This window comes from Micrasema longulum, unplaced genomic scaffold (assembly GCF_059751315.1).
Source record: "Micrasema longulum isolate JH-2025_06_02 unplaced genomic scaffold, ASM5975131v1 h1tg000472l, whole genome shotgun sequence".
NCBI classification, from domain to species: domain Eukaryota; kingdom Metazoa; phylum Arthropoda; class Insecta; order Trichoptera; family Brachycentridae; genus Micrasema; species Micrasema longulum.
The window spans coordinates 23,284-167,462 of NW_028277670.1; positions in this window are offsets into that span (position 1 = coordinate 23,284).

Below are 144,179 nucleotides of genomic sequence, written 5' to 3' on the forward strand. Positions count from 1 at the left end.
TGTATCACCCTTCCCCCGTACACAAGGACAAATAAGGGTAGAATATGGAAAATGAAAATATAAAAATGAAAAAATAATCGCTATGATATTTCGAAAGAGACAAATATTATTTAGTGAGAACAAACATAACAGTAAAGGAAATTAGAAGGATTACGAAAATTACCATCAAACAAGATTAACTTACGCCGAAGGAATGTTAAGAACTTTTTTAAAGGAAATGAAATGTAGAATAATCTTCCAACTATAGTAAGAGATTCTCTATTTACATTTCAATCAAGATTGAAATGTCACAATCTAAATGTCTGAGTAGTTTCTTTTCTCCTCCTTCTTTCCTTTCCGTCACCTTTCCTCTCCTCTCTTCATAGCGATGTGTAAATTTTTAGTTAATTTTCGATTAGTTAATTTAGACTTCAATTTTTAAGAGATGTGAAACGATCAACAGTTCTATTCAAAATTAACTATGCAATAGTCCTTTCTATAATGGATGCTGTAAGAGATTTATTTACAAGAAAAGTGATTTTGCGGTATGGTGAAATCTCCTGACTCGCACGATCGTCTGATCTGAGTTAATATGACTACCTCCAGAGTATGTTTTCCAAAAACAACCTGTCACCTCCTCCTAACTGAAAGAAAATATACGGACTAAAAAAGGGAGGATTTCAAGCAGTCTTTCAGTCTCAAATATTGAAAAAGTGCTTGAAAATGTCTTCAAAAATAAAATCTGCGATTGTTTACTAAAAAAAAATTAAATTATTGACTGTTTGTTTTTCGATAATCTTTTATCTGCCCCTAAAATTGTTTTTTTTTTCGATGTTTTTTTATGTTTAAAATCTGCCATAGGAAAATATTAAATACACAGAAAAAAACGTGCGCTTTAGTTGAATTATTAATGTTTATGTACAATTAACAAAATAAAAAAAAATAGAATAATTGATGAACAATACCAAAACATGACAAATGTGAATATTACACCAATGTTTAATGCAGGCATAGTTTCAAAATATTCTAATTTCCGTAGGTAAAATTTGAATTAACTAATTTGAATAAACTTATTTAATTCCATGTCTTCTTTTAGTGCAGTTAACAAACTTTTTAGAGAGGAAGCTTTCTTTAGAATTGTAAAATAAAATCTGCCTTCTGAAAAATAGTACTGATGTCAAAACTATCTGAAGCCTTCGTAAGGCGATCCTTTCTTGTTACCCCCGTGGTTTGGAATTTACCCCCATTTGTTCCTCTCTCTTTGACAATTCGTCTGATGGTACTTTCTGATTTACCTGCGAACGAAAAATACAACTATTATAGCCATCAATATTGTGGTTCTATCCGAATAAAATAAATTTATAAAGATTGTATTCGTGTTTGCAAATATTGAAACAAAGCGCGTTAAAACTGTTAGAATAAGAATAGAACTAAAAACGTGAATATTTAAAAAAAAAAAAACGAAATCATTGCACATGTGCCTTAAAAAGATTGTCAATCGTAACATAACCTCTAATAAAAAGTAACGTATTCTTGGAACAATAAGACGCATCTCCAATTCAATTTTTGGTTGAATTTTCAGAGTAATTGGAACCCTGGACGAGTGCTTTCCGCCTCGTAAAGTAGTGATTATCGAGTCCACGAACCATTAAAATAAGCTTTATTTGATGTACCAACACAGTGTCTTATGCACCGCTGGGTTCAAAAAAGAAAATGGTGATGATGGTTTTACGCAAAAGTTTTCAAAAATAATAAAAAAACTTCTATTTCAAACTAGTCATCTCGGCGCAGCAGTTTGCGGCGTTTGTTGTATCCATCGAGAATCAATAATGTTAGTATGTCCAAATGTTTGTAAACAGGCTAGATTTCTATCCTAGAGAGTTGTTAAGCTATAAATTTAAGGAAACATTTTTAAGAAGGGAATATGAAAGTCTTAGCATTTACATGATTCATGATCTTTCATTGGCTGATTTTCAGTTTCAGTTTCATTTTATAATTAAAAAATACATACAAGAATTTTAACCCACTAAGTCTAAAGACTTTTCGGTGGGACCCATTTTTTTTTATGACAGGTTTATATTACATTTATTTTATGTATATTTTACAAATTTATTTATAAACAGGCACTATAAAGTAACTAAAGATATTTCTTCAGTTCTTTTTTATTCATTTTGAAGATATTTCATGTTAATGATGGTTTGTGGGAAATCATTGAACGATCTTGGAACAACGCAATTTAATGTTCGCTCTCCGAAGTAATTTGTAATTCGGGGAACAGACAAGGAGCCCTTAGTTTTTAATCTAGTGTTGTGAGTGTGGGAAACTCTTTTTTTATATTCCGGATCAACAAAGTGATCTACAATCAATTTGTAGTCACAAAGTTGTTTTACCGGCAGGACATTACAGAATTTAAAATATACACCTTCGCCCATATGTTTCGCCTTACAGATTATGCTACCCGGTACAATTCCCCTCAACAGTCTCACCTGAATATCATATTTTTCTACCCAGATAAGACTAGAAGGTGAGACCCCAGACACGCACTCCGTAAGATATAATGGATTCAATGAGCGAGGTATATATGTATCTTAACGTTTTGAAAGAGAGTATGCTTTTGATTTTATATATCGCCTTGCGGCTATACTGTATAAAATAAAATATTCTTAAGGTTTCAGTTCTTTTACTTCGCAAAAGTCAACAGACGAAAAAGTTGAGGAGATGTGGGTGTTTAAACATAGTCAGAAGGCATATACTAAATCATTATAAATTTTAAACAAAGCGTATAAAAATATGTTTAATTAATGGAGATGCCCCATTATAGATCTAGTCTGACTATGGACCAGCTGTTTTCATACAAACTGAATATATTTATTCAAAGAAATGTTCTAAGGTGTAATGGAATTTTCCTCTTGTGGAGTATGACTTGTTGGCGGAGTGGCTAAATGTGGGCGAGCGGGGGTTCGCTCACGGTTGGGGCTTATTTATTTAAGAAGGGTCGGTTTTGGGCCTTGGACCAGCGAGGGACGAGCAGTAGCCCTTATCTGCTTTTCTCCCCCCCATTTTGAAGGACTGTTCAGCATACAGTAGAGAAAAGTGAAATCAAACCCTTACAAACTACGAGCATTTTTTTTTGTAAAATTTATATATGAAGCTTTGTGGTTATTCATCGTAATAAAATAATTTTAAGAAAACTTTTTAATCCCTTTTTTTATTCTACCGACCGGTTTCCGGTTCGAAATAAAATAGGAAAAGATTCGATTGTTAATTATACCTTAATAAAGAAGCTTGTGTGGCTTTGAAACCAGTCGGTAGGGAAACTATAAAATAAGTAGATAAAAACAAAGTTTTATACTAATATTGTAAAAACTCCCTAGATTTTGATTAATGTTACCTCAACGGGAATTAAACCAGGAACTCCTGTTTAAAAGGTTAGCGTCAAATGCATTATTAAGACTGATTTATATATAAATGAATTAATATCAACATAAGAAAGATTTTTTAATTAGTTTGAGTATATTTTAGCTCTTCAGTTAAAAATCCGAATTGTAAATAATAATGAAATTTTACTTTTAATTTCTTATTAAAATGCCAAAGAAAAAATTGAAATATGCCTAAATCCATGTCCATACTAATATTATAAATGCGGAAGGGTATTTGTTTGTTTCTTTGTATTTCCTTCACGTCTCAACGGAGCAACCGATCGACAACTTTTTTTGCATTGCCAGAGAGGTAAGTAGTAAAACAAGATACATATTTTTCATCCCGAAAAGAAAATGAGTTGGCAGTAAGGTGGGATGTCAAAAAGAATCGATTTGAAATTAATTATTTAAATTTCTATCATTAAACAATGTTTTGAGTATGTCCTGACACTCGCAGACTGGCTGAATTACCTCCCTAGGGAGTTAATTATATTTAAATTGGTTGTTACAGAGAGTAAAATCATTTTTGCATTTACACCCAGTGTAATATTCACCACTATCCCGATGTTGGAACATGGGTATATCTTAAAAAAGGACGGAAAAATGTTAAAATGCGAAAGTTCAAACATACATAAAAGTGTGCGTAATGATATTCAAAGCAGCTAACAACTTTTCGTAAGCTTTGTATATGCCTTAATTTCCACTTTTTTTTTGGAAAGTTCTTATTCAAATAATTAAACATGCTTAATACTTTTTAAAAAACAACTGAGACAGGTTATAGTTCGGTGGGTAGTGTCACGGACTCTTGATTAGAAGGTTTGAGGCTCGAACTTCCCTCTACCACAAATTGTTAACCATTTTCTGACATGGATATTGACGACTTAAAGAAAATAGACCCACAATTGAAATATTGCGGTTAATTATAAGAACGCAAAATACTTACATTTTTGAAAGACTTTTTTACGAAGTTTACCCCAAAATTTAAAAAAAAATATTTGCTTTAGTTTTTCGTTAAAATAAATTTATAAATAATATAACTTTTGTTTAATTTTTTTATAAATAAACAGAGAAATACTCGAGTTCTTATTATTTACTAAAATATTTAAATTTTAAAACCATTTCCTAAAAGTAGTAAAAACCTTGTGATGGAAAAAAGGAAATCGAGTTGTGGTAGAGTGGGATTTGAACCTGTGACTTTCGGTACGTGAGTCCACAATACTAACTCGGGACCACAGCTCGGTCCAAATATACATATTTATATTATTCTTCTAAGTATTTAAGTAGTTGTAATTTATTTTGCTCCATAAATAATAAACAATAAGTAGCGTGCAATCAAATCAAAGGAAGGATGGAAGACAGAAAGGTAAGTTAAGGAAAACATCCCTTATTACTATAGTAAGGGGCTGTAAACCACCACCCAACGTAATAATACATACTTTGTAGAGATCTCTTTGGCCGGGCATTGTGCCTTCCTGATAAGAGGTTTATTTAGCGGAAATGTTTGGCCGGACGAGGGTTGAAGGGTGGGGGTAAGGTGCCTTGGGGGTGGAACCAACCCCTCACATATCTTACTTTTCACATATTAAATAAATAAAATAATATTATTGACTACTAACCTGACACCATGAAATCATCGTCATCCCCATTTCCGCACCAAGTAATGCATAGGGCACTGAATTAGTAGACCAAATGCTGCTTAGTTCAATCATCTGTTGGATGATTGTAAGCTGAAGAGTCTTATGCTTCAGGTGCCAGTCAACAATGAAAATTTTAGTCTTATTAATCTTTTAAAAAAAACGATATTTCACGTTCACTCTGCTAGAAATCGAATCCAGGACCTCGATAATCGAAAGCGAACGCTTTAAGTTCTACACAATATCTTCCTTGGTTTCATTTTTCAGGATTTTTATTTGAAAGTAGCCATCAAGTCGAAAGAACTCGTCCTTGGTTCTGGTTCTATTTTACACACATATCTGTATTCCTTATTTGCCCGGTCATGTTTAATGAGTTTTCATATAAATCATTCTAGTGTGCCTACCAACACAAACAATATTTAAATATTTACTCGGTTTACTGATACTAACACATTAACGAAGGGTTATTAAATATTCGAACGCATAGCACTTTATTGATTATTATTTCATTATAAAATAAACGATTTTTTTATTTTAAGTAACAGATTATTTTAATTTGCTGATTTGATTTACCAATGCAGTATCCTATTTACTATAATATTTAAATTGAATAAAAAAAAAGATCAAAAGAAGAATTAAATCTCGGTTTTCATAAATTTAATTTCGATTTGTGCCCTCGAAAGGGTTGAATTTTGCGGGTGGGAGTATTTTTTGCCCGAATTACCGACCTATCTATCCGGGGGTCAGAAAGACCCGAGAGGCTTCTAGGGATTCGTAAGTCGGATCCCAAAGGCAGGGTCTGCTCGTAAATCGTACCCATAAAGTTCGATTTTAATAAAATATATAGGGGACCGCCTACAGTTCGTGTTTTATTACTGCGGTGGTTGACCGGTTTCGAAAAATGGCGTCTTAGGACCGTGTTAGGAACTTACATGTGCAGGCTCAGGGATGTAACGTGAAAAGTCATTTTCATTACATTAATAATATTTTAGTATTTATAAACAAACAGACAAACCATCACGCCGTTTCGCCGTAGGGGTAAGAAGAGAAGAAGAATGCCATATCACTCTGTCTTTGCATACAGACCTCGCTTCCTCAACATTCATACATCTTCTCATGCACGCACGCCAATTATTTTTACTCTTGACATGCCCATATTCAAGTGTTTGATGGACTTGATCGTGCCATGTCTTTCTCGATCTTCCTCGTTTGCATCCATCGACATTTGCATCACAGATCTTTTAGGCCGTTTTTTCGCTGTCCATTCGCTCTACACGTTCAAACCAACGAAGCACCCCTTTCTTGATTCTGTTGATAATGTATGTCTCAGTACATGTAAGGTGTGTACTGTGTAAGGACACAGTTCACGGATCTCGACATTTGTGCACCTTTCATACATTGTTTTACCACACATTCGCCTGAGGGATCGAATTTCGACAGCCTTCAACCTACTTTTATAATCATTTTTACAATTCCATACTTCGATCCCATACATTAAACTTGGCACTAGAACTCCACTGTGAACTACTAGTTTTGCCTCCTGCGATAAATATTTGTTTGCCAAAGTAGATTTCAATGCATCGTTCACCCTTTTTCCCGGCACTCAGCCTCCTTTCAATATCTTTCTCAGTCTTTCCATCCTAGTAAAAATACTTGCCAGTTACACAAATTCTTCTACCCACTAGTATTTCTTCAGGGTTTTACTCTTTTTTTTCGTTTCCGGGTGAAATGTGTGCAAAATGTTATTTTTTATTTTGTACCTAAAACTTCAAGTACAAGAATAAGTGCACTTTGGCGGGCTTTTTGCAGAATTAAAATCTTCCAGCCATTCAAAAAGTAGAGTGGTGAAGTAAAAAATTGGTAAAATTTATACATTAAAAAAAAACCTGGGTAAATCATTTTTATTTACTAGTATATTAAATGCTGATAGCAATATTGTTATCGCATAAAAAAAATTCATTCAGCATACATGCGATCTTTCAGTACGATGCGTACTCAAAAGTCGGGATCCATGCATTATCTAAGTCTGACATAAGCATTAACACCAATTTCACCAGCATAAATAAAGGTTTCAGCTCTTTAATTTCACAAACATCAACAGATGAAAGAATTGAAGGAATATAGATGTTCAAATATAGGCAGAATGGTGAATGTTACACAGTGTGTAAAGTGGCCACTTAAACCAGCCATTGACAGGTCATAAGCCCTGTAGATGCCTCGACTTCTATATTACCTTCTCTTAAATGTTCTTCATCTCTGTTGTAATATATTAATATAAACAGCTCCCCAGGGAGTTGAATCCAGTCCTTGTCTACAAAAATTTGGACAAATTCAAAATATTGTTGATTAAAAAGAACGACAAAATCAAGAAATGAGTCCTGTGTTGGTTTGTACATGTAGTGCGAACGGACGGATGCGAATATTGATGGATGCATTCGTTTGAAGAAGATCGAAACAGACATGGCATGACCAAATTCAACAAATGCTTTATAATAGACAAGTTAAAAGTAAGAATAATCGTCGTGCGTGCATAAGATGAATGCATGTAGAGGATGCGAGATCTGTGTTCAAAGACAAATTAAAGTGGCGTTCTATTCCCTTGTCTACGCCGGCCTAATGGCGTGAAAATTTGTTGCTGTTGCATAGACAAAACAAAATTTTTCTATTATTAAGTAACCACCTTACCTAACACTTTACCTAAACTACTGGTTTTTTCCAAAATCATAATCTATGTACACTCCAAGCATGATGCGTTAAATTATTATTCCAACCTAGACTTGTTGAACTGTTTATGATCACATACGTTTAAAAATGCTCTAAAAAGGTGAAACAATTCCTTTTTAAAAATACAACTACTGCTTCTACAACCCGTAGGGGTAGACAGAGAGGACGGACCGCTACACACGTCTATCCTGGCATACATTTTTAGCTTCTTCCACCTTCATACATCTTGTTATACATGCCCTTTGGTTTTGCTTGCTTTTGACATGACCAGACTAAAGATTTTGGTTTACCTGATCATACCACGTCTTCCTTGGTTGAGGACGTGCCACGTCGCTGGTCATTCTCGCCATATATATTTGTTTTATTATTCTATCGTCATCCATTCGTTCTACACAACTAAACCATCTCAGAAACCCTTCCTTAATCTTATCAGTTATACCCGTATCAGGTTTGCACTCTCGGCTAATCTTATCATTTGTAACCCTGACATACATTGATTTCTCACAAATTCGTACAAGAGATCGCATTTCCACCGCGTTCACTCTGCTTTCATCCTTCCTCTACCAGTTACATTAAACTCCGTTCTGCATTGCCTATTTAGCTTCGATCTACATATATTTATTAGCAATTACTGTGCCTAGTGGGTCATTCATTTTGTTGCCCGCAATCATTCTCCTTTCAAAATATTTTTCTACAAGAGAATAAGAAAATATATCTTGAAAACATACTTCCCTGATACTCATATTTGTTGGGTTCATAGTCCACTATCGATGACACACACGTGCTTAATCGTATCAATTGAAATAAAGAAGCAATGTCATAATTTTTTGTATAATTCAATACAACATTATAATGTAACTCCAATAGTATTGCACATAAATCGGGAGCATCGTTCTGCAGTACATTCCGACCGTCGCTACCTTGAAGAAATGAACTACAAAGAACGTCGCCTATAAAGAGACTACAAGGCGTGGCAAAACTAATTAGTCAGCCCAACAAGTTCAGCCAGTCAGTTCAGTTCACTCAGTTCCAGCATGTAGTTCAAGTGCAGTGTCTTCAACCCATCACCACCGCTATGCTCGTTCTACATAACCAAATGCTGTATGTTATTCGCTATGTCGTAAATAGGCATTAAACAGCGACCTCGTGTATTCTCTATTAAACTGAGGTAGGAGCTCCAACCTTCTAAAATTAAATTCTACATATTCTTATAATTGTTTAAGAGGTTCATTGTTTACATATGCCTTAAAAAAATACTTACTCATACACTTAAATCAGTGTTTAATTTAATATCGAGGTTTTGTATTTTGGATTTGTATTTATAAAAAATTAAAAATATTTTTTGTCAAAGCAGTCCCTGAGTTTTCATTGATTTTCTTTAAGATTAAGAAAACTCGCTGTCCTGTCTTTTCTACACATGTTTAACATGCCAGGGGTAGCCAATATCGCCATTGAACGACACCTCCCCACGCCAGTCTCCCTACTCCCGAGCACACGTGCTTTTTATGATCTCATATAGCCCACCCTTTCGACCACTGCGGATTCCAGACCACTACAAACATGTGTGTACATTTATACATGTAAACACATTTTCAACCGAATGTTAGAACCAAAAGAGAATAAGTGAAAACGTTGCGACCGTATTTGCAACACATGTGTTGGAAAGGGCAACTTATTTGAAAGAAATCACTTCATCTTACTTCAAATACTGTTTTATCGTGAAAAATTAATGATGAATTTATTTCATCATTATTCCCCTTTTCACACCTAGTGGTACATAGGGCACTGCATTGGTAATCAAAATGCCGCGTTATTTTTTATTTGATTACCGACAAGATTCGAAGTAAAAATAGCTTCATTATTATAAAATAAAACGTCGTTACTATTGTTCTACATATTTTTTTTACAAGAATTTTTTTTGTTTATTTTTTTTTTCCCACAAGAATAGTACTATAGTTTCGGGAGAGTAGTACTATAGTACTATAGTCATTGACGGGTGATATACTGTATAAGTTTTTTATTTTAGTTATATTTCTCAAAAAATTATACTCCTACTGGGTAAAAAAAAATCTGTGGTTATTTTACGAAAACAGCTATAAAAGTCTCATACGAAAATTAACTTTCAAAAGTTTAAAGGTGCGTGTGCAAAATCGTGGTCACCCCTCCCCCTTATCGTCATGAAATTATTCCAATGTTTACTGATATTAGATTTTTTGACATACTTACGCTGCTTAAAACTGTTATTTAGAAACAGTTTAACAATATCTATAAATATATTTTTTTTTTAACGGATAACCCGCTGAGCTCATTTTTTAGAGGCTGGTCAGCAGGTGAAAAAGAGAGGAAATAGATGGAAGTTATGAAAAACACACCACAACACCCAGACCAATTGAGGAACAAATCTTTCTTGGATTTCTTTACAGTCTCATTCATACACATTTGTATGAAATTAATTTTGTAAACAAAAAAATAAGTTATAGAATAACAAATATAAATAGATGTTTAAAAATATATTTGAGTCCCACTGAACCATCTGTAGTTTGTAAGTAGGAACAATTCTGTATTATTTTTCAGTTATTATTTTTTAATCTCTCATTATATCCGCTAACGTCATGTCCTTCGTAGACCCACGTATACGTAAAAACGTAAGGATCTAGTTACGTATAGTTGTGTAGGAAATGAATAACTAGGGAGTGGGGATAGGTGGCTCTTGGGGTGTAGAGGGGGGTTGTTAGGGGTGGGAGAGGGTCATGCATATGGTGCGACCGCTGGCCAAGGGGTATAAACTTAAGCTATTTCTTGCTATTCTAAAAATAGATAAAAATGTACAAATATCTCACTGTGAGCACTGAAATTACCAGTTAAAATTCACCATGGACTCTCCCTTCTTTTCTTTATCCTCTCTATTCTCTACATGCATCCTCGTCCTAATCCCGTTCTAATATTACAAGTATACAGCTGTTTTTTTTCTTTCATTCTTTTTTTTAATGTTATCATTATATATGTACAAACTACATATATGTATAAAATGTATATGTATTATACACATTTTATACATATACAGGCATGGCTTGTCTGTGGATAGTCTTGTGCTGTTCTTTAGTAATTTGTCAGCGATAGTTCTGATAATTCAGTGACCAAGCCCTCCATCTTGTCAGTTGACGTCCACCACTTCATTCCTTTCTACATTTCCCAGGATGATAGTTTTTTCCTAACAGAGTTTCCTCTGAAAATATGTCAAGAGAACTGCAGGGTTCTTTTCTCGCACGTGGATGTTAGTCTTTCTCTTTTGTCTAATTCCTGGAGTATAGATGTGTTTGTACGTCGGGCTATCAATGAAATCTGCAGCATTTGCCACCAGCATCACATTACGAAAGCTTCGAATTTTTTCTTTTCTGATTCTCCGACATTTCTTTCATATATTTGTTCAATTTTAGAAATCTATTATTAGTTCCGATTTCATGCAATCTTTTTGAATGTTAGCTGTAAATATGTAGAACAATAGGTTTCCAAAAAAAATAATATTTTTAAACCTCACAAGGCTAAAAAACACAATTATTCATGTGTTGCTTCGCTTCCCCTCTTACGAGTAATTGCTAGAATTGCGCGGCGAATGTGCTTGAGCAGAATTTTTTTCAGAAAGTTGAGGAAATGTGGATGTTTAAAAATTGGCATAATGGTGATTGTTACACAGTGTGAATAGAAAAACACCATTTAAAACCATTTTTTTACATTTAAATTTATTAATTCAGACACAAATTTGTTCAGTGTCTTGAGAACCAGGAACTCTGCCTGTGAATTTGTTCAACTCGTTAGAAAATCCGTATTGAGACCGTGACTTGTAATGCGTATATGTAATGCGTATAAACATGCATTTATATCCACATATATACTATATCCTATTGAATCGGGTTGTAGTCCCGTGGCTAGTGTTGCGGACTCACGGATCAAAGGTCTGAGGTTCGAACCCCACTCGACTCCAACTTGATTTCCATTTTTTAATAGTGAGTTATTTACAACTCGTTAAAAATGGCCACCAAAATTGAAATATTTAGGTAAATCATAAAAACGCTGATATTTCTTTTTTATAAAAAAAAAAAGTAAAAAATATTTATATTAAATAAGTAAAACAAAATATTCCAGTTTTGTATTTTATTTGTTTATTTTTCTATACATATAATATTTACAAAGAAATAAAATTACAAAAATACACTTTAGAAAAATACATCTTAAAATTAAGCTATAACATAAATTGGAAAAAATGCCCACAAAGTCTTCAGCATCTAAACGTGGGCCATTCCTTTTTTAATTATTAAAAAAAAAAATGAAAAATCAAATTAACATATGCTGATATTACAAAAAAATGAACTGATTTCAGTAGTGGAACACCCCTAGATATCGTCCACGGTCTTCCCTTTGCCAATTTCCAGTGAGTCGACCAATAAAGTATCTCTTTGTATCGGCCAGGGAATCAATAATGTTGTATATAACCGAACCACCGTTGTGGAAATATTTATTCAATGATATTCTCAAATTATTATTATTCCGAATATCGTATAGCTTCCAGCTTCAAGGATTATTCTATATTCCCGGGAATACAAAATATCATCACCATCTATGATCATCATCATCTACGATCGTTATCACATTTCATCATCATCATCCAAGATCGTCGTCATCTATGTTCATCATTGTCTATGATCATTTTCCTCTATGATCGTCATCATCTATAATCGTCGTCATCTATGATCGTCATCATCTATGATCGTCATCATCTACTATCGTCGTCACCTATGATCGTCATCATCTATGATCGTCATCATCTATGATCGTCGTCATCTATGATCGTCGTCATCTATGATCGTTATCATCTATGATCGTCATCATCTATGATCGTCATAATATATGGCCATCATCATCTACAAACGTCATCATATTTGATCATCATCATCCATGATCGTCATCATCGATGATCGTTATTATCTTTAATCGTCATAATAAATGTTCATCACTATCTATGATCATCACTGATCTAATTGCTAAAAACGTGAGCTTATGCTCGCAGCGCGGTTGAAAGAACCGCCTTCAACGAAAACTAAATAGCTACTTACTGGCGTCTAGGAGAAGGACTAGAAACTTAGCTGTTCACGCGTGTGACGCGTGAAATTGTCTCTCTTGCTCCTGAATATGAATGTTTTTTTGAGAATGAGACGTAAAGAATGTGTGAGACAAGTATAATATGAGATCCCCGCAACCTGCGACACATTAGTAAACTTTATATTGTATTGGTGATTTATCTCCGATTTTTCTGTTCCTAATAAGCATTAATTATTTATTAAAAAATTTTGCGATACATAAACATATGACGGAGGAACACCGAAAATCTTAACCCATATTTTATTATATTTATGGAGATATTAAACTTATTCGATGCAAGGTGTACTACTGTACTAGCTACACATCACCGGGAAGGGAGAGTTAAAAAAATGGTACAAATAAGTACCAAAAAACTTCTTTTACACGTATTTAATAAAACTTTATTAATTCTTTTTTTTTAAAGTGATATTTTCCTATTGTAATGAGGATTACTTTACGGGTTATTTATCCTTTTACTTAATGAAGACTGTGAAAATCAGGTAGAATAACATAGCTAATGAAAGGTTAATGCATAGAAAGGAGATAATTACTAAATTGCCGACAAGTACAGAAAAATATGTCATTACAAGTAATATGATTGAGTAAACAGTAAGTAACGCTTACAAAAGAAAAAGAAAAATAAAATAAATAAAAATCCAGAATTTCAAAACGTCCTTTATTAGACCCCATTTTCTGACGTCATAGGTTAGGTGTTAAGGGCAGCTTGCCCACACGACTGATCGGTCCCGCGTGATATGAATTTTAAATTTAGAACCTCGCCGCACCGCCATGTTGCATAACTTTATTTTTTTCAAAAATTATTTCAGAAGACGCCATGCACAAAAGACGGGTAAAAAGAACAACGAAAATATAACAAACTTCAACTATGTCCATCTGATTTAGTCATGCTATAATATGAAGAATACAGCAGGGGCGAACCGTGTATAGAAGCGATTATGCGCAGCTTACCATTATATTTGACTAACCATAATAATGTTTTATTGTAACTTTATTTACAGAAAAACAAATAAATAATCAACATTTATTTTAAATCATTTCCACCGTTTGTATTTTTATCCTTATATAAATATTAATTTTAATAAAGCGCGCCTAGCGCCTGCGGTGAGCCAAAAAGCAGCCAATTATTCCAGCTTATTTTTTCATACAAATTAATATACTATATTTTGAATGTATTAACCTCAGTGCGGGTTTTTTCTCCTAGATTAAACTTGCAGATTACACAAATTATTTGAAGATTCTTGATTTGGAAAACAGTATTTCAAACATTGTTTCATAGGGACTAATTTCCCTTTGAGATGGTACTTTTGACATAAGACCATAATTACTTTCATGCGTCATATTGCAGGACATATAGCGCTCCACGCGGCCGTTTTTAGCACTATTAATTACTAGAACAATGCGGCCAGTTGACATTTCAATTGAATACCTAATATCGACTGAATTCATGATCATATTTTTTATCTAATTTTTAATAAATTATATATTAAAGTAATGGATAATATATCTATATAATATAATATATCACGAAGTTACATAGTTTTAGTGGATTTCATGGATGAGAGTTGTTGTATCACACAGAACTACAGAAAAATATCAATTCATAGTATATATTACTTGCATTATGTTATGTTATATTTTTTTATAGCTTACCTGTTAATAAAATCACCACTGGCCACTGAAATACAGTTATGTGTGTGAAATAGAACCAGAACCCTGGACGAGCGTTTTCACTCGATGGCTCCTACTCTCAGGTGAAAATTTTGAAAAAGATAATCGAAGGCCGCCTTGTATTGTTTGAGGTCCCAGGCTCGATTCCAGGCACAGTTATTTTAAAGGTGGTTTACTGCAACATTTTACTGTCCGAAGACTGGTACCTGTATCGTAGTAAGACAGATCACCTTACCTTCAACAGGTGATCAGAACATCAACAGATGATCAAAAGACGCAGTATTTGGTGTACTCGCGCAGTGCCCTATGCACCATTGGGTGTGGGTATATGAATATTATAATGTGAAAATGGCAGTAAAATATGATGGGTTAATCATTAGGTATATGATAATTTTTGAATACTGAAATTGCTATCTGAAATGGGTTTGTTTTTTTTTAATTTTTATTTTTTTATTTTTTTTAAGAAGGTAAACATGAACAAAAAAATTATGAAGCCCACTAAACCGTGAAACCAGCTTGTCAGCAGGTTTCTTATTTTTCCTTTACAAATAAAAAAGTTAATGAAATGATATAAATTTAAAAAGTGATATAAACATTTTTAAAGACTAAAAGGATACGGATTTTTCACATAAAAAATATTTACAAAAATTTTAATAATTTACTTTTGACATAAAATAATAATCAAATAGACAGCGAAAAAACGGCTAAAAGAATTGACGATGCGAACGTTGATGGATGTAGAAATAGAGAAAGACCGAGAAAGACATTGCATGACGAAATTTTATTTATTTAACTTTTTGCACATAATGTTATTTGTACATTGGCGGGCTTATTTATCACCCAATGACAATTACTTCCAACCAACCAATAACATAAAAGTTTTATTTTTTTAATTCAAGTTACAGAACATATATATTAGAAAATAAAGAATAAAAAGCTAAAGATGTATAAAAATAGAAATAAACGTATTTGTTTTATAAATTATCTTAAATAAAAACTATTACTCAATGGGAAAAAGGAAAAAAGAGGAATAGGAAAAGAGGAGAGATTAAGGAAGAGAAACAAGATGATAAACAGAGATAATGTAGCAACAGTTTTGATGGTGGATGGGAGATGATTCCACAGTCGAGCCGCATGGACACTATATGAGTTAGAGAAGAAAGAGGAATTGTGGATAGGTATTAAGAAAGTGCCTTGAGAATGAGAACAAAGAGGTAAACCATGAACTGATAAGCGTTGAAATTTTTTACGCAGGTATATAGGAGCGTTAGGACTATGAAGTACATTGAACAGAAGTGAGAGGGAGTGATAGTCTCACCGCTGTCTAATTTTGCGCCATTTCAGTTATCTACGATAGTAAAAAATGTGGTCATATTTTCTAAGACCAAAAATGTACCTTATGCATGTATTCTGAAGCCGTTCAAGTTTATCGAGTTGCTCACAGCTTAAATCAGTCATGGAAACACCAGCGTAATCTAGAATGGGTAGTAGGCATGCTTGTACAAGGGTGCATTTAGTATTAATGGGTAAGAATTTTTGCAACCTTCTAAGTGAGTGTAGACTGAAAAATATATTGCGGCTTAATTTATTAGTATGAGCTCGCCAGCAGAGATGTTTATCCATTTGTACTCCTAGATTTTTTACGGATTTCCTGTATTGAATATTGGTACCAAATCCACCATTGACTTTTTTTGTTTGTTTTTTGTTTAGTTTATGATGACACTGTGAACAATATTCTGTGTGTACTATATTAGTTTTATATCATCCATCGATGGGAAGAGTGCTTTTCTGTAACTATAGTAGTGTTCTTTTAAAACAATAAAATAGCGTAACACTAAAAACAAAGTTTTAATTATTATATTATTTTATAATGAAGTATTACGAATTGAATACCGATTCAATTATAAATGGTAGTTCTACTATATCTACGAAAACACGTAGGGACGTTACAGTCGCTGTCCGATCGCCTTCCGAAAGAAAGCCGGCACAATTTGAATTCCGTGCGCGGGGAATATTTTCCCGGTTTTGGGTACATTTTTATATTGACTTCCCATTCACAAGCCGCCCCGTTTTATGGGCAGATGGGAAGATGGATTTCTCAAAGTACTCTCATATATTTTACCCATCCGTGTGGAATGGAATGTTGGCATTCGATTTTATTTGACAAACACGAAATAAACTCACTCGTTTCGGTGTTTTGATTTTCTGCTATGTTTAATTTCATACAACAATTTTCAAAGGTTTTTTCATTCAATTTATCTTAAAGTAATTTATTTGAAATAATACATACATTACAAACTAAAAATTTAAGACGTACATATTATAAAAAATACAAAAAATACATAACGAGACTTTTGTCAAAATAGTAGGAGAATCCTGCTCCGGAAAACCCTTTCGGATATATGGAACAGATCAATACCCAGAGCGATGTTGTTCAGCAAAGCGGTAGCCCTTCTAACAGGCATAACCATCCGCAGGTTATTCCTGTATATCGGAATATGAAACAATCTATGCTGACCAATGCTCATCATAATATTAATACCACCAAAACTCTTTATTGCTCACTAGTTCGACCCCATCTAGAATACGCTTCTCCTATTTGGTGTCCATTCTACAGGACTCATATTGACCATACCGAGTATGTCCATCACCGTTTTCTAAGAAAAGTGGCATGGTTGCTCGGATTACAAAGGGGTAATTATTCCTATTTTGAAATAGAGCAATCTCTCAATTTGTCTTCATTAGAGAGACCCACTCACAAAATTAATGTATTTTATGGTTGATAACTTGCAAATAGAAGCAAGATTACCAATCCTCTTGCGGCTACAAAGCGCATGGACGTCAATTCTAGCAACTAAAAATGACATCAATAAATTTTCAAAAAAACAAACATTGAGCAGATTAGATAATTTGTTAAGTGTTCCTGCAAAAAAATAAACAATGAAAAAATAAAGCACTGTTTAAACATTATGGTTAGCAATATAAAGAAATATATCAATGTTAGACAATGTTATAAATAAATAAATAATTATTGAAAACAATTGTATTCTGAATAAGTTTCAATTCATATCTCACGTTTTAAGATTTCATACCTACGTATGACATAAATTTTCTGCCAAAATTTTGAGTAATATATTTTCTGCAGACGCGTTTAGCTTTTTTTGAAAAATACTTAGCGTATTTGTCTACCGTACGTCTGAAGACGACAGATAAAACTAGGCGCTTTAAAGGGTATTTGGATGGTCCTAACTCCTATAAAATACAATTAATCAATAAATAAAACTAATTCTAGGGACACGGCAGTAGTGGTTATCTATAATAGTGTGTAAAAAAATCAACGGTCAAGTGCCATAATTCAGAGAGAAAATGCGGGAATGCGTTCGTATGAATAAAAGTCAGAACGCGCAACCTCTTAATGATCGCTCCAGGATAATTGAGAAATCCAACAGCCAAACAAATACCTCAAGTAAAATATATAGGCAATGAAATATCATCACAATATCCTTTCCACACCTCATGGTGCATATAGCACTGCATTGCTACACCAATCGCAGCGTATCTTGATCATTTTTGTTACATGAAGATAAGATGATCAGTTTGGTATAAATAAACAAACTCATTAACTATGAGTACGTTTTGTGTCACTACTTTAAAAAAAAATTTACTCCATAGGGCACGTCTATGTATTAAAATATAAATGCTTTGTCTCTATTTAGATATTTTTAACACTAGAATTTTCGAGCATTAATTTTTACCTAAGTACGATTTTTTTATTGTTTCAGGCATTTAAAAAAATAAAATACGATACGGTTGGCTTGGCCATGTGCTGCGGATGCCTCCTGAGAGCCTTGATCACTCTTGCCTACTTTACAAGACATCAGGTTCTCGACATCCTGGACGTCCACTGCTGACTGTTCGTCGGCAGTTCGTGTCAGAACTACGGGACGCGAACCTGACTTGGAAGAATGCACAGGAGCTGGCAGCCGACAGAGATGCTTGGAGGATCTTTGTGGACACCATATGCTCCAACAAAAGAACGGATATGGAATAAGGATTTTTTTTAATAAAAAAGACAACATAAAATATGCTTTTATTTATAGATAAAAAATACAAAGTAAAGATTAAACATATAAGAAAATTAAACGTAACCTCCAATTATAGAAACATAGTAAAAACAGTTTTTTGGATTTATGAGAGATCAACAAACTAGAGATGCCACGAATATTCGACTAGGTACTTACTATTCGGTGTTTGGCTAATTGTGCTACTTTTTTAATATTCAGTATTCGGCTTAATACTGCGTTCTACTCGACCGAATACCAAATACAAAATCATAAAAACGTACATATTACAAATTATTAGTTTAATACTTAAAATCTATAAGTGGTAAGTTGTACTAAATGAAAACATTTTTTTTAGCATCTGTTGGCAGCAAACGATTGTGCTTTTCCCCATAAATAATACGTTCTTATTATTTACGCAAATTATTTATTTTGAGGGCCATTTTCAACGAGTTGTAAATAACTCACTATTAGAAAATAGGAATCAACTTGGGATAGAGTAGGATTTTAACCACGGACCTTTGATCCGTGAGACCGAGACACTAGTCACGGGACCACAATCCGACTTCGTGAGATCTTGTTGTTACACGGTTATCTTCATAACAAATCTCATAATACTCCCAAATAGGCGATTTTTTATTAAATAGTGTCATGATGTAAAATGACAAATAATTACCAATAATTATAACGAATAAAAACTAAAATAATAGTCATGTAGATGTTATAATGAACTAATAATGGGTGTCACGACATGATCTACCCGCAAATGAAACAAATACGCCCGCTCAGTCACCCCCGCACGCACCGCAATGAGACAGGTCCTGTCACGCGCGAAATGCACACCTCTTTTGTCGAACACTTGGCCGCCGAATATTCTGCGTTTCGGCGTGACTGAATATTCGGCGTTCGGCCAAATCACCATTATAAAAAAATTACAAAAATAAACTTAAAATAATTTGTTTCATAACTTGAGCACCGTATTTTTCGGAACAAAAGACGCACTTTTTTACTCTGAAAATTCAATGAAAATGGGGTGCATCTTATGGGCTGATGCGTCTTATTGTTAGCATAAAACGTTACATATTACAGCCCGATGTCCCGGACATACCGATATGTTTCACACCATTTTTTTTAGACAGATGAAATGTTTTGTAAATAACTCGCCATTTTGTTTACCTGAAATAAAAATTAAATATTGACTTAACCAAATGCTGACCAACATATCGAATTAATAATTCAATATTTTTGTTAATAGCTCTATGAAAAACAACCTTCCGAAGGAAAAAATACGATCTCATACTCAAATTGTAACTTTAATGCTCGTGTGGATTATTTTGGTAGTCCCTACGATTTATACTCGTATTACATACTTGTACGCGCACACTCGGCGTCTGCGTGGCACTAATTCTTAAGAAACATTTATCCTTGAAGAATACAGGGACGCTTAACTGATAATTGCCTACTGGCCAAAAAATATCGATAAAGGTGTCACCCTGTAGCTCAATCACAAATAACTATCGACGTGCTTAAAAACATGCTAAGCATTTGAGCAATCACAATGAACAATAATGAACATTCAACAATGTTTGAGTATGTCCAAATGCTTGCAGACTGGCTGGATTTCCTCTCTAGGGAGTTGTTCATATTTAAATTTATTTCAACAGAGAGGGAAAACGTTTTTGAGAAGGGAATATGGAAGTCTAGGCATTTACAGGGCTTATGACCTGTCATTGGCTGGTTTAAGTGGCCACTTTACACACTGTGTAACATTCACCATTCTGCCTATGTTTGAACATCCACATTTCCTGATGGATTTTTTTTTAAAGGATTTCTAAATTCTATAATTGCAAAAAAAAAATACCACTGATCCTATGACCCACTGTAAATGCAGCGTATCTCGATCAAGTGTTACAGGAAGATAAGGTGATCAGTCTTACCCTTCAAGAACCAGTTCAGAGATGGTGAAATATTGCAGTATTAAATCCCCTTTTATTTCATGTTGACCCTCCCAGGACCTTGAGCATGGCAGGCGAAAACGCCAACCACTACACTACGAGCGGATTTTACTCCCCTGAATTTTCTTTAAAAAGATTTTTAACTAAAAGGAACCATCGAGTTAAAAGAACTGGTCCAGAATTCCAGTTTTATTGACACAGACAAATTTCAAATACCACAATAAAATTTCAAACTCTTTGTCTTTACTGATTTTGAATAATATTTAATTTTATTAAAAAAATATTCGTTTTAATGTTGCGAAAACGATGAAACCGGTCACTTGTTGTTTCAAAATTATAGATTTAGGAATCGCTCGTCTTTTATTTCAATAACGAATCACAAGAGAACCCCTTGACTCTAAGTTCTATTGATAGTTTCACCTTAAATTTCGGGATGGATAAATTCGTTTTCTGGGCAGTTGGATAGTTGATTAGCCATAAATGCATCAGAACTCTCACCCCTTATACAACCTAAATAGGAGTGATTAATTAACATCAACTATGAAAGGACACATGGCCGTGGGTTGCGTGGCTAATTGAAAATGATTGCCTCTAATTATGTCTAAGGGTTAAAACTATAAATCCATCCATCAGTAAAGTTATTGGCCAGTGTAAAGTGATTTAAGTTATGATGTAGATAACTTAAAAAAATAATACTCATACACATAGAATATGTATAATAAAGAATACGTAATATAAAATTTATAATGCAGAATATAAAAATATATAGTTATTTGTGTGAAGTTTAAAAGAATCCTGGACAGGTGTTCTTTAATCAATGGCTATTTTCTGGTAAAAATCTTTTAAACAAAATCGAGTGGAGGTATATCCGCCTTATAGTGTAGTGATAAAGGTGATGACATTATGCTTTATGTCTCAGGTTCATTTTTTGGAAAGCCAGAGATAAAACATTTGTTTTAATTTGCATATTTTGGGCCCCGATTACAATGCAAAATCAATGGAGTTATCTTCAACTGTCGGTAAAATAAAATCGAATTTTATGAGATTTTTGTGTAAATATTTGAAGTATCTTCGCCATAAACCTACTGAAAATGTTTTTAAAAAAGTATTAAAATTATATTGATGTTTAATTTTACGTACAGTAAATTCATTTTTACGTTATAGGCTATTAAATATAACTATGTTAACTTCCTGTTATTTTTGGGACCCTGGAAAGGTTGACATAAAAAAACTAATTATAATAAACAATTAAATATATGATACATGTTTTTATTTTTTTGCATTATTGTTCTTAGTTGCTTTTAGCTTGTATAATTTATGAATATCTTTTTTTAAAATTATATGTTTAAAATCATTTTCAGTCTCGTATAAAGCGGGTATGCATAAATACTATAAGTGTAACTATGTAAAGGATTGTAGATTTTGATAAACGGTAATTTGAAAAAAAATGATTGTTTTACACGGGAAACTGAAAAGTAAAACCAATCACCTTACCGTCATATAACAAATGGTCAAAATACGCTGCATTTACTTATCCAATGAAGTGCCCTTTGCACCATCTGGTGTGGATTATGATTTGATGATGAAGATAATTATGAACTAATAATAATTTTTAAAACACCGCACGCCTTGTTTCGTGTATTTGAGTAATTGATTTCTTGATACAGATAAACAGTAAATGGAAAATAGTTTTTACATACATTCAAGTCCAACCACCCTTAGTGGGTGGGGGTGGTTTTCTAAGGGTTGCGTCTACCTCCATCATATATAATGGCAAATCTGCCGTGAGCCGGCTCCTAACCGAACCGATATTTCATCCCTTAACTAACTTGGTGCGGCTGCTATATATAAATCTATTTGTTACACTCTGTCCATTGAGGTACGAGCGATAAATGCAATTAATTTATTATCGTTCGCCGAGAAAAAGCATTTAATGTTCATTTAATCCAGTTCTTGTCTATAAAAAAATTGATCTTATAAAAAAAAATCTGTTGGCATAAAAAATCCGTATCGAAAATATGTATGTGTGAAATTGAAACAGAACCCTGGGAAATTGTTTTTGACTTGCTTAATTTAGCTAAAAATTTTAAAAAAGGAAATCGACTAGAGATAAGTCGTTACGTAGTTTACAGATCAGAGCTTTTGCCCGCCATGTTCCATTAAGCCCCATTGGGTCTTGGGTCCCGGATTCGATTTCTGCCAGGGTTGATGGGAAAAATTAGTTATAAACGCGGTTTATGGTGAATTTTGATCTAGTGACATAACGACACGTATTTTCATTACGTCATCTCAGACCTCATATGATTGAATTCAACCAAAAAGTAGCAAGGAAACTTTACTCCGCGTTCAATGCCTAATTAAAATTAAAAAAATCTTTTTCGTATTTTAATTAGGCTTTTGCGATAAAAATCAGTTACTTAAAACTGTTTCACATCGATAAATCATAGTAAAAAAAAACCCTATCTTGTATATGACATTTGACTATTCCCGAGACGGTAAGTTGAACTTTTCAACCATCCCTATTTACCTCCGTATTGATCATATGTAGATATATCGATATGTAAGTGCTCTCAGGAAGATAGCAAAAAAAATGGAAAAAATATAGGAATAATATTTATTTTTTATAGTGGCAATATTTTTATCAAATCTCAAAGGCCACGTGATTTTATTCATATGTTAATCTGATTTGAAAACTGACAGTTATGTCGGAATTAAATTGGTCTTTAAAATGTATTATTTTTCTTTCGTATTTCGAATAGATTCTTTTAGAAAAAAGTGAGCACTTCATAACTATTAAAATTAAAAATAAATCGTTATTAAAGCAAAAAAGAGTCGGTGGTACAACTTTATCACTTTTAATGCGTAGATATGTGTACTGTGGAGTACTTGAGCCCTCGGCCCCTAACACTTGAAGATAAAGGGTCGGTAGTGTATCTTCGTGATCACTTTGAAGAATTCATCTTCTATATATAAATAAAGATATTCAAAGACTTACAAGCTAATGAGAGGCCATATAACCTGGAATTGTCTAGACCTCTGTATTTCTTTCTAAATTGTGTTTTCTAGAGGTTGAAATATCCATCCAAACTAGACTAATTAAAATGTCAACAATATTTTTTGTATTACCAAATGTTCATGAAAGATACTGGATTCTACCTTATAAAAAGTAATCAGAATTGGAGGATGTTCCCATAAAGAAAATACGTTTAGTCGTCGGCAAAACACACTGTGATTAACTAAACACCGTTTATTCACGAAAACAGAGCCACAACTCAAAGTTCATTAACTGCCATTTAGTTTTTTATGTTTTCAGAGATAACAACGGCTTAGTGATCGTTGTGTTATTACTATTTAATATTAGTGAAAAATTATAATACAACAATAACATTTTTGTTTTCAAGGCGACATAACAGAATATGGCCATGAGTATAATACTAAAAACAAATATATATTGAAATATAGAAAAAATGAATAAAGAAATTGGCTTTTAAAGCAACAATTGAAACATGGTGTTGCAATTTTCATTCATAAAATCGTTAAGGATTTAAATAAAATGAAAAGTGTAATTTAATTTTAATATTGATGCCATACATACGAAACTACGTCTAGAGAAAAGTCTCATAACTCATTGTACCAAAACTGTTCATTGAATTACCTGAAAAATTAAAAAAAATTGAAAGCCTTGAAATATTGAAAATTTAACCTAATAAAGCATAAATAAAATTAAATACATATTTCTAATAATTTTGCCGTTCATTGTGCGAATAGAAAATATCTTCTCAGTTCAGGCAAAAGTCACTAACCCTTAAAATTACAGTTAAATATGACATTCGAAAGAAAAAAATATGTTCTTAGGAGCAAACGTCACCAAAGTAACTTAGTCGGAGAAAAGTTGTGTAAATCCGAATTGTTTGTTATTAACTTAATGTGAAAACATTTAAAAAAAAAGTAATAAAATAAATCTTTAAATAAAAATTCATATTTTACCACAAAATAATAATAATTATACTAATATTTCTTCTCTCACTAACTTTTATAGCTAGCATTGTCCAGATTATAAACAAGCAAATGTCACATAACTAAATTTTAGCCATCTTGCGTCCGTGAAAACCTTCCAGATATTTTTTAATGTATTAGTTAGGATAAAATAACTATTGGAATTTATTGAAAATACATGAATAATGAATACATTATGTTATGTACGTAAAATATTCAAAATACAAAAATCTGATTTTTCCTTCGTTTCCAAATATTCAAATTGCGATTTCTCAAAATGATGTTTTTTGAGTTGGTGACTTTTGCTTGAACGGCGACGTTATAATAATAAACGAACTAATATTACCAATGCTAAATATTCTTTTAATGGTGCGAGATTTTTATATGTTTAGGAGTAAAGTTTTGTTTTTTTAGTTAAATGAATTTATTTAAATGAAGGTGCTTACATTAAATGTTCACACTACGCCTTTTCCCCTTCCTCTATCTCCACCCCATTTAAACCTTAGGGTTTCGCCAACGCCATTTCAGTAAAGAGGTCATTTATATATTTCAGTGACCAAATAAAGTGGCGGTCAGACGAGGGATTGGGGTGGGGTAGGGATGAAGGAGGGAAGAGAAGAGGAGGGTAGCTGAGCTTCCTGCGAGGCATTACTTTTGATCTCCTCTAACTCCGAACCTTATTTCCTTCTTACAGCCCCCGTCTCCTGCGGAGTTAGGGGGTCCTGACTCTGAGCTGATTCAATTTATCTTATAACCGCAGGAAGAAGTTACTTACGCATACACAAACATGAAACAGTTTTCAGTTGTAGATTTCTGAGTATCACAAATTGTCTTATTCTAAGCTGTTTTTAGATACATGTACATCAGCGCGTTTCATATTCATGATACATGCACACGATCCCGCCACATTCCGGAATTTATAATTTAATTCAATTGATTTCATAATTATTAATTTATCGTGTCGACGAAAGTATCAACTCAATCGGACAAAAGTTCTGTGTTTGGGACAAAAAGAGCACAAATACTGAAAAAAAAAATTAAAACCAGTTACTATTTTATCATTTGTTCGTATTGATTTTGTATCTTAAAATATTTATTTATTCATTAACGTATACGGCACGCACTGTTTTTTACATAAAAAAAATATAATAAGTGGGAATGAACACTTCAAATATTAAGAAAAAAAAAAGTTTATAAAAACATATATTATTCCACAGCAGTTTCTAAATCGATAAAAGTACATAGTAAAAAAGTTAGAACAAGTAAGAGAAAAAAAGGATAATTTAATCTTGAAATATGCATAGTATAATATAGGTACACATAAATTAAATATATCCACAAATACGTAGTTTTTAAAACTGTCTGTACATTTTCTTAATTATATCTGTATATTAAGTCTTCTTTGTATATTCTCACATGTAAAAATATAAAAAAAGTACATTGTTGAGGTCAAATTCTTTTTATTATTAATTTTATAATGGAACAAAATGAATAAGTAAATAAAAAAACAAAAAAATAATAATTTAAACAATAAATATCTGCGATCTTATAATTTACCCAAATATTTAATTTTGAGGGAATCATCGTTTTTTTCTTTTTCTTAAAGAAGATTACTTTGGTTGCTAATATTTTATTTCAATTGTTTGTTTCAATTGAAATTTTGCTAAAAACACGCCATACCTACTGTACAAATGAAAAATTTACAACCAAATTTTTTTTTAAAAGACAGAAAACATAATTCTACTGAAAGGGTTAAAACAAAACTGTATTAATTGTTTATTTATTTTACAGAAACATTTAAATTTTTTAAACGATTCTTAAAGGCAACATTTAACTTTTAGAAACAATTTGAGAAGAATAATACAATATTTGTGTGCTTCAAAATGATTAAGTAAATTAATATTTAGGTTTTTTTTTTCGTTTAGTTAAATCATTAGAACACATTTCACTTAAATACTTTGTTGAAGACAAAGTATTTATATAACTATCAATGCACTAAGTTTAGTTGCAATTTCAAGAGTCGTAATCTGAAGGAGAAAAAGTTGTTGTATTTTAGATCTAAAATTGGTAGAAAAAAATTGAGAAAGGAATATGGAAGTATGGACTTTACAGGACTTATGGCCTGTTATTGGCTGGTTTGAGTGGTCACTTTACACACTGTATAACATTCACTATTCTGCCTATGTTTAAACGTCCAAATTTCTTCAACTCTTTCATCAGTTGAATTTTATGAAATAAAAGAGCTGAAACCTTTATGTGGGTGAGATTCATCCGGCCGATTTGAGAGACGTATATCTGTTAAACACAATAAAGAATATTGTTAAATGATGGTTATTTATTTGATTTTTTGATGGCCAGATTTTGAAAGATCGGTGTTTAAAAATAAGAAAATCGTATCATTTCCTTACTTTTTATCAGACTACAGCCATAATTAATAGCATATATTGAAGTTTTTCATGGACATGTCCGTGGAATAAAGTATCCGTAGGTTTTATATAACTTATACTGGAATCGAGATTAAAATATGGCGAGAATGACAAATGTTCGCAAATGACGATTCTTTTTAATCAGCCATGTTTTCATCATCACTCTTCAGTGTTTTATTCTTCATCTTTTAAGGAGGTGCGAGACACCATTAACGTGTTTTTTTATAAAACATATTAATATATTATTGTTTTTTAACCATTGAAATGTTTGGTGTTAATTATTATTGTATTTTGTACATTTAAAATATTAGGTAGGGTTCGAACTGTCAGCAGGGGCGCAGTGCGTTGCATCTTGCTGGAAGGTGTGCTTCTATAAAATGCTGCGCCCAGTTGCGTTCCAGCGGCAATACTACTGATTAGTCCAAGTCGTTAGTGTTCACGTCTCGAACCCCTGGCAATGGGATCATACTCATAAAGGTGTGATCACAGCAGATGACGAGAGGATGAAAGGCAAGTTTCAAAACCAACTATCTAAGGGAAGATAACCCCAACAGAAAAATCCACCAGAGAAGGCAACGGGAAACCACTCTGGTCATCATTCCCAGAAATTACGATGGCGAATTCATCAATAAGGAGTTGTCCTGGCTGCGGAATATATGAGTAGCGCAGGACCGAGACGCTTTCGCTGTATTTATTGCCAACGTCGGGGGGACCTGACAAGGCACCGCAAGAAGAAAAAGAATATTGGGTGTTATGTCTATATGTTAAGTTGTGTCCGTTTTCAAATTTGAAAATGAGCACCAAACTTTCTGCTCTACAAAGTATTGTATTTGCTTTCACGTTACATCTATTATTTTATTTTAAGCCCTCAAAATAGAATGTCAAGTAGACAAAAATGAGCATTTTCGACATCATCTTTTCGTGTTCAATCGAGGGAATAAAGGAGTAAACAAATAAGGAGAATAACTTTCGATCTTACTACGCCGTGCAGTGTACTATTCAATGATACACTCTCATTTGGTATACTTGTTGTGCATCAGTCACAAAAAAGTGTGTATCAGAAATACAAGTAATACGAAATAGAGCAATAAGAAACATATTCGGTATAGTAATGGAAACGCATGTCAAAGACATTTACAAACTAACTGACACTCTCCCATTTTTGGCCATACCGTATTATGAGATTGCAAAAGCGGTGCTTCAAGGCAAAAATAAAGACTCTCTCATTAAGATTGGGTATACCTTCAATCGTGACGTCCAACAGTATTATTATACGCGACAGAGTCAAAATATTCACGTAGCTGGATCACGCACGACAAGGTGTGGTCTAAGGTCTCTGCTGTACCTTGTTTGTAGCGAGTACTACAGGCTACCGGAGTCCTATAGAACGCCAAAAAATGACTATATTACTTTAAAAATTACTACTTGAGAAGGTACGTGGAAGGTGAAATTTAGAAATTTTAAGGTTCTGCTTTTTCCTCGGATATTTCTTTCTTACTGTATGTAAATGTTAAATATTCATTTTTATTATGATTTGTTTTAATTTCTTTGTATTATATACTTAAATTGCCATCTTATTTCAGTTTTATGTACATATTATTACTTGTTATATTATTATTATAACCATACCTTTATGTAAATATTATTCTGTTCCAAAATAAGTTTTTGTAACTCCTGGGAGTGCAAAATTTTTTTTTTGTAAAATAAAAAGAAATAAAAAAATGAATTTAATTAAAAAAAAAAACAATATTGATTGATTCTATACAAAAAAATGATATTATAATGAGTAAAAGACATCAACCCGATTTAAAACAAAACTTTTTACATGTTACGTTATTTTCTTTTCCTTTTCCTTTTCCGCTCCTAAGTCGAACATGTGGACATCACCTGACGTCTTTAGAAAACCTTATCGCCAGCCAGCGCTCTCACATCATCTTACGTCAATCCCGTTTCCCTAAGTTCCACCGAATAGAGCCAAAAGATCGCCATCGACTGCTTTCCAGGACGGCAAGAGCCTGCATATGTAAAGGAGAGGCAACCTGGGTTGAGGCTCTCCCGAGACATGGGCAGCATGTGTCCAAGCCAAGTCTACCGCTGTATCCTCAAAACGTTCGTTATAAGAGTCGCTGCGTCCATTCTCGGACTTTAACGATGGTAATGAAATCGAAGTACCTTATTACAAACTATCGAATTATCTTATATTCTCCTCGAGCACTTTCTCTCAAAATTCAAAAGTCTTAAGTTATACAATATTATTTCATTTTAATTATTTCTTGACAATTCTTGATGGAATTCCATTGTAATGATCTAATAACTTATATTTACATATAAGTTATTAATTTTAAAAATACTTGGTACACTTCCGCTTATTTATTTTGACCAATTAGCGCTTTCACCCTCTAATGGGCATCTTCAGACTGGTGAATATTATACAGTGTAAGGATAATTTATATAAAACTAAATATTATCTTAAGAGTAGGTACATTTAAAAAAAAGTTAAAAAGATACAATACGCAATATTTCAATGGAACAGAGTGAGACAAATTATTGAAACATGTGTTGGCGGTGTACTTTAAGAGAATATTCTATTATATGAAAAATATTTATTGTTTTATTACAATGTACAGGGTCCAACTAAAGGGGCTAATAAGGGTGAGTTTTTAAATTCTATCTGCTGATTTATTAAAATTCTATCGCTATTATTTTTTATCCTAATTATTTTTAAAATATCCAATCTATCTGACTTTTGACCTTTAGGTCCTACATGCATAATTTTTATGTTTTTTGATTTGTCAAAAGTATGTTTTAAATCATTTAAATGTGATGCATAGTTTGATATGTCGTTATTTAATCTATGTGAAGCTAAATATTCTTTCACTCTATATTTAACAGCTCTCCCGCTTTGTCCTATATATGAACCAGAACAAGTACATGTTAATTCGTATATTCCGCTATTATCAAATTTGTCGACCTGATCTTTACTATAAATTAATGTTCGGCCTAAAGATTTTTTATTATAAAATGAAACTAAAAGATTATTTTTTTGTAAAACTTGTTTTATTTGATTGCTAGTATTTCCGATATAATTTAATTTTACCCACTTTTTATTCTTATTTTTGTCGATAGATGTAAGTCTTGCACATGATTAAGACATTGTATTTTTCTTTTGTTTTTTCCGTATTAAATTATTCACTAGGGATTCTTGATCTTATTAAAATATTAGCACGTAACAATGACTACAACTACATATGTAAATATAAGTAATTAGATTATTATACAATATTTATGATAATATTGTATTGTACTATATGATCGAAACATTATTTGATTTTCGTTTGTCGTTCACCAATGGTAATGTGGAGAAATAAGCAATGGATACTCGAAGTAACATTAAATAATGGTAATGTGGCGAGATTGGGAGTTGCTTCCGTAACGTTAGTTAACAGTAACTAGTTACTGGTAGGCAATATAGAGAAATAAGCGAACCTAGATATTCGCAGCACGTGTCCATTTTGTGTTTACGACTCATGAAAACCGATACGCCGCGCCGAGGGAAAGTAAAATGCTAAAGAGTTACACGGATACTTTTTACACCTGTGTTGTAGCAGGGGTCGTGAACTGTTTATTATCCTCGACTTAAAATAAATATTTGTGCTTGAAAAATAATAATAATAAAAAAAAACAAACAAACCATCACGCCGTTTCTCCGTAAGGGTAAGCGGAGAAAATAGAACTCCACATCACTCTATCTTTACATTCATACATCTTCTCATGCACGCACGCCGATTATTCCGACTCTTAACATGTCCATCTTTAAATATTTGTTGGATTTGGTGATGCCATGTCTTTTTCGCCCTTCCTCTATTTCTGCGTCAATGAACATTTTCGTCGTAAATATTTTTAACCGTTCATTCGCTGTCCATCCGCTCTACATGTCCAAACCAACGCACAGCTCCTTTCTTGATTTTGTCGATAATACTTATCTCGGCCTTGCATAATGTACGGATCTCAACATTTGTGCGTCTATTGTACATAGTTTTACCACACATTCGCCTGAGAGATCGCATTTCGACAGCATTCAGCCTAATCAAATCATTAAAATTTATTTTCGTGGATATCATCTCATTTTTTAATATTTTTTTTTTTGAAAATGTATTTATCATCCTTTACTGATTATTACATTTGTTTTATAAAAAATATTTTTTATTTTTTTATTCATACTTGATTATAATATTTTTTACATCTATTGAAAAGTTTGTCCGAGTCTTTTGTTTAGTTTTGTCTGCTAGTTTATTGTATAATTTCAGTACCTCATTTATTAGTCTCGATTGTCCTTGTCTTGTTTTGAAATGTTGTATGTATGTGGTATTGTTCTGACATTCTTGTATTATGTCCATGTTCGTTTCCTTTTTTTTAAAAGTTGTAGTTCTTTGTCTACAATGATATCAGTGGCAAACTTATGAATACATTTTAAAGATTCTAGTTGAAAAAGTTCATTAACATTTCATTGTTCAGTTTAAAAAAGAAAGTTCTTTAGTTGGTGTTAGATAAGAGAGGTCATATACAAGCTTCAATATTTTATTTTGCTGTCGTTGTAGTCTGTTTATGTCGTTTTAGTTTCCTGTTCCCCAAAGTTGTTGGATAAAACATAATTTTCATAAAAACATAGGCATATATAATAATATTTTCCGTTTTTTGGAACAATGTTTTTGATTTTTTTAAAAAGACTCGATAATATTGCTTTATTGTTAATTACATTATTGATGTGAGTTGTCCATGCCCATTGTCTGTCTATTGTTAGTCCTGAATATTCAACATGTTTAATTTAAATCAGTCGTTCTTCGTTTATGTAAGCATCTATTTTATGACTTTTTTTTCTAGACTCAAAATGGATGATATTGCATTTTTTTTTCTTTAAGTGTAAGTAAGTTTGTGTTTGTCCATTTAGTCAACATAATTAGTTATATGCTTTTGTTATTGTTTGTTAAAACGTCAGTGTGATTTTTATAAAATAGTCCAATGCGATTAATTTGTACACGTCAACGATAAAAAGGTTAAATGACTAAAGTGACCATAAGTTAATTTTGCAGGAAGCTTAATTATTATTTTTAAAAAAGCCCATAACTTTTCTATTATTAATTAATTCCAAAACAATGCAAGCAGCAGGTGTAACGTTCAACTTTTAGAGCGATGTTGAATAAATCACTCATGCTGGAGAGGGTTCAGAAAAAAAAATCTGAGGTATCTGCACATGAGTATTGTAGTTGTCCATGGCTTCATCCACTGCATTGCTTTTGAGCATGCTAGGGACCAAACGTTTAAAATTTAGAAGAAATGAGTGACTCAACGTGGCCATTACGGAGAGTACTTTTTTATGTACCGTTAGCACAGGCTGTTTTACCTCCTAGCTTTCAGAACTAACCTAATTCTGGTCATGCCGATAGACAAAGCAATCAGACAGCTAAAATTGATTACTTTGGAGACCAACATATCTCATATTAGTGAAACTACGCTTTAGAGTCAAATACTATTGCTATTTCATTATCATATTGTGATATCGAGCCATTGCTCAAGGGTTTCTGGCCTGATATGTTGTCCCAATTACGGCTTAAGTATCTCATTTTATTTTAGATGTTATTTTGGTCCAATAAAAATGAATTTGTATTTTAATTTAAAAACAGATTTCAATGTAAACGTGAACGCAGATTTAAAAAAAATTTCAAGTGTAAAATTACCCTACGATATTATGTTAAATTTGCACTAAAAGTCAAAACGTACTGGAGCAAACGGTGCGGCGCGGCAACACGAATTCTTCGTTGTATTGTATGGAATAAATAGTACCATAACTGCGCTACAGTACGCTGCACTTCACACAAAATTTTGTCGCGCCGCGCAGCTGAAGCGTTGCGCCGCTCTTGTGAGGATTGATTGAAAATGTGTCCAATATTTGCCCAGTATAAATTTTGTATGTTTTTAATTGTATATCTACCTATATGTGATTACGTCTTAATCTAATTAATTGTAACTGTCGCAAAATTAGTTTGCAAACTTATAGGTGTACAATTGTGTGATGAGAACATTTTACATTTTGAAAAACAAATAAAATGGTTTGCTATCTATTTAGCGAGCTATTGTCTCACAATGCAGTGGCGGCTCTGGTAACGCGCTCATCCAAGGGGCGCCCCCGGGTAAACCATAAAAATACTTTTGTCACATAATTTACGGAAACATCTCCCTAAAAAAGGAGTAACTCGCTCCCACCAGCGAGACATAAAGCTAAACACATAAATATAAAAAACAGGATATTCCCAAACTAAGTCCCGCGGAATCAAATGTCCTGTAGGAAAACCAGGAGAAAATTACTACGGCTTTGTTGCGAAGGATTTTCGGGACGTGGCGAGATTGTGTTTCATATTACATTATTTCATACCTTTAAAGGATATTTCCGTTTGACTTTGAAATATTATAATAACAAAACTGCTATTAACGTTTATTGCTTGCGAAAATACTGGACGGGTAATTTTATTTACCGTATAATTTCTCAATCATTTGGCACTGTATAAGTACTTCAAATACAGCGTATGTAGGTTGTTTTTAACATAAATATGCTAAGATAATCTGTCTTAGGGTTCAGGCGCCAGTCAAGGAACAGAGAAATATTGCAGCAAAGAACCCTAAAGATTATCAATGACGAAGTTAACTACATTTTACGGGCCGAAGAATCTCAGGTCGCGAATCGCATGCAAAAACCAAAACCATCCATTACACGTTTGATGTTAAACCAAAAACTAAATAATAGAGCAAAATACTGTCTCTACATCGTATTTCACGTCCAGAAATCGATCATTGAATCTCAAGACTACAATGCAATTTCATCTCCACTCGATTTTCAGTTTCAGAATTCTTACCTGAGACTTTCCATCGAGCCGAAAATACTTGCCTAGGATTATATTTCAAACTCTACCTTTCTTGGCTTGGAAACGTGCTGCGGATGCCCCAAGAGAGCCTTGTCTCAAGTTCTCTCCTTTTTATACCTAAGGTCTTCCGCCGTCGGCCGAAGGCTGTGGATAATGAGCTTTCGGCTTTATTCGGCGGAGCTAATGGATGCGGGGTTGACGAGGGAGGAGACTATAGTGCTGACTAGTGATTCACATGGTGTGAAATTATTCTAGATTACGCTGATGTTTCCATGACTGATTTAAGCTGTGAGCAACTCGATAAACTTGAACGGCTTCAGATTACATGCATAAGGTACATTTTTGGTCTTAAGAAATATGACCAAATTTCTGATTATCGTAGGTTACTGAAATGGCTCAAAATTAGACAGCGGAGAGACTGTCACTCAGTCTAACTGTTCAATGTACTTCATAGTCCTAACGCTCTTATATACTTGCGTAAAAAAATCAACGCTTATCAGTTCATGGTTGACCTCTTCGTTCTAATTCTCAAGGCACTCTCTTAATACCCATCCACAATTCCTCTTTCTTCTCTAACTCATGCAGTGTCCATGCGGCTCGACTGTGGAATCATCTACCATCCACCATCAAAGATGTTACTACATTATCTCAGTTTAAATCACGTCTAAAGAAACATCTCGTTTCTCTTCCTTAATCTCTCATCCTTTCCTATTCCTCTTTTTTCCTTTTTCCCATTGAGTAATAGTTTTTATTTAAGATAATTTATAAAACAAATACGTTTATTTCTATTTTTATACATCTTTAGCTTTTTATTCTTTATTTTCTATTATATATGTTCTGTAACTTGAATTATAAAAATAAAACTTTTATTTAATTGGTTGGTTGGAAGAAATTGCTATTTGGTAACAAGCCCGCCAATGTACAAATAACATTATGTACAAAAAGTTAAATACAAAAAAAAGAAAAAGAAAAAATGTAGTAAGAGTTTGGTAATCACTTCACAATATACCAATTTTTTATAAGATGCAAACGTTAGTAAATTCACTGTCTAAAATGTTTAAAAAATGCACTCATCATCCCTTTTAAAATCACTTTTACTTATTTTTGTCAAAAGGAAGAGAGCATTGTATGAGATCGCTGCAGAAATAAATTTATTGTAGCGTTGTTTTACGTAGGTACTCGTACTAATATCAATTCATTTATTTTCTGTTCCAGTGCTACAGAACAGTGTTTATTTGGTATTTTTAGTCACATATTATAATTAATTACTCACTGAGACTAATGACTTTTCGGCGGAACACATTTTTTAAGACACGTGTTTTACAAACTATTTCATTTAATTTATTGGTTTTTAACAGTCCCTATAAAGCATTAAGTACAATTGAAGATTTTCCTTGGAAATATAAATAATGATTTGGGGAGATCACTGAACAACCTTTTAATAACGCATTTTACTTAAATTTTAATTTTAATTTTATTTTATTGATTTCGCATACAAACAAATGTAAAGGTTAAATGAATGTAAATAAAAACTAAAAAAGTGAATACATAATAGGGACTACCATCCAATAATATGTATTCAATAAATTATTCTACAATAAAATGACGACGCGCGACGGTTTAAACTGTATAAATAATTAATGAAAAGAGAATGATGAAGATTTTTTAAAATTAGGTATTTAAACATTATGCTCTACCTTCCATAACTCATTTCACAAATACAAGAGTTTATTTATTTATTAACGTACATTGTCCATGTATACAATTTATAGGGTTTAAATATTACAATAGAATAGAATTTTTTTTTTTATAAAAATTGTTTAAAACGTTTAAGTTTGTAAGTGAAAATTCTTGATGGAAGTTCATTGTAATTTATAATATAAATAAAACACGAGTGATACTTCAATACACAAATTTGGAATATCCATTACTTTACCCATTGTAATATAATTTTACTAATGACTTTTTACCCCTTGTTTTTCAGAAATCATTACAAAACCACACTCACGAAGGATGGGACACCAACAATAAAATAAAATACTTAAACTCATTAAAATAACATTATATCCATTCATTTGTTAACCCATAGAAAATTTATCGATAATGATCCTTTAGATAAAAATAACTTTATTTAATTTACTTACATATAACTTTGAATTATGTATCCTTTCCTCTGTTCTATATAAATACATTTAACTTTTTAATAAATATACCAGTCTCGAAGATGTCGCGAAAGCGATGAAACCGGTCACTGGATATTCCAAATTTGTGGATTAAAGTATCACTCGTGTTTTATTTATATAATAAATTGTTTAAAACATTAAAAAAAGAAGAAAAGAAGCATTGACAAACATAAGGGACATCAAGACAAGATATGTACTATTTATTTAGTGTTTGTTAAAATCGTTGTAAACTTAAACCAAAAAAGTCCAGATCTTGTCTTGAGTTAACAATACGACAAAGACGGGTCATTGAAGAATTAAGGCCATAGTTTGTTCTATGCTATGAGTTTCTAGATACTCCACCCTGATGCTGCAAAAAAAATTAAAAATAAATACAACCTTTCGTCAAAGAGGATTGGCCTACTACTCGGTTAAAGTGTACAATCTACTTCTATTGTCCATAAGAACAATTAGTAAGTACTCACAATATAAAATTGCTATTATGAAATGGATAGTGGAGGTGGATTGCGCACGGATCGATGAATGGATCAAATAGGTAAAAAAAATGTTTCTTGATTATAAAATTTTGTCTGCAAGTTTAAATCAATTTATTATGTATTTTATCATTATATTAGTTTATATTGCTTATTACGTTTAAAATGATAATTAAACTAATTAGATTAATTACGTTTTTATTTTATTATTATGTAAACTGTGTTAAATAACTAATTTAAAGCATGTTTTCCTCTGCACGGGACACCCGAGTGAGGGAACATTATTCTGTATAAAAAAAATATAATACAAACATTGTAAAAGTATAAATAAATAAATAAAAACCTTATTTCTTGTACAACTGTTGTTTTACAATCTATCGATATTTTCCCTTATTTCATATTTTTAACCGTTCATTTTTATGGATTAACACGGGCACAGCCTAAAAAGCTTTGATTTATGTATAATTGATTTATTATATTTAAAAAAATGATTTATGTATAAATGTAAAATATAATTTTATTTAATATGAGTATTTTTTTTCGGAATAATCGAAAAATGAGGAAAATTAAAAAAGGTAATAATCATATTTTAACTATTTTGGAAACCGGAAGCAGTGGGTCAAAAATCAGGGAATGGACGGGAATCAGGACGAGACGGATTTAAAGCGGAAGAAGAAAGAGAACACATACAAACATAGATTCGAAATTTGAAAAGTATCCTCTGAAATATATGGCGGGCTCAGCCACCGTGACACTAGTCCATGTTTACTGGGTACTGGGAGGGTGGTGGAAGGGGCGAGTTAGGTGGTTAGGCACCCCACACTCGCGCTCGTCCAAAGATGGCATAGTAATACTGTCTGTATTTTCAGGGATTTCAGCGCATAAAGCGGGAGATTTGATTTGAAAAATACACCTATCGTTACGGACCCGATTTTTTTACCTGCGTTTTATGTTTAGTAATTAAGATATTTAAACAGAGATGGAGAACATTTTAGATTTGGGAACGTGAAGTCTAGGCATTTACAGTGCTAATGACCTGTCATTGGCTGGTGTAGGTGGTAACTTGACTCGCCGTGTTACACCGCCAGCATCAATAAAGATTACAGCTATTTAAGCTTTTTAAAACTTACAGATATAAGAAATGTGTATGCGAGAGGTAGACTACGGTAACTCCAAATATCAACAATATTTTGAGTTCGTTCAAATTTTTGTAGACAAGGACTGGATTCTCTCCCTAGGGAGCTGTTAACGTCAACATGATACAACAGAGATGAAGAACATTTTAGAGAAGTTAAAATAGAAGTCTAGGAATCTACAGGGCTTATGACCTGTCATTGGCTGCTTTAAGTGGCCACTTTACACACTGTGTAACATTCACCATTCTGCCCATATTTGAACATCTACATTCCTTTCATTCTTTCATCTGTTGATGTTTGCGAAGTTAAAGAGCCTAGACTTCTATATTACCTTCTCTAAAATGTTCTCATCTCTGTTGTAATATTTTAATATTAACAGCTCTCCAGGGAGTTGAATCCAGTTCTTGTCTACAAAAATTTGGACAAACTGAAAATATTGTTGATAAATCCACCTGGTTCATGAAGAAGTATATATATTGAATAAAATATAAATTTTCAGGCGTTGCCTAGTGTGTGGGTGAAATAATTCAATTAGATTAATCTCACCCGCATAAATAAAGGTTTCAGCTCTTTAACTTTACAAACATCACCAGATGAAAGAATTAAAGAAATGTAGATGTTCAAATATGGGCAGAATGGTGAATGTTACGCAGTGTGTAAAGTGGCCACTTAAACCAGTCAATGACAGGTCATAAGCCCTGTAGATGCCTAGACTTATATGTTACCTTCAATAAAATGTTTTTCATCTCTGTTGTAATATGTAAACTCCAAATATGATGATATTGAGTTATTTTTATATCAAATTTTTTGTCATATATTACATGGTAAATTGGCATTAACTTTTAATTGCCTTTATAACCGAGATAATTTATTTATTTTTTATTGTAACTTCACACAGAATTAGAGGTTAAAGACATAATTTTTTAAAAGTGTATTTTTGTAATCTGTATCAATATATTTTAGAAAACCAATTTACCTTAAAGCCTTACATTGAAAAATACAAGATGTTAAATGTACGAAAAATCACTCATTTGTCGGTCCTGAAAATTTGTGTTGTCAGAGATACTGCAGTTTACCTCTCGCATAAAAAAGTATGGATGTTTAAACATACGCAGAGTGGTAAATGTTACACAATGTGTAAAGTGGCTTCATAAATTTGCCTATGACAGGTCATAAGACATGTAAATGCCTCGATTTTTTCTTATATGTTCTCTATTTCTGTTGTAATGTGTTAATCTTAAAAACCGCAATGAAATTGAGTCCTTTTCTACAATAAAGAGAAACTTAGAACAACGTTAAATTTAATTCGAAAAAAATATTACAATATACATATTAGTTATTCAATTATTTGTTCTCACAAAAATGTTTTTAAAGGAAATATTTGCGGTTTTATAATTTACCCAAATATGTTTTAAAATTTTTAGAGCTCTTTTATTTTAGTCATAAATAATTGTAAGAAAAGGGGGAAATTGGTGGCCATTTTTAACGATTGTAAAGAAAATGGGAATCAATTAATTGTAGGATGGGGTTCAAACCTCGGACCTCTTATCTGTCCGACCGTCACGAAACACGTGACCACTACCCCAGATATATGTACATGAAATTTGTAAAAAAATGTTTTTCTAAGATTTTTTTTAATGCTGACCATATAAATAAATATTTGAAAAAAAACTTCCCGTTCGGCTAACGTCGAAAGATTTTTTTTTTCAATTTATTTATTTGTTGATTGATTGATTGAAGTTAAAAAGCTCAATTTTATCCTTATGTAATTCTGTTTTTAATTATTTATGTGAAATAAAAACAACAAATAACAGGATTAAAAATTAACTACAACAACAATAATATTTTATTAAGGAGACTAGTCTTGAAAGAAACGTAAAAATATTTTTATGGAAAAAAAATCATGAAAAAACTTGTATTTATGTAAATAAAAATGACGATGGTATTATCGGAATCCCTCGATTTCATAATTTCGTAAAAATAAAAATGACGAGGTCCAGAATCAGAGAAAAGGCGGGAAACATGGGACATTTACAGGAGAAAGAAAAATGATGGAACTTTTGCCTTCAATACGCCCCTTGTAACGTCGGAAGTTATGGACAGGAAGTTGTGAATGTGCTCTGTGGCGCGAAAAGATTCCAAAAAAGGAACGAATCCTGTCCCGGGAATATTTTCGATAAATGCCACGAATTCGTACAAGAGTTTATTTGAATTTGGAACGTTTAAGGCGCGGGGCATGCGTAAAATTATGCCTTTATGGGGCACATTTTATTTAGGGCCATATTGTGACAATACAATCTAAAAATGCATTGTAAAATATCGTTTTTATAGATATAACATACTTAAATAATTTATTAATTAATAATTTATGTTTAGATTATTTAGTCTGTTGCACAAACATGTGTTGAAAGAATTTCCATTTTTTAATGGTTTTTAATATAGACAAACAACAACAACAAACCATCACGCCGTTTCCCCGTAAGGGTAGAAAGAGAGGATAGAACGCCACAACACTCTATCTTTGCATACAGATCTCGCTTCCTCTACATTCATACATCTTCTCATGCGCGCGCGCCGATTATTCCGACTTTTGACATGTCCATCTTTAAGTATTTGTTGAATTTGGTCACGCCATGTCTTTCTCAGTCTTCCTCTATTTCTGCATCCATAAATATTCGCATTGTAAATATTCTTAGCCGTTCTCTCGCTGTCCATTCGTTCTAGATGTGCAAACAAGGGGAGAGCTCCTTTCTTGATTTTGTCGATAATGCTTGTCTCAGCCTTACATAATGTACGGATCTCAACATTTGTGCATCTATTCTACATAGTTTTATCACACATTTGCCTGAGAGATCGCATTTTGACAGCATTCAGCCTACTTTCATCCCTGTTTTTCCAAGTCTATACTTCGCTCCCATACATCAGGGACGGGACCAGGACTCCGTTGTGAACTGATAATTTTGCCTCTTGTGATGAGCATTTATTTGCCAAGGTCGATTTAAGTGCACCGTTCACTCTGTTCCCGGCATTCACCCTCCTTTCAATCTCTTTCTCAGTCATTCCATCCCTAGTGAACATACTTCCCAGATACACAAATTCCTCTATTTGTTTTAGTATAACTCTATTCACAGTGATTTCACATTTAGTCATACTTTCATTTTTTTCAAAAACCTTCACATTCGATTTATCGACATTCATCAGCAAATCGCTTCTCTTGCATAAATCGTAGACCTTTGTTACCAAGAATTGCAGTTCCTCTTTGTTGTTAGCAAGGAGTACAGCATCGTCAACATACAAAAGACAATTGACATTTAAATCACCCATTTTTGCTCCCAAGCCTTTCAGTTCTTTCATGCAGTTATCGATAAACACGTTGAACAGCCATGGTGACATAACACATCCCTGTTTCACTCCTTTATGAATGTCAAACCACGATGTGTATGATCCGTTTACCCTAACACATGCTGTGTTGTCTTTATACAGAGAAGCAATAGCACGTGTTAGATTTCCGCTTACATATTATAGACATTATTATTAAATAGTATTTTTTCAAAATAAAATAATAAAATACACATGCTATTACAGTATTAATACATTATTAAAGAAATCCATAAAGTATTTAAAAAGTCTCGATAAACTATTAAATTAAAAAAATATTCACGTAATATTGTAACATATTAAAAATAATAAACATTTATTTATTTCGTTTTGATGCTTTGAAAATAAAAAACAGTCTTGAAAAAATAAATAACAGAACCAGATAAAAAAGTTTAAAATAATTTTAAAAAGCAACAAAAACAGGATGAAAATTATACTAAATACATAAAAAATACAATCATATCTAAAAAACAAAAAAATAGATTAATAGCACCTACTTAAATTAAGATCTTTAATATGTACAAGCAATTAAAAAGAAATAAAAGAAAAGGTTAAAAAGAAAAAAAATGTTTGAGGAAAGATAAAAATAGTAAGTTCCTTAAATAAAAGTTATGCATAAAAACATAATCAGCAAATAAACATCCCGACATCTAACCACTATCATAATAAAAATTAAAAAATATTTTTACTAAGATCTGTTTTCAAGTCAAGTGGCAGCATACTGAATATTTGAACAATACAATCTAACGCACGCTGTCCAAATTTATTTTTTTCAATTTTTGGTGGCTAAAATCTATTTTATTTTAGTCGTATTTCATTTAATCATTTGATAAGTTTTTTTTTCTGCTACAAAATACAAAAACAAAACAAGGGAAATTATTTAAGAATAAAATTGCTTTACTAAATGATCCTCGATCATACTGCAATTTAGTTTATAAATATAATTTGTTACAAAAATACAATACTACGATGCAAGAGACTAAAAATATAATATACCGTTTTAACTAGCTAAGATGCACATAAATTTATCACGCTGAAATAAGGCGATAATGAAATAGATTCCGAATCTAAATGTTGCAAGCAAGTTAAACCTCATATTGAGATTTTTATCGAGATTTTTTAACCAAATTGCCTCAGATTCATAAATCGTACGATTGCACCACATCAGATTGGATTCTTGTGATCGATTAAAATAATTTCCATAATGATACTTAGAAGCATCCAGATATTCAAGTTACGCGTGATTTCCAAAACACGTGTGTTTTTTTGAGAAAGAAAACATTACATGAAAAAAAAATCTCGGTTTCTATTTTATGACAAAGTTTAACATCCCAAATTATTAAAAAATAAGCGAAAGTGTAAATATGAAACTCAAGGTAAAGCTGAATTTTAAACGGTCAAAACTGTCTCTTATTAAATGTTCTTATATAAATATTGTATTGATATTTATTATTTATTCATTTACATTGTTTGTACTATTTTTTTATACAGAATAATGTTCCATCACTGTGGGGTGTCCCGTGCCGAGGGAAACATTTTACATAATGTGAAACATGCTTTAAATTAGTTGTTTTATTCTTTGACATTGTTTGTATTCTTTTTTTATACAGAATAATATTCCCTCACTGTGGGATGTCCCGTGCCAAGGGAAAAATTTTACCTAATGTAAAACATGCTTTGCAAAGTTAACATGATAATAACTTTTAAAAAACGTAATTAATTTAATTAACCCAATTATCATTAACATAATAAACAATATAAACTAAAATAATAATTTATATATACCAAATTTCATAAACAGTGCATTTTTGCATTTTTAAACAAAATATAAAAAAGTTAGAGACGAAAAAAATTGTTAAAAAATAGAAAATATCATGTGGAAAAAATAATACAAGAAGTTGGGGCTCAGAAGATTTGGAATAAATAAAAAATGAAACAGCCAAAACATTATTAGAAAAAGCTATATCTCTCCCTTATTCTGTCGCCTTGGTCTTATTCAAATCAAATCACAAGAATATCAAGATGGCATCGTTATATTATACATATGGAAAAAATGGCCAAGAAAGATGGGGTTGCTTTACCTTGCAAATAGCCTTTTCTTACATTCAGGGTTTGTCAAATGAACTAAGGAAAATAAATATAAATATTTCGCATGGCAATATTGAATGGATTCTCTGCCACAATCGCAAAAAAACTAAATTTTAAATAAAAAACATATAACGCCTGCCAGTATTTTAATCAAAATGAAAGAAACGCTTTCTCATAAAAAGCGTAATGCTCTTGTGAAGTGAAGAAATTTTGTGTTGACAAAATATAAAATATTATAAAATAAATGAAAATGTGAAAACAGATTTTTTTTTTCATTTAAAGAAGGATGAATAGATAAAAATTGTATAAGAAAAATTACAGATAAAAAAAGTATTCAATGAACAAAAAAAGTTTATTAAAACATAAAAAAAAGTTAGCTTTTCAATTCAATTGATTTATTTATTAAGTTTATAAACGTCCAAGGGGCGGCAATATACAAAAAAATACATGCTAACATACTTAAAAATTAAACACGAAATATCTAGAAAAAATTACTTAGAAAAGTTTAAAAAAATAGAAAAGATATAAAAAAAGTTATACAATGTAAAAAAAATAAAAAATTAAGGTAAACAAGAAAAACAGAAAGCATATAAAAAAATGCAAACGTATAATTTAATGAAATATTTTTTTTAAACAAACGAATAAATAAAGTGTTACGGTAAGCAAGAAAGAAAAATATTAGTAAAATTAATAATCAAGCATTTATACAGGTATTGTAAAAATAATAAAAAATGAGTTTATGAACCAATGATTAAACGAGTGAATGAGTATAATGAATAAATAAGTAAATTAGTGGAAAATTTGATAAGACAATGAAGAATGATTCGATCATTATCAGTGGCGCTGTAGCTCGTTGTGGGCCCTGGTCCTATTGAGTGAATGAATCATACGTGAAAAAGTGATTTTAAATTTAATTTGATTTCTTTATAATTTTTAAAACCTTTGAGGGTTATGTTAAAATAGCATAAGGTCTAATCTTGTTGTCTTGTCTGGTTAGTGTAGTCTGCTGTGCTTTTTAACGTTGATGTTAAATTTGTCACCAATAAATTTTCGTATTTTTGACTGTCCTGCATTTGTTCTTGTTTTATGTTTTTACCTGGCATGAGTAAACCATGAAACAATTAAATGAGTAAATTAAAGAATGAGTGAATGATGAATCGAATCTCATGGACTGATCGTGTCTCCAATAAAGTGATTTTAAGCATGATGAATAAAGAGTGGGAGTAACTGACCTCTGTAAAAGTCTAATCTGAGTCTAATACTTAGGCCAAATATTTCACAACGTGAAGTAAGCCTTTCTCCAGCATTATATATTTATAAATTATGGAAGGAAATATATGGGGCAAACGAGGTATGAGACGAAAAAGAGCATCATAGCTCCGAAACCTTAGACAGTGGTTCAGTGTGCCGGATCCTGCAACGCTGATAAGACTAGCCCAGGGTCATGACGAATTCAGAATGATGGTTGCCAACCTTCGGCAGGAGTGGCAAAAGAAGAAGATGAGAACAGGAGTGAATAAATTAAACTAAATTTGTTGCAACAGAGAAGAAAAACATTTTTGAGAAGGGAATATGGAAGTCTAGGCATTTACAGGGCTTACGATCTATCATTGGATAGTTCAAGTGGCCACATTACACACGGAGTAACATTGCAACAAATTAACATCTCAATAACTCTCTAAGTAAGAATTCCAGTTGGTTTGCAAACATTTGGACATACTCAAAACATTTTTGAATGATTGAAATGAAATTATTGAATCCATCTGGTCCAAGAAGAAGTATAAAAATTGAATAATGTTTGCAGGCGTTGCCTAGTATGTGAGTGAAATAGTTCAATCAGATGGATCTCAAACACATCAATAATGGTTTCAGCTCTTTAACTTCACAAACATCAGCAGATGGAAGAATTAAAGGAACATAGATGTTCAAATATAGGCAGAACGGTAAATGTTACAAAGGGTGTAAAGTGGCTACTTAAACCAGCCGATGACATAAGCCCAGTAGATGCCTAGACTTCTATATTCCATTCTTTTGAATGTTCTCCATCTCTGTTTTAATATGTTAATTGTTGAATTAACTAACTGGTAAAATTAGAAATATAAAAATTGGAAAAAAAAATGTTTTCAGGCGTTGCCTAGTAGGTGAATTGGTTCAGCCGGATGAATCTCACCCACACAATAAAGGTTTAAACTATTTTTCTTCACGAAAGCCAACAGATGGAAGAGTTGAGAAAATGAGGATGTTTAAACATCGGCAGATGGTGAATGTAACACGAAAATTCACCATTCTGCCCATGTTTGAACACATATTTCCTCAACTCTTCCATCTGTTGACTTGTGAAGTGAAGTGAATGTTACAATGTTGTGTGTAAAATGCCCACTTAAACCAGCCAATGACAGGTCATAGCCCTGTAAATGCCTAGACCTCCCCATTATCTTCTCGAAAATGTTTTCCCTCTCTGTTGCAACAAATTTAGATTTAAATAATTTTCTAGGGAGGAAATCCAGACATTCTGCAAACATGTGGACACATTTACAGTACCCGGCAGTAAATAAAATACATCGGACTTAAGAATGAGACTGCCGACTTTGTAGAGCGTCATCTTTATCCCAGGAGTTTGGAATCTGTATGCATGTATGTATGACAAAGACGACGATCTACAATGTCGCAGTTTCCCCATTACGCCGGCAGTCTCTTTCTTAAGCCCGATGTACCTTATTGAATGCCGGCTAATGTAAAACATTGTTGAATTAATATATGATTTAAGAAATTAAGTAAATGTGTTAATGCGAAAAGAGTCAATGATGAATGAGTGAAAGAACGAATGAACGGATGAAGGAATGAATGAGTAATGATTAAATGAGCAAATTAATAAAATATTTTTTAAAAATATTTATTTAAATATTTTTTATTTTATATCTTTTATTGTTTTTTTTTTAAAAAGAGAAATACTAGAGTTCTTATTATTAACTCAAATATTTTAATTTTCAGACCATTTCCTAAGAGTCGTAAATAACTTGTGCTGGAAAAATGGGAATCGAGTTGTGGTAGAGTGGGATTTGAACCTGGGACCTTTGGTCCGTGAGTCCACAATACTACCTCGGGACCACGACCCGATTTTAAATATATATGTTTTAAAAAATATGTATGCATTTAGCGATATATGAGTACCAATGCAAACCCCTGTCAAGTTGAGTACCTATAGATACTAACTGTAGACAGTCCGCTGCGGAGTTTGTTGTATGGAAAAGCAGACTACATGAATAAATGTGCCACTTACTCTCCCCATATTCTGACCGAGTGTGTGTGTGTTAGTGTGTGTATGTGTATGTGTGTGCTTAGGAAAATATTTGGGGCCGGCACAAGGTTTTCAAAATTTGAACAAATTTGAAATATTTAGACTTCTAACATCATTCTCTTTATCATTCTCCTCCCGCTTCCAATAGTGCATAGAGAACTGCATTGTTACACCAATCGCAGCGTATCTTGACCATTTATGTTACATGAAGGTAACATTTTAACAGATACTGAGAACTGTTTTGAAAAGAAAATATACAAGTCTAGGCATTTAAGATTGAAGATTTATATGTACACAATATATACATATATACATGTAAATATACATAATATAAGAAATACTTGAGTAATTATTATTTACTCGAATATTTAAATTTTTTTAGACTACTTCCTAAGGGTTGGAAATAACTTTTGCTGGAAAAATTAAAAATAATTTGTGGTAGAGTGGGATTTGAACCTCAGACTTTTGGCCCGTGAGTCCACAAAACTACCGCGGGACCATAACCCGGTCTGGCCAATTATATTTTTTTCATTAAAAAGGTCATGTTTGAGGTTTTATGATGGACCAATACATTTAAATTTTGGTGGCAGTTTTCAACAAGTTTTAAATAACTCACTATTAGAAAATGGAAATCAAGTTAAGGTAGAGTGGGGTCCGAACCTCGAATCTCTGATCCGTGAGTCTGCAACACTAGCCACGTGACCACAACCCGATTCTTTTGTTTTACACTTTATTCCCTCGATTGAACGCGAACACACGGAGCTGTCAAAAATGATTACATTTGACTTCTTGACGTTCCATTTTGAAAGCTGGTAATCAAATAAATAATGACGTACCTTTATCATTTTGTTTTTTTTAGTGCTTATTTTTAAATTTTGAAAAAGACAGACACAATTGAACGTAGTTATGTAGAAAGCAGCCAGCCATATTAAAATGAAACTGAGGTAATAGCACTTTTGTGAAATGAGTGAATTATCAAATTTAAACAAAATTTGGAATGTTTTTGACTTTTAACAAATGATAAACAATGAATACATAAGTTTTTTTTTTTACAGAACAAACAAGAATCTTATTATGTATTTGACCAGTTTTAATGATTTTTAAAAAACCATAAGATTTATTTTTTTTCTAAAAAGAAATATTTGCATTCTTATGATTTACCCAAATATTTAATTTTGAGGGCCATTTTCAACGAGTTGTAAATAACTCACTATTAGAAAATGGAATCAAGTTGGGGTAGAGTGGGATTCAAACCACGGACCTTTGGTCAGTGAGTCCGAGACACTAGCCACAGGACCACAACCAGATCGAACCCGATCGATCCTGACCCGATTTTCTAGAGATGTGGGTGCTTTATGCAAATGAAAAATGCTTTTTTTGTGATTGACGCCATTTTCAGAACGTGATTAATACAGTTTTTTTGTACGAAAGCGGTTTGGCTGTTTTTAGCAGAAAATGGAATTGACCTTCCTGCATCCGATAACATCAATATATCATTTTTTTTAAATTGTGAACTGGCTGCTTTCTGCATAACTACGTTCAATTTATGTAGTGGAGAGCAACACCAAAAGCCGTGTGGTTGGCAGAGCCAAACCTCGCTTTGATCCGCAACGCGTAATCCGCTGCAATGTCGGCTCTGACAAGATACTAAACGTCGTACACCGGAAGAACATTTACCATTTCATCTTGATATTTGGTGCCGCTCACCACAGCTCTCCGTAGAGTGTTCGCTTTTGTAAATTCCTTCTGTACAAAAATGTAAAGATGTAACTCGTGTATATCTACTCAATAAATAACTTCAATTGTAATCCATCTTTCTCATTTAACCTCAAATAAATTCACACGCACTCATCCATAAAATGTTAACACCTAATTTGAATAAAAATATTTTTGCATCACGGAAACTGTAACCTGTCAAATTTAACAGGTCATAAGCCCTAAACGAAGGTAAGCATAATTGTATATCCTGATACCGGTTCTGCGAACCGACTAGTGGGTGTAGCCTTCGAAAAATATAATAACGAACGAAATGTTTGTGACGTGAGGTATTCAGGGGGCGGGAGTTAGAGGCAGGGTGGTGGTTAGGTGGGTGGAGGGGTGGTCCTTGTCACAGTTTATTATGTGTGTTTCTGGTCTGGAAATTAGGGATGACGAGGTGAGGCGGGAAGGGAGCTTCTTTGTTCATATTTTTGTAATACTTTTAAGGATAACAGATCCAACGCAGAGCCTGACTGATAGATATGTCATTTCCTTTTGGACAGAACACGTAGGTTCTCCAAATAAGTATTTTTTAGCGAATTTCATTTAAGAGTAAGTCCGAATGTGTTGTGAGGTTGAAATGTGACGTCGTTTTTTCTACAGAAAAATGACGTATTTATTAATGAAAAGATGAGAGATTTTTCTACAGAAAAATGACAGGCGCCGTGGCGCAGTTGGTTAGACGGCTATCTGTGAAACTGGCGTCGCGGGTTCGATTCCCGCCAGTTGCAAGAAAAAAATCCAAGAAAGATTTTTTTCTCAATTGGTCTGGGTGTTGTGGTGTATTTTTTATTACCTTCTTCTATATCCCCTCTATCCCACCTGCTGACAAGCCTCAAAATAGAGGCTTAGCGGGTTATTCCTTTAAAAAAAAAAAAAAAAATTATTAAGAATAAGTACTTTGGCAGAATTATTGCCAAAAGCAATATTTTTCATCTAAACAAAAAACAAACTGGTAAGTGGTTCGACACGTGGGAGATGTCTTTTAAATAAGAAGGCAGCAAAGACTTTGTAAGCTGTGTCCAGCAGTGTTATACCTCTGTAATTATCAAAGTTCATGGCATCTTCCTTTTCGTGCAGGAGGCATATAACACCGATGTTCCAGTCGTCTGGCGTCGTTTCCGTTTCCCATATTTTAATAATAAAATCATGTAGTTTTGTGCAAACACCACTACCGCCATATCTAAGTAGTTCTCCAGGGATATTATTATGCCCAGGTGATTTATTGTTTTTGAGACATTTTATTGAGGAACATAGTTCATCCAATGTGGATGGTGTATTTAACAAGTTACCGAACAATTTTAAGAATTGTGAGTTAAATGCAGGAGTAAGACGTATGCTTAAATTATGGCTAATGAAAAAAGATTTTTAAATTAATGATAATTTTTAATAAGATAATAAAAAAAAGTGGTATGGGATATAATGCGTTTTAAATAGTATTAGGATTAATGTAGGTTAAGTATGAAAAATTGAAGCAATGTAAGAACCTGCTGACAAATTGTATGTTTACAATTCAGTAGGACTTTAATTTAAAGACTATTGTGAAAATATTTTTGAAAAATAAAACCTACATAAAACAAAGATACATATAAAAAACATATTTAAAAAAAAATAACAGCTGTTTTTTATGGGGAGATACAGTTTGCACATATAAACTTAATAAAATAATTTTATGATATACATAATAAAGAATGAGGAATGTGGGATTAGGTAATGAGATTGGAAGATGAACCAGGAAAGAGAAGGAATGAAAAATGAAAAAAAAAAAATTAAGGGATATAAGGGTTCTAAGTGACAGGCGCCGTGGCGCAGTTGGTTAGACGGCTATCTGTGAAACTGGCGTCGCGGGTTTGATTCCCGCCAGTTGAAAGAAAAAAATCCAAGAAAGATTTTTTTCTCAATTGGTCTGGGTGTTGTGGTGTATTTTTCATTAACTTCTTCCATATCTCCTCTATCCCACCTGCTGACAAGCCTCAAAATAGAGGCTTAGCGGGTTATTCCTTAAAAAAAAAAAAAAAAACATAAAGCAATGTTTCAGGCATTTTTTGAAGGTGACCCGAGAAGATGCATTTTTTACATGAAGAAGTAGCTCATTCCAAAGTCTGGTACCTTGAACAGAAAAGAAATTGCTTAAAAATAGAGCGGTATGTCAAGGAATGGAAAGTGTCATCTCCTGAGAAGAGCGAAGCGAAAGACAACGATCAGAAAAAAACGATGGTTTAAAATTCTAGTCCATAAATGGATTACTAAAAAGACTAGACAGGAAGCTGAGAGATATATGTTTCGCATATCAAAATATAATTTAAATTTCATGAAAGTCTTTTCTCATATTATTCATGAAGGTATGTTTTAAAATATTTCTTTTAATATTTTCAATTTTTAATATTTTGATGTGACTTGACAATTGGTGTGAAAGTATGTACTATTATGTATAAAATAAATAATACACTGACACTCCGGAACATGCCTGTGGGGCCAGTGGAGTGGCCACATCCAAATATAAAAAGGAAATGTTATTGAATGTACCTATTGTATAAAGAACTTTTTTGCTAACTATATATTTGTATTATATATTGGATGAAACAAATAAATAAATAAAATAAAAATGATTTAAGTGCATTACAAATGTTTGTCAATTCTACATATCTAACTATCTTGTATTACACATGTCTATTTTATATTACTATTCTGGGTTGAGGCGGATGAAGAATACATATCAGTAGTGAAATGGTACAAGAAACCTGCAATGCGATTCTGAACGCTCTCGGGTGCAGAGAAAGCGTTGCTAGCACATAGGAATTAAGAGATAAATAAAGTGCTAGCAACACGCTCTCTATGCTTTCAGAATGACAGCGCTTAACGTGTGTTTTCGACTCGATGGCTACTCTCAGGCAAGAATCATGAATCAGGAAATCAAAAGTAGAATGTTCGTCTTTTTATAAAGTAGTTGACGCGTTCGTCTAATATTCTTGAGGCCCTGGGGTCAATTCCTTACAGGCTGGACGTGAACATCAATTTAAGAGGTTTTTTTAACTCGAATATTTCATTGTTTCAGAACTGGCACCTAAAGAGTAAAAAAATTACCTTATCTTCATGTAACATGGGCCCGATGCACTAATGGGTTCGGAAAGGGGGATGATAATTATATATGTGTGAATTTATTTTAAACAATTTTATCTAAAAACTTTTATAGACTGTATCCAATATTATTCTGTTTTTGAAAAACTAATCAGGGGTTACCTCGTGCAAATCTGTCAAATTAAAAAATAAAAATCATAGTTACCGAAAAACTTTATATTTGTTTTCATTTTTATAGTTTTTTTGCGTGTGTTCAAAATTCTACACAAGTATGCTTTTTTTGGCATTGTATTTAAGATTGTATATTTTTTTTTGTAACGCCTGTTGTTTTTAAACATAAATCAACAAAGATTAAAAAAAAAAAGATCATTAGATGTTTTTACATTTCTTTTTTAAAAATCAAATGCAGGTAAGTAAAAAATTGTATCTAACCGACTTTTCTATGTCTCTCAGTTTTCAGACGTACCAGTCTCTTCCTCAGGACACTAATTACACTAACCTGCAAAAAATATAATGTTCACCCCATATCTAGCAAATTCACAAACCTCCCCTCCTCCGCCCCCACCCACCCTTCTTTCAACTCCAACAAGATCAAAAAAATATAATATATTTATCTTAGTGTGATTTGTGTACTGACTAAGAGACAGGCACGTCTCAAAACCACCAGATAAAGAAAAGTTGAGAAGCGGTTATGTACAAATATAACCAACATTTATTGAAATGTTTGACCATGATGTTAAAGCTTTGAGTATTAATTATAATAAATATTTATATTAAAATTTGTATTCTTATTGTTACTGTATAATTCTGCTTAGAGATTAGACTGAACTTATTCGCTGGGAGTTATTTATTTTATTTATTTATTTTATTTACTTATTTTATTTTATTTGGGAAACCAACAGTTCTAGATACATATTTAAAGTAAACAAACAGATAAAGTGTATAAACTCAGAACTAATAACAGATTTCCACAAAGTATCCAAAGTTAGTAAAGAAAATATATTACATATTAAATAAATACATATAAGTTTATACATATAAAAATATTATTTTCATGTACTCGTAAATATTTTTCAATCATTAAAATTTTTTAAAATATTTTTTTAAGAACAGTACGTTATTGAAAATCGGGTGGGATTAGAACAAAAATCCTTGAAAAAAGGATAAGGAGGGAAAAGGAGATGTACATATTTATTATTTTAATGTTTACCGAGTTACATAATTCAATTTTAGTGTAAATTTTAAATCTGACAGAGTGATGTTTGTGTAATCAATGTCTTTAAATTTTGTATTGTACGCTGAAAAAGTCCTACGAAAAAAAGCATTTATAACATACGATGTTTTACTTATTGGTACATGAAACAGGTGGTACTTTAGTAAGAATGTATATACTCTAAGGGTGGTACCGTCTACAAATCCTGGCTGGCACATGTATTAAACTAAGTAGTTTTGTACCGTCAACTATTCCTGTCATAATTTTGTGAAGCAGTAGTTGGTCCGCACACACTCTGCGGTATTGTATAAAAGTGATACCATGGTAGGGTGTAGGCAGTGTGAGTTGATACATAAGAAATACCGGTTTTGTATTTTTAGTACTTTATAAATTTGTTTTGAATATTTTCTATTCTTGTTTTATATATGGCATACTGGGGATTCCATATCTGAGATGCGTATTCCCAATAGCTTCTGACAAACGTATAACATAATGAAATTAGAGGCTTTGGATTATCAAAGTGTTTACTCATTCGAATTATGAAACCTAACATGCTCAATTCTTTGGAGGTAATTTTATTGAAATGCGAATCAAAAAGTTGTTTTGAGTCTTAAACAACCCCAAAATCTTTAATTTCGTGCTTTCTCATTAGTATATTATTGTTTAGTACATAAAGTAATAAAAATTATGAATTTTTCTTTTTCTTGTGAATATAACTAATATTGGGGTGGAAAAGAGAGCTATCTGTCTGGTGAATGCCTTATAATATTTGACAGCGCCCTATGTTGGCTTGTCCTGCATTCCACGCAATGTTTAGTTACACTAATAACAACTGTAAAAAATCAGTTAATTCAAACCTTGACTTACTTACTCCAGTCTGTGTCTGGCATTGGCGAATGGTGATTTTATTTACAGGTGAGTTATAAAAAAATATCATATATTTGCACCTACATAGAAGGTACATAATATAATGTGAGTAATATATACTATAAATTGATATTTTTCTGTGGTTCTGTGTGATACAACTCTCATCCATGAAATCAACTCAAACGATGTAATTTCGTGAAATTATATACTATATAGATATATTATCCATTAATTTAATACATAATTCATTAAAAAATAAATGTAAAATACCACTGTGAATTCAGTCGATATTAGGTATTCAATTGAAATGTCTACTGGCCGAATTGTTCTAGTAATTAAAAGTGCTAAATACGGCCGCGTGGAGCGCTATATGTCCTGCAATATGACACATGAAAGTAATTATGGCCTTATGTCAAAAGTACCATCTCAAAGAAAAATAGTCCTTAAGAAACAATGTTTGAAATACTGTTTTCCAAATCAAGAATCTTCAAATTATCTGTGTAATCTGCAAGTTTAATCTAGGAGAAAAAACCCGCACTGGGGTTAAGACATTCAAAATATAGTATACTTATTTGTATGAAAAAATAAGCTGGAATAATCGGCTAGTTTCTTGGCTCACCGCAGGCGCTGAGCGCGCTTTATTAAAATTTATATTTATATTAGGTAAAAAATACAAACGGTAGAGATGATTTCAAATAAATGTTAATTATTTATTTGTTTTTCTGTAAATAACGTTACAATAAAACATTATCATGGTTACCTAGTCAAATATAATGGTAAGCTGCGCATAATCGCTTCTATACACGGTGTCTGCGTCTGGTGTCGCCCCTGGTATCTGGTTGGTTGAAAGATATTGCTTATGGAAAAAGCCCTTAAGTTTACATATAAGTTAATAAATAACAATGGATTTTATTACGAATTGTCAACAAATACCATAAATATCCCAAAAGAACTTTAAAAAAAAAACTCTTTCATACAGACAACCATAGAACTAATTATTGTTTTCTTTCCGCCATGCTTAAAACCTTTGGCCTGCAACAAGTATCGCAGTCTTGATTTCTTTGATAATAAGTTGTTTTCTTTCATGCGATCACTGAATCAAATTTGACTATAACCAATTCTCTTCCTCTTACATTCCCACATAGTCCAATTTTGCTTTTTATATTATTCTTGTACTGTTGCTATGTACTATTTTGTCAATTTTGTACAATGTGAGTATATCATATGTATAATGTATATTGTCCTTAAAAATGCCCACTGGGCGTATATCGTGGGGTTAGTACTACAGTTAGGTATCTTCAAAATCTGGGTTTTCGAGTTAAACACTAAAACACATATTTGTATCTTCCTCCTTAAATGCTACAAATAGACACGTGCTGATGTATTAAAATAATATGATGATTTGAATGCGAGACTGGTTTATTTGTAGCATTCATGGCGGATAAACATGGGTTTTAAGTTGTTAACTAAAAAATGCAGATTTTGAAGTTAGTTCCTTATAGTAATAACCACACGATATATGTTTAGTATAAAACAGCATTTATCGATATTATTCATGGCCGATAATCTTTTCCATCCTTCTCTTGATCCGTCCTAATGGTACCTACCTAAAACAAGATAGAAGATTTACAAAAAAGAAAATTTGGATTTGGAATTTTACAAACAATATTTTGTCATAACGTCACATTGCATAATAATTCTTGGAATTTTTGCAAAAGTTGTTATAATAAATCGTTAAGTTTCACAATCATGGTGAACTTCCAGTACACCAATATTGAAGGACATCCTTATCTCTATTTCTTTATTTAAAAATTCCAACTTTGTACAAAATTGAATGAAATACTTTTTAGATTATACAGTCTGCTTTTCGTTAACAATATATGAACAAATAAATAAATCAAATGAAGTACATACATTTCTGAAAAGAATTATAATTTTTCCAATGTAATTCTCCACGCTTTGACAAAGACTACAATTCTAAGGATGCCGTAATATGTAGTCCACGGGAAGACTCAGGAATTCTGTGATATGAGATTTTTGTTGTGACGTTTCCCGTCCCCATGTTTGAAGGCATTTCTCCATATAACATAATGTAACGGGAAGACGGAATGCCTGGAATATGCCCAGCGAGCACCCAATTAGTTTCAGGAATCCCGGAAGACAGATTATTCTTCTATTTGATTTTTATTAACTTTTTTCTAAAGAGTCCTACCTGTTATTCAGCATCTGAAATTAAAATAATGTAAGTAATTTCCAATAATAATGTGGCCACCAAAAAAAAACAAAATGTAAAAAAATACATAGGCACCTTTTTTTACACGAGGGATAAGTTCAACACAGTACCGTGTAAAAAAAGTACTAGAAAAAATAAATTTTTGACTGTTTTTTTGAAACGCAATATTTTAAATAAATATGACATAGAAATACTTTAAAACACCGTTACGAAGGTTCACTATCATTATACATATATTATACATCAAGCATGTACGAGAACGATCTAAGGTATTCCAATAACGAATAGTATAATTAATTAAAAATATATATTAAAAAAAATAAATTATAATAATAAAAAATAAAAAAAAAAATAAAAAAAAAAAAAAATACAATCAAATAAAACAAAATAGAATAAAATAAAATAAAATCAATTATTATTACGCTTCATTAAATAAATGCACGATTTTTTTTTCATTTCATTCTTGAACCGTGTTATTTCGAAACCGCGTAAAAAACGGGCAAAACGAGATTTCAGCGTACCTGCAACATTTTTCCCGGCTTTTTCCAATGTCTATAATTTGTTTAATTAATGTTAATGCCCATGACTACGATAGAAGTGAATTTTTAAAAAGTCACGTCTCTGCTAAAGCAAAGAAACCCGAGAACTAAATCAGGTCGATCATTGCCTTAAAAATAGCATTAAATGTTGTGTGTTTGTGATTAAAGTTCACGTTGGGCTTCAGTATGATTAACCGTCAATGATTTTGATTTTAAACCTAAGAGGACCGAAAAAATATTGGGTTGAAAATAGCAAGGTCGTCCCAAAAATGGCATTTTGAATTTCATTAAATGGAATTAAATTTAACGTCGATATGACTAACCACTTAAAAGTTTATTTAATGCCAAAAATATAAAATATATATAATTACAAAAGCCGATGAATACTGCTTGGAAGTGAGCATAGAGTGGGTTTCATATGATTCTTTAGTTTGTATTTTAATTACTCTATAACATAATAACTTTTTATTTCTGACTGCAAAAATCGAGAGAAAATTTTATGTTGAAGGACAGATTCTTCTATATTACACATTGATTGCTCCGAATAGCAAAAATATATTATGAGGCTCAAAAGTCGAAATTTCAGTAACCGGAATCCTAAATAACTTTATCTTTTAAGGCTGAGTTTTTTAGACAAAATTATAGATAAAGAAAATTCTTTTCAACAAAACTACGTGTACAGATAATTTTCATGTTTTTGCCTCACCTGGCCAATAAAATAGACGACTGATTTTTTACGAGTATGTAGATAATATTGACAAATGACTGAAAACTCACAATAAAAAAATCACATTAAATTACATTCTTGCGTTTCGATCATAGTCCCAATCTCCTTCCTCCTGCTTCCTTTGTGTCCTTGCAGTATCCGTTTTCCTCTTTATAAATTCGATTTTCTAGACGAATTCATTTGATGTTCTGTCATAAAAGGACGGCAGTTCGTCCTGGAACCAATTTCGTATTATGACGGAGACATACGCGAATGGTTTATACCACAGGGCCTTAAATATGAAGGATAATAGGCGTATTAAGTCTGCAAGTTAAATATCCTGCCATGATCCTGAAACATGAAGATATATCTTCAAGTTTTTAACCACCCATAATTGTAAATATTCAGATCCTTCCACGGCCTAATAGTTTTATTTTATAACGGACATGTGCCAGTTGAAAATTATTTACTAATATTAGAAATGTAGTTTTATTTTATGACTGACAAAGTTACGGAAGAATCGATGAAATATCGATGTTTATATAGACATATGTGTAAAGTTACGCAGCGTTAAAAAGTAATCACATAGGTTTGTCCAAATTTTTAAAGACAAGGACTTGATTGATCTCCCTAGGGAGCTGTTTATATTAACATGTTACAACAGAGATGAAGAACATTTTAGAGAAGGTCAAAAATTTGGACAAACACAAAATATTGTTGATAAATCCGCTTGGTCCATGAAGAAGTATAGAAATTTAAAAAAAATTCAGACGTTGCCTAGTGTGTTGGTGGAATAATTCAATTAGACAAATTTCACCCGCATAAACAAAAATTTCAGCTCCTTAACTTCAAAAACATCAACAAATGAAATAATTGAAGGAATATTGATGTTAAAATATTACCGTTTTGGTAAATGTTACACAGTGTGTAAAGTAGCCACTTAAACCAGTCAATGACAGGTCATAAGCCCTGTAGATGCCTAGACTTCCATATTACTTTCTCTTAAATGTTCTTCATCTCTGCTGTAATATGTTAAATCACATAGGCGTTGTTGTTTGGTCATTAGTGATAGTCAAAAATAGTGTCGAGGAAGAAGAAAAATACAGTTCCACGTGTGATTTATTTAAATGTACTACTTTACTAATTAACTGTTTAACTACAAAATGCTATTTTTTAAATGTTCTGTTTATTCTTTTTTATTAACTTTTTCGAGATATTCTAATATATAGGTCAGATTTTTTTTTGTGTAATGCTAATTAACATAGTCTTTTCATAGGCAATTATAGAGTTTACGACCTATAATTAGCTGGTAGTGACACACTGTCTACCTATATTTGAACACATTTTTTCACATACCCAAAACCATTTTAAAGACCTTCCTATCGGTTTCACTCAAACAAAAAGCATTTTTATTGTCAATAAACCAGTTTAAATAACTCTATTTAATATACCTACTATTTTCACTGTGAATATGCCCATCTCCCTTCCCTTCCTATCCCCTCTCCTCTCTTCATAGTATAGTGTTAATTTTTTTTATATATAATATATTTATTTATGTTAATCTTTGCTATTAATTTTTGTATAAAATTGTAAGATTCAATATGTCCATGTATTTATAATTTTCTCAAACTAAATGGTTTAGGTAGGTAGAAAGAAATTGCCTTAAGGCAATATGCCTGCCCTTATATGTATATTTATTGTATATGTATATAAAGTGTCAAATAAATAAATAAATATGACAAATTTTATGGAGAGCCTTTATCGGATATTGTTATTCATCCCCAGGACCATATTGTGAGCACGAATGGTAGCAAAACTGTATTTAATTCTATAACAATAGCCTATGTCAATAGCAAATTTACAAAAATAATAAAATAGTTAACATGGACACCATACGAGAATATCAGAAGAAAATCATACTCAACATTCTAAAACGAGATAAGGACAGTCGAGACAAATAAACCAGGGACAGAAAATTTGCAATAAACCACCAGACAAAACTAAACATAAGACCCAGACAACTTTTACAAAAGACGTTGAAAAAAATATCATTAACAATAGAATATGAATTTAAAATAGAAAAAATATTTCGTTTAATGAATGTTTTCCGTAAGATTATATAAGTAAATAAATTTTGAATAAAAAAAAAAACAAATTGGATTGTTATTACCATAATTTTATTAAATTCTTAACTCCGATGCCTTTTATACACAGTAACTTACCAAAAGGAAAATCCCACAATCATGCATGTAGAACCAGTAATTAAAAGTTAATTGACTACATCAAACTTATCAAGTCACAGTGAAAGGATTACTAGTAGGTAGGTATTACGTTTGACAATTTCAACGCCAAGGGTTAGCAATTCGTCTAACAGAATCACAAATATTTTAACGCCCGAAAATTATCTTCAACTTTTATTATATTTTTTTTTTTCATTAACAGTCGTAAACAATTAGTACAAAATGCATAACAGTTAACAGTTATACTAGAACATAGTTAAAGGACAGCATAGTAAATAGATATAGTTAAAAATAATAATGGTAAAGCATAGTAAAAATACAGATAATAAAATTTGCGATAAAACAGCGATCGTTAGATCGTTAGAAAAGTAATAAAATCATATTTTCTTGTCATATTACTTTAAAATATTTTAATGTTTGATTTGATTTTTACATTAATTCTTAAATTGTTTAAACTTCTACTGAATATGATGTATACTTTTTATTTTTTTTTATAAATCTTAAGTAAAAGGTTATTTGGGTTTTTTAAAAATAATTAAAACAAAAATATAAATATTATAAATTTTTGTAAAATGCCGATTTGCCGTATATGTATGTTAAAAAAATAATATAAAATATAAGTTACATATAAAAAAACAAATCAAATAAACAAACCATCGCGTCGTTTCGCCCTTCAGGATAGGCAGAGAAGATAGAACGCCACATCACTCTATTATTACGACGCAGATTATTACGACTTTTAACATGTCCGTCTTCAAGTATTTGTTGGATTTGGTCATGTTATATCTTTCTCGGTCTTCCTCTATTTCTTCGTCCGTCAACATTTGCATTGTAAATATTTTTAGCCGTTTTTTCGCTGTCCATTCGCTCTACATGTCCAAACCAGCGCAGAGCTTCATTCTTGATTTTGTCGATAATGCTTATCTCAGCCTTATATAATGTACGGATTTCAGCGTTTGCGCATACATCGTACATAGTTTTACCTTACATTCGCCAGAGAGATCGCATTTTGACAGCATTCAGCTTACTTTCATCCATGTTTTTCCAAGTCCATTTCATTAATATACATCAAGGGACCAGGACTCCATTTTGAGCTGCTAATTTTGCCTCTTGCGACAAACATTTATTTGTCAAGGTTGATTTAAGTTGATTTAATTAAATTTATAAATTATATTTAAAGTTTTTAAATCTTACATACATATTATGGTGTATACATAGGTATAATATGTATATTGTATACATTAACAACAATGTATCTCATTTCTAATTACTATTTTCATTATCATTTACTGAGTTATATACTTACAGTTTTAATTTTAAAGAAATCAAAAAGTAATAAAAAATAAAATTGCCAACTAACAGTATGATTCATAATTACAACACCCCCTCATTAGGTCTTTCAAACTGGCCACTCCCCCCTCAGCCCTACCCCAAAACATCCCTTATTCACGCCAACCCTCTCTTTTATGGCAACCCCCGCCACCCGATAGTGGTACATATAAACCGGATTATACAGGACATTGAGTCGATATTGGCTCGAAGTAAACTGTCCACCCCTCATAAATTTTTATGCTAGTGGGGTTAATATTTAACACTGGGTCCATACCGAATACCAAATGATATATTTTATGCCTCAAAGCGATCATGTATGGATTTTTTACACACGCCTCCATACAATATTATCTAATACACGTTCTTATTTAGACCGATTAGCAGGCCCCATAAAATAAATTTATTTCATGTAGCAAATTTATCAAAAACCAACCAGTAAAAAAAACGCATGTTCAATAAGTTTAACAAGGATTAGTTTGCGTAAAAATATTTTTAAAAAAAATATTTTGATCTGGTTTGTAGTCCTGTGGCTAATGTCGCAGACTCACTGATTAGAAAACTAATATTTAAACCCCGCTCTACGACGATTCTCATTTATTTTTTAACAGCGAGTTATTTACAACTCTTTGAAAATGAAACGAAAAATTTTAAAATTTTAGGAACACTACCATTGTGAAGGCTTAAAAGTGAACTAAAATCAAATACTTATTTAAGTCTCGTAGTCAAATTATGGTCAGCGCAATAGTCTGTCATGCAAGAGGTCTCTGGTTCGATTCCCGACATAGGTGTCAGGAAATATTTATCAACATTCAGTGCTGCAAAACCGTGATTTGTCGTTGCGCCGGCAATATTTGTTAAGTGAAATTTTGATTTTTAAGGAGATAATTTAAACAATGTATCTAACGATAATAGATTTTATTTTAAAATAAATTTTTGTTCATGACAAAAAGATAAATACGAAATTTCATTTTGACAAACTATTTAACTATATTTTGTTGAAACAAAATTGTGAAATCTTGATGAAAAGTTAAAAATACTTTTTAAAAAAAAATCACTTGAACGGTATTGCCGGCGTAACGGAGAATTGTTAATTAAATTTAAAGTTCAATGCTATAATTTTAGTTCCCAAGCCAAGAGAATTTTCAGTGGGACCCAATTTTTTTAAGCCACTTTGTTTTACACGTATAGGGCAATGCATTGATAAACAAATTCAGAGTGGTTCGATCATTTTTTACAAGATGGTAAGGTGATCAGTCATATGCTTCGATTGCCAGTCCAGGAACATTGAGATGTTGCGGTTTACACAAATTTGAAAATCAGTATCTCACGTCCACACTACCTTAGATTAGGAATTAAACCTTAGATTACAAGAATGGTAGTAGAACGCGTCAACCACTACACAACAAAGCGGACTTATCTTCACTCGATTTCCTTATTTGAAAACTTTTACCTGAGAGCAGCCATTGCGTCGTAAACACTCGTTCAAGATTCTGGTTCAATTTCAGAGATCTGTATTCTTTACCCGCCTAGACGCAAAACAGACACATATGCACATTAAGGTTTAATATACTTAATAATCAACATCTAATATAAAGTACTATGTATGTACTTTTTTGAAATTTTAAGATTTGTAATTTGTTTTTACACTACATACAGAAATTTACATTTCCCGGACTGGCACCTGATGTGTAAGACTCATCATCTTACCTTCACGTAACAAAAAATGATCAAGATAGGCTATATCAATGCAGTGCCCAATGCACGTTAAGGTAATGTGAAAGGAAATGATGGTGAAATTTTTAAAATAAAAAAAGGTTTTAAATCAAATTACATGTACTTTAAATACATCTGCCAACATGCGTTCAGTGTTTTTCGTCCAGACTATATATTCAGGATTCAGGTTTGTTCCAGTTATGTTTAGCATTCTACGATGTAATCACATCTTAAAAACCTTCAGCCTGTTTATAGTGTTCACTTCAACCTGAAGTTTAAAAAAAAAAAGATAAACATGTAAACAATCTACAGAATTTATGAACGAAAAAAATAACAGAATATTAAAGACAAATTAACATACTAGAAGAAAAAATAATTTTACAAAACAAAGACTACATGAATTAATGTGAGAATCATCCATTTAAATGTGATAATTGTGTAAAAAAAATGAAAACATGCAGAGGAATTTGAAAAAAGTTGCCAAAAATAAAAAAGAAAATTTATTAAAAATAAACCCCGGTAAAATTAAAACATACCTGTAATATAAATATATCTGTAATAAAAATTTTCTTTTGATTTAATAGCATAATTATACATTTTTACAATTTAAAAAAATTTCACTTGTTATATTTTTACTAAAACTAAAATCCCACCAAGCCACTTTTTGTAGCTTGTTGGTGAAGATTATATTATATGGCAGCCTCCGCGGTGTAGTGGTCAAGACGCTTGACTCACAGACGGGAGGTTCCGGGTTCGATTCCCGGTGAGAACACAAAAATTAAATGTGATTTTTCTCAAGCCTGGGTGTTCTGTGATGTAATTCACCGCTGTAATTGGGCCTCTTGGCCTGTAGTGGTGCAAAAATAAAAAATAAAAAAAGATCAAAAAATAAATATTTATACTGACTTAATAATATTATTTACATTTATAAAAACAATGAATAACATATCAAAATTAACAGCCGGAATGATCAGAATCAACATGTTTATACAAATAATAATATATAAATTCATTTTTTTAATACAAGAAAATATATGAAAAATAAAAATATTTACACCTAAGCTACTACTCATATATAAACTCTTGATTGAGTAGCCATTCTCTTATTTTGCTCTTGTTACAATGTGAGTCAATTTTAAGTTCTTTTGGTAATAAATTAAAAATTCTAGGTACTAAATATTAGGAGTTCTATTCCATATTTATAACATACTTTTGGTACTACCAAGCCATCATTAGACGTGAAGCGTGTATTTTGGTTATGTTTGAGAGGAAACTTGAATGTATTACTATTTAATTGTTCCAAAATGATGCAAAGCCACAGAAGTCCTCGAACAGGCAGAGTTTTGTTTGTTTTGTACAGGAGATCATTATTACTTCTTTGTTTGTAAATCTCTGCAGGTACAATTCGCTTAACTATAGAATACTGTAGACCCTGGATCATTTTAATATTAGTTTTAGTCGAATGTCCCCACGACTTTATACCATATCTTATTATTGATTCTACTAAAGAAAAATAAATAATTTTAAGAGTGATTTTAGGCAAAATAAAAGATAACTTATAAAAAGTACTCACAAGAGTCCGCAATCGATCACAAAGTTAATAAAAAAGATAATAAAAATGAAAAAAAAACCGTATTCGGAACAAACTTCGCAACAATCATCACTAACAAAAATAAGCAAACCTCGGCCGAAGAAATAAAACAAATAATCTACCAAAAAAATAATATCAATAATTAAGGAAAAAGAGTAAGCAGTGTTAAAAAATCTATCAACAAAATTATCATCACATGCCCTAAAAAAAGTGATGCTGAAAAATTATCACAAGCCATAAATAAAACAAAGACTTTAACCGCCAAAGAAATTCAGAAAAAAAGACCGTGTGTAATGGTGAAAGGAATGAGTACAAATCTCACAAAAGTAGAAATAATCGATAGCATTGTGGAACAAAATGAGTAAATCAAAATGTCAATAGATCAAACAAAAGAAGAAAACTCTAAAATCGTAAAGGAGAAAAACAAAAACCGTAAATATGAACATTTACAAAATGTTATTATTGAAACCACCGCGAAACTGAGAAAAGCTATGATAACTAAAGCAAGGTTGAACATTAAATTCCTTCGAGCACATGCAGAGGACTGTAATCTGTTAATGCAATGTTAACTTCAGAATCCAAGATTAACCAATTAAACAAGATTGATCCATTGTATTATTTTTTTAAACTACGAAATTCATCAATATTACATATTAATAAATTGAAATAGATAAAATATCATGCAGTGTTATATTTTACAAATATCAAAATGTCCGCAGAGTTGCAAATGTCCGAATATTTTTCCACCCTTAAAAATCGGCAAGGCGGACTGCGACAGAGGGCGTTGGTATATTATGATTTATTTTATTCATTTTATAACAGTTTGAAAGAGGGCGGGGGTGAGATATACTTTTATTCCATCCCTCTGACTTATTCATCGCAATAGCTAGTCTTGGCTAGTTTTACAATACATTTACTCCCGTAATAAGGCTTCTGAAATAAGGGCAGGCTAAGGGGTAGCGCACGGTCGCGTTAAGGCCGTCAAATACATTTTTTGTCACGGAGATATCTTTTGAATCCAAATACAATACATATGTATTATTGATCTCATGAAGCCATTCCTGAAATTGCGGGATTTAAATATTTTTATGGATGTCGTCTAGTTTTATGGCGTTGAGGATCAAATTCGGTCGTGATGAGAATCCTGGGAGCGTTTTTACAGGGATTTTGTAATAATATGATATTTACACTCGCAGATTACGGAAAGGATGATTTGGCAAATGTTTTATCCATTTTTTATGGGAGAGTAAAGGAGCCTATTTCGAAGCGTATGTTATATTTTTGAATTTGGAGCTTACGCAAATATCAAAAATTTAATTTCACACCTATGCGTATTAATATGACTCCTTTTTCAGAATAATTTATTTGCATACATACAAATAATACAAAAGAAAACTACACAGTAAAAACAAGACCATTGCATTTCATAGATTTTGGAGATATCGAAAATCGAAAAAATTCTTCTGAATGAGTTCAATAAAATGATATATTAATTTCAAACAAAATGTGGCTCCTAGACTTATTTATAAATTATATGTACGGCTTGAACCAATTACAATGGTTAGATAAAGAAATATTTGTCTAAGAAACTGAACAAAATGAACATAAAACTATACAGCAAAGACAAAAAAGGGCAATGAAATAATGCTATACAATACATTTAAAAACACGATCAACACATAAGACTTCATGCTGACCCATACCAATCCACCTTCATCCCACATTGTTTTAGTGACGAAGAGATCTACGAAAAGCGGGAGATCTATACCGAAGCATTCCAAGTTGAGTGACGAATTGACTAATCTAAACATTCTGTACATTTGGGCATTAAAACAAAAGTTTCTTTTAGAAGATTTGATAAGAAGCAGATTTTGACTTTTAGTGACGCGGCTGAGAACATGAAAATAAATTTATTGCAACGAAAATGGGACATCACTTATAGTATTAAGTATTTTGAAAATACATATAAGGTCCATCTAAGTTTAACGTCGTTATTAAAATTATTGGAAAATAAATTTGCCACGATTGCTTTAATGAGTTCGTTTTTGTATGTTTAACGAAAAAGTACATTTTTTTTTCAAACTGTTATTATGCGTTAAAATAAAATTTTACATTATTATATAAACTATTTTATCAAACATTAACTCAGCGTTCTTTCTTTTATGGAAAATGTATTATTTATTGATGAGCCTGTTCTTGCCGTGCACCCTTCAAATATATGTGTACGTCTCTTTTTAATCCGTATTATTTAAATACGTATTTTAAGTAATTTTTCAAAAGTAGTATTTTTTTTGCGTACAACATATCATCATTATTATTATTATCATTAAATTATTACAGTTGAATACTTCGTATAGCGCCATTTTTGTGAAAATCACCTCAAGGGCGCATACAATAAATAAATATCCCATCACGTCTTGACTCTACAGAGCGCATAGTCAGTCGATTCCAATTCTAGTTCCTCGCTCCCAATAATGAACTATTACAACTATAGCAGATAGAAGCTAGATTGCAGCACGTCTTGCAGCTACAAAACGCATGGATGGTAAAAAATCTAGCTCGCACATTAATTATTTTTTAGTTTGACAAGAAAAACTGACAAGAAAAAAAATATTACTAGTCTTTCAGCTACTGAGTGCGTGGACGTCCGGAATTCTAGACTCCATTTACAAAATTGAGGTATTTGATAGTTAACAAAATTTGCATATTGACGCTAGATTACCAATCGTCTTGCGACTACAAAACGCGTGGACGAGCGGAATTAAAGCAACTTAAAATTCTATCAATATTTTTTTTTTAAATAAACACTGAGCAGAATAGTAATTTTGTCAAGTGATCATGCTACAAAGAAAAAATTTAAAAACATAAAAAAATAAAGCGTAGTTTCAACACTATAGTTAACAAAATAAAGAAAGATACTTGAAGGATAAAGATTGTAGGTAGTCTTTTTAATTTTCTTATCCACATTCAATAGTGCTTAAGGCATTGCAAAAAGGTAAAGTAATGAGTCTTGCACTTCAGGTGTCCATCGAGGAACAATCAATTTTGCGCTATAGAATAACATCCCTGACAGCTGTCAAACCTAGGACCTCAATTATGGTCGACAAAAACGCCAACTACCACTTTACGAGTATTGAGTTGACTCATCTCCACTCGATTTCCATTTTCACGATTTTAACGAATACCTGAAAAGTAGCTATCGAGCCGAAAACACTCGTAAACCGGAACCCTGGTTCTATTTCACACTCAGAACTGTTTTTTTTCATTCGCTCGGATACATACAAAATTACACAAACTCATATTACTTTTTTCAAAATGGATTGTTACCAAGAAAAAGATTATCAACAAATTTCACCTCAAACTTGAATTATTCAATAGTTATTTTTTAATTTAAAGAAAACACATAAACACGGCAGAATTCTATAAAAAAACATTTTTGCGTTTTACGAGAAGTTAGTTTCATTCTTGTTAAATCCACTTTTAAGAAGCACATTGAACAAATACACAAACTTAACTCCATCATGTTCTAAATATTACTAAACAAATTTCAGTTCTTACCATAATGACAAAATCTACCACAAAAAATAACCCTATCAACAAAAGACTATTTGTAAAGCTTCAAACTCAAATAAAAGATCACGTTCGGAGCCAGATAGACTCCAAAGGGTTAAATCATAATAAAAAAGAAACGAAGCGTCATCGGGGATTTCAAATTTAAAAAGGTCATTTTTTTAAATCGATGGCAGCGGCGGATCGAATGGGTTATAATCGATAGATCGGGTACAGTCAGAAAAAATATTTCGTTTAATATTATAACCATAAATAGGTTAATTTTTTTAATTTTCAGCAGAGAGAATTTCTTTAAGGATGGGATATGGAATTACAGGGCTTATGACCTGTCGTTGGCTGATTAACGTGATCACTTTACAAACTGTTTAAAATTCACACTTTTACCAATGTTTTAAAGCTTAAATTCTTCTATCTGTTCATTTTTACGACGTAAAAATGAATCACTACGTCACCTTTTACTTATATAAGATAATAATGAAGAATGAACAAATAAAAACTTTTTTTAATTTGGGAGACACTCATTTAAATTATTTCAACTACTAGGAGACACCTCAAAACACATTTTTTGTGTATTGATTTGTTTATGATTTTATAAAACCCGTTAGAGTTTTATAAGAAATATTATAATATCTAATCATATTATGTCTCGTCTGGTAAGTATAGTCATCTCGTGCTTTTTTAGGTTGATTTTAAATTAGTCATTAAATTTTATGTATTTTTTTAAAGTGGTAAGTTAAGTCATTTAAATGTTTAAGAAGATAATTTTTTCAAACATATTTAAAAAAATATGTACAAAAATATTCATCTTTTTAAAAACTTAAAAAAACATTTAAAACTATGATTTTGAGTTTTGTTTATGTACTAGTAATTTGTACCGTGTTGCAGTTCGGCTGTAGGCATATTTCTATTCGTTTTTGTAGTATATAGTGCTGGAAACCATGTTGAGTTTAACATAGAAACAAGTTTTTTTATACGATTCTATTATATCAAGTTGTAGAAATATCTAGTCATAGCGATTTATAATCGGAAGTAAGAAGGCAGTCTAATTAAACCTCTTTCGCAGCTGGCCGTCTGAGGAACGTTGTGTGGCGAAACAAACATTTGAGAATAGATTGTAAAATCTGCATACATTTACAAAACATAGGTTAGGCCAATAGTTACTGAAAGTCTGAAAACAAGAGCAGATATAACCGGAACAAAATTCTCCTGTGGTCCTGTGGTCCTGTGGTCCTGTGGTCCCTTATCATAAGGAAAATTTTCGAAAATGAGTGAATCGTCCGATGGAAAAGGAAGAAGATGCGGTTCTTTTGGAATTATAGAAATATAATAAGAACATATAAGAATTTTAATAGTCCTGATTTATTTAACTCTCCATATAATAGGTACATTCATTTATGAACGTATATAATAAGTACGTTTATTTATGACAACGCTACTATGGATGTGAGGATTAAAGAGGACACAAAAACTGATAAAATCAAAATAGAAAAAGGCGTCAGACAAGGGGACACAATGTCGCCAAAGCTCTTTACGCTAGCCTTAGAGGATGTATTTAAAACCCTAAATTGGGAAAATAAAGGTGTAAAGATCAATGGCCTGAGTCACCTCAGATTTGCATATGGTATAGTAGTCATAAGTAAAGACACGGATGAACTAGGCGCAATGATTATGGAACTACACGAGGCTTCAAAAAGGATTGGTTTGGAAATAAAGAAATATAACGGATATTTATTATTTATATGGTTTAAACCGTCGTTGCTTTATTTTAGTATAATTCAGTGAATACATATTATTGAATAAAAGGCCCTCCTATTTTAATATACATATTTTTTTAATAGTTTCTATTTAAAATCATTTAACCTGTATATCTGTTTGTATTCGAAATAAATCAAATATAATGCAAGACTGCATACTTCCACGCATTGCAGCAAACTAGATCCCCATAGGTCAACGTCCACCTGGAAGACCATAAAAAACATGGAGAGATAGCTGGTCATTTGCACGGAGTGAGGAACCGATAAACAGATCCTGGATCTAAGACGAGAGGAAAAATAAGCATTCTAATAATAAAGGAAAATATTTTTCAGGTGTAAATATGGATATCCGGCCAGCTACAATTTTTTTGCAACTTAAATCTATCGTAATGTCGTTCAATCTTCATTAACTTCCTGTGAAGTAAAATCCAATAGGTGCTCATAAAAAAAAAAGCATTTAGACACATGTAAATTTAGAGATGTAATTATAAATTATTAATTTTACAGCGTGATACCAAATTGTCATTTTTTACTATTTTCAATTCGTCGCGAGCAGATTGCATAAATTCATAATATGCACATAAGTTTGAAGTATCGGGTGAATGGGAAAAAAACCATTATGAAAGCTCCCGACCGGGATGCTCTATTGATGATTTAAATACGTACAAAAAAAACCCGACGTGCCACAAAAGGGTTGGCCGGAATTACGCGCACCCCAGGGAGGTTCCGAACCATAGAAGAGGAGTTAACCCTTAAATGGAAAAAATACAGTGACGTGGGGTCATGCGGAACGTTTGTATTTTTAAGAGGGTTATTAGGAGCGTAATTTTAATATGACGCCGTTACGTTTAGTCCATTTTAGCATTTTTTTTTTTTTCAAACTAAAAACTAAAATTTCTTAATTGAAAATTCTAGGGATTTCTTTTGAAATTACTATTATAGAACTTATTTAAATGCTTAAATAAATGGCTATGTATTAAAGCATTTTTTTTTTTTGAAATACTCGTATTAGCGTTCTTATAATTTATCAAAAGATTTCAATTGCAATGGCCATTTTCAACGAGTTGTAAATAACTCACTATTAGAAGATTGAAATCAAGTTGAGGTAGAGTGGGGTTCGAACCTCGGACCTGTGATCCGTGAGTCAGCAACATAAGCCACTACACGATTCAATATTTACTTTTAACATACTCAGTAGTTTACAGGCGGATGAAATATACAGTTATGTGTGTGAAATAGAACCAGAATCTTCGACGAGTGTTTTCGACTCGCTGGCTGCTTTAAGGTAAAAGTCCCAAATAAGATAATCTAGTGGGAATAAGTCCGGCTTGTTGTGCAGTGTTTGGCGTGTTCACTTATCATTCACGAGGTCTTGGGTTCGATTCCTGGCAGGGTGGATGTGAAATATTGATTAAAAAAATATTTAAACTGCAATATTTTATTGCTCCTGGACTGGTACCTGAAGCTTAAGACTGATCGTTTATATCTTCATATAACAGATGATTAAAACCCGCTGAATTTGGTTTGCAATTGCAGTGGCCTATGCACCACTGGGTGAAAGGGGGTTGATGATGGTGATCCAGTGGTGCAAAGGGTACTGCATTAGTATCGTAGATGCAGCGTAGTAAGATTTTAGAATTTATGCTTGTTGTGTTCGGAGCTCATATATTAGTTGGAGATGACAGAAAAAAACGACGTTAAGCTTTGATACCTATTTATTATATGTTAATTAATACAAAACATTATCAGTAATAGAGCTGTTTGTAAATATAAACTGAACTTTGCTGGTGATACATAAGGGTGTTTCTGCTTTTCTAGTCTTTGTTTATAGTGTATATTGTGTCCATTACCGAAAATAAATACAGAACAGCGTTTGTAAGGAGCAAATTTACGAAAAAAATATTCATTTTATACCAAGATGCATTGGAATTGTTAGAGGATAAACTAAATTTTTAAAAATTATGCAGATTTTTTTTGGGAGCGACACGTTCATGTCAAGCAAATCACTGTTGTCGCAAGGTCCTATTAAACGTGGACAATGTTCTGGCAACCACGCGCGGTGGTAGGAGTAATCACTGTTCCACGAAGATAACCTGCCCGTCTATCTCGATGGCGATGTCTCGGGACAATTTTTTCCCCAAAAAAATGCTATTTACACGTGGACAATGGTCGAGGCCTAGGACAAAACAACGTTGTTTTATCTACGTGCAAACAGCAAGTAAATGTTTTTATTATTTTTTTACTTACCAACAGAAAATGCATGATTCACGTTCTGTACTCTCCTTAAGACACAACAATGATAGAAGACAGTGAGCTTTGGTTTCCGGGTTAGTCCAACAAAATCATTTGTGCCACATAGAAGGTAAGGGGATTCGCATTATACTAGTCACAATTAATGAAATATTTCCGTGTAGAATCCCTTTTATAACAAGTGTTTCATGTCCGCCCTGCCAGGAATTAAACCGAGGACCTTACGCATGGTAGATGAACACACTTACTACTTCACTATGAAGAGGATTTATCTTCACTTTTTTAAACAAACAGAATACCTGAGAATAGCCATTGAATCAATAAAAATGTTTGTAGATATGTATTGTATTTATTCCTAGGGAAGGCAATCAAGGCAATTATTTGAACAAAAGTGGAGAAGTTTTTGAAATAATAAAATAATGTAAAGTTTATATTTGAAGCACAAACTGTGTGGTTATTCATTATAATAAAATAAATAAACCAACTTTGTTTTTAACCACTAATTTTTATTTTTCACCGACCGGTTTCAAAGCAAACAAGCTTCTTTGTCAAGGTTTACGTAACTAATGAATTGATTCCTTTTTATTTTATTTCTATCATGTTCACTAAATACTACACTGATAGAAAATAATCATAACTTCAATAAAGAGACTGGATTAAAAGTACTTTACGTTGAAAATAAAATATTAAAATTAGACAACTTAGAAATCTTAGAAATTAAAAAAGCGATTCATAATAAGAAAACAATAATTAATAACCAAATAAACAATATTTCTTTTAGTCCTCTCCTGGCTTACTTCGAAAATAAGGATATCAAATTACCACCCGTGTAAGAAAAAACCACTTGATTTATTGGGTCCACGTGTAGTAAAGTGAAGATGATAGAAATAAAATAAAAAGGAATCAATTCATTAGTTACGTAAACCTTGACAAAGATGCTTGTTTGCTTTGAAACCGGTCGGTGAAAAATAAAAATTAGTGGTTAAAAACAAAGTTGTTTTATTTATTTTATTATAATAAAAAATGATTTTACAAGGTAACGAAATCATAAATCTTAACACTTGTTTAACTAATCCTCTTCAACGTATTTTTAAAAAGCCCAGCTGAGAGAATCTGCCCCTCGCAAAATAAACCTTTAGAATTTTAACTTCTGCACCATAAACCCTGCACAGGTAAAGAAAAAACAGTTACATCCTTATTGTGTCAATATCGCAAAAAATACAAACACAAGTCCTGCCGTGAGAAAGTTATTGAAAAAAAATTCATTGTATTTTTTCGGTTTTAAGGGTGTAATCGCTGGAGGGCATTAATTTTTTATAAAAAAACGGGAAGTAATGCAGAAGAAAGGGTTGTGGATATTTTTCGATGCAAAACCAAGTCATCCCTAACGGCAGTTCAATAAAACTGTAATAGAACGATATTTTCAGATAAATGAATTTCGTTTTTTTAAAGATGAATAAATATTTGCGTTCTCCCAATTTATCCGAACGTTCCGATTTTGGAGGCATTTTTAACGAGTTGTAATTATCTCACGATTAAAAAATGTAAATAAATTTGTGAAAGGGTGTGGTTCGAATCTTGGATATCTGGGTCCGTATTACTACTGAAAGATAACATAGTTATCTTCGGATGCGAATCGTGGCACCTCACTAGGGCCAAAACAGCAAAATTCAGAGTTTTGAGAATAGGTGTCTCAGAAAAATCTTGGGCGTGCGGTGGTTTGACTTTGTGAATAATGAAGAAATGAAAGAACGGACGCAGCAAACTTCGGTGACAACTGTCGCTAAGCGGAGGCGATACGGTTGGCTAGGCCATATACTGCGTATGCCTCCTAAGAGGCTTAGCCACGCTTGCCTACTTCACAAGACATCAGGCTCTCGACGTCCTGGACGTCCGCTGCTGATTGTTCGTTGGAAGTATATGTCAAAACTTGACTTGGGTGGACGTAAGGGGTTGGCAGCCAATAGAGATGCATGGAGGCTCTTTGTGGATACCATATGCTTCAACTAGGGAGCGCACATAGAATGACGATGATGATAAAATGTTCGTCATATCTGTTGTGATGTATTAATAGAGATATCTTCTAAAATTTGGTAAGGTATTCAAAATAAAATACTTTTACTGGATTAAATTCTAATTTAAAAAAATGTAAATACAAGAGTGTATAATGTGAGGCGTTTCATCTTGTCAGGACGTTATTAAACTAACTTAAGTATTAACAAAGTTTAGATGAAATTAATATTAATATCTAATTATTATATTAATTTTAAAGCTGTACCCCTCCAATTATTTTTACACAAAAGAAGGTTTTCCCAATACACCCATAATTTACCTAATAAAATAAACTCAGTATACCTTAATTGATTTTAAATTATTTAACTTATCTTTGTTTATTTAGAAATCGTTAATACTTGTTAAATACCCCCCTATAAACCACCATTATGCACCTATTTCATTGAACAGCAATTATTATTAGTATATAAGGAAACTTTGTAATTATTTAAGTAAGTTTGATAATATCGGAACAAAACGAAACGAGTCACATTAAACACTCTTGTTTATTTGAAAAATAAAATTGGAATTAAATTCAATAAAAGTATTTTATTTAGGATACCTTACCAAAATCTAACAAATAACTGCACACACAATAAATAAGAGATATCTTCAATTGACTTTAAAGTTAGTTTAATTTTCTGTGCTAAATATTGAATATTGATGTAAAACATATTTTTAGACAAGTTTGATTGCAGGTTTTCGACAGCGATATGTAAAATTTTCGTACAAAAATAGACATTTTACTGAATATGAAATTGTAGATAATTCCTTCTTGACCCCCTCCTATCTTCATAGCATAGTGTTGATATTTAGTCAATTTCTGTTTCTGTAAAAAAAATACACATATCAATGTTTTGTTTTTTAATTAAAATATTATAATATATCTAGAATATCAACAATATATTGAGTTTGTCCAAATGTTTAAAGAAAGGCTGGATTTCATCTCTAGGGAGTCTAGGGAGTGAAATCTCAAATTAAGATCTAAATAACTCTCTAGGAAGGAAATCCAGCCTGTCTGCAAATATTTGGAGATACTCAAAACATGGCTAATTAAACTAACTGGTATAAGAAGAAGTATAAAAAATTAAAAATTGTTTTCAGGCGTTGCTACGAAGGAAATTTTGTTTAGTAGGGTGAATCCCACCCACATGATAAAGGTTCCAGCTCTTTTTGTTATTATTATAAATAACTTATATAGCGCTATTTTAGTAATATAATACCTCAAGGGCGCTTTACAAAGTGGTTCTATAAATAAATCAATTTGATTGAAGCTTTTCAATTTGTAAGTTAATTAAAACAATGTATTTTGTTATGACATGCTACGGATTTATTCAAATGCGTTAGAGAACAAATGGGTTTTAAGCTTCTTCCGAAATATCACTTCACTCTCACAGCCTCGCACCTCTGTTGGGAGAGCATTCCATGCCATAGGGCCTGCGACCGCAAATGCGCGTTCACCAAATTTAGTGCGCTGTCGAGTTGAAGAGGGCAGCATAGAATAGAGACCAATAGAAGACGAGATGCAGGACTTTGCTGCAAACCGATCCCCAGGATTGAGACTGCAAAGAAGAAGGGCGCTGTTTGGGTAGGGTATAATATCTTTTTCTCTCGCCGTAGACGTAGCTGATCTAAGCGTAAGACGCCGGTCAGCCAGTTCATCTGCAATGCAAAGTTCCCTTAGATATTTCGGAGCAGAGTTGTGCAGTGATTTATACATAAGCCAACAAAATTTGCATTCAACCCTCTGTGGAAAACGTAGCCAGTGTAATTCCAGAAGTGGTGGAGTGATATAACTGAACTTAGAGGTTCCGAAAAAAAGTCTCACTGCAGCATTTAACCCAGATTGTAGGCGAGTCATTGTTATTTGATAGACCTACATAGATACCATTACAATAATCGGCTCTAGACATTACGAACGCATTTATTAATTGCGGGCGGCACCAACCGGGAAATTTTTAGTGTATGCATTTAATTTATCTCAACTGGTAAATGCATAAACTTATCGTTCTACTAATTTGAGCATCAAAAGAAAGGTCAGAAATAAGTATTCCACAAAAGTCCACAGATGGAAGAGTTGAGGAAATGTGAGTGTTTTTTTATGTTAATAATAGAATATTTTGAAAATAGTACGGTACATACAAAAAAGCAGTCTTCAATCAAATAACAAATGAAAATTATTGTATATAAAATTGCTTTGAGATCATCAATATTTTCGTTTCCAGGACTGTTTTTTGTCAATGACAATTATTATTTTGTTTGAAAAAATATGCCAATGTTTTTGCAAAGTACTTTTCCCCCAAAATATCGCTTGAGTGATAAAAAATTATAAAATCTTAAATTTTTTATTTTGGGATTTCAAAAGATCAAAAAAGTTTTTTGTGCAGTAAGGTGAAGGGTCAAAATTGAATTAAATAAGATGGCAGGATTAGTGGTCCGGGGTCGGACGAAGGTCTATTCATTTTCTATAAGCTCCTTAACCCTTGCGTAGCCAAATACATAATATATTATGTCCCGTAATCTAATTCCTTAAGGACGCACAAACCTTACCCCAATCTTAGTATTTTTCCCCACGAAGTAATTTTTTTTGGGTTAAGAGTAATTTAATTATTTACTTCAACTTACATTTGTTTACACGCTTACTAATTTATTGTGATTTTTACGCTGTCTACGTACTGAACCATAATAATGAACACGATAAAAGTATTAGTTACTCCATATGATACAAAAGCAGTATTATGATAAACATTTAAAAAAAAAAGTATTGAAAAATAATCAATCATGTATAAATATCAAAATACAAATCATATGAACGTTAGTTACATACTTAGAATTAAGAATAGTCCAGAAGGAGCGTAGAATCATATTTGAATACATCGGGCTGTGTCCAAAAATTTCCCTACTATGCTCCACTTTCACCGCGCGCCTGCGTGATGTCGCCGCGTAATGTTGCACGATGGGAAAAAATATAATTATAACACAAATGTTATGGAAAAAAAGCAATCTGTTAACTTCTCTAAAATTTTATTGTGCACGCGAAAATATTGATTGACACAACAGAGTAGATAAGTAAAGGGTCATTTAATCAAAGTAATTGAATAAATGAACTTTAAACTTAAAATATAAAACATATTTGATTTGACATAAAACTGATATTTTTATATGATGTTAAATAATATTTGTACGTTTTAAAGATAATGTCGGTCAAATGTCCACGATAGAGTTGCTTAGTCCGAGATTCAATTTTCATTAGTTCTCAGGTGAGCAAAGTTGGGTAAAAAATGTACTACCCTGGCAACACTAACAAAATGTTCATTTTGTTTCTTCGACCATCTGACAGATGGAAAAATCATTCAATTTTTACGTAATGCATTTGTTACATACACATTCATTTACTAATTTCACATGAAATGTGATTGCATCTTGTTTCTTTAAGATCCTATCAGTATTTCTACACTTAAAAGGACACAACACGGCTTAGTTGAATTCAAATCAGGAGTTGGATACTGAGCGACGTTTACAAAGAAACTAATGGGTCAAATCGTAAACCTACTCATTTATGAGTAGTTTAGTCGCCTTCTGTTTGATGTGCGTATGCGGTTTCTGGACTATTCTTAATTCTATGGTTACAGACATAATCTAATATAAAAAATAATACAATCATTTAAATTATAAGACAATTGGAATAATGAAATTTAAATAAAGCCAATTATGTATTAAAGTAATTAATGATGTGGCGAAATAACACAATACAATTTTTTTTTTTTTTTTTTTGCACCACAACAGGCCAGGAGGCCTAATTACAGTGGTGAATTACATCACAGAGCACCCAGGCTTGAGAAAAATCACATTTTAGTTTTTGTGTTCTCACCGGGAATCGAACCCGGAACCTTCCGTGCGTGAGTCAAGCGTCTTGACCACTACACCACGGAGGCCGTGGTGTAGTGGTCAACATTAATAAAACAATGCAATGAATTTTAGTTCTGTGGCCAGGTAAATAAAATAAAACCAGAATTCTGGGCTAGCGATTTGACTCAGTGGTTGCTCTCAGGTAAAAGTCCTGAGTAAAAAAATCGAGTGGAGAAAAATCCACCTCGTTATGTAATGGTTGATGCGTTCGCCTACCATGAATGAGGTCCTGGGTTCAATTCCTGGCAGGGTTGGCGTAGGTTATATTGATTATTAGGGTTGTTTAAACTACAATATTTAAATGTTCCTAGACTGGCCAGACGACAGAATTTGATCCAGGATACGGCACTACCCGATGTAAAGAGTACCGTTTTACCCACCATTAAACTACTGGGAGTCATCCTTAATTCTGACCTTTCTCTTGACGCTCAAATTAGTTGAACGATAAGTTCATGCTTTTACCAGCTGAGACAGATTAAATGCATACGCAAAAATTTGCCAGTTGATGCCGCCCGTCAATTAATAAATGCGTTTGTAGTGTCTAGAGTCGATTATTGTAATGGTATCTACGCAGGTCTACCAATGAATAAAATGACTCGCCTACAGGCTGTACTAAATGCCGCAGCGAGACTTATTTTTGGAATCTCTATATTCAGTATATCACTCCACTACTTCGGGAATTGCACTGGCTACGTTTTCCACAGAGGGTGGAATACAAACTCTGTTGGCTTATATATAAGTCACTGCACAATTCTGTACCAGAATATCTAAGGGAACTCTGCATTCCAGATGAACTAGCTGACAGACGTCTTACGCTTAGATCAGCTACATCAACGTCGAAAGGAAAAGTTATTATACCTCTACGCAAACAGCGCACTAAATTCGGCGAACGTGCATTTGCGGTCGCAGGCCCTACGGCATGGAATGCTCTCCCAGCAGAAATCCGAAACTGTAAGAGTGAAGTGATGTTTCGGAAGAAACTAAAGTTCACTTGTTCTCTAAATCATTTGAATAAATTCTTAGCATGTGGTGGAAAACTAATATGAAAAAGTGCTCGTACATTATTTTTCTTAAATCAAAAAGTTAAAATTAAATTTATATCTTTATATAATCACTTTGTAAAGCGCCATTGAGGTATTATATTACGAAAATGGCGCCATATAAGTTATCCATAATTATTATTACCAGAAGCGTAAGACTAGTAAATTTATCTTCATATAAAAGATGTTTGAACAATGCAGTATTTGGTTTACCAATGCAGTGCCCTATGCACCGCCGGGTATGGATAAGGGTTTGATGATGACGGTTTGTTTTTAAATACTTGCTATCTAATCTTTTGCTTAATGTAAGACGACGTTAAGCTTACAGCACCGTTTGCCAAATATTTTTTTAGCACAGTCTCTTCAGAGGAATCACGGTCTCACTTTTCTTCCAATAAACGTGTTTTCGTATTTCCTCCCTAGAATATAGCACTAGAGCAATGATTTTACGGTAAAGATATTTGCTATTGGCGTGTCTTCATCATTTTCCTTTTTTGATAAATGATTTCTTATGAGAGTTAAGACCATCTTTAAATTTTAAAAATACCTAGTTTTATCTGCGGTCTTCAAATAAACAAATATGAATGATAAATAATTTTGAAAAATGGAAAAGGTACGACACAGAAAATTTCATTTTGACTTTATTTTTTAAAATGGTTCAATTTTGGGGTGCAAAAAACGAGGCAGCAAAACGTCGATTTTGGAGTCGACGTGCTGTTGCCTTTTTCGCACAGTATCGGAAATACGTTTACGAGAGAGTGACGGAAAAACAATGATAGAATGCTTATTCATCAAAATTTTCTGATACTGCTATTCTCTGAATATAAGAGCTACATGAATTTGGTATTTATTTGATTAGAAAAAAAATTGTAACCTGATATTTTGTAAAACACCCGTTAAACATATTTATGCCTATTTTAAACACAAGAGAATTGAATCTTGGACCGAAAACGCATTTCATCAAGTAAAAAATAAGACAATACGACCCTTATGAACGTGATATTCAAACTTCCTCCTTTAGACCGTTAGGGCAACCCTTTGAGTCCCAATGGCCGTAATATTATTTGCTCCTTTTCACATCGCGGTAAAAAACACGATACGTCCTTAACAGCTTCACAATGTGTGAGAGGGATATCTAATTTCTCTTGGGAGGAAATTGGCACAATAGTGGACCGGGATCCAATGTACGTACGGTGACTTAACGGGTTATTGTGGGATATATCCATCTACCCTTCGCGTAGCCTGTTCACATATTTTTTGTGAGAAAAAAAGCACTTCACAACATGCGCATTAGACGTTGTTTTTTAATGTTTATTTGAAAATGACTAAATTTGATCTTTTTGTAAAATCACCAACTAAATTAAATCTGCCGATTGGTTTCAGAACATTAATGTTTTTCATCAACACCAAATATTTTAAATATTACAAAATAACAAGTTCACACCTAAAAATACATAATTTGCTCGCACGTGCTCCAAGTTATATGTTTTTCGTCCTGCCTACAAATTCTCAGAAAAGCAATAGAGAATGGGTAGCCGCATCGGTAAAAAGAAATCAAATAAAATCGAAGTGGTTGATGAATACATACATCTAGGACACAAAGTCAAACTTGGTAAAGGTAACCAGACAATGGATTTGCTAAGAAGAATAGAGGTAAATCGGGCCGCTTTCGGAAAACTCAAGTATATTTTTGAATATAAATAAGTCCTACAATGCTTAAAAAGTTCAGTTCAACATCGTTTTTTAAGAAAGATAGGCTGGAGGTTGGGCTTATCCAGAGACCTATAAACGTATAATGAGTTAGAAACTACCTTGAATACATCTTCTCTTAACCGTCGAAATAAATCCGACCTTATAGTCCTATTTAAAATTCTCAACTCACTCTTTGATGCGCCTAAACTACTGAGCTCAATAAAATTAAATATCCCAACTAGAAACCTCAGACAAAACTCACTCTTTCATACCGATAACCATAGAATTAACTATGGTTTTCATTCCCCTATGCCCAGAATTCTTAGGTCTGCCAAAAAACATACTTGATTTCTTTGATAACATGTTGTCTTCTTTCAAACGATCGCTGAATCAAATTCAATTATGAACACCTCTCTCCCGCTTCCACTCCCACAAAGTCTACTATAAACCATTGAGTCTTTCTAATTTTGTTAAAATAATTTTCTATGTATAAATGTGTCCATAAAAATGCCCATTGGGCGTATATATAAATAAATAAATGAAAAAGACAAGTAAATGAATCTTGTATTTTGTAGGTGACAACATACGGACTAGAAACCATGCATGTGTCGCAGAAAAGTAGCCAGAAACCGCGACAAAAATGCACGCAACGATCCATAAAATGACAGATGCTTGGTGAATGTTTAAGAACCAGATCGAGAAATAAAGAAATAAAGCATGGTGGGCAAACGCGCAAACCACTACTTTACAAGACATACGTAACTACATTATTTGTATTATATGGGTGAGGTGATCAGTCTTACGCTTAAGGTGTCAGTCCAAGAACAATTAAACATTGCAGTGTTATAAGCCACCTTCGAAACCAATATTTCATGTCCACTCTGCTAGGAAATGTTTTCAAAAATATATTCTACGTTCTACTAATTTGTTTATCAAATTTATTTACCAAAGCAAAGACCAACTTAGGACAGACAAAAATACTATGTAATGGACTTAAACACTACAATCACTCGGGTTGTGGTCCCGTGGCTAGTGTTGCGGACTCACGGATCGGAGGTCCGAGGTTTGAACCCCACTCTACCTCAACTCGATTTCCATTTTCTAATATTGAGTTATTTACAACTCGTTGAAATTGGCCACCAAAATTTAAATGTTTGGGTAAATTATAAGAACGCTTATATTTCTTTTACTAAAAAAAAAAAACTTAATTGCATTGAAGACCAATTCAAAATCAACCTGAAAAAGCGCATGACGACTAAACTTCCGATACAAAACATAAAATGACCCTATAATAATTCTTAAATAAAAGGCAGGCGTAGGTAGAGATGATTATTCATTTTAAAAATACCTAAACTATATAATGACAGATCATAAAGCTTGTAAATGCATAAGCATCCATATTTCATTCTAAAGAATGTTTAATGTACAGTAATCTGTTTTATTTTGAAATAGAATTTATTTCTGTAGAAATGACAAACTGTAAACCTTTTAAGAATCAAAAATATTTTATATTGAAGGATTTCTTAGACTACGGACAATGTGTTTACGTCACTGGTGCACCCTGGTTCATCCCTTTCCCAGACAGAAAACTATAAATAACGAATAGGGTATGATCATCCCTTAAGAAAAAAAACACAATAGACAAAAAAGCAAGGTGTAATCAAAAGGGTAGTTTTCGTACCTTCGCTATATCCGTGTCATTAATAAAATGAGGGATGTTTTGTAACAGTAAAATAGAAAATAATTGAACGATGATACCGGAAATAACAAAAAAGAAGAGATTGATTTATTTTTGTCTACGTCTGGGCGGTTGAAGAAGACGAAATATTAGAGAAGTTAGTGTAATGTATCTCGATCATCTGATATAGGAAGATCAGATAATCAGTCTTACGCTTCAGATACCAGTCCAGGGACAGTGAAATTTTCTAGTTTAAAACCACCCCATAACAAATATTTACTATCGGTCTTCCCTGTAACCAATGGGGAAGTTCAGCGTTACGGGAAATTGGATATTACAAGCGATAAAAAAGAAAGCATATATTTTTTTTAACTCACCGACTTGAACTTGTGACGTCACTTTACAATTACGAAACTTTAAAAAATCATAGCGCTGATAATATGATTCATATAATTTTAAAAAATGTATTTATTTTAGTTTGATAGTCTAGTAACAAAAAAATCATATTTCTAATACCTTGAGCGTGGTAGGAGAACGAGCCATCCGGTACATTTCGAGGCGCAATTCCACTCGATTTCCTTTTTAAAGATCTTTACCTAAGAGTAACCACCGAGTCGAAAACACTTGTCCAGACATAGAAAACTAACAACATATTTAAAAGTATGTATATACACAATGTGTGTAACGTGTAACTAATATGTAATAAATTATTTCAAAATTTCTTTGGTGGAATAAAATTGAATTATAATTTTTTGAGTATTTTCGCAATACTGACTACTAAGGTATAATACAAGCGTATTTGTCTACCATTTTCGAGGTTACAAGCTCTATTTTTGGCAAGGTCAATTTAAAATATTTTTTATACGTAATTTTCTGCAATATTTCACACTTATTAAATTAGCGCCCCGCCGCTCCGTAAGGGTGAGCCTGATGCGTACATTCTAAAAGTTCGCTAATACACCGCAATTGGAGAGCAAATGCATGCCTTATGCATCATTGGTTTTGCATAGAGAAATGAAAATAATAATTACGAAGATAAAAATTGATTCGTCATATTTCTGTCGGTGTACGTGGGAACTAAACATTTCTAAAGGAATCCGTGTACGAGAAGATATTAGAAACATTATTTGTCCAAGACAAACATTGCGTAAAAAGGGTTTACTTTATAATGGAACTGAAAAGGTGTATTGTTACCAGTAACGGAAGATGTAAACCCTTTACTTCCTTAGTTGAACAATAAATTTTTCGAATTTAGTGACATTTAAAAAAAATGAGAGCCATTAAACTATCGAGATTTTACTGGGAATCGGATATAGAGCACTCATCGATAATACAAACGACTGTCGTTGTACTACAGAAGCCGCATAGGTTTTTTTTTTACCATTTTTTCGATATTTTTTTTTATATTTACTCAATATTTTACATAAAAATACAGTTTTTTTACCTTATATATGAGTTAAATATTTTGTTATTTTAATGCTGTTCCTGTCCAAAAAAGATACTCTTGTGCTTAGAGAAAAACATTTACCGAGTAAATAGTAGGTTCAAGTATTTTACATAATAAAAATATAAAATATTATATTACCAAAAATGTATAATATGCTCCCATTAAATAAAAAAAAAATTAAAAAAACTTGTCTGGCGAAAGGGAAAGACGTCTGCTGAGAATCTGGCTTTTAGAACGTGTTTTTTTGTGTTTTTCTTTTTTATTTGGACAATTTTTCATTTTCGATGTACACATTTTTATTTTTTTCCTTAGTAATAAAAGTTTTTAAATGTTTAGAGAATTTAAGAGATAAGATTATGTATATATGTATAAGAACTTAACTAGAAGCACCTGCTGACGAACTGCATTTTTGCCGCTCATCAGGACTTGATAATTTATATGTTAATTTTTGTATGCTTTTGATAAATATATTTTTTTTTAAATTTGTAAAATCACCTAAATTAAGCTTCCCGCTACTATTCGTGGCCCTGTTATAAGTTCTGTCAGATATACAGATATGGAGGCCTCCGAAAGGAATATCTAGGTTTTTAAAAAGTTTTTTAATCATTTTAGCGAATTGATCATGTCCAATCAGTTTAATCCCAGTCAGTGAAAAATGTACTCCTCTCTTTTTTCAATCCAATCATAATGAAATGTTTATTAAGTACATCTGGATTACCTTGTTTCAGCATAAAGATGCTAAGGCTACCAGATTACAGAGCGCTCTTTCGGGCAGCATTTCTCGTTCGGCAACGAGCAATTTTTTCGTGTATGTGGGCACCGCCAAGGTGACTGCAGATGCAGTGCGCGATATATGGTGGGCAAGCTGTTAGTCCTTATAAATCATCAAGTTGTTTTTTTCGCAAGGTGTCCGAGTTAAAAATAATAATGATTGAAGCAATGAAGTTGCAAGTTTACTGGTACTAGATTCGCTCCTTGCTATTTATTGGCACTTTTTGTTGCTAAACAAAGTCTTGACTGCCAGCTTTGGGGTTGACTTTGGCGTTCTTCCCACAGCATTTATTTACACATTAAAACATCACACGACTATTTTTATTGTTTTTCCCTTACCTGAAATATGTTTTCATGCCTGAAATCAAAGACCATTCACCCTGAAAATTTTCCTGAAAAATCTCTTGCCTATGATAAATATATTCGCGAAAAACAAATAACAACACCAATCCACTGCATGTTTGGGACATTGACAAATCGCATATATTTACAAGTGGCTATATCGAATAATAAAAAGCATAACTCTTGCGGAGATATCCGCTGGGGGATGAAAGAGGAGAAAGGGTGGAAAAGACATGCAAATTTTTGCATTAGACATGCAATATTTTTTCACCCCCGTTGCTTATCATGACCAGTCAGTATCCACCACCCTCTAACCCTGTCCGAAATGGCGCGTCTGTCAGGGATTATAGAAGCAATTTATTTACAAAGCTGATTTGAAAATATTATATTCATAGGTTTATTTCCATTTGAAAAAGACAACAACGTTAAATGGATTTGTTATTATCAATTGTATTTTGATTCCAAATAAAACAATATGTGTATTGATATAATTTATTAATATTCATGTTTTTGAAGAAGTTTCTCGATAAAACTCTATAGCCAATGATTTTGATGAAAATATATCAATAAATTTTTTTTGTTGAATTTTACTTGGTTTTGACCGAAAAGCGCTTTTGCCTAAGCAAACATCTTCAAGACTGGTAAATTGTTTGAAACATTATCATCTTTTACACTATTTTTTACAAAATTGGGAGACAAGAAGATCAGATAAGTATTTTAATTAAGGACAGACAACATAAACATGATTACAGATAGTTTTGCAAAACAGTTCATTTTTATTTATTAAAAACTTGAAGTACAAGGAATAAGTACTTTGGCAGACTTATTTCTAAAAGAAATATTTTCCAGCCAACCAAAAAACAGACTGGTCAAAAGAAGAGTTGGTCACAATTTTGTACTCAATAACCATAAATATATTATCTTAAGAATGTTTTGTTATTTATTTTTATAAATTTATTGCATAAATAAGTCAACATATTAAATACCAGGGAATTATTTATTTAAGCATCTTTTCTCAATTCAATGTACTGCATATTGTGTGCTTCTGGATTACTTTCATTCAGCACAAAGATGCATAAACTACCAGATTACAGAAAGATCATTAGGGCAACAAAGAATATTTTCCGTGTTTGTGGGCACTGCCATTGAGATTTATGTCCTCAGATGCGGTGTGCGGTATGTGATAGGCAAGCTGTGATATGTTGGATTTTGATATTGCTCGAATTTTTTTTACATATATATCAAATCAATAATATTTTGGACAGATACTAAAATAAGTAAATTAAAACTTAACCAAAGAATCATACACGTTTTTGAAAGATTTAAACTTTTAGGGTTTCGAAAGTGGTGAAAAAATCATGATTCATGATTTGCTTGGGTTTATAATATGACCCTAGCGTTTCTAGAAAGATGCGGGCAAGTATGTTTACGTAAAGAAAAAATGCTTATAAGTAATTTATTTTTCTATGTGTATCGGATCCATAGGGATGGGAGTAGATGTAATGGGATAAAAGAAGATGATTTGCAGATTTGCCGAGAGAACGTTGAAAATTTTCGTCCGTTTTACATGTATTTTTTCTCCATATCATATCGTTAGAAAGGTGGCCAAAATCGAGTACTGGTATTGATTACAGTAAAGGATGAATAAAAACGTGGAGATCAGAAAAAATAATTATTTTTAGCACGGGACTCATGCCTTGTCGTTTTTAAAATTTTGAAAAAAAAAACTTAAATAATACTGTATAAATCTCTGATTGAATCAATCCTGACATGTACCTCCGAAACCTAGGTTATGACAAAGAATATTGAGGAAACCATTGCAGCTTTCGAAAGAAGAATCCTCAGAGTTGTCTATGGCCCTGTGAGAGAAAACATCAATTGGCGTCGTCGATACAATAGGTTATACAAAATTAACTCAGCGCCCGATGTAATAAACTCCATCAAGGCGGGGGCGCTTGAAGTAGGCTGGCATAATTAGAATGGACGACAAAACCTCCATAAAACGCGTAACTCTCTCATTGCCACAAGAACGACTAAGACCAGGAACGCCCAAAATGCGATGGATGGACTGCATCAGTGCAGATACGACAGCGCTGGAAGTGAGGAACTGGAGAGGAAGGGCAGAAGATCGGCAAGAATGGAGGAGATTCCTGGATTTAGCCAAGGCCCACCCTAGGCTGTCGAACTTATTACGATTATGATCAATTTTAATAAACTTTTTATAGACAGTATTTTGAGTTTGTCGAAATGTTTGTAGAAAAAGACTGGATGTTATCCTCTAGGAAGTTATATAAATTTAATTATTTCAACACAGGTGGTGAACGTTTTGGAGAAGGTCATATGGAAGTATGATGATGAGTGTAAGCCAAATTAAAATGGACGTTTTAAGTTAAATAAAAATAAAATTTAAAACGACTCCTTGTGATAAAAAAATATTTTCTAAAGAGGACAACAAAGTGTTGAAAATTTAATTTTACAAACCTGTTTTCCATGTCATAAAATGTTTTTTTTCATTTCTTCCATGTGATGTAGATTGTATTTGAGTCCAGTTTTTTGTTGTTTCATTAATTTTTACCGTTTAATTCGTGTTTTTTTTCTTTAAGTTTTAATTGACAAGATTGTTAAATAGTGATCAATATCATAGATGTAAAAGCTGCAGTCTTCGCATACATTTTAGTTTTACTTTTTATGATGATATCTATATATAATATTGGACCAAAAAATTACAACAGGGATGGAGAACATTTTAGAGAAGAGAATATAGAAGTCTAGGCACATACAAGGGTTATGACATGTCGTTGGGTGGTTTAAGTGGCCACTTTACACACTGTGTAACATTAACCATTTTGCTTGTGTTTGAAAATCCATATTTCTCAATTCTTTCAACTGTTGATCCTTGGAGATAAATGCAGTCTTATTTATCTCAAAAAAAAAAAAAATGTTTTGCCTAATATTATTGCGCACTGCAAAAATTGCTTGCATGATGGTATATGTAACACATGTAATTGTGAACTCATAGAATTTGTGGAGGAGTATAAGTATTTGGGTATTTTTATTTATCATAATTTGAAATGGGATCGTCATATATTTAAACTTTGTGATCGATTGCGGACTCTTGTGAGTACTTTTTATAAGTTATCTTTTATTTTGCCTAAAATCACTCTTAAAATTATTTATTTTTCTTTAGTAGAATCAATAATAAGATATGGTATAAAGTCGTGGGGACATTCGACTAAAACTAATATTAAAATGATCCAGGGTCTACAGTATTCTATAGTTAAGCGAATTGTACCTGCAGAGACTTACAAACAAAGAAGTAATAATGATCTCCTGTACAAAACAAACAAAACTCTGCCTGTTCGAGGACTGCTGTGGCTTTGCATCATTTTGGAACAATTTAATAGTAATACATTCAAGTTTCCTCTCAAACATAACCATAATACACGCTCCACGTCTAATGATGGCTTACCAAAAGTATGTAATAAATATGGAAATAGAACTCTCAAATATTTAGTACCTAGAAATTTTAATTTATTACCGAAAGAACTTAAAATTAACTCACATTGTAACAAGAGCAAAATAAGAGAGTGGCTACTCGATCAAGAGTTTATATATGAGTAGTAGCTTAGGTGTAAATATTTTTAATCTTCATATATTTTCTTGTATTAAAAAAATGAATTTATATATTATTATTTGTATAAATATGTTTATTCTGATCTTTCCGACTGTTAATTTTTATCTGTTATTCATTGTTTTTTTAAATGTAAATAATATTATTAAGTCAGTATAAATATAATCTTCACCAACAAGCTACAAAAAGTGGCTTGGTGGGATTTTAGTTTTAGTAAAAATATAACAAGTGAATTTTTTTTTTAAATTGTAAAAATGTATAATTGTGCTATTAAATAAATATAAATTTAAAAAAAAAAATGTCTACAAATATTTGGACAAACTCAAAATATTGTCGTAGTATAAGACTATTTGAATTCTTGTTGGCACATTGATAAGAATTCTTTGTCCATGGTAATAATATCATATTTATTCAGATGGCCAGTATCTAATCTAATAACATAATAATATAAAAATCTTACAACATTCTTGGACTGAAATGGGATTTCTACGTCAAGAATACCTACCGACAGACAAAAACACTTATTTTCAAGGAAATGCCACTGCATGACATAACCAATACTATTTCAAATATCATAAACTTTTCAGCGCGCACAAATTTAAAATACACATTTGGTCATGAAATTCACAACTACAATACCCGTAACTCAGGGAATCTTCATGTTTCTAAGTTTAGCTCAACGAAGTACGGCAAAAAGTCTCTAGAATTGGCCATTTCAAATTTAATAAACTGCCTAATGAGCTAAAACACGAAAAGTCGAACAGCAAATCCAAAAGTGTCGCATTTAAAAAATACTTATCAAATCTTTTTGATAGTGATAGTTTTATTTATTTATTTATTAATTCATTTAAAATTACACTTGTTTAAATAATAATGATATTATTAAAGATTTTTAGGCTGTGCCTGTGTCAAGCTATAATAATCAACAATAAAAAATACATAGTAAAATTAATTAGAATTATTAGAGTAATAAATTATATGTCAAACAAGAGTGATTACCAAATTAAATAATACAAAATGAAAAAAACATAAAAATGTCAATTTTTTGCTAATTGCTAATCTCAAACTTTAAAATAATTGACAACCTCGTCCCAGTTAATGTAATTTTTATAGATAGTGTAAAGTACTGTGTTTTATGTTTCTTATATTATGTTTTCTTACTATTTTGGATGTATTAACTATGTATGATATTATGTATTGTCACAAAAATGTTTTCTTTTTATCTACGATCCCAAATGAGTTTTTTTTAACAACTTCTGGGAGTATAATATCTACTTAATGTTTTATTAATAATAAAAAAAGTATATTTACATTTTCTTGGTCATTTTTCAATGTTTCAAGAAAGAGGTGTACGGATTGAAGTGTTTTTACTAAAACCTTTCCCAAATTTAGGGGAAAAACAATTATCGAAATATATTTACGTGTAGCTTCGTGTTTCGAGTAACCGTGTATATTCATAGACTTCACTCATACGTGGTGGAAATTCAATAAGCATACTTCTTGAGAATTATTTGAATAATCTCTTTATGATGAAAGCCTTTCACCTTTTACGCGCAGTGGACTATCTCAAAGGAGAGGATATTTTTATACCGGCGAGTAGCAAGAATGAGAACGTCATGTTATGTGCTCGTGTTATTGCGTTACGGATCATTATCTCAATAACAAGTTATCAGAAGTTTTAAAAAAAAGATCAAACTAAAATTGAAAAAGAAGAAAAATATGTAAATTAAGATATTAGTGTTACCATTAGTTGTGCCTGTTTTTTTCCAAATAAAGATACTAAGAGGACAAAACAAAAAAATGAATAAAGCACATTAATCAATAACATAGGTATTGTCCTTTATTATTTTACAAAAATTACTCAATATATTATATATTACATACATGTGATCCCTTCTCCTAAATGTTCTTCATCCCTGTTTTAACATGTAAATATTAACAGCTCCCTAGGGAGTTGAATCCAGTCCTTGTCTACAAAAAATGTGAAAAATTATAAATATTGTAAATAAATTCACCGGGTCCATGAAGAAAATTAAAAAAAATCGTAATTTCAGGCGTTACCTTTTAGGAGAAATCATTAATTCAGATGAATCCCATCCGCATACATAAAGGTTTCAGTTCTTTAACTTTACAAACTTCAACAAATGAAAGAATTGAAGACAGATATTTCTCGCAGTATCTTTCTGTAGATTGGTTTACATTTTTTACGGTTAATATTTATTTATTATATGGCACAACTGCTTTTTACAATATAAAATATAGCATCAGAATGGGTTAAGTTATACGAAAATAAAAAACTATTTTAAAACATGGATACATAAAAAGAAATAAAAAAATCTGAGGTTCAAATATAAGCAGAATGGTGAATGTTACATATAATGTAACGTGGCCACTTATACCAGATGATAAGCATCCACATTTCCTCAACTCTTACATTTGTTGACTTTTATGAAGTAAAAGATCTAAATCGTTCATCATGTTGGTGAGATTCTTCCGGCTGAACCATTTCACTAACTAGGTAACGCACTTTTACTGTCGCAACCAATTTAAATCTAAATAACTCTCTAGGGAGGGATCCAGCCTTTGTACAAACATTTGGACTTACTTAAAACATTGTTGATGAAATGTAGTTTTCAAAAATATCTCATGTAGGAATTTTGTTTGTATTGGTAAATATTTTTTTTTTTTTGCAATTTTTTTTTATTTACAAATAATATACTTATTTATTTCATTCGACTATTTTTTTTTTTACAGGACTTGCCAAGTAAATTTATATGGCTTGTCGATGAAGATCCTTTACATTGCTTATCCTTTACGTGTTGTCCAGATGCTTAATGAAATATACGTATGTTTATGTAAAAATATTATTTTTTTATTTTTGATATTATTTAATTATGTACGTGCTTCCACTTTCTATTTTGTTGTATTCCAACTCAACACAGTGCCTTTGGCCTCAAGAGTTTGGGATACGTTTTTTTTTTTTGAAATATGTATGTATTTGTATGAATAAAATATATGAATCAAAACATATGATTACTCTATTCGTATAATTATAACTACTGACCTAACTATTAAGAGTGAGAAATTTGAAATAAAAAATAAGTATACGATAACGAAATTAAAAAAAAATATTTAAAAAGAAATACAAAACAGGAATATTAAAATTTAAAATGAAAATTTGTCCACTATTTCTTTGTATATTTATTCTATGTTTTTATTCTATATATTTTTTTAAATTTATTTATTTAATTTTATTCATATATAACTCCAGATCAAATAGCCATTTCCTTATTTTGCCTTTTGTCGTCTCCCTAAGAAGTGCCATTTCTATGATCGTTTGGCAACAAATTTAACACAACTGGAACCGCATATTTTAGTGTTCGTTTTCCATATTTGTTGCATATCTTTGAAATTACTAAAACTTTTGTGTAAGTGTAAATCTCGTGTTATAACAATGTTCTGATATATTTTTAAATTCATCGCTTTTTCTTTGTTCTAAAATGAGACAAAACCACAGAATTCCTCGAACCGGCAGCGCCTTAATACGTCTATGTGGTACATTTATATAACTCCTTATTTTCTTGATATTGTTAGAGACTATTTTTTTAACAATGGAGTACTATGATCTCTGTATCATTTTTATGTTTGTGATTAATAAATACAAAATCAAATAATTGAGTGTATTTCATTAACGATATTGCAGTTGTGTGGACTTGTTGCGAGAGCAAGATAGTCCAGTCAGGTTTACACCCCCTAAATCACTCCCTTAGCAACCTTATTGAAGATACTTCCGGTGATTTCAACCCTCTGCAGATAACTCACTACCACCCTATCTCGCCATGTCTTCCGCAAGAATGCACAACTACTGAAGTCAAATATCAAAAAATCTTCGCAACAGAATTTTCGCAATCTTATTTTTATAAATGTTTCCAATGAATAGTTTATTTTTTACGTCTTCTTGTGTTTCGTTATCTTTACATTTGTTTTAAGTGAAGTAATTGGACATCTACGGATGCCTACTAGAAGCCCAATCAACTGACAATACTCTCAGCTCCCTTCACGTCAATCTCTCGTCCCGAAGTTCCACCGAATACAGCCAAAAAACTGTGTCGATGTCCGGAGGACGGAAGCTTTAAGGTGTGAAGAAGAGACGATTTGGGTTAAGGCCCTCCTAAAGCACCCGCAGTAAAATAAAAATCGAACCTTCTTACATATATATTTTTTTCAGTACATACTTCCTATGTTTAGTCAATATGTTTCAATATTAACAAGTTAACAATTGCACTCGAAAACGGGAATCAAACTATAAACCTCGGACATTTCATTCAGGGTTCGTAAAACTTTATTGTGACCGCATCCTTTAATGTTCTTTACATACCTTTATATAATTATTAAAAATAAAAACAAATAATTGATTCATAAATTATACAAAATGTGAATAACATATCAAGCCAAGTTAGTGCAAACATAAAAAGTAAGTCTTATATTTGATAAAAAAATTATTAAAACAGATTTTTTTTATTTAAAAACAAACAAACCGATGTGAAATTTTCGAAATTAAAACGTTATTATTCCACAAATTAAAATCTTGAAAAAATATTTTAATGAAACAAATTAAAGAAAATGTACAAATTAAGATGTTTCAATAACAAACAACATTTTGTGTAGATTTTAAATATTAACCTCAAAGTTTATGATAAACTTACAGAGCTGGGTTAAGTAGACACTTTACGCACCGTGTAACATTCCTTATTTTGCTCATGTTTGAACATGTCTCATTACTTATATTGTCTTCCTCGGCGCGAGTTTCCCAGTGAGAATTACATTGTTAATTTAATTATCATATAAATTAATGTAAAGAATTAAAATTATGAAATAAATATTTTTAATTACGAAAAAAAAAAAAGATTTTAAAGAAATACGGAATAATTTTAATTTCTAGGTATCAAACGACTTATTAAAAGTCTAAGTATTAATAAACAATTTAATGTTTATATTTTATAATTACAATAAAAACCTTGGTAAATTATATTTTTATTCAAATTTAAATTAACAGTTTACTACAGAGATAGATAATATTTTAAAAAAGGGAATATGAAAGTCAAGGGCTTATGACCGGTCATTGACTGGTTTGAACAGCCATTTTATACACTGTAATATTCATCATTTTGCCATTGATTGACAGGCGCCGTGGCGCAGTTGGTTAGACGGCTATCTGTGAAACTGGCGTCGCGGGTTCGATTCCCGCCAGTTGCAAGAAAAAAATCCAAGAAAGATTTTTTTCTCAATTGGTCTGGGTGTTGTGGTGTATTTTTTATTACCTTCTTCCATATCCCCTCTATCCCACCTGCTGACAAGCCTCAAAATAGAGGCCTAGCGGGTTATTCCTTAAAAAAAAAAATCATGTTTCCAGAATTGTTCCATCCGTTGATTTTTGTGAAGTTAAAGAGCTGAAACATACATGGATGTGGGTGAGATTCACCTTAAAATAATATTTCAGCTATGAAAAATTAAAAAAATATTACGAGATTGATTTCATCAATTTTTAAAATTTATTTAACACTTTGTATACATATAAGAGCGGGCATACTGCCTTAAGGCAATTTCTTCCTACCTACCCAAACCGTTCAGTTTGAGAAAAGTACATGGACACATTGAATCTTATGATTTTATACAAAGTTAAAAACAAAGGTTAACTAAAAAAAATATAAAAAATTAAAAATTAACACCATACTGTGAAGAGAGAAGAGGGAATGAGAAAGATTTAGAAAATAAAAATACATAAAAAAGTGAGAGAAGAAAAGAAGAGAGGTGCTGACTACAAATTTTACTAGAAATAAATATTTTACTATGATTGGTGCTAGTTTAATTAATGTGTTTAAAAACCGCCTAGATGAACACATCAATTTTTCATGTTTAATAACTATGTACACTTGATATACACGCATCAGTTTAATAGCTGCCATATATTATTATTATTATTAATAATAATAATGATTTTTTTTATTAGGTCAAAAGTCATCAAATGCGTTACAATTCCCATAACACCCATGAAAGCAGATTATGATAAATACTATGTACCACGATTGTATAGCTTTCAAACAAGCGCATAATAACAATATTTTTACCTGCGCAGCACTTGAGAATTTTGGGTTCAAAATATGTGTTTTGGGGTAAATTCTCTATTCAACTAATGTGCGAAAATACTAATAGATCTCGATCATGGCTGAAAAGGTCAAAACACCCTAAAAAATACACCAGTTTGTAATTGATAGGGTAGAATATTTATTTGTATTTCGAGTAAAGATAAATAAATTTTTAAATATCATAAATTTAAGTAAGGGTCGTTTTTTGTTAAATGTGACTTTTTTGTATTTTCCGCTCCGTTTATTCGCTCAAATTATTAACCCCTTTTCGTGGGAAAAAAAGGATTTTGGACTGCTTCCAAAAATGTTTTGATCCACAAATAGTAAAGTGAATTATGGCTTGTTATTGTTATTACACATCCATATAATGAAATATATTAGATGCCTAACTATTTAAATGGTGTAGTAGTTTGTGTCGTTGTCCGTTGAAATAATAAATATTTTTTTTAATTTCGAAGCAATTTGAAGAACTGTAATATAATTTTCTCATAAACTGTAATTATTTTGAAGTTAGATGTATCTAACGTGCGTTTGGTTTCCTGTTAAAACACTTGTGCTTCTTAACATAATTTTAAGCATTTTAGAATATAATAGTTATGTAGAAAGCAGCCGTCTAAAATTTTGAAAAAATGAGATATTGGTGTTATCGGATGCAGTGTGGTCGGTTCTATGTTCTGTTAAAAACAACCAGTTTGATACAAAAAAACTGTAAAAATTACCTTCTGAAAAAAGTGTTGATCACAATAACGGCGTTTCTCAATTGGCAGGAAACACCCACAGCACTAGAAAAATCTTAATGTGTAGATGCTGATGGGATCATTAATGCTTTCAGAAATCTAGTTCTCTTTAATAAATTAAACTGGAAAAATACGTAAGTATTTCATTTATATAAATATTAATATAAAACATGTAGTAAAAAAAAACACGTTTTGACACCGTATGTACCCTATACGATATAAGGTTATGATTCAATATAAGATCTGGCTTTTTCCTCCAAAATGCTCATTTTAGGTTATGTGGTAAGTCAGACTTTAAAATCATTTAAACTGGTCAAATACGCTATTCAATTATATTTTGTATTGTAAAGAAAATGAATGTATGCATTATTTATTATTTGACAAAGTAAATAACATTTTAACTTTTATCTAGATTCGATTATTAACTCTTTTCACTAAAGTGCTATGATCTCAGTTTCGCTTTTCTATGGCTGGCTACTTTCTGCAACGTAGTAACATTTAAATAAAACTAATAGTATCAATATACAGTGGGATATTTTAAAATAATCATTTTGGTCACATAAAAAAATCCATAAAAGAACACCGGAATAAAAATTGATCAACATAAAATTTTTATTTTTTTGTCCGGGCGGATAGAATATACAGGTCTTTGTATGAAATTGAATTTAAACCCTGGACGAGTGTTTTCGACTCGAGAGCTGCTCTCAGGTAAAAATCTTAAATAAGGAAATCGAGTCGAGATATATCCGCCTCGTTGTAAAGTGGTTGGCTTGGTCGCTTTCCATTCTTGAGGTCCAGGGTTTGATTCCTAGCAAGGTGGACGTAAAATGACGTTTTAAAGGTTGTTGATTCAGCAATATTTCATTGTTTATAACAAATGATCGAAATACGCTCAATTGGTTTGTCAATGCACCACAGGGTCTAAAAAAGGGAATCATGTTGACGGTTTTATTATTTATTCTGAGATTTAGATTATCGATATGTTTATTACTATTCCGAACTCGTTTTTAACGATGAAATACTTTTCTTGGAATACTTCTATATGCTAAGTACTTAAAGTATAACGGCCAGGTAAAAATATTAATCTTAAAAACTGTAATGTTCTTTGGAATAACACACATCTCCTTTCTCTTGAGAGGATCAAATTCCCCTTATAATGCAGGGAATCTTTTCATCTTTTCTATTGAAAAGTCCGAAAGCAATATGCATTTTATAAGCCGAGACTCTTCAACCAAGAGAAATACTAAAATTCAGAGATGTCTGAAAACAGTGCCCCAGATACAAAAACCACCAAGTTACACAAAGTTCAAAACCGCCATCATAAAACAAATGTAGCGGAGATATAATGGGTTGGTTCCCTTTGAAAATAGTTGCTGAATCATCCCCTTGATTCATAATTTAAGACTATGAATTCTCGGTTTATTTTATCTGTTGCCATGCCCCATCTTCCACCCTTTCCCAACCTGGACTTAGTTTATTTTCCCTCTACATAAGATCATGGTACCAGATGAGATTGCAATATTTGCGAACTGAAGTCTCCCTAAGCCGAACTACGAACAAGACTTCGGCAATCATCGTCTCTGCAAAATCATCCGATTTGCAGCGCTCGAAAATGCACTTATCAATTATTTCTGCGTACTGAGATTTAAGTTAAATTGCAAAACTTATGTAAGTTATGAGTTAATCCATTGTTTAGGGAACTTTAATAAGTTCTAGCTGTTGTTTAGTGAAAATGAAATCCTTTTTTAAAATTAAAAAAAAATAGTAAAGAACGTGTCGTTGAAAGGATTGTGATTCGCTAGTGACTTTTTTCTTCCGTCTTTCGGGCAGCATACAACAATTTTTGCTAACATTCATGTTTGCAATATAGTCGTGCGAATGAACGACTATATGCGATAAAGGCCATCCATATAATTTGTCAAATTCGGGGTGAAAGTCGAAGAGTTAAGTTCAATTAAAATCGCTTTTTGTGAAATTGTAAATTTAAAAAGAGTATCTCGTTTATTAAAAAAAAAGATTGCGTTTTGAATGAGCAAAATCGATAGGAAGACCCACGGTCTTCATAATGGTTTTTTGGAGATGAAGTATGGGTGGAGGGAGTACATTCATTGTTGATTTTTGTGAAGTTAAACAGATGAAATTTTAATTTTTGCGGGTAAAATTTTATCTCTCATTGAATCTCATTCACATGAATAACTTTTTCAGTTCTTTTACTTCTACAACAGTAAAAACACCCCCTCATATACCAAAATCCATTAATTTTAAAGACTGAGGGTTTTAAGTTACATGTTTAAATTTCATAAACCGTGACATATATTGAATTCAACTTTACAGCTTTCATTATGCCTTTCAGTGAGAGTTTGACAATTTGTACGAAAAGCTTAGGTCGGATAATTGTACAACAGATGTAGGAGTTAAAGAAATATGAATGTTCAAACGTAGGCAGAATAGTGAATTTTACACGGTAAATATTTGTTATTTAGACCTGCTAATCACAGGTTACAAGTCTTGTAAATGCAAAGACTTCTAAATTGCTTCATCGAAAACGTTCTCGATCCGTATTTATTAAAAAAAAAAAATATTGACGCCCAAAAGGTATTTACAAAAAATTAAAATAAAATACATGCTAGCATACTAAAGAATAAACACAGAATATACAGAAAAAATATGCAAAATTAGTTAAAAAGGGTATGCTATGTATATGTGCCGCATGTAATGTATATGTTTGTGTATGTTTTATAAGTGCGTTCATATGTGTGCGTGGATGGCTCGGAGTGTACATTCGGTATTTATATTTATTTTAATTTATTACCTCCATGGAAAACGCAAATGTCAACAATTATTCTTTTCTCACTTAAAATTCTTATTTATTTTTTTGTCACATTTAATGTTTATATCTTTTTAATGTATGAAAACTTAATTGGTATTTTTATGTTAAAAAATTGTGGTTTTTAATACTTATTTTGTATGACTGTATGTTTTCTGAATAAAATAAAATAAAATAAAAAATAAATAAAATAAAATAAAATAAAATAAAATAAAATAAAATAAAATAAAATAAAATAAAATAAAATAAAATAAAATAAAATAAAATAAAATAAAATAAAATAAAATAAAATAAAATAAAATAAAATAAAATAAAATAAAATAAAATAAAATAAAATAAAATAAAATAAAATAAAATAAAATAAAATAAAATAAAATAAAATAAAATAAAATAAAATAAAATAAAATAAAATAAAATAAAATAAAATAAAATAAAATAAAATAAAATAAAATAAAATAAAATAAAATAAATAAATATTAAAAAGTTTTGCAAAGTAAAAAAAAAACAATAATAATAAAGATTCGCAAGAAAAAACAATAAGCATATAAACAAAAAATGCAAAGATATAAGCTTATAAAATAAATTCTGTAAAACAAACAAAGTAAATAAAGTGTTACGGTAAGCAAGAAAGACAAATTTAAGTTAAATAATTAATCAAGCAAGCGTATATTATCGCGTATTGTAAAATATATCGTATTATATCATATACGTATGATTGATTGTACATATTATGTTTATTATATTGCACGAACATAACCTATATGTATCCTATCAGTATGTCAGTGTTGAATATAAGTATTCGATTTTGCAAAATTAGCAGATGGCTAAAAATGGCAAGAGACCTTTACCTATTCTTTTTGTAATTCAAATTTGGAATTAGGCAAATAAAACCCTTTGGGATCAATAGGGATATAATTTTAACCCTAAAGTAGGTACCTACCTAGTACCTAACTTGAATATTCAATAGATAACACGACATCTGCATTATCGGTAGGATCCTCTCCGCAAAATTATAATTGTGCAATACTTTTGTTAACCTCAGGTATAAGAGTAGAAAGGGTTAAGCAGAATATCAATTTAAATATTTTTAAGGGTAGATGATTACCCTAGACAGGGCCAGCTTAGCAACATTATTTTTAAAAAAATGAATTTAAATATTTTTAAGAGAAAACAAACAAATACCTTAAAAACACACTATAATTAAAATTTTCAATAGAAAATAATGAAACTTATAATGTACGTTGTTACATTTACAAAATAACTAAAATGGACCTAGGCTATTCTGATTCAAGTAAATACAGTTTTTCCTAACATTCATATTTGCAATATTGTAATGAAGATAATTGTCAATATAAGACAAAGGCCCTCCATATAATTTGCCAAACTCATGGTGAAAGGGTAGTGAAAGTAGTAGAATAATTTATCATATAAATAAAAGACGAGTGATACTTTAATCCACACATTTGGAATATCCAGTGATCGCTTTCATCGCTTTCGCGACATCTTCGAGACTGGTATCTTTATTAAAGAGTTCAATGTATTTATACAAAACAGAGGTAAGGATTGACGGTCACTGGATATTCAAAATTTGTGGATTAAAGTATCGCTCGTCTTTTATTTATATAATAAATTACACTGAACTTCCATCAGGAATTTTCACTTTTAAACTTAAATGTTTTAGTAGAATAAAATCACGATATATGAAATTGTTAATTTTTAAAGAGTAACTCATTTATTGTCAATTTTTTCTTCTTTTTTTGTACAAATAAAAACCGATAGAAAGAACCACGGTCTTTGAAACAGTTTCAAGTATGTGGAAGAATGAACATTTTTAAAAAAGCCAAAGATACAAAAAACAGAAGTAACTGTATTTGAATATAAATAATCTTAAATCAATACTTTTACTCAATGGTCACCGCATTTTCCTACCATGCAAGAGGTCTTGGGTTCTATTCTCGACATAGTTGGAGTGAAATATTTATTTAAAATTATGTTTTTTTACTAGAATAATTCATAGTCCCTAGACTGGTACCGAAGGCGTACGACTGATCATCTTACCTACATGTAACAAAAATGATAAAGGTACGCTGCAATAGATGTACCAATGCAGTGCCCTATGCACTATCAGGTACAAAAAGGGAACGACGATGATGATTACTCAACGGAAAAAAAGGAATAAAGAGGAAGGAGGAAAGGACGATAGATTAAGGAAGAGAAAGGAGATGTTTTTTCAGAAGTGATTTAAAAGGATATTCTGTAGAAACATCCTTTATGGTGGATGGGAGAAGATTTCACAAACGAGGCGCATGGACGCTATATGATTTAGAGTAGGAAGAATTGTGGATGGGTATTAAGAGGTTACTTTGAGAACCAGAACGAAGAGTTAGAAATGTTATGTGCTACAGTGTGACATTAATTTGGATACCTGTAGCTCAATCACAAATACTTATCGACGTGCTAATAAGCGACGTGGTAACAATTTATCACGATGCTTGTTTATCGTATTCGCGATTACAATTTAACATCCGTGAACACCTAATATTAAATGCCAAAACATTTACGTTTTGCGACGTATAATCCTACTGCGCAATCACACATTTGAATTTCACCAGTGTAAATATAGAAAATATTCCAAAACTGCCATTTTTATTCATTGTTTTATTATTTATTTATTATGCTATTTATTGCATTAAGCCGGCGGTTGACAAGCCAACAGTCAAGAAAAGCAGTCGCCATAGTAATTGTAATTTAATTTCCACTTTTTTTCTATTAGATACTCTTTACTTTTTTGCAAATGCAATATATTGTATTATTTTTATTAGTAAACGACGATTTTTCGCCAATGAACTGTATTTTTGTACGAGGAAAACAATAAACAAACAGACACGAGCGGTGACTTAGAGATTACTCACGCGTTGACTGAAAGCTGAAGCATGTTCATTATTGTTCATTGTGTTCGCTCAAAAGCTTAGCATGTTTTAAGCACGTCGATAGATATTTGTGATTGAGCTCCAGGACAGTCAAACATTGACGGTAACGAGACAGCTGATGAACTGGCAAGGCTGGAAGCTGAGACAGCCCCAATAGGCCCTGAGCCCTACTGTGGGTTGCTTAAATGTGCTCCTCCAGGGCCAGGAAACAGAGTGTAATGCTCTGGAGTACCTGGTCAGCACCATGCGAAAGACCTAATAAAGGGGTACTTGCAAATTTTTGCTTTTGACCTAATAAAGCTCAGCCGAAATCTATTGAGGGTACTAGAGCCTTTTCAGGGCACTGCAGATTAAACAAACACCTTGCTAGAATTAACCTTTCCAAACCTTCTAGAAGTAGGTTCTGCAGTGCAGATGGAGAAACGCGTATACACATTATATGTGAATATGATGCTTTACATCTTAAAAGGAGCGTCATCCTCGGGAGATCACTGGTTAAACCTGAGGATGTTAAAGAGCTCGCCCCGTAACCAAAAGCCCGATATTTTACAAATCTGGGCTTAAAGGGGGAGATAAAAAAAAACGCTTTCCACACAGTAGCTAGGCTCTTTAAAGACCTGAGCTTCGAGGGCGAGAACTATTCACGGGGACCCGTCGAAATAGATCTTCATAGGTTGCAGTGACGTAAGGAGCTTGCTAAGCACTAATTCCAACCACCAACAATAAGAATAGGAATGTCATATGTCAAAGCGCCGTAAACATTTACATATTGCGCAAACTAACACGCCATTTTCAATCCCAGAAACTGGCCGTGTAAAACAGCAAGTAAAATGGCCCAAGATTTGGCAAAATAATTATTATTGTACATTCAACTGAACAAGATTTAGTTCCATTTTTTGTTTCCATTTTCCCCCTTTGTGTCTACGTCTATTTTATCATTTTGTGAAGTAATATTGTAACTTTTTTTCCATGTCCGCTCCCCAGTTGAAGCATATTGATATAAAAATCAAAATAGAGCATATTATTCTAATTCGATCCTGTATCATTCAGGATACTAAATTAACGATCGCATTTTTTATGTAAATCCGAACGGATGTGTTTGTAAGGGTTTAATATATTTGCGAGGACTTTTTTGAATACGGAAGTTGATATAACAGAGTCACGTCAGGAATATGAAAAGGATTCAGGTATAAAGTTTATTGTTGTAGAAGGGTTAATGTAAATTTTTACGCACATTTGCCATATACCCTATTTGCAAATATTGCGCCAAACGTCGCGGTGTTGCTAGAGGGTTAAAGTTTAAATAACAGAATATTTCAAAATTATTTATCATCGAACTCTGTTATTTATATTTTTGTTGTTTTAGTTAGAAATCTACAGCCGTTATTTTTTAACCAACAAAACAACTAACGGAATTTTTTAATACTCCTCTTACTGTACGAATTTTTGTTTATTTATAATTGTTTTTTTTTTTTTGTACCACAAGATGGCCTCATTATAGTAAAACACCTTGGCTTAAGAAAAAAAATTTTTTTGGTAATTTAAACGGTAATCATAACCGGACCCTTTCGTGCGTAAGGCAATTTAAAGTAATCAAACAAAGGCAATCAAAACATTTATTTTTTCTTTCTATTTCTTATTTTCCACTTTATCGTATGTAAAAAAAAATCCGAATGTAACTATCAATTTTTATTTTACACGTTTTTATTTGTATAATATTTATTTATTTGCTTGTTCTTTTACAATTTATGTATTTTACATTAAAGATAATGGGGTGGGGACACCGCCGTGCCGGGGTGCCGAACGAGACATTTTATATAATTTTGAAGCATGCCTAATTAATCATAATTAAATCAGTATCTAAAATACATTTACGACAAAATTTAAACATATTAAGCTCACAAATAAAAACCTTAAAAATAATAACATATTTCTACGTATTTGGCCTGATCCACTAATTAATCCATGAATCTACGCCATAGATTTCATAATGTATTCTAGATTTAGTATACCTATGCGCAGGTCATGCCTATGTGGGATTTTTCGTTTTTATAAATAAAGTGAAAGATTATGTAAAAAAATACGCACTTAATGTTAACAAAAAAAAAAATCAATAAAACAAAAATGCCAACAATCGAATGCTGTTTTTTTCTTTTAAATAATCAAATCGATAAATCCATTCTGGGTATCTTCAGTATAATTACACTAAATGGCACTCGACTAAGTACCATAAGCCCCATGGTCTATTTTTTATGCCACGATTTCGGGTCGTAGGAGATAGGATCTATGGGGCCGATAGGAATCTCCCATGGTGTCCGTGGATCCGTGGTGGTGGGCAATTTTACGGCTGATGAAACACGAGAATGTATCTTGATGGCAGATAACCCCCTTTGCAGATACTTGTTAACATGATGAAGTGGAAGATATGTGTATTCTCCAAGTGTTATACATGGGATACTTGGCACCTTTACACATTGACTACGTACAGACGTTGGATGTCCTAGATTTGAGTACTACGTAACTACTGATACCAACACCCCATTTCTGTAGGGGTAAGCAGAGAGGATACATATCCTTCTATTGTGGCAGATGCCTTGCCTTTATGTGTTAAATACTTTGTCTTTGTGTATTAGATGCTTTGTCTTTATTAACATATTACAACACAGATGAATAATATTCAAGAGAAGGTAATATAAAAGTCTAGGCATCTACAGGGTTTATGACCTGTCAATGGCTGGTTTGAGTGTCCACTTTACACACTGTGTAGCATTCACCATTCTGCCCATATTTAAACATCTACATTAACATATAAAAAAATCGAAGGAATATAGATGTTCAAATGGCCACTAAAACCAGTCATTGACAGGTCGTAAGTCCTGTAGATGCCTAGACTTTTTTATTACTTTATCTTAAATGTTCTTAATCTCTGTTGTAATATGTTAATATAAACAGCTCCCAGGGAGTTGAATCCAGTCCTTGTCTACAAAAATTTAGACAAACTCAAAATATTGTTGCTTTGTCTTTCTGTGTTAAATACGTTGTTTTTGTGAGTTAAATACATTGTCTTTGTGAAATAATCGCCGGATTGACTTTAACTTTTCTGTGTGTGTACTTAAATATATGTACATAACGAAAATGAAATATAAAAAAAAGGTTTTTTCAAAAGTTCCACGTGTATAAAACCCCTAAGTGGTGTACTATTATTATAAAAATACCGTTATTTTACATTGAAAGTTCTCTATACGTTGGAAATATTTAATTAAAAGTTATTATGTTTTTATATTATCATTTTTATGATCTTTTGGAAATTGAACAATCAAAAAAATCTTGGTTCCTGTGTTTAAATGTGACTCTTCGGGTTTATTCTTTAAGGTACATATTTGATTCTGTTGTTCATTCACTAAGATGTATTCCATCTCTGTTAAAATCTTTTAATTTTGGTGAACGCCGTCGATGTTAAAATCCGTTTTTATTTTTCAAGATCTGTACAAACACAAAATATTGTCCATTATTTTGTTTGCACCCATTAAAATTAATTCCTTTATAAAATAACGAACGACGAAGAAAAATTCCTTTAAAGTCTTTCATGTAACGTGACCTGTCATAGTAGACAAAGGATCTCATTGGAGTAGAACAAAACCGGCCAGGGTTTGAACCCTGGACCATATTCCAGTGTCAAATTTGTCAAAGGACCCGAATAAGAATAGAGTGACAGCAGAAGGGTTGCCTTGTCAAAGAAAAAGGAACCTTTATAAGGAAAAGGGGTTTAAGGGTCGAAGTGTCATAATTATTGTACGTTCACCATAGGCATTGTACTATAATCACGTTAGGGTTGTTGAGAAATTTTGTACGTGTAGAATTAATACGGTATTGTATGCTTAGAGATGTGCTCTTAAACTCTTAACCTCTACGCCACAATTTTTTTTTTTTTTATGAAAATAAGATGATTAAGCTATACGCCCGTGTACGCTGTATTTTTAGATACAGCATTTTGTCTTAACAACGCTCAATCAATTTCATTCGATGAGTAATTTTATACATGTATATACTTACTTTTATATTTTTATGGTTGTTACTTTCCAAGGAATTTAAAAAAAATTAAAAAAATTGAAGGTTCCGCCAGAATTAATTTTTGTAAATTTTATTAAAAATACAAAAATTAATAATAAAATAATGAAAAAAAAAAAAATATTTTTAATTCGTGTTTTGAATGAAGAGTCAATCTAACTTCTCAGCAAATTGTAAATGATATATTTCTACTATAAGTTTGCAAGAAGTTATTTATCTCAAAACAAGCTTTTTTCGGAACGTAGTGCTGACATTATTACATCACGAGGCGGACGATAAATAAAAGTAATAAAAAATATTTTTAACTTCATTTTCCTATCCAAAACCCAGCAGTGCACAGGCCACTGCAGTAAGATTCCAATTTCAGCGTATATGGATTGTTTTTGTTACATGGAAGGTGAGGTGATCAGTCTTACATTTCAGGTACCAGTCCAGGAATCATGAAATGCTACAGTGCAGAACCACCTTTAGAACCAATATTTTACGTTTGTCCTGCCAGGAATGAAACCAACGACCTCAATCACGGTACGTGAATACGCCAACCACAACACTACAAAGCGGACTTATCTCCACTCATCTTTTTTCAGGATTTTAAGCTAAAAGCAGCTATTGAAGCGCAAACACTCTTCCAAGGTTCTTGTTACAGAATTTAATAATTCTTTGGCAGACTCAACAGTACACCTGCATTTTTGCTCATTTTAAGATTTGCATACGAGAAATTTCCTTGTGCATGCCTTCATCGATGATATCAACAATACTCTTATACAACTATTGAAAACATAATTAAACAACTTTGTGCCTATTAATCTTCAGTTGTAATAAAATAAGTATTTGCATTTGTATCATATTTTCAGTGGCACAGATAGAACAAGATGGTCTCAGTAATAAAGGTATAAAAATTTGATGAGGTATTTATTTCATTTTTATTTATTTTATTTGTTTATTTAAACGCCTTGTCGCCTTTTACATGTTTAACATATATTTATATATAAAGAACAGACATATATTTTACACAAAAGTAGCAAAAAATTGAAATGAAGTAATAATAAAAAAAATATATATATATTTGTATATATATAAAATAATCTTACATATAGTACATACGTACATATATTCCAGTAGAGAGAACAGAAGTTCATTTTTTCCCATCGGTTATATTAAAAGAATCTTACAATTAGAAGAATGTAGAAAAATAATAATTAAGAATGCAGGTATAAGTTAATTAAAGGTATACAATTTAAAACAACGTAGGATTATTTAAGCAATTATATTTGGAGAAAATAAATTGATACACTGCCTTTTAAAATTCAAAAGTGTTGTATCAAATATATCTATATCATTTGCGTATTCATTTTCAAACACATGAATTCTCCTTATAGGCGAGTGTGCACTGTAATTTGTTGTAGTATTAAAAATAAACAACTTTTTTTGGATTCTATTACAATTTTATTTGTAAAAAAAAAAAAAATGACGCATTTAGCCGTTAGGTCAATATTAAACAAAAGGGTTTCATTATGGTTTTCTACTTTTATTGAAATTTAAAAAAACGAATGGTCAAATATTATATATAGTCTGTCTTACTGTACGGTGTAGAGGCGTGGACTCTAAAAGGTAATATTATAAACCGCCTTAAAGCATTTGAAATGTGGATCCACCGTAGAATATTAAGAATATCTTGAACCGATATGATAACCAACAATGAAGTATTACGTAGGGCCAATACTAATAGAGAACTATTCACCACTGTTAAGCTCCGTAAGATTTCATATTTTAACTATATGTTGAGAGGTGACAAATATGCCGTACTTCAGCTTGTCGTGAAGGGAAAGATCGAGGGACGTAGAGGTGTCAGAAGAAAACGTAGAGTGAGAATAAAATCCAATGAAAGTGTTATATTTTGGATACCTAACCAAATTTTTATAATACGGAATTCAACCAATTATCTGCATGCACAATAAATAAAATAAAGGTAAACTCAATTCTATCATGCATTGAATGGTATAAATAGTATTAGTTCTAGTGGTACAGGTATACTAATTTCTGTCACATCTTCAATAGTTCAAGTAGTAATCTGGAATATTTCTGTTATCTTGCAAATTACTGTGCAAATGTGGTAACACAGATAAAATGATCTGTATATAAAAGCCTATTTCGAAAAATATGTGTTCTGTAGCTCAATAGTTGTATTCGTAATAACATTTTTTAGCTTTCCTGAAAAGTTACATATTTGCAGTTATACCCTTATGCCCGCCCATCAAAGAATTAATCATTATTTTACACAGCTGACACAAACGTTTTTTTGCAAAGTAGCTAATACGTAACTACAGCATTAAAAATTTCAACGCTAATTATATTCGCAATGTTGCCAAATATGCTTCAAAGAACTGTAATAATCAAATCAAATAAATTATTACGCAAAGGGGTGCCCCTTTCCCATTCAAAACTGAGTTAGGATTCAGTTTTGTACCTGCAAGGGTAGCTTACATTAAAAAAGGACCTTAATCTATTGTTTGCGTTTTTTTGAGATCTTCGAAATTTTACCTGACGTCCTGAGAGGGTTAACTCAGTTACGTGTTTAATTTATAGCAAGTCTTCACCGACATGCGAAGTGGGATTGTAGTGTTTAAGGTGTTAAAAAAAATTATAACAAATTAGCGTCATTTATATCACATTTGGGAAATACAATTTTAATTAATCTATTCGTGAAAATAAATAGTTTTCTAAAAATAAATTTCGAAATTATTTATTGATTTTTCGAGTTATTTTTAATGAAATTTTATAAAATTTTATTAAAAAACAGTGATAAATATTTTTAAAAGTGATAAAATTTTATTGTTTTTGCGTGGATTGAAAAAAAAATTTAACGGAAGAGTACGAGTGTTTAGGTGAAAAAATGTGTAGAAAAAACATCATTAATGTAAGTTGGTCTTGTGTTATTTTTGTTTTATATTTGTAAAATGTTTCAAGTGGATATTAATGATTATGGTTTAAAAAAATAAATAGAGTATAAATGTAAAACATTTTTTAGCATTAAATTTAATATTAAAAAGTTAATTATTCGGTGGTCTGTGTGTGAAATAGAACCTGAACGAGTGTTTTGACTCAATTGGCTACTATCGAGTTAAAATACTGAACAATAAAATCAAACGGAACGGTAATGTAGTACTAGGACTGGTTGGAGCGGTCGCCTACCATGCGTATGGTTTTGAGTCCGATTCCTCGGATAGTGAAATATTTTACATTTTTTTTACGCTGCGATATTTCATTACATACATTTATGGTGCTGCATTTACTTTACCAATGCAGTTACCTATGCACCATCAGGTGCAGATATGGATTTGGTGATGATGGTGAAAAATTATTGAAATAATTTAAAGATATTTTACCATCTTAAATCGGTCGACATTGTCTGAAACAGTTATTTTGATGATATTGTATTAATTTTTTGCTTGTTTGGTTTGAACTAATTGACATCAGAAGTGCAAGTAAACAAAAAAAAAGAAAAATATTTTAAAATGACACTACGTTCAGAGAAATTTGTGTATTTTAAATAACATATCTCGTTTGTAATGTTTTTTGCCTAGCAAAATAAAACGTTTTTTTTGTTACTTTTGAAATTTTACATTTACCATTTCACGCACCTACTTAAATAACCGTCTAACTAAAAAAACTGTTTTTTGCAGGCGTATCTATCTACAAATCTTAATCAAACAAACAAAACCAAACCATAAACAACAAATAAAAGTTAAATAAAATATATCCCTTTTCATAAAACGAAATATAAAATAATAAATAGCACGGCGCTTAGCAACAAAAACCATTATTTTTTTAAAATGGGATTTTACGGTATAATTTTTTCCACCTGGCCATAGAAAACTATTTTTGTGATTTGGAAACACTTAAATTTTTTTTTATTTCTTTAGAATATTTATTTGAAAAATTACACATGTTGTATATGAATATTATTTTATATTATAAAACATGAAATATTAAACAATAAGTCTCCCGATAAACTATGAACTAATAGTTTGTCATCGGGTGCCCAGACATTAGTTTCAATAAAAGTTTAAATAAAATACGTAGTAAAGACACAAATAAAACCTCAACCTCAAGATAATAAAAATAATTAATAAATAAAGAAATGAATACATGAAAAAAAAACAATATTATCAATAATGCACGGGTACTGCATTTTAACACTGATCGCAATGTATCTCGATTATTATTTTGTTAGAATGAGGAAAGTCTTATATTTCGTCTAGAGACTTTCATTTGGCGTTATTCTTTTAGCTATTTATAATTATTCATTTTCCTTCTAAATTCGTAGTTTTTTACTTAAAACATTTTAAGACTGAATGTATTTTGTAAACTACTTTTGATGATGTATTTATTAACCTGTACTTTTAAAATATGGAGCAAAAAAAATTATAAAAATATGTATCGTATATAAACGTTTTCTGAAAAATTTAAACCGAGTGTTAAGTGATAACGTAGTTTTATTTTTATGAAAAACCCCCTTAGGATTTATTTAAAAAAAATATATAGAAAAAAGTTATGAATGATCAGTTGAGAAAAAATATTTCTTGTATTTTTTCATGCAACTGGCGTGGATTAATCCCAAGATGCCAGTTTTACAGCCGCCTATACTGCGCTATGGCATCTAACAAATTTAAACCAGCCAGAGGCATAAATTCCACAAAAGTCATGGTTAAAATAGATTGGCCCTTAAAGGTGTCAAGAATTACAATAATCTCGCTTATGAACTAAAAACTATTAAAACTAATATATCTATAAATAAATTCAAAGTAAATCTAATGAAAAATTTTGAACAAGTGTAAAAACTGCATTAAATTTTAATTACTATGAATGTATAGATTGATTTGGTGTTTATTTTGTACATCTTCATATAACTTATAATTTTTGAAATCAAACACTGATTTCAGTCTGATAAACACTTTATTTTATTTTTACAAATATAAAAAATATGAAAACAAAAATTTCGTGACAATTGTTTCGCCTTGTTAGGGCATTTTCAAACGAATGTGAAGATAAGATGGATTAAATGTCCTTATATAGTTATATAATTCAAGGTACTTAAGTAGAAAATAAAAATAATCTTATGAACTATAGTATGTACATATATATAAAATAAAGTGTTTAGTAGACTCAAATCAGTGTTTGATTTCCAATATTATAAGTTTACCATTAATATATTATTATTTTCTAATTTTTTTTATACATCCTATGTTTTTTTCTCATGTACTAATAAATTCAAAATTATATAAACTGTAATAAAAAAATAACTATAACAGTGTAAGTCACTCTCCAAGCACAAGAGTTTGTCTCTTTTATTGGAAAGTTACAGCTATAACATTTACTAGATGTATAAAAGTAGATTTAAATAGAATAAAAAAAACATGTGGCATTCATGAAATTTATTAATAAAAAATTATAAAATAAAAAATGTCAAGCCCTATAAAAGCGTGCACTTAATTCTATTTCAAAATTTCCGAATAGTCAAATAATTTGAAAAATGAATTTTTTAAATTATATATTTAATATCGTCCTTGTCGGGAATCGATCCAGAGAGATAATGCATTGTACGCATAATCAAAGCACTTTTAAGCACAAATAAGGCTTTTATTAAAAGAAGTATTTTTTTTGTGTATTTGATGATAACCTATATAATTGGAAGGTTTTTATTTTTCCGAATTTCCTAAAATCAACCAAAATAAATATTATTTTTCATCGTTATATTTACAGGATGTTGCCTGAACGTATTATTAAAAATAATGTTTTCTAAGAAATAAGGATAATTGACAACAACAACCCCTCATTTCAACCCTTATTTTCCTCCTGTCAGTTTCCATATTATAATCTGGCCGAAATAAGTTTTATTCGAGGGGGTTGTGGGTGGTGTGGGAGTTTGCCGATTTTTACATCAAAAATATCTTCAAAAACAACATTAGCTTGTGTAACGTATTCATACGGGGGTGGAGCCGTAGCTTTATGTTATTTTTTATTCAAAACTATATTGAATAAATAAATAACTATTTAAATAACTAAATACATTTGTTTAATAAACAAAGAAACGGGTGTAAAAACAATAGAATAATTATAAAAACAAACTCAATTTAGAAAAAAAAAATTGTGGTTTCGACTTATCTATAAATATATTATGTTTTTCACGGAACATATCTTTGTTATACTTTCTACTATATATTTGTCGTAATTTATATTAATTTTAATGTAATGCTTCTGTCATACCATCATTTACCTTCCTGATTTGCCATATATTAATTTTTCTAAATAATTGTTGTTTCTAATTCTATATAATATTTGTGGTGATATACTCGTATGTCTTGTCAACTAATTACTCGTGCCAACTCAACACAGGACTTTTAGCTCCATGGAGTTGGAACATGTCTCCAAAAATGTGTAAAAAAATTGTTTATAAGTAAATAAATACTTGTGTATATTCAATTGTGTGTAACTTTTGTCAAAAATAATAAAATACAAGAATTAAAGAATTAAGAATAGTCCAGAAGGAGCGTAGAATCTAATTTGAATACACTGACTGTGACTGTGTCCATTAATCCCCCTACTATGACCTGCTTTCGCCGCGCGCATTCTTGATGTCGCTGCGTAATGTTGCTTGATGGGAAAAAAAGATCATAACACAAATGTAAGGTAAAAAAAAGCAATCTGTTAATTTCTCTTAAATTTTATTGTGCACGCGTACACATTAATTAACACAACAGAGTAGATAAGTAAAGGGTCATTTAATAAAAGTAATTGAATTTATGAACTTTGAACTAAAAGTATAAAACAAATTTTATTTTACATACAACGGATATTTTTATATCATGTTGAATAATATTTGATGTTTTAAAGATAATATCCAAGGTCTTATTTTCATTAGGTCTCTCATTAGATGAGCAAAGTAGGGTAAAAAAAAATACTACCCTGGCAACACTTATGAAAATTCCATTGTGTTTCTTCGACAATCTCACAGATGAAAAAATAATTCAATGTTTAAGTAATGCATTTGCTACTTAAACATTCGTTTGCTAATTACACATGAAATGTGATAACATCCTGTTTTTTAAAGATCCTAGCAGTATTTCTACACTTTAAAAGGACACAACACGGCACAGTTGAATTTAAATCAGGAGTTGCGTACTGAGCGACGTCTACAAAGAAACTAATGGGTTGAAACGTAAACCTACTCATTTATGAGTAGTTTAGTCGCCTTCTGTTTGATGTGCGTATGCGGTTTCTGGACTTTTCTTAATTCTATGCCAAGAATTTATCTCCACTATAAAATAAACACTTTTATGGTGTGTTCTTTCTTAAAAAACGCATTATATTGATTTATTTTTGACCCGTAGATTTAGAATGTCCAAATTTTGTAGCATGTACAATTGAACGTAGTTATGCAGAAAGCAGTCAGTCCACAATTTTGAAAAAATGGTGTAAGGTCAATTCTATGTTCTGCCAAAAACAGCCAGACCGTTTTAAACACAAAATTGTTTTAATCACCTTCTGAAAACGGTATCAATCACAAAAACGGTATTTCTCAATTTGCAGAAAACACCCACAACACTAGAAAATCTTGACAAATTTAAAAATAATTAAATCTGGTGGAAAACATAATTAAATTCTTGTTTGTAAAGTAAAAGAACAAATAAATATTCCAAATGTTGTGGAGATTTGTTTATTCACTCTTTTCACAAAGGTGCTATTATCTCAGTTCCACTTTTCTATGCCTGGTTGCTTTCTGCATAACTACGTTCAATTAGTAAACCATATATCCTACCAGTTTTGTCAAGTATTTTATTCATACTTCAGTTTATTAGAAAAAGAAAAACAATATTCTGTACAGAGCTGCTTGGTTTAATAACAATACATGTGCCAGCCAGGATTTGTAGACAGTACCACCTGTTTCATGTACCAATAAGTAAAACATCGTATGTAAAAAATGCTTTTTTTCGTAGGACTTTTTCAGTGTACAATACAAAATTTACAAATATAGATTACACAAACATCACTGTGTCAGATTTAAAATTTACACAAAAAATGCATTATGTAACTTAGTAGACATTATAATAATAAATATGTACATCTCCCTTCCCCTCCTTATCCTCTCTTCAAGCATTCTTGTCCTTATCCCGCCCAATTTACAGTAACTGAATGTTCTTAAAATAAATATAAAAAATTCTTTGATTATAGAGTACATGAAAATAACATTTTTATATGTTTAAATTATATGTATTTAATTGATATGTAATATATTTTCTTTACTAACTCTGTATACTATGTGGAAATCTCTTATTAGTTCTGAGTTTATACACTATATCTGTTTGTTTACTAAAAAAAAGAATGTAGAACTGTTGATTTCCCTAATAAAATAAAATAAAAATAAAAATATCTCCTCTATGACAAAAAGACCAAGGTAACTAAACGTGTTTATATACTGCGGTAGCTACTAAAAAGAAAACAGGGATCCATCAAAAATATTTCCAATAAAATAGCAGCTATTTTAGAATAACATAAAGGGCCGAAGGCGTATTTTCGCATAGGGAGAAATGAAGGAAAGCCTTAGACGGTGTCAGGGATTTCCAAACAGCGGCCCACGGGACAACACCGGCTCGCGAGCACTAACTACCAGTCCGGCCCACTTAAGTTTATTTTTATGATATTGTTAAATAAATACTAATGTTATGTTCAGTCAAACAGTTATGTCCAGCCAAAAATTGGCCGAAACTTTGGCTCAGCCGAAACCCGCAGTCGATGTGTGTCAGATTACGTTCGGCTTTATGTTTATATTTTATTGAAGACGTACATATCTAATCAACTAGTATGGTGGAACAATAAAAACGCCTGATTTTAAGATGATTTTTTTTTTTAGAATAAATAAATACCTACTTGCGTTCTTAAGATTTTTCCAAATATTTATTTTGAGGGCCATTTTCAACGAGTTGCAAATAACTCACTATTAAAAAATGGGAATCAAGTTAAGGCAGAGTGGAGTTCAAACCACGGATCTTTGATCCGCAAATCCAAGACACTAACCACAAAATCACAACCCGATTACAATTTTTGAGGTGGCTTAATTTACTTAAATAAGTTTCGGTATCAGCTGAAAATCACTACTCACTAGTAAATATAAGTATGTGAACACTTACTGACTTTTTTATGTCTACCAGTTTCGAGGCGTACCCTTCTCTTCGTCAGGACACTTACCGTACTAAGATGTAAATACTCAAATATACTTTCACCTTTGCCGTAGTATGCACAGCATTAACAAAAAATATACACTTACTAACATTAGTAAAAATATTTGACGAAAAAGTTAATGCTTTAAACATAAATAATGTAAAATATACAGTAAAAGTATCAAAATCACGAAAACAATAACTAACATAGATATTGAAATTGGTCTCTCGGTGTAAATGGTCAGCGCGTTTGCCTACCATTATAGCTCCTGGACTGGTACCTAAAGCGTAAGACTGATCATCTAACCCTCATGTAACAAAAAATTGATCAAGAAACGCTGCGATTGGTGTAACACTGCAGTACTCTATGCACCATTAGGTGCAAGTGTATGATGACGATGATGATGATATTGAAATGGAATATTAAAACTGTATTTTTCGACACGAGACTTGTTCTAAAAACTAACAATATGACGTGCATAGGTGATAGGGAAATATCACTTTTTTTAATACTGTTTAGTAAAAAAAAACGGTTTTGCTAATTATTTATTTGTTCCTGGCCATTGAAATTTGTTTAGAACATTATCACGAATCTTGACGTCACAACAAACAAGGCCGAACACGTCGCATTTTTCAAGCAACGTATTTTTATTAAATTTATTTTTAATATGAAAACATTCCTCCATGATATCCACATTGATTTTGAAAATACAATTATTTATTCTGAATCCATTTTATATATTTATATCGGTATTTGTGGTATGTGATATTTCCCTTTTCACAAAATGAAATGAAATATGTTATAATTACCATCAATAGATTTATGTAGCTGTTACTTTCTAATGACAATTATTTTCTGTAAAGTTGTGGATATATAATACTCTGTTTACACACCCAAATACCGCTTTAATGACCACGAGTCTTCTTATCTTTGTTCGAACTAAAAAGCCTTCTTTTAGTTCGAACTAAGATACATTATTTTCAATTTCCATTTCTAGCACTTTTGTTGCTGCTTTCACTCTGAATTTGGCAAATGATCTGTATAGTTATGTACGGCGGACATTGTAATTGTTTTTCATGACCTCGTCAAATTTCAATCACACGAACAGTAGAAAAAACGATTTAATTCACTTTTATAATCTGCGGGTGGTTACAAAAACCCATTACCACTATTGTATGAATTATTTTAACAAAATCTATTAAAATAGTTATCGCAATTATTAAAAAAAGGTTATTTAAAATAATAATAATTTATATTAAAATAATGTCATAAAGTAGATGCTTACATAAATAATTAACGACTTACTGAAATTGAACATGTTAAATACTCAGGACTAACAATAGACAGACTATTGACATGGACAATTTATATCAACAATTCAATTAGCAAAGTGGCGACATTATCTAGTCTTTTTTTAAAAATCATAAACTTTGTTCCAAAAACGGAAATAAATCTAACGTATGAAGCCTATGTAAAAACTAAAATACGCTATACGCAACTACTATGGAGAACAGGATATCAAAATGACACGAATGACGTATGAAGCCTATGTAAAAACTAAAATACGCTATACGCAACTACTATGGAGAACAGGATATCAAAATGACATAAACAGACTACAAAGACAACAAAATAAAATATTAAAGTTAGTATATGACCTTCCCTATTTAACTGCGACTAGAGAACTTTTTAAACAAACTAAGCAATTAAATATAACTGAACCTTTTCAACTAGAATCATTAAAATTTGTCCATAAATTAGCCACTAATGTAATTGTAGACGAAGAACTAAAACTTGTAAAAAATTGTAGTCAACATGGACATAATACGAGAATATCAGAAAAATACAATATGCAACTTTCTAAAACAAGACAAGGACAATCAATACTAATGAACCAGGGACTGAAATTATACAATAAACTACCAGACAAAACTAAACAAAAGACTCGGACAAACTTTTCAAAAGATGTAAAAAATATTATTTTGAACAAAAGAGTATGAATGAAAAATGTTTTTATTATTTTTGTAAAATGAATGTAATAATCCGTAATGTTTTATAAATAAATTTTCAAATTGAAAAAATAAAAAATAAAAAAAATAATTATAAGAAATTAGAAATTACGGACTTGCGATACCCAAGACATATTACGGTGGAGCAGAACAAGGAGAAGATTCTGGAGAGATCACGTCGACAGAATGGACAGCTTCAGAATCCCCTTTACCGTGGCCCATGAAATCCCAGCTGGTCGCTGTCCACCAAATAGATGGAAAGACAACTAGAAGTCAGCGTCTCAGGAATAACAAGTTCTGGCCAATAACAGATCAACCGATACAAACAATGAAGAAGAAAAAGAAGATTAATCAATTCTTTGAAGCCCTTCATACAAGTCACCGAAGAATGAATTCTATAATCACAGCATGTTTCAAAGTTAATAATTTCAGGACTTCAATAGGACTAGTTAGAGTGAAAGGATTATATGTACTATCACATTTGATAATTGTATTAAAGTATATATATATTATAAAGGCAACTTCGCAACTCTTTAATGGAAAAGTTCAGTACAAAATATTAGTTAGTTCATACCCAGGGACATTGGATTTATCAACTATCCATCAAAATATCTACAAGACAAGAGTTCCGCAAACACCGGTCACCATTTATGGAGTTTCCCACTTCTTAAACGAAGAGCTAACAAACTGAGTAAGTCATTTGGAATTAATACATACTTTGCAATTGTGGATCAAGCAAGACCAGTTAACTTGATATCTCACTCGACGGCTAGTCACGAAACGAGAAATTGCGTGTAATTCAGAACTGCAGTATGTTGGTGAGATGAGCTAGCAAGATCTTTGCCCTCGGGACTTAGTGGCGTCTGTATGACCCTTAGGTTAAAAAGTTTAGAGACCCCTGGTGTAGATATAGGGGATATTCTAATATTACCAAAATATTCAAATATATTATTTTTATGGGCTCCGGGGCCAGTCTGTTCCCTGGACCAGCCCTTATATCAACAGACATGGTAATTTGATGCTTATTCTGTACAATACATGGGTATTTTCACAAAAATTGCTTCCATTTTGGTAGTAAATATATATACATATTTTTATTAATTTGTTTGGAATTTCAACAAGGGCACATAAAATATGTACCTACATACAATTTGTAACTAAGCATTGGTATGATTCTTCATAAATATATCCACATATAAAGTAATATTAATATATTATGTATATTTAAAGCATTAACTATATGGTCGAAAAATTTATTGAATGTTAGTAAATAATTGCATATACCTTACCGACTTTTCTAAATCTACCAGTTTCGAAGTGTACTCAGCTCTTCATCAGGATACTAATGTGCAAATTCCACTATTCACCTTCCCCATGCTGCACAAAAATATAAAGCCAACGTGCTGACTGAATCCATGCTGTAATTAGCCAACTCAATGTATTTATTAATGCTTAATAAAATGTTTGACCACAAAGTTAATGCTATAAATATTAATTATAAGTTTTTTTTATAAATAAAATTTCTTACATCGTGATATTATGTGAAGTGAATAATTTTTTCTTTATATATTTTTTTGCATTTATTTTAATATTTATTTTGATTGTAAAATAGACAATCTGCCGTTTTAAAGTAATTTTTTAAAAATAAATATAATATATTTTTACCAACACAATTCTCACCTGGGAGCGGTAGTCAAGACATTTCTCTGTAACAAAATACAGTTTCCTGTTTATTTTTTTTTAAATATGAAGGGTATTTATAAACTGACTTTCCATACCTAATAATGTAAAGGGCATTGCATTTGCACACCAGCCGCAAAGCCTTTTGATTATTTTTTTATTACACAAAGGTAAGATGATCAGTCTCAATACTACGAGGACTATGACTTATCTTTCCAAATAAATATTTCATATAAACCATGTAAGAAACTGAACCCAATACTTTTTGGAATGTAAGCAATCCCGTCGACCATTATATCATATGGCAAAAATTGCATAAGTAAGAAAGAAATAACAGAATAATTAATATAAGGAATAGGGATGTTGAAATTTAGGCAGAATGGTAAATGTTACATACAGTGTTATGTGGTAATTTAAACCAGGCAATTGCAGTAAACAAGCTCTGTAAATGCCTAGACTTCCATTATCCTTCCTCTAAAATATTTTTCATCTCTGCTGTAATTATTAAAAAATGAAAAAGTATCTTCTTATCTTTTACAGAATACATTTCCTTTTTTCTTTCTTATATTATATGAAAATATTATTAAAAAGTATTATTACTGTTTATTTAGTATAGAAGCAAACAATTCATTGACATTTTTTGTATACCCACGAACAGGCCATGCCTTTGTGGGATTTTTAGTTTACTATTCTAATAATTATTAATATTTATTTCATTGCTATGTAATTATTTATTTAAAAAAAAAACAAAAAAATGTAATAAAATAAATAATAATAAATTAAGAACATTGTACTTAATGTCGTCTGTGTAAATATCCCTCGGGCGAGTAATTAAATGAAAATTTAGTCTGTCATTTTCAAAGTGACTAAAGCTTGACTAGTATTTCAACTGAGAAGAAGTCCCGGTATTCGCGAAGCTTATTATCTGTCTCTGGATGGTAAATGGTCATTTTAAACAGTTCACAATATGAATTTATATCTAAAGAAAGGGAAAATAATTTGTTAAGCTTTTTGGAAGAAATATGAAAAAAAACTATTCTGCTTATGTATGAACTTATTTTTAAACATTTTCAATGTTTTCACAACAAAAATATTCCAATCGTTTCTACGAATATGACAGGTACTTATTTATTTATTGTATTTTTTTCAAACCCACCCTTTGAGAAAATGTACATATGGAATTTACATACTCGGCCATCGAAGCCATAAAAAACATATAAACAGCGAAGCCTAACGTATGCTTCGTACACTTTATTTAAACATATTTACGTACCCCATAAAAACACAATGGAAAAACTCTGCGGGAAAGGTAAGCTAGGCATAAGAACAAGAAATACATATCCAGGACCCGCATTACAATGAGACGGTAAGGGATTTGCCGATATTATTTATCGATATGATCAATAAGAATTTTACGTAAAAATAATTTATCTTTATTTATTTATTGCAAAATAGGAGGAAAATAGGATCGAAAAAAAAAACGAATAAGAAAACGAATCAGGTTGTGGTCTCGTGGCTAGTGTTTCAGACTCACGGTTCAAAGGTCCATGGTCCGAATTCCACTCCACCGCAACTTAATTTCCATTTTCTAATACTGAGTTATTTACTACTCATTGAAAATGGCCCTAAAAATAAAATATTTGGGTAAATCATAAAAACGCAAATATTTATTTTTAATTTAGGTCTATACCTTAAAAACCGGATTTTTTTAAAGAAGTTTGAGCGTTTATTAAATAAACCTTGTACAATTCTGTTTTTCAAAGAATTGTCCGTCGAAAGTTACAACATTTCTCCCATCTCTTTGGCAATTGGTGGATGCCATCCCAAAAAAACCGGTCATCTTTTGAATCAAAGAACGAATCGAGCTATTTTTTTATGCCTTGGGCTGAAATGTAGCGTATCCCGGAAAAAAACATTCTGCATCGACCGAAACAAATGGAAGTCAGAAGGCGCCAAGTCTGGACTATATGGCGGGTTGGGCAGTATTCCATCCGCTATTTTCCAAATAGTTTTTAACAGGTTGAGCAACATGTGGCCGAGCATTGTCATGTTGGAAAATCAATGTATTGTGTCGGGTCTCCCATTCTGGCTGTTTTTCCTTTAATGCTCTCTTTAAACGAATCAGCTGTTGTCGATACAGCTCTTCAGTTATGGTTTCACCCAGTTTTAGAAGCTCATAATACTCAACTGCTTTCTGGTCTTCATCTTCAAACTTTTTCGGGTGTCCAGGCCGCTCTTTGTCTTTGATATCAAAATCGTCACTTTTGAAGCCTTGAAACCATTCAAAACACTGTAATTTCACAAAAACATGTTTGCTATAAAATTTTATTAGCAAACAATGACTTTCGGCTGCAATTTCCTTTGCAAAAAAGTGACTCAGCAAAGCTTCACGCAAATGCTATTTTTTTCGCCAATTTTCAAAATTTTCTATGATTTAAAAAATCTGAGGCGCATAAGCAAATCAAACACTGTTGACTGATTTTGACACGTTATAAAAATAGCTTCAAAATGACATAGGTATACGAGTATGTCAATAATTTGATACAGCTCATATATAAGTGTTGACATCAAGTGTCAAATTCCGATATTTAAGTTATATTCCCGATACAAATATAAAAAAAACATTTTTGAGAGGAAATTTTATTTTTTATTTTGTTAATTGTATTTATATTGTGATATCTTTTACTGTTTGTGAACTGAAAATAAATAAAAAAATAATATAATAATAAATAAGAAGCGTTTTTGCACAACAGGCCAGGAGGCCCAATTACAATTAGGAATTTCAACACAGTAAACCCAGGCTTAAAGAAATATCAAGAAAAATCCCTCTTAAATTTTGTGTTACCGAGAATCGAACTCGGAACCTCCCGTGCGTGAGATAAGCGTCTTGACCACTACGCCACGGAGGTCGATATCGATATATCGATAAAATCTTAACGCGGCATTGTTATGCGGGTCCAGGATCGCAGAAGTTATAAGAGACATATAGAAAGGAAGAAGAAAGGAAGAAAGCCACGCGACACCGAACGTAAACTAACCAAGCCATTATGAAAGAAAAATGAGATGGTAAATATGGGTCGGTTAAGGGACGCTGCGTTGGTGGGAAAGGGACGCACGTTACGTAGTCTGGCGGCGTGGGAGGGAGCGGACCGGGGGGAAGTCGCCAGTCGTTATACTGTTTCTTGAGTCCGTAGAAATGGAGAAATGGCACTTTATTTGTGTGCAATTCTTTTTTTATTTCTCTAAAATATTTTACTGACATCAACAGAACTTCAGTGCTTCATAGTCCTAACGCTACTATATAATCAGAAATCAGAACGCTGATTTCGTTCAACCAAACTCCGTAACTAGCGTCAGTAGCTTCCTAGTCGTTTTAGTTAGTTATGCCCGACAGTTAAAAGCTAAATGTTTTATTTACTTAAAAGTTCACAATTTTTGTAAAGTTTGGTTACTAATTTTATTTTTTGTCAAATTTGTTAGAAAACGTAGCAAAGTACGTGTAACGAAGAAGTGGATGTGTTTGTGAGGTTAAAGATGTTTTAATTACTTGTACTTATTTTATTTAAATTATTTATTGACAATTCTTGATGGAATTCCATTGAAATGATGCAATACTTTATATTTACATATAAGTTATTAATTTAAAAATACTTGGTACACCTCCACTTATTTATTACCAATTAGCGCTTTCACCCGCAAACGGGCATCTTTAGACTGGTCTGAAGTGTGCTGAACTATGTAAATATAAGTTATTACATCATAACATGTACCTATCTTAGCTTAAATTAGAGTTGAAGACCTCAAAATTAAACAGTGAATTTAAATAATTTTTGTTTATTTACTTTGAAACACTTTTATTTCCAAGATTTAAATATTTTACAACGATTTTAACCCGAAAACTGAATACGGTGAAGCAAAAAAGATGATGATTTTTAAGTGTTTATTTAGCAAAAGTATAGAGAAAATATCAAATTACCAAGTTTCAGATATTTTTAATTGTATTATTGAAAAAATACCGGCTTACCGAAAAATGGTCCGGTAGTTTATTCTCTAATACTATCTACCAGGGGCGAACCGTGTATAGAAGCGATTATGCGCAGCTTACCATTATATTTGACTAACCATAATAATGTTTTACTGTAACTTTATTTACAGAAAAACAAATAAATAATTAACATTATTTTAAATCATTTCCACTGTTTGTATTTTTATATTAATATAAATAAAAAAAAATAATAAAGCGCGCCAAGCGTCTGCGGTGAGACAAGAAACTAGCCGATTATTCCAGCTTATTTTTTATACAAATAAGCACACTATATTTTGAATGTATTAACCCCAGTGCGGGTTTTTTTCTCCTGGATTAAACTTGCAAATTAGACAAATTATTTAAAGATTCTTGATTTGGAAAACAGTATTTCAAACATTATTTCTTAAGGACTATTTTTATTTGAGATGGTACTTTTGACATAAGACCATAATTACGTTTATGCGTCATATTGCAGGACATATGACGCTCGACGCGGCCGTTTTAGCACTATTAATTACTAGAACAATACGACCAGTAGACATTTCAATTAAATACCTAATATCGACTAAATTAATAGTGGTATTTTTTATTTATTTTTAAATGAGTTTTGTATTAAAGGAATGGATAATATATCTTTATAATATAATGCTAATGTTTGAGTTGATTTCATGGATGAGAATTGTTGTATCACTCAGAACCACAGAAAAATATCAATTTATAGTATATATTACTTACATTATATTATGTACCTTCTATGTAGGTACAAATATACTCGTATAATATTTTTTGATAGCTTAACGGTAAATAAAATCTACAGGTTAGCTATAAAAATACTTAATAAATATTTTTTGACAGACTGTTTGAAATGATAACACCATAAGATATAGGTACAGTTAAAAAAGTGATATAATGAGTATGACATTTATTATTAGTTCCTAAAAAAAATAGGCCAGCTCAACTAATAAATATTTAAATATTCCTTTTAAAAAAAATAATTATTTTAAACTTCAAAATCACTCAAAATTAACGCGTAAAACAAAAATTATATCAACACGTTTTGCGCCCCTAAACCTACTTAATGTTATATAAAGCTAGATTGACCATATTTAAGAAATAGTCTACTTTGGAAAAGAATCTTATAATTTTGGTCTTGTACTATTATGGTGCGATTTGTTAATTATTAAAAAAAAAAACAATACATAACACAGTTAAATATGACACATCAAATTATTTTTAACGTTTTACATATTTTACGTGTTTCAAACTATATTTAAAAAAATCTCAAACAAGTTTTGAAACTCCACGAAACGTGGCACTCAGTAATACGTTTTTCAATATTTATAAACGTTTAATTTTGATAGCAATATTGCCATTTTGTCACTAATAAAGCCCCCTTCGGCGTCGGTCCAGCTCGCCCTTACAAAACATTTTCTATCCCCCTTTTACATCCCCTCCCCAGCCAAAAACCACCCCCACCCCGCCATTACGACCCCTGGCGGTGACCCCCTCCCCTCCCCCGCCACTCGAGCGTCCCTTTAAGGTGGACCAACACGTTTCGACCAGATAGATCAGGGGTATAGAAAAATAATCAACTCGGGCATCGCGCACTAATTTAATTATTTTCCAAAATTAATCGCTCTAATATTCCAAAACGTAATGTATATGGTAGAAGCATTGCTCATTAGGGTGGCCGGGTAATTTTTTTTCCGAATTTTGAAATGAAAGGGGTCTAAAAAGTTGCCTTTTGGATTACTCGGGATGCAAAAAATATATAAAAAAATATTTGATACTACTTTTGGCCTTCAACCAGAGCTTGAAATTTTTTGATAAAGTCGATTTTTTGCCCTAAACCGGCTGTCATTTCGTGTTTAAGTAAGAAAATCAGTCTAATAAAATTGTGTAATCTGCATTAAATCTTATTATATAAGCATCTAAGGGCGCGATTTGCACTTTGTTTTGTAATAAATGGGTAGCATTGTTTGAATGTGCCATTGTTTTCGTCAATTTTAGTCAGGCGCTCAACGGAATCAGTTCCGCGGAGTGTATTTTTTTTGCATTTCGGTAGTTTTAAAACGTGTTCAAATTTGTAATGTGATTAAGTTATATCTTTACGAACAAAAAAAAAATTTTATCAATATAGATAGTTAAAAAATGTTCAGACAGTTATAAACTTCAAACTTCTGTTGAGGGCCAAAAGTAGTATGGAATATTTTTTTAAATAATTTTTACGTTCAGTGCAATCCAAAAGACAACTTTTTTGACCCCTTTCACTTTGATATCTAAAAAAAAAACTTCATACGTCATCGGCCCACTCTATTGCTCATCATCGTTTTCTAATTAATTTTTGTGGCATTTAAGTAAAGACGTACATGTCACTACAAATTTATTGCAATTTCATGACCACCAACAAACCAACCAATAAAATAAAAGTTTTATTTTTATAATTCAAGTTACAGAAAATATTCGGTAGAAAAAAAAAAAAAAGATTAAAAAGTTAAAAGTATATAAAAATAGAAATAAACGTATTTCTTTATAAATTACCTTAAATCAAAACTATTACTCAATGGGAAAAAGGAAAAAAGTGGAAAGAGGAAAAAGGAAAGGAGGAGATATTAAGGAAGAGAAAGGAGATGTTTCTTCAGACGTGATTTAAACAGAGATAATGTAGTAACATCTTTGATGGTGGATGGGAGATGATTCCACAGTCGAGCCGCATGGACACTATATGAGTTAGAGAAGAAAGAGGAATTGTGTATGGGTATTAAGAGAGTGCCTTGAGAATGAGAACGAAGAGGTTTATTATCGTCGCTTATCGTCGCTTCAGTTCGTTTTTGTCCAACATACCAAAACACAAATCCGTAAAAATAGAGCTTAAAAGCTTTTTTACGAAATAGACATAAATAATGACCACAACTCAACACAAAATTAGTTTAAAAACCCTTTTAACATTTTAAAAAAATATCATTAGAATTTTATAAATACAGGCTTTCTAAAAACTCCTGAACACTGAACTCAATTTCGATAAAGTTTAATTCAATTGATTAATTTGATACGTTTATGTACCAACAATATTTTGAGTTTGTCCAAACTTTTGTAAACAAATACTGGATTCAACTCCCTAGGGAGCTGTTAACATTGATTAACATATTACAACAAAGATGAAGAACATTTTAGAGAAGGTAATATAGAAGTCTAGGCATCTACAGGGCTTATGACCTGTCATTGGCTGATTTAAGTGGCACTTTACACACTGTGTAACATTCACCATTCTGCCCATATTTGAACATCTGTATTCCTTCAATTCTTTCATCTGTTGATGTTTTTGAAGTTGAAGAGCTGAACCCTTTATTTATGCGGATGAGATTCATCTTATTGAATTATTTCACCTATATACTAGGCAACGCCTGAATTTTTTTTTTTTTTTAATTTCTTTACTTCTTCATGGACCAGGTGGATTTAACAACAACTTTGACAACTCAAAATATTGTTGATTCCATAGGGTGGTCCATACCACATCGGTGACCTTGAATTTCACTCTTGTACACGTATTAGTTTTTCTATCTACATATGACGATTGGAGACGAGGAACTAGAATCCCAACCGTCCATGCGCTCTGTAGATGCAAGACGTGTTGGGATATTTATTTATTGTACAGCGCATTTGAAGTGATTTTCACAAAAATGGCACTATATAAATTATCCAAACATTATTATTATTATTATGAAATACCCAGCATTCTCCCCTTCTTAGCTTTTTTGTCATGATTATTTGGATTCAAAATAATTTGGGAACACAAAAGTGACGATCAATACAAAGTATTAATGTAATACTTCTATTTATTTGTATTTATTTTGTATTAATTACGTTTTAAGTCAAAATAATACGATTAAAAAATATTAATTATATTCATAGTTTGTATGATTTTTTTTTAATGAAATGACTACCCCTGACCATCAGGGATGAAACTTTTGCTTACTTTGCCCGATTCTCCCCACGGGGGGGCGCTGCCCATGCCCACCCACACACCATAAATACGCCCCCTCTCTGCTGCCCCCACCCCTCCGACGGGGTCGAGTCCGTTACGGGGGTAGCTACCAGCACGTAAATATGGATGTGTTGTGGAAATAAAAAGCAACCATTTTGGCAGGATTGTTGTTTGCCAAGCAGAGTTATTCGTTTTTCATGTTAAGGACATATTACAGATTGATTGACTTCGGTATAATATCTAGTATCCATCTATAAACAAACTGACATAGTTTTAAAACAAATATGACTACAAAGTACCTATGTACATAATTATGGATTAATATTGTTTTTATTAAGATCTTTAGTATTATTAAGTAAGCAATATTTACCGATGAAAAAATTGATTATTCAGTTGATCAAAGAAAATAAAAAAACCATAATTAACCCTAGCGCATCTTTAAGATTCCTTAACAATTTCAATTTATCTAAATGTTTTTCTCAACACTTCCAGCAAAATTACGTTTATTTTAGCATAAAAATCTTATAAAGCTATCATATTTTAATAAAAAGATTTTGGCAAATATTATTTGCCAATAAACCAACTGATTAAACATTTTTAAACAAGTAAAAATGATTATATAGTTTTTTTTAACATCAAATGAAAATCGGTTCAAATAAATATAGTTCTCAAAGAGTGGCCCAATTATTTATTTATGTATACTTGGGTAGGTTTTTTTTTGTAATTTACACTATACAAAATATAAAAGTATTTCTTAAAGTAAGTATTAAGCATTTTTAAAGAGATGAGGGACGGCATATTGATCAGTGTCCAGTGGCGGTCACGAGTAAAAAGTAAGGGGGACATAAATGGAGGGATGTAAAAATAGAAAGCCCTCGGATTAATTAAAGAGAAAACCTAAGCAGAAGGGTAAGTTGTAAAAAGGGAAATAAGATTCCAGTTTATCGTAAAGCTATCATTAAATTATCTTTTATTTAAATTATTTTGAATATGTCTAAATTTGGATTCATGTAGGAACCTACTGGACTTTTTGAGGCGTTTTAACCCTTAAATTTAACTCTTAAATTTTTTCTAAGCGTTCTTTTCTTTTTAGAAGATTCAATACACAGAAAATTGAAAAAATAACCTAGCATAATTTTAAATGTCAAACAAATTTTTGACGTAGTGATATTAATATTAACTGTTCAGGACAAAGGCTTCAAACCACATTAATGGAAAAGCAATCTCATTGTTTTTAACCAATTCCGTAGGTATTACAAATATTCAAGCAAAATTATTAACGGCAGACAAGTATATACGTGTAATACTTTCAAAAGAATATGAATGGGGGCCATGTAATTGGTTAAAAGCAAATTAAAACTAACAAAACAACTTTGGTCAAAATCGTGGTTTGAAGCCTTTGCTCTAAACGCAGTCGATATAAATTTGCAAATAATTTTCATGTACTCGTATATAGTGATATTTTTAATGTACATTACACACTAATTAGTCAAAAAGATATTTTTTTTATTTTTATGTTATTAATTCATTTTTGTTGTACAATTTATAAGTTGAGTTATATTTACAATTTTAGGCATTTAATTTCATTTTGTAATTTTTCACTTGTTTATCATACGTATGTTAAATTTGTTTATATTATGAAAAAAACTATTAATGTCAAATAAAAACGTTAAAAGCTGTAATCATGATAAAATTACATGTTTTTTTAAAATATCATTTATTTATCTATAAGACAATCTAAATCCTAGACATGAGTTTTCGAGTCTATGGATACTTTAAAGTAAAAATTATTTAAATGGAAAACGAGTAGAAATAAGTCCACCTCGTGTGAGCGCGTTCGCCTACCATTCTTGAGAAGGTTCTGGGTTCAATTTTTGACAGGGTGGACGTAAAACATTAATTTTAAAGGTGGTTCTTACACTTGGCACCTGAAGCTGATTGATTGCCTGACCTTCGATCGCACACAAAATATGGTTATGCTGCAGTTGGAGTACCAATGCGGTGTCTTATGCACCGTTTGGTGCGTATAAAAAAAGGTTACGATTCTTTTTTTACTAACTCTTTTGTTTTCTCAAAATATTATAAAGTAACAAGTGTAATTTTAAGTAAAGAAGTTACCTCGAAACCGGTCGACGTATAATTCGAAACAAAAGTAGTTTTAACAAAATTTAAAAAAAAAAAGTAAAACTAATGATTATTATTTCTGCCTGCTTTTGGACATTTTTCCCGCAGTTCTTTATTTTACTTGCCACTGAATTATTTTCCGATTTCGCAAAGTTCGAACTTAGCGAAGATGGAATAAGGAGACTCGGACATTTGAGGGAGGGGATGAGTCAGAATTAGGGATGGGGTTTGGGGTAAGGAGGAGTGAGTTCGGGACAGTTAGAAGAAAGGGGGGTACTTGCGTAGAGATGGACTATACTGCTACTTGTATATGGAAAGAGAATGGGTAGAAAAGGTCTTGCGGTGAGGTGTTTTATCATATTACCGTAGCAGTGACTATAAAAAAAGTTTATCCTGGATTTAAAAAGCGACTTTCTTATAAAAGTATTTTGTTGATTCATAATTATCATTCTTTTATCCGCATTTAATAGTTTAAAGGGCACTACATTGCCAAATGCAGTAAATTTTGATCATCTGTTACATAAAAATGATCAAACTAAGGTATTAATTATGAAATATTACAAATTAAATTTCCACGTTAACTTTGCTGAAAATCATAAGACGATTTAAAAAAATACTCGTCTCAGAAAAAATGAACATTTAATTCTGATAGTATTTTTTCCTAAACTAAAATAATATGATACCGGTTTTTTTCCATCACGCAAGGTTACTTTGCGCATTCTTAACTGCTCAATATTCAAACATTCTGACTTACCTAAAAACTGTGCGTAATATTTTTGAATGCTAGCCAAGTTGCATTTTCTAATGGGTTGAATAGTTCTTCCAACTTTCATTCATTTGTGATCATATTTGTATACCCACTAATATTCTCTCTTTAATTTGTGCATCACTTATTATAGAAAACTGCCGTTTGAGGTAGATGAAACTAGAAGCATTGTCCCTGGCTTTTACGAAATTCTGTGGGTGATGAAAAAAATAAGATAAAAAACTTCATTAAGTACGTCTATTGACTCGTGAGACAAAAATCACGTTGACCGGTAAAATTAATTTTAATTATCCATGTAAAGATGTGTACTGTATGTGTTTGTTAGATTGATCGTTTGTTTTGAATTATTGATGTTTTATTGTTACTTGTAACTTTACAAAATATTCACTGATTACTTTGCTGTAATAATTATAATTAAATAAAAGTTGTGGCTTACATCGCGTGGTACAATAATCAATTAAATTAAGGAACTTCAAACTGATAAGAAAATTTGCAGAAAGAGAGCGTGAACGGCTTCGCTCGTCCTTTTTTGACAGCTGAATCATTCCGAACATAGGTGCGGATTCAGTGTTCTCTACAAAAGAAAAAATAATATTAAATAATAAAATAAGTTCTTTTAAAAAAATCCACCTACCTAGTTCATTTAATTCTGTATTTTTTGTCAACTGTAACACAAAGAAATATTTGCGTTTTTATGATTTACTCAAATATTTCAATTTTGGAATGAGTTTCAACGAGTTGTGAGGAAATCACTTTTAGAAAATGGAAATCACGTTGGGGTTTGAGAGTTGGCAGCACTTATTAGCGACGGGATCACAATCCGGTTTATACAACATTTTTTTCTATTCGATTAGTTTATGCATCCTATTTTTTTAAAACAAATTAATTGTACTAAAAAATGTTATATCTTAACCACCAAAAACTTTTATTATTTTTTGTTTTGCTTTCGCTTTAAATTCACGCCAAAAACGTGTTTAGACATGAATTTTTATTTAATTCAATGTTTTTTTTTAAATTGTGGATTGATACTTATGACTCACTTATTAAACTTTTTGGTGCATTTGAAATAATATTATTAATTTAAAGTAAATATGTAGGTATATTTAAAATCTTTTCAGTTTAATTTTTTTTAAAGTGTATTTTCGAATATTTATGAAAATCATTTCCATTCAATACAAGTTTCAACCAAAAGAGCTAGAATACACTCAACCTAATAAAAACGTTTTTTTTATATTGAAATGAATACAAAAATTAAAATAAATTCTGGATCCCAGGCATGGCCTTAGGCTTAGCAAAATGCGCTAACCATTAGAGTAAAAGAGAGAGTTTTAAATAAAAATATTTTAAATGGACATAGAATATAAACATAACATAAAAATTTAAAACTTTCTCATGTATTCAAGTCGATACGTAACATCTTATTCCTAATTAAACTCATACAACTATACTTTATTTAATGTAACTAAATTATAACTTATGGCATAATAGGATGGGGAAGCATTAATGAATCAATATTAAAACCTCTCGAATATGCTCAAAAATCGATAGATAAAATAGTCTTAAAAAAACCTTTCAGGTACCCCAGCATCAAGTTATTTGAGAAATTCGTGATCATCGATATAAGGCAATTATATATTTTCTGGAATAATAATGTTTGTGAAGCCAAATTAATCTACCAAATCCCAAAAAGAACACTCCCACACTACCAGTAGTCAAACTAGAAGATGGGTCATGGGGTCTATCACAAACTCTGAATTCGGGCAAAGAAATTTCAGGTTTCTGGGCCCCAAAATATTTAATAAGCTACCCAAACATTGTAAAACCATAACCCGGAATCAATTTTAAAAAAATGTAAAAAATTGGTTACTGGGTTAAGGTCGAGAAAAATCGGAAAATTTACTCAAAATACATTCTTAAATAATAAATGGTATAAATTAATATTGTATAACTATTCAGTAAATTAACTAGTAGGTAAACATGTTATTGCTTGTTTTTGCATAAAAATATCTGCCTTAAAACAGGTTGTACCTAGTCAGGCAGACTAGACATGATTCAGAAAAAAATATTACCTAATTATGTATGTATTAGATAAAGTAATTGTTATTTTGTTAATAAACTATGATGATTTTTATTATTATTATTGTAGTCCAATAAGAGTCAATTTCAGATATAAAAAAGATATCAGTTGTGATTTGGTGGTAGCGGTCACAAGTTTTGAATTTCAAATCTGGCTCTGACAAAACTTGATTCTCATTTTTTAGTGAAGTTATTAACGACTTCTAAAAAGTCTTATAAATGAAATCATAAGAAAATTAATTTTGTAACGGTTGAATAATTCGTAAAAAATTGATATTTTCATTAACAAAATACATAATAAGTGTTACAAAAACAAATGCAAAAAAATGTATTTTTAAATTGTTTAATTAATTTATAAAAACATTTCTGAAATAAGTTATTTTTTATTCTTAGTTTTTGGCTCAAATATTGTTGTTTTAAATTTAGTTATACAGGGGTTAAACTTTTTTTGTTTCTTTGTTGTTCTTAATATGTGCTTTTTTTATTTAAAAAAAATATATTTATGTCTCGAATTGAGTTATACTTGTTATAATATGAAGTATGCTTTGTATAACATGATTTATTAATTAAAAAAAAAACAAATAAGTAAAAAAAGGGTTAGAAGAGTTTTGGCATGGTGGTATTAGGATACACTACCTCTCGTTCCCTTAACCCCTTCACGCCTCCCGTGTGGCGTGGGTGGTTCCTTAAGGGTGCAGGTAAACAGCTATTCGTACGGTCACCGGGAAGCGCGTGGTTACTCAGCTGCGCTACTAATGACGTCACATTAAATTACAACGTTTATGAGACGTCATAAACAACTTTTACATTATTACGATCTTCAGTTATGTGTTTTGCCCATCGAGTAGAAAATACAAGCTTAAACATATACATATTTATATCAATCTAATGTTTTAGATTATGTTATTCAATGCGACAGATGAAATTTGTATTATTTTTTTTAATTTCGTGTTTGAGAAATAGACCAAACTATTAGTAAATACATATGTTAATAAAAATATATGTTTTCATATACAGAAATACATGTTTTCAGCAAATTATATTTATATTAAAAGAGTTGAAATTTATCACTGAACAGTTTTGACATTAAATTTATTAAAAAAAATAATTTTCAACAATATTTTGAGTTTGTCCAAATTTTTGTAGACAAGGACCGGATTCAACTCCCTGGGGAGCTGTTTATATTAACATATTATAACAAAGATGAAGAACATTTAAGAGAAGGGAATATAGAAGTCCAGGCATCCACAGGGTTGTAACATGTTAAAATTAACAGCTCCCTAATGGGTTGAATCCAGCCCTTGTCTACAAAAATTTGGACTAACTCAAAACATTGTTGATGAATCCACCTGGCCCAAAAAGAAGAATAAAAATTGAAAAATATTTTCAGTCGTTGCCTCGTATGTAGGTGAAATAATTCAATCAGATAAATCTCACCCGCAACAATAAAGGTTTCAGCTCTTTAACTTCACAAACGGCAAAAAATAGACGAGTCAAAGAAATACAGATGTTCAAATACAGGCAGAATGGTAAATGTTACACAGTGTGTAAAGTGGCCAATTAAACCAGCAAATGGCAGGTAATAAGCCCTCTGAATGCCTTGACTTTTATATTTCCTTTTGTAAAATGTTCTTCATGTCTGTTGTAATATTATTTTTACCGGTTGAAAAAATACAAAAACTAATAATAAGAGTTATTTTGAAAAAACCATCTTCTTTTCCCACTGTTCAATTATTTTAAAATAATAAGGTTTTAGTTATAAAATTGCCAAATAAAAAGAATTGTTTGCTTCAAATACATAAAGATAAAATAAATAGTAGTATTTCCAGGTCTCAAAACGTAAGTATGCGACCTAAAACAGGTGGTAATATCTTAATTCCTAAATTAAAAACAACTATTGCACAACATCATTATACTTACAGAAGAATATTTTTCTTTAATAAAATGAAAAAGATAATAAACGTACAGTCAGGAATACAATATATTTAAGAAAGAAGTCAAAAATTACATCTATAATTCTTCTTTATGAAACACTGATTGAAAACATAGTTTATATTTTTTTTGTAGTTTATTTATGTTATTCTAAAAATATTATTGATTAAAATAAAAAATCTATTGTAAGACGTCACACCCCATTATGTACATAAGAATTGTTTTTTTTTTTTACGTAATGGGAAACGTTAATGTTAATATACGTATTTGATTAAAGAAAAAAATTGTATTTAGTTGTAATATAGTATTTTTATTTGTTATTATTTGTTATTAACGTACATATTTGTATACAACGCTTATATTTATACGCAAAAAAATAAAAAAAATACGTCAACATAAAAAGTTCATTTCACACAGTTTTTATGTTAAAACAGTTACATTTTTTTTACTTCTGTTAAAATTAGGAAGAAAGCCTACCACAATCGCCATATACTAACACAGTTTTTTTTTCTATACCTTGAAAATGCATTAAGCAAAGAAAAGTCCTTCCTCCAAAGTTGCTGACAGGTCCAACTGTCAACTGTCAGCTGTCGCCGTAGCGATTTCCCGCGCTTTTAGATTGATGGCCGCCTTGTCCCGTCCGCCGTCCAATCCCCGACGCCGGCGCTCTTTTGTTTGGGTCGCGAACAGTTTCAAATCCAAAACGATAAAGTAACATCCGTCCATGTTCGATTTGTTCCTGCGTCACGTCACGTATGACGGTAGTGGCGACATTGCGCCCAGTCATCAATTTTAAGTTTTTTTCCAGCGCCATGCGACGTTTGCATTTCAAATTCTCCAGAGTTTTATGAGATATTTATGTGATCACTTGCTTGTACCCGCGGTTTTGCTGAAACGGTATTAGGGAAAGATTACTTAATTAAAAACATATTACAATACAGATGAAGAAAACGTTTAAAAGATCATTTGGATTTTAAAATATACATAGCACGGTCAATGTTACATAGATCAACCGGTTTCTTAAAACAAGCATTTGGCTATATAGGAACCGATTGCAACATTACGCATACTAATATATCTGGCATGCCAACAAGAGTGTTTTTTGTGCCATTTTTAAAAATATTTATTTATTTATTTATGTATTTCACAGTCTTAAAATGTACAGAGTTTCTTTGTTTCAGGTCCTGACTAGCTAGGAAATTCCTGTGTTTAGGAAGGACCTTGTTTTTTACATGTGTTTTTTTTTTATTTCATTAAATGATGATTAATAAATTCAAAGAATAATAATAACATTAGAAAATATCAATATAAATATAAATTAGAAAACATGCAGGTAATAATAATAAAATTTGAATCATAAAAACAAATTAGAAAATATGACATTAATAGTAAAGAAATGAGACATAACTAGTATAAATTAGAAAACATATCGATAATAATAATAATTGAAGCATAAATACACATTATATGATGGATGTATAAATAAATAAATGGTGTATACAGTAATACATAAAACCTTCCAATGATAAGTCATAATCATGAGACTTGTAAAGTTTAGTCATATCACTCCACTACTTCGGGAATTACACTGGTTACGTTTTCCACAGAGGGTGGATAATGTTGGCTTATGTATATCTTACTGTACAACTCTGCTCCAGAATATTTTAGGGAACTTTGCATTCCTGATGAACCAACTGACAGACGTCTTACGCTTAGATCAGCTACATCTCCGTCGATAGGAAACGTTATTATACTTCTACGCAAACAGCACTCTAAATTCGGCGATCGCGCATTTGCAGTCGCATGCCGTACGGCACGGAATGCTCTCCCAGCAGAGGTGCGAAACTGTAAAAGTGAAATTATGTTTCGGAAAAAAGTTGAGACCCACTTGTTCTCTAAATCATTTGAATAAATTCGTAGTATCTGATAACAAAGTAAATTGTTTTGCTTTTTTAAAATTTATTTAATAAATATAATGTTACATTTTTACAGTTTTCAAATTTCAATTATCATATTTTTACTAAAACTAAAATCCCACCAAGCCACTTTCTGTAGCTTGTTGGTGGAGATTATATTTATACTAACTTATATAATATTATCTACATTTAAAATGACAATGAATAACAAATATAATTAACAGCCGGAATGATCAGAATATACATGTTCATAGAAATAATAATAAAATATTTTTTTTAAATATAAGGAAATATAAGAAAATATATGATATATTAAAATATTTACACATTAGCTACTATTCAGATATAAACTTTTGACCGAGTAGCCACTTTCTCATTTTGCTCTTGTTACATTGTGAGTTAAATTTAAGTTCTTTCGGCAATAAATTGAAAATGCTAGGTACTAAATATTTGAGAATTCTATTACCATACTTATTGCATACTTTTGGTACTACCAAACTATCACTATACGTAGAGCGTGTATTATGGTTATGTTTGAGAGGAATTTTGAATGTATTACTATTAAATTGTTCCAAAATGATGCAAAGCCACAGTAATCCTCGAACAGGTAGAGTTTTAAGTGTTTTGTACAGGAGAACATTATCACTTCTTTGTTCGTAAATCTCTTCTGGTACAATTCTCTTTACTATAGAGTACTGTAGACTCTGTATCATTGTAATATTAGTTTTAGTCGAATATCTCCATGACTTTATACCATATCTTATTATTGATTCGACTATTCTATATTAAGAAATAAAAATGATTTTTAGAGTAAAAATAAAAGATAACGTATAAAAAGTACTCACAAGAGTCCGCAATCGATCACAAAGCTTAAATTTATGATGATCCCATTTAAAATTATTAAATTACAAATAAATAAAGTTAAATTAAAATTAATTTCATTTATATAATCGTTTTGTAAAGCGCCTTTGATTGATTATATTACGAAAATGGTGCCTTATAAGTTATTTATAATAATAATTGTAAAAACTTTGTAAAAATGCATATTTGTCAACGTATTTTTTTCTCTTATTATTACGGTCAATTTAGGTGTAATGTAAAGTAAATTTCTATATCGTCCTAATAACCTTAGACATCGATGCCTTAAACTGTTTTATCTCCCTGCTTGCATAAACAGCCTGCCAATAATGCCAGTAGGAAGAGCAATGTCTTGGCTCAATCGTATCTCTTCGAATATTGACACCTTTAAAGTTACCGAAAGAAGCATCAGAAAGGATAACTTCTTTTACTCTAATTACTGGGTATTTTTATTTTTACATTTTTTATATTCAAATTCCATTGTTAATTTTTCTCGTGTTATGTATACCATAAAAAAACATTTTTAAATCTAAGTTAAGTGCTATATCAAGGATTCTTTTTTCAAAATACAATATTCGTTTTACATGGCGATTTGGCTTTAAGAAAAATAAAGCCAGTATCTTCTTTCTCTTTTATTTTAGGAAACATTCGGTACAGTTACACTGTTTTATATTTTACACAGTTAAACTTAACTCTAATGGAGCAGTGAAGATAACATATTATAAATAATTATATGTATGGTTATTAATTAAAGTACAAAAACGAGAAGGAAAATAAGAAATTGTTTAAAGATTAAAATTAAAGTAAAAAAATGAAGAAAATTTGTAAAAGTAATTAAAAGTAAAGAATCAAAATAAAGAATGAAAAACATGCTTAGATGTAAAAATAAAATAAAATAATAACATTTTTTTAAAAAGAAAAAACATAAATATACACATTCATATTTTCAAGGATTCAAAGAAACGATGAGAAGAATCTTTAAATTTATGTCAATTTAAAAAACACCTTAAAAATTAATGACACATACTAAGACACACCTGAAAAAACTGACTAAAATAAGCTAAAAACCGACTTAAAAAATATTAAGGTCTTTTTGTTTTTTCAAAACACGATATTTTACAATTTTAATAGTTGAAATTGGGCCTTAATGAAACAAAATATATATATTTGTAAAAAATAGATAATTAATAAATAAAATTACCTTAAGGTTTAGTTGTGATGAAACATTTTTTTTAAACAAAGATTGTTCACATGATTTAACGTGAATCACAAAAAACCCTCTCCGAAAAAATACGTTTCAAAATAAATCAATATAATGCGTTTATTTAAAGAAAAAAATACAAAAAATGGGAATATTTTCTGGAAGAGATAAATTCTAACGTTTGATTATTTTCGACTATTAGATTTAGAGTGTCCAATTACTATAGCATGTCTAATTACATTAGTACTCACACTACTCACCCTAGGTGCATTATTTAATAAATTTCCCGAAATGAAAAGTATTAAAAAGCCTTGTAAATAAAACAAATACTCTATATCTCTTTTGCACATAATTTGTTTTGTATTTAATATTGTTTTCTTTTTGCATGTATAAAAAAACACATTTTGCATAAATATTACGTCCGGAAAAAATTCGTACTCGTTTTGAAGTAGGTACAAGACCCGAAAAAACATTCCATTAAATTTCACAATAAGGAGATAATTCGAATTTCGTCTCCTTGAGAATAAAAAGCGCGGGAAAAGTACAAGGACGGTTCTGAAGAATGATTTGTCTACTCTCCCCACTCCTTGTCAGATGACGTAGACAAATGACGTAGCATAGTCCACTTAAGATGCAATCCAACCCGCGCTAGACCAGACAAATGGACGAACTTCCTTTTCCGCCCTACATTCATCTAAGGGATCGTGATTGATCTGTGCTGCCCCGTCGAAGAGGCGGTGATGTATAGGAACATTCTTACGCTTCATCATGCGATAAAGTATATGAAATGGATTTTTTCAAGGAACAAAATATTTTCAAAAGCAGAATCATACAGAAATAGGTAAAAATTTAATACAGTCCTCGATAGAACAGGTTGTCTTAGTTAAAAGGACTCTTAAAACAATATCGTGGATATGTAATGTTTTCATAGCACCATCTTCTCTAATTCGCACTAGAAAGTGTAAAAGGTACCACATTCGAACATCAAAAGTTGCGTATTTAGATCATATAAAAACAAGTATTCTTACCTGTAAAACAATGATATTATTAATAATAAAGAAATCCAGTTAAATGGCTTAATAGTGCAGAGAGATATATTAAGAACTACGAATACCAAAAAAAATATTTATGAAATGGATTTAAGATAATTGAGGACATTGTTTTGGGTATGATGTCATTCTGTAGTTTATCAACTTTATATTTATAAAAATCATGAGTTGAGTTGCAAATGTAGTTTAAAATCATACTTCTGATGGTTTGAAAATAGTATTGAGCAAACATAGCAACCATCGGCCATTTTATTCGATCAATGACAGGCTTGAGATTTTAAATTTCAAAATGGCCGTGCCATACAAATATTTAGAAAGTTTTTAGAATTCGTGTTTCTATTAAGGCTAATTTATTAGTATCTTAAAGTTTTAGTTCTGTGAAAATAGCATTTCTAACATAAAGACTCTCTTTGGCTTTAGTGTAGGAGTTTTTGTTATTTTTCTAAAAAATACCAAAACAGGAGTTTGCTATCTTTGCTTCCAATGCCCTCAATTAATTGCGTTTTCAAAATCTATATGAATATTGTGTTGATAGTTTTGACGTCGAGATTTGTAACGATGTTCTATAAAAATTTGAATGGTTTGGAAAAAAGTTGAAAATGAACATGAATCGGGACGTAATAGGGGCGTGACCAATACAATGACCGTTTTTGCGGGAATTCAAAACGACAAATTAAAAAATATTTTTTATGCTACTTATAAGTACCAAAAAAAAATTTTTTCACTAGACAGTATTTCATTGACCATTTTTACTTTTAAAATGTTAAAAATTAGGGAATTGAACCCGAGACCTCTTGCATGGTAGACAAACGCGCTGACCATTATACAACGAGAGCGACAAAATGTATGCAGTTAATGAGAAATTAAAAACATTTAAATTCTGTAAAATAAAAGGATGAGAATAATAGAAAAAAAATGTATTCTAATGTAGAAATAATGCTTATAGAAACTGATTTTCTCACAGTAAAGTAAAAAATAAAATATAATGTAGAAAATTTTCATTTATAAAATAATTGAGGGGTTTAATAAAATAGAAAAAAAAAAAGAAATTCAACCAACAATGCAATAAGTACGAAACAATATATACATATATAAAAAAGATAAGATTAAGAGTCGTAAATCTCATTGTACAAGGAATTAAAACTATACAATGAGTTGCCTGAAGAAATTGAAGAAATGGAATGCACTGCAATTTTTAAAATTAATTTTTAAAAATATTTAATATAACGTATGTAATGTATGTAATATATGTAATGTTCTCAACATTTCAGATTAGTTCTGAATATTTATGTCATGAAGTATATTAATAAATAAAAAATATTAATACATAATAAATATTTTTACAAAATATAAAAAAGCGTTTGTGTTATTTATCTAAAGTGTATTTCAAATAGGTAAATTCTATTAAAAAAAAAAAACAGTCCTCTTCTTCACTTTATTTCTTTATCAAAATCAATAAATTAAGTTTTTATCCCTGAGAAAATACATTTGAGGACAGAAGTTTCTTTACAGACCGTTAATGTAGTTCTTTTTACCTCCCTTAATCTAAGGGGGACGGTTGGGATGGACTTGGGTGATGGGAAGATAAAAACTAACAACCCTCTACGTAAATACAGTTAGCCTCCCTTAGCTTAAGTCACATGTCTGCTATCCAGTCAAATGGAATAATATTAAAATATTTAATCTATCTGCTTAAATTACTCAGAAATGTGTTTTTTTCTTTTATTTATTATCAGGTATTTGCATAAGATTTTTTAAACATTTATCATCAACAGAATTTTTGAAAAATGTGTGAATTTTTGTGTGTTATCAAGACAATGTGAATTTACTAAACTTACTATAGTATGAAAATGACTCGCCTACAGTCTGTATTGAATACCGCAGCGAGACTTTATTTTTGGAATATCTAAGTTCAGACATATCACTCGATTCCTTCGGGAATTACACTGGCTACGTTTTCCACAAAGGGTGGAATACAAACTCTGTTGGCTTATGTATAAGTCACTCTGTTGGCTTATGTATAAGTCACTTATGTATAACTCTACTCCAGAATATCTAAGGGAACTCTGCATTCCAGATAAACTAGCTGATAGACGTCTTACGCTTAGATCAGCTACATCTACGTTGAAAGAAAAAAATATTACACATCTATGCAAACAGCGCACTAAATTCGGCTAACGCGCATCTACAGTCGCAGGCCCTACGGCATGGAATGCTCTCTCAGCAGAAGTGCGAAACTGTGAGAGTGAAGTGATGTTTCGGAAAAAACTTAAAACCGACTTGTTCTCTAAATTATTTGAATAAATCCTTAGCATGTGGTGACAAAGTTCATTGTTTTTCTTAAATTACAAATGAAAAAAGTTAAAAAAATAACAAATTTAATTTAATTCTTTAAATAATCACTTTGTAAATCACCCTTGAAGTGTTATAATACGAAAATGGCGCTTTATAAGTTATCCATAATAATACGTTCGTATATTTCTTCGCAACGAAAACCGTCTGGGATGAAGATGGATTGGCATGGTTTAGCTTAAAGTCTTATATGTCTTTAATTTTTATGTTTATATAGTATACGTTTGTTTATGAATATGTTTGTCTTTGCTACATAGTTTTATGTTCTTTTTGTTAATTTTCTTGTTTGTATGTTTCTTTATGTAACTGTTGTAATTGGCTTGGGCCGTATATTTAATAAATAAATAAATAATATAAAGGAAGAAAATATATTATATTAAATAATTATGAAACGTCGAATGGTATTTCATAAACTAAACTTTATTCTTCATCAGCCTGGACACAGATAAAAATGACATGTGATCACTAAACTTAAACATGTTGTTAGATAATATGTACATGTCTACAAATATTTCAAAAATACATTTTTTAAATAATTTAGAAAATATATACATATGATTCGCAATTTAAACACACGTACGTGGTACAATAAATATATAGCGTTTCTTTGTGGTCTTTGAGACGCTGTGACGTCACCCCCTCGTATCGTATGTGCGTGTATAAGTGTGCCTAGGTACATGTGTATGCAGCTACCCCATAGATCTGATGAATACCCCCATTAGCCGTTATTTATTTAGAACCCCCTCCCACCACTAAGGCCGTGTCTATGGTTGGGGATGAGGATGCTTCCATGGATACTATTGAAAGGAAAATGGGGAACGTTACTCTGCTACCCCTAGACGTAACGGGAAACGCAAAAATAGGGCTAATGTCCATTGTCAATAGATGGCAATGGAAAATCTCTGTATCACCTTGATAGTTCAACGTATTCCAACGGAGATGGAGATCATTTTAGAGAATCTTTTGTTATTCGTTATTCCCCAATTAGCATCACAGCGCATCTAGATTAATTTTAATATGAAGGGAAAATTTGTATACACATATACACCTGCATATTTTGAATATACCGATAAAATTATTTAAATTATAACATTTTAGATTAAAGTCAATAATGCAGTTATAATTAATTGTTTTGATCTCTATCAACTAATAGAATCTTTTAAATCCTCCAAGATTAAGTTTCAAAGTTAGCACGTATAAAAACCCAGTAAAAGTACTTTTTAAAAAGTATTCTGCGTGTGAAACCCATCAAATCAGATCCAAATTTAGTGCTGACAAAATCAGCGCTTGTTTTTTTGGAATATGGAGCTTCATTCTTACAGTTTAAAATAATTAATAACATATTGAAAAACGGTACATAATACAGATTATACGTACGATTTCTAACACAAGAAATCGCGTGTTTTGAGATAGCCAACAATTATTCAGCTATTTAGTTTTTAAAATTATTTTTAATACATAATTATGAAAGTACAGAAATAAACAAAAAAATATCATTTGTAGGTATTAAAAAATTAATGTAATTAGAAAAAAAGTCCATTCATAATTTTACATCCGTGGATTTTATAACTGTTTTCTATTTTGGATCAACATTCCAATTACAGACCATTTTTTTAATTTAAAAGACTTAAAATGGTTTTGTGCATATCATGCTTAAAAATACGAGTACATAAGAAAAATCTGGAAAAACTTTTGTCGAGCCAAACATTCAAATAGATTTTTCTCAAAACATGTAATGATTATGTCTCATAATTTTTTGGATTACGCTGTGTGATTCCCAATAAGTTAAACAAAAAATGTTAAATATTTAACCTTGAAAACGCGTTAAAGTATTTCTAAAAGACCTTTTTTGTGATATACCAAGTTAAATAATTTAACTTTCTTCATGGCATTTTTCTGTAAAATATCTTAAATAAGCGAATTGATGAAATAAATAAACTTAACTAAGTAAATGACTAAAATTAGAAAAATAGTAAAACACTATTTTAGTGATACCGAACATTAATTCGTAATTCATAATCTCGTCCACATATGACACCAAATGCCGCATATATTGATCATCTGTTACATGAAAGCAAGGTTTTCAGCCTTACGCGTCTTGAAGTACAGGGACTTCCCAGTATTGGAATACGAAATATTGCAGTGTAGAATCACCTTTTTAATCAATATTTTATGTCGACCTTTCTAGGAATCAAACCTGGGGCTTCAAATATCCTAGGCGATCGATGCGAGGCGGACTCATCTCCACTCGGTTTTCTTATTTGGGATTTCTACCTGAGAGTAGCCATCGAGTCAAAATAATCATCCACGATTAATATTTTTTTGGTCACAGAGAATTAATATATTATTTTTTAAATATTTCCTATCAAACTCACAGGGATTAGATCCCATAAAAATATGCTCGATATTCTAACGACTACACCACAAGGTGAACAAATGTATCTATGTTTTACATGGCTAGAATTTCTTTACAACATTCCCCTATTAAGTATCTGCTTAGATTGATCGTAGTTAACAAGAAAAATGAAATGACAATGAAAAGTAGACCGTCTACATTAAATCTACCCATCTAGCCCCAGGCGTAGCGTTACCCACACTTCCCCTTATCCCAATACATTATAATAGAAGAACCCATATGTTTTCTTACTCAGAAATCTCAGAATTGGGGAAAAAGGGGCATGATGAACTCTGTTATTATTATAAGGAGAGCAATAAGAATGTGTACTAAGGGGATTTGTTATCGTTATCATAAAAATGATTTCAGTTTGTTTGCAATAATTTATTTTTCAAATGCTAGAAAAACTAATGAAAATAATTCATTACAGGCAGTAAGGTGTTTTAGTTAAATTCAAAGTTATTTTAGATTCAAATTGGTCACCGTCGCTCATCATAGAAAAATCAGTACCTACTTAATTTGTTAAAATTTGCAAATCTATCATAATTTTTTCATGTTCATTTTTAATCATGCTTCTAATTAGATTTTCAATTTTATGTCTCTATTTACGGTAAGGTTGACATAAAGTTATTTTTCAACACGCGTTTTGTCGCGTTTTTTTATGCATTTTATATTGTTATAAAAAAACATCACCAAATTTAACCAACAATGTTATACATACAAAACTAGGGATAAAAAAAGATAAGATTACAAATGAGAAGAAAAACAGCCTCAAAACTTATTGTACTGGGGGAACAAAACTGTATAATGAGTTAACTGAACAAATAAAAAAAATTGAAAGCCTTTAAATATTACAAGTTAATTAGAAAAAAACATATTCTTGAGCAATTTTTATGTTTATTTATTTTGTTAACTAACGCTCAAGAGGCATTTATAAAAAAACATACATGATGACGAACTGAAACATATAACCCAAATAATTATGTAAGTAAATGTACAGAAAAAAAGTCTAGTTATAAAAGATATCATAACAAAGTTAAATAAAGTAAGAAAAATGAATGTAAACACAAAAAACAGTATGTATATAAACAAAAAATTATACGTTCTACATATTAATATCTTTTATTATTATATTATATTAATTTGTAGATCATAAAATATTTTTAAAAAATTCATCATCATTCCATGTCCACTCCCTAGTTGGAGCATATGGTATCCGCAAAGAGGCTCCATGCATCTCTATCGGCTGCCAACTTCTTTCCGTCCTCCCAAGTCAGGTACTCGTCCCGAAGTTCTGACATAAACTGCCGACGAACAGTCAGCAGTGGACGTCCAGGACGACGAGAACCTGATGCCTTGTAGAGTAGGTAAGCGTGGTTAAGGCTCTCAGGAGGCATCCGCAGTATGTGGCCTAGTCAACCGTTTCGCCTCCGCCTGACGACAGTTGTCACCGGAGGTTTAATAGTCTATTAACAGATAAAAATAAACTAGACTTCATCTCTGTGCTTGGTTTATTTTGTTGCCTACGTTCACTCTTTTTCCAACATACTTTTCTGATACTTTTTAGTATTAGTAAGTGTTTTCCGAATTATTTAATTATATTGAGAAAATCTCCCTTCCTCTCCTCCCCTTTATTTCCTCACCCTCAACCTTTTTGCAGTGCTTTTTTTTATTTTCTCGAGCTATTTTTTTATTATCTCTATAGTGCGTAACACGTTCTACTATTATATTTATATTTGTGAAAAACGTTTTTTTTTTTTTGGTTTATTGAATTTTTTTTTTTTGACCAAGTAAGTATAAAGTTGTAAATCCTTTGTACAAACATAGTTAATCAACGCGTTTCTACCTCTCTAATAAAGTGAAAACTCGTGTTTAGAAAGGGAGTTCGTTTTATATTAACTTTTATTTTGATATGTATATATTATATAAATATATATGAATATTTATATAACTGATTAACTGGATGTATTACCTAAGTACTTGA